Raw genomic sequence first — 144179 nt, 5'->3', positions numbered from 1 at the left:
AGAGGACCGACACTACACGGCCTTTGAGGCAGATGGTCGTCTGTATCAGTTCCTTAGGGTTCCATTTGGTGTCACCAATGGGGTCTCGGTCTTCCAGCGTGCTATGGACCGAATGGTGGACCAGAACAGGTTGCGGGCTACCTTCCCATACCTGGATAATGTCGCCATCTGCAGCCGTGATCAGCAGGACCATGACACAAATCTCCAGAACTTTTTACGCACTGCATCTCGCCTGAATTTGACCTACAACAGGGAGAAGTGTGTATTCCGTACGCGCCGGTTAGCCATCCTGGGATGCGTGGTGGAAAACGGGGTCATTGGCCCTGATCCAGACCGTATGCGCCCCCTTGCTGAACTTCCCTTGCCCGCTAGCGCAAAAGCACTGAGAAGATGCCTAGGCTTCTTCTCCTATTATGCGCAGTGGGTCCCCAACTACGCGGACAAAGCCCGTCCGCTTATTAAGTCCACGACTTTTCCACTCACGCCAGAGGCCCAATTGGCCTTCAAGGAATTGAAACACGACATCGCGAAAGCCACGATGCACGCGGTAGACGAATCCATCCCTTTTCAGGTTGAAAGCGATGCATCTGATTTCGCCCTGGCCGCCACACTAAACCAGGCGGGCAGGCCCGTCGCGTTTTTTTCCCGCACCCTCCAAGGCCCCGAAATTCGGCATTCAGCGGTGGAAAAGGAGGCCCAGGCCATTGTGGAGGCCGTCAGACACTGGCGCCATTACCTGGCGGGAAAGCGGTTCACCCTGATCACGGACCAGCGGTCCGTGGCGTTCATGTTCAACAACACGCAGAGGGGCAAGATCAAGAATGATAAGATCTTGCGGTGGAGAATTGAACTCTCCACCTATAACTACGATATCATGTATCGTCCAGGGAAACTCAATGAGCCCTCGGATGCCCTCTCGCGCGGAACATGCGCTACTACGCAGGAGGATCGCTTGAACGCCCTCCATAATGACCTGTGCCATCCTGGGGTCACTCGGCTCTACCACTTTGTCAAAGCCCACAACCTGCCTTACTCGGTGGAGGACGTCAGGTCGGTGACAAGGAGCTGTCGGATTTGCGCGGAATGCAAACCGCACTTTTACCGACCTGACCGGGCACATTTGGTCAAGGCCACTCGCCCCTTCGAGAGGCTGAGTGTGGATTTTAAGGGCCCCCTTCCCTCAACAGTTCGGAACGTGTACTTTCTGAACATAATAGATGAGTACTCCTGGTTCCCGTTTGTTGTCCCCTGCGCGGACACGTCGGCTGCCACGGTGATCAAGGCATTCCGTGATCTTTTTACCCTGTTCGGGTACCCCAGCTATATCCATAGCGACAGGGGCTCGTCGTTCATGAGTAATGACTTGAGGCAATTCCTGCTCTCATACGGGATTGCCTCTAGTAGGACCACGAGTTACAACCCTAGGGGTAATGGACAGGTGGAGCGAGAGAATGCTACAGTCTGGAAGGCTGTCCTATTGGCGCTGAAGTCCAAAGGCCTTCCAGTCTCCCGTTGGCAGGAGGTCCTCCCTGATGCGCTTCACTCCATTCGCTCCCTCCTGTGTACGGCAACCAATGCTACTCCCCACGAGAGGATGTTCTCATTCCCTCGGAAGTCGTCCTCGGGGATATCTTTACCAGCCTGGTTGACGTACCCAGGACCCGTCCTCCTGTGGCGACATGTAAGGGCCCGCAAGTCCGACCCCTTGGTCGAACAGGTCCACCTCCTCCACGCCAACACTCAGTATGCCTATGTGGCATATCCTGACGGGCGAGAGGACACAGTCTCGATCCGAGACCTGGCGCCCACAGGGGACGTAGCAACTCCTGTCGCTCCCATACCCCCAGTGATGAATCCCTTATCCCTTATTTCTCCCCCGGACGTGGCGCGGACAGCATCGGGACCAATGCTTAACAGTTTTACTCCAATGCACAGCTTGCCTGAGCCCCGAAGATCGTCGCCATCGCAGAATGTATCGGGATCCCCTGCACTACCGTTTCATCAGGGTCAACCGGCCTGTGAGTCCGTGGGAGAACAGCTGGACGCTGTTTTGGGGAGAACGCCACCGCAAGCACCTACTCCGGTGTCACCGCCGGTATTGAGGAGGTCACAACGACGGTGCGGTCCTCCAGACTGTCTGAATTTATAATCTGTTGACATTTTAGTCTGTTTTCGTACCCCGCCGGCCTTTGTTCTCAAAGGAGGGGTGAATGTGGTGAACCATCGTTGGTTCCCACTGTGGGATTGTTCTAATGTTGTTGTTGGGTTGTTCTAATGTTGTTGTTGGGCTAGGGTGGGATTGATACACCTGTGGTTGTTACTGTTGTGGCACATCCCAGTCGGGCTCCGCCTCCTGGGAGAGGTATAAGACCCCCTGCTCGGGCAGGACCCCTTCAGTCTGGGATAGTGTGTTAAAGTTCTGATAGTTCCATTGTTAGTTAATAAAAGCCTTCTTTTACCGAAGCTTTGTGCCTCGTGTCCAATTGATGCGCATCACTTGTGTTAACCACATCCCTAGTCAAGCTGCTCCAGTACAGCTGTAACACTGAAATCTATCCTACAATGTGGAAATTATCTAGGTATGCCCTTTCCACAAAACCCAACCAATCACATCAGTCTACTCCATCAGTAAAGTGATAGAAGGGATCAACATCAACTTTGAGTGGCACCTACTCAAAACTAATCTGCTCACTGACATTCCGATGGATTTCACCAGGGCCACTCCGCTCCTGACCTCTTCCCTCATGGGCACAAGCATGGGCAGAAGAGCTGAAGTCCTGAGGTGAGAGTGACTGTCCTTCATATTCATTCCAGGACATCTCTGCAGGAGTTCAAGGGAGTGTCCTATGCCCAACTATTTTGAGCTGCTTCATCAATCACCTTCCCTCCATCATCAGGCTGGAAGCGGATGTTCGCTGACCTTTGCAATGTTCAACACTATTCATGACTCCTCAGATACTGGAACTGTCATCCATAGGTGGCACGACCCGGACATCTTTGAGGCATAAGTGGCAAGCTACGTGCACATTGCACAAGTGCCACAATGATCATCTCCCCATGACATTCAATGGCGTTACCATCACAGAATCCCCACTATCAGAGTCATTGGCCAGAAACTGACCAGGACCGGTCATGTAAATACTGTGGTCGGAATCTTACCACCTTTCGCGCCTGCAGGATTTTCCCATCCCGACGCAGTGAACGGAGATTTGGCTGGCCGCAAAATTCTCCAGCTTCGCTGCAGCGGGAGTGTGGCGTGAACGGCAGGTAAGATCGCATCCTGTGGCTACAAGAGCTGGAAATACTGCGGCACATCACCCACCTCCTGACTCACCAAATCCTGCCCACAAGTCAGGAGTGTGATGGAATATTCTCCACTTGCTTGGATGACTGAGGTCCAGGACAAAGCCTCCGACATCCGATCCCCCACATGAAACATTCACTTCTTCCACCACTGATGCACTGTGGCAGCAGCGTATACAATCTGCAAGACGTACTGCAGGAACTCACCAAGGTTTCCTCAACAGCTCCTTCCAAACCTGTGACGTCTACTACCAAGGAGGAGGGCAGCACATGCATGGGAACACCTGCACCTGCCCCTCTAAGCCATTCACCATCCTGACCTGGAACTACATCACCATTCCTTCAGTGTTGCTGGGTCAAAAACATGGGGCTCCTTAATAATACTCTGCACGCACCTACACTACATGAACTGCAGTGGTTCAAGAAGGCAGCTCACCACCACCTTCTCAAGATCAATACCAGCCTTGCCAGCGATGCCCACATCCCATGAAAGAATTTTTTAAAATGAGATTTCACAGGTAAATGGAAAATAAAAGCTGAGAGGACGGTGAATTAAAGGGAATTAATCTAATGCCAGAATGAGAAATGAGATTTGATTTAACATTGTCACATGTTTTAGTATACAGTGAAAAGTATTGTTTCTTACGCGCTATACAAAGCATACCATTCATAGAGAAGGAAAAGAGAGGGTGCAGAATGTAGTGTTACAGTCATAGCTAGGGTGTAGGGAAAGATCAACTTAATATGAGGTAAGTCCATTCAAAAGTCTGACAGCAGCAGGGAAGAAGCGGTTCTTGAGTCAGCTGGTACGTGATCTCAGATCTTTGTATCTTTTTCCCAATGGGAGAAGGTGGAAGAGAGAATGTCCGGGATGCGTGGGGTCCTTGATTATGCTGGTTGCTTTACCGAGGCAGCGGGAAGTGTAGACAGAGTCAATGGATGAAGGGTTAGATTTAAAGAGAGACAGTAAGAAGAAATGGTATTTGACATTTTTAAAATTTTCTACAACTCTCAACCCAAGAGAATGGGAGTCTTATATCTGTTAATATTTAGTGTCAAAGAGGTTGATTTTCAGTCATTATCACAACATTGCTCACAGCTGTAATTACCAGCCCTAAATAGTGGCAATGAATTTAGTTCGCAGGTGTGTGGATTTTTTGATTTGATTTATTATTGTCACATGTATTGGGATACAGTGAAAAGTATTATTACTTGCGTGCTATACAGACAAAGCATACCATTCATAGAGAAGGAAGGGAGAGGGTGCAGCTTGTAGTGTTACAGCCATAGCTAGGGTGTAGAGAAAGATCAACTTAATATATGCTAGGTCCATTCAAAAGTCTGACAGCAGCAGGGAAGAAGCTGCTCTTGAGTCGGCTGGTCCGTGACCTCAGACTTTTGTATCTTTTTCCCGACGGAAGAAGGTTGAAGAGAGAATGTCCAGGGTGCGTGGGGTCCTTGATTATGCTGGCTGCTTTTCCGAGGCAGCGGGAAGTGTAGACAGAGTCAATGGATGGGAGGTTGGTTTGCGCGATGGACTGGGCTTCGTTCAGCAACTTCATGCCATTTGGCGTGTTTCGATACCCAATCAGGCAGAGAGATGCTGTCCTCCTCAGTCTAACAGCAGAGAGACAGAATTCAGAGCAGCAATGTTTGAATATTTGCATTTGCCCTTCGCTTGTGGTTACTGGTACATTTGCACAGTCACTGCCTTTAGCACCTTTTACTTTGACAGCAAATTCTGGTCTACTATTGCAGTTAATTTAATCCTTCCTTGTGTGGGGGTGGGTGGGGAGGGCATGAGGTCTGAGGGATGATCGAGGAACTAAATTAGATTTTTTTTTAGTTTGAATTTTAATGTTATTGTACAAATGTGTTGCCCCTCGACATAAAGGAACACTTGGGACTATATAGCAACCGCATTATTGCAGAAAGATCTGTTGACGTTCCAAGTTGATGGTTGCCATGGAGACCCAGGATAGCACTATTCGTAGTAACCTATGAAAACGGAGTAATTAAACTGGCCTGCATGCAAAGTAGGAGTAAAAATATTCAAACCTATACACATGTTAAACACCCTTTGGTTTGATCTCTTTTTCCAGTCCTTGAATATATTTTAATATCCTGTTAGCCAATAGATAACATTGTTGAATTGTGGAGGGCGGTATTCAAAAAGGCGTTTCCAGATCTTGGTTGTAGTCAGTGACGTTTGTTCTCCATTTACAGTTGTATTACAAATAGCTGGATCCCTTTCCTGGAAGCTTGTTCACTGCTTCAGCTCAATGCAATTGGGAAGAGGAAAATTGGGGGCGGGGGGGGGGGGGGGGGGGGGGGTGATTGGGGGTAGGGATGGAGGATGAGGTTCCCTAATAGTCACTGAAAACACAGCACCATGATCATGAGGTACATCATGTAGTATTAGTGTTTTGGAACTGTTAAGGGTTAATGTGGGCAGTATGGTTTCCCCAGTCCCGTGTCATGTTGTAGAGTGTCATATGGGAGTAGTAGGGTGAAGTAGTGAATCTGGAAAAGATAGCAGCTAGTTAGGACCATAGGTGCGTGTTAGTAATAAAGCTATTGTTCAACTATACAAGCCTCGAGACCTCTTCATGAGATTTCATACAACATGGTAGCATCAGGTGAGGGACCCCAGAATCGCCAAGAAAGTAGCTGCAGTCTGACCTGAGAGAAGGGCACCTAACTTGAAAACCTCGCTGGCACAGCTGGAGACTGCTTTTAGCACAGCTGGAGACTGCCTCAGAAGCTCTATTATGATGGAGGCTGAAAGGCAGAAGAAATATCCACCATACAGCGCAAGAGGGACTCCACCACAGCATGTGGAGGTCCATTGTGAGACCCGACTGAAAGCAGAATCAAAGAACCCAGTCAGATTGCAAAAAAAGGTGGGCAAACTCCAAAGTAATGGCTGAAATAAGTTGGATCTGGAGCCGTGAAGACCTCTGGCTGCAGACGACAAACCACGGCATGGTCTCAGAGGAACGCAGCGATTGAACAGAGGGATGATTCTAGAGCCATTCCAGTACGGCAACAAGCGAACATTCGAAATTTTATGTCATCTGCAAGCAACCCTTTTCCTCTCCGACGCAGAGGTGCCCTCAACTCCTCAATGGCAGAACAATCATTGGAGTCTGCTACACTGAATTGGAGGCTCCCACAAGCTCCACTTGTGCTGATGATCTTGACTGGGACTTCAGTTCCGAACAGTCCCCACTATATTTCAGGGGCAGTTTAAGCACCAAAATACCTAAGACAGAAGATTCAGATGAGAAGGAGCAGAACTTGGGAGACAAACAGGTGCTGTCACAGAATCTGGAAAAATTACAGCAATGAAACTGAAGCTCTTAAGGTCGCATGCTCAATGTGAAGTCAATTCTGGAGCAGGAAAGAAGCAACTGTCAACTTGTAGGTCTTCGGAGGCAGAAATCCCTTTAGCAAAATCCCTTTATTTATCATTCCAACTGCAGTACACAGAGTGCTATCAGTCAGCAGTCTACCTTTGGGAGTGCCAGAGGAACTAACACTCCCAGTTAAATCCAAGGAAAAGACTCTTTGGCCCATCAAATAACTCGTTAATCAGGGAGTTCATATTCCAATAGGCCAACCTCAATGTCCTGACTGAAGTCGTTACACAACTCATCGAGACAAAGCTCGGGGGGCACAGGTTCACATGAAGAGACAGAGCACAGCGTTAGAAGCCAAACTGCAGGCTGAGCTCCAGGATGAAGAATGTAACAATTGGGCCGGAGGTAAACCTTCAATGTCCAGGAAGAACAATGTGGATCCCACCAAAAAGAAAACCCAACCAAGGCTGATGCTCCAGTGCATCGACGGAGGGCGGCAGCAGTCACCCAGTGGGATCTTTCCAATGAAAGGATAAACTCTAATCACTCGGGTGGATTTGAAAGATCCCATGCTATTGTTTCAAAGAACAGGGAAGTTCTCCCCATTCCGCAACTAACATCACCTCCAAACACCAGAGGCCGGAACTTTACTGTACCACCCACCATGGGAATTGGAGCGGGCGAGAGGTGGGCCATAGGACCTCGGGCGGGATTTTACGGTTTCGGGATGAGCGAGGCTATGAAATCCCGCTCAGATTAACTGCTCGTTGTCACATTGCTGGTTGTGTGTTGATGGGCTGCCATCTTTCCTACATTATGACAGCGACAGTTAATTGGTTGTAATTCCCTTGGTAGAGATGCAGGGGGTGTCACGGCAGGCGTCAGTATCTCTGTCAGGGGAACACAGCATGCTTTTCTCGGAACCGTTCACCTGCATTGGGCCCCACCTGACACACAGCCACAGCTGTTTGCATGCGACAGCAGCCACACCCCAGAAAACTATAGAAAATCGCGGCAGAATTAGGCCATTCGGCCCATTGAGTCTGCTCCGCCATTCAATCATCGCTGATATGTTTCTCATCCCCATTCTCGTAACCTCGGGTATCACTTATTTATTAATTAGTGTCACAAGTAGGCTAACATTAACACTGCAATGAAGTTACTGTGAAAATCCCCTCGTTGCCACACTCTGGCACCTGTTCGGGCACACTGAGGGAGAATTTAGCATGGTCAATGCACCTAACCAGCACGTCTTTCGAACTGGCACCAGAGTGTGGCAACTAGGGGATTTTCACCTTAATTTCATTGCAGTGTTAATGTAAGCTTACTTGTGACGTAAACTTAAAGGGCCTGATTTTACCATTTTCATTCGAAGTGCTGAATCTGGGCACAATTCAGATCCGACTTGGAAATCTGTTCTCAGGCGCCCCCATTAGCACTTAACCTGAAAGTAAAATCGCGAGTCCCATTCGCGCTGTGGGCGGGGCTTAGTGCGCCCGAAACGATCGGAGCTCTGAACTGCGCATGCGCAGTTAGAAAAAAATTTGGAAAAGCGCACCCGTGTCAGATCGCTCACGGGCCACGGAAAGCAGAGAAAGCGGCCCGGGAGCAAAAAGCGGGAGCGATGGTCCCCACAGACATCACTGTCCCCCTTATCCATCCACCCCCAGCTACCCAGACTGATCGCGAACCCCTGTCCCCTTCCCCGTCCCCCACCAATCGCCCACAGAGTGACAGTGGACCCCCCCACCACCAGAGATCCATCTGCCCCCCACCCCACCCGCCACGAATGAGCGATCGGGCCTCTCTCCCCCCCCCCCTCACCCACCCGGAGATACATCTTACCCGCCTCCTTCCTCCCACCCCTCCCCCAGAGCGATCTGGCCTCACTACCACCCCCCCCCCCCAAGAGAATGATCTGACCTCACTCCCCCCCCACCCCCCAGAGAATGATCTGACCCACCTCCATCCTCCCCCCCCTCCACCACCGATCTGAGTCAGAGAGCCGTTGGAAGCGCTGAACCCTCCTCTTCAGCAGTTGGAGCACCCGATTCAGACTTTTATTCAGCAGGTCCGTTTCGGCGCGACTCCAGATCAGCGAACACGGTGGTAAAGGGGGAAATGCTGATAAAGTTGGGCGGGCAGTTCATGAATTCAATTTAAATGCATGCAAATACATTTAAATCACCGTTGCGTCCGTTTCGGGCGCGAATCGGATCGCCGCCATTCCCGGGTCTCAGTAAAGTGGTCATCTGCGCGGATCGTGTTAACGGTAGCACGGACGCACAGTGGTTAGCACTGCTGCTTCACAGCTCCAGGGTCCCGGGTTCGATTCCCGGCTCGGGTCACTGTCTGTGTGGAGTTTGCACATTCTCCTCGTGTCTGCGTGGGTTTCCTCCGGGTGCTCCAGTTTCCTCCCACAGTCCAAAGATGTGCGGGTTAGGTTGATTGGCCAGGTTAAAAATTGTCCCTGAGATGCGTAGTTAGAGGGATTAGCGGGTAAATATGTGGGGGTGGGGCCTGGGTGGGATTGTGGTCTGTGCAGACTCGATGGGCCGAATGGTCTCCTTCTGCACTGTAGGGTTTCTATGATTTCTATGATTTCTAACGGCCTCACACCCGACTTTACCACGTTTTCGCGCCCGTTTAATGGTAACATAGGACCCCAAGAGTCACTCTTTACTGTCTGCCGCCTGTCTTGTCAGCGGCCCAGTCAAAGTGGAAAGAAACATTAAAGCCTGAATCTAAATTTTTTTAAAAAATCTAAACACAAGAGTTAAATCCGGAGATGTGGTTTGCCGTCTGTCTGAGGCCAGTAGCTGTGGAGGATGATTCAAAACAGGCAACCATGAGGTCAACCTTGAAAACTGTTGTCAAAATCTACTTGCTATTTGGTATGTTGAGCAGCAGAAGCGTGACGGCACAGAGCTGTCTTTGAGTTCTGCCACCAGGTTCTCCAGTTGATATATGCACCATGCAGGAAATTAACAGGTAGAATGACTGGAAGGTCCAAAAAATGAATTGGCCTTTGTCAGACTGCACTCAAAGAACAGCTCTTTCGATCCCAAGTTCCTCTCTTTGTTTTCAAGCACAAATACTTTTTTGTTCTCCGTCCCAGAGTTGAATCATTTAATTCTTCCTCCAAACATTTACTCTTGCTGGAGGAATATTGGTTGTTTTTTTTCCTTTTTATCAGTAAATAGGGCTGTAAAGCGAATGAATAAAAGTGAGATTTTTTTAAAAATCTATTTTACACTTTGCTTAAGGCAGCAATATATATATAAAACAGCCTCTCCCTGCAGACTTCAGAAAATTAACATCCTTCTTTCCCGCCGCTATAATTGTCTCCGGTGGCAGCTTTGTGCGCACACTTGCAGAGTTAGATGTGTTCTATATAATGCCAGCTATTTACCCCTCTCTCCAGGGTAATAATATACCGCAGCTGCGATTACACACTTTGTGCTAATAATTTCATGAACCAACAGCCACAGACCATAATCGGGAAAAATGTAACGCAAGCTGTGTTCCTGGTGGATTCTAATGCAGCCATTATCACAACTCCACATCAATTTCATATGGTACTTGTACGCGCCGCAGCCTGCGGGTAGAAATTAAACCGTGAGTTATTGTACTATGACATATAACTGCACAAATTAGTCCTCCAAACTCCAGCCATGCATTGTGTGAGGACCTTTTCCTCAAGGGGGAATGAAGGGAGTTATTTTCTGCACATACGTTGAATTGTGTCTTTGTAACTGCCTGATAAACCCTGAATTTTTATCAAATTCCTTAACCAGTTGGCAGGAGGGCTTGTCTGTTTATTGTCTATGTTTGTTCTCAATATTTCTTTGCACAGAAAGGCCATTCTTTTCTCTCCCTCGTGCTTGAAACCTAGAAATTTGAAAAGTGGTGAGGTTAAAGCAAACAATAGAATCATGGAATCCCCACAGTGCAGAAGGAGGCCATTCGGCCCATCGAGCCTGCACCGAAAGCAATCCCAGCCAGGCCCTATCCCCGTAACCCCACATATTTACCCTAGCTAGTCCTCCTGACACTACGTGGCTATTTAGCCTGGCCAATCCACCTAACCCGCACATCTTTTGACTGTGGGAGAAAACCGGACCATCCGGAGGAAACCCACACAGACACGGGGAGAATGTGCAAACTCCACACAGACAGTGACCCGAGGCCAGAATTGAAACCCAGGTCCCTGGTTGACTCTCGACTGCTCTCTGAAATGGCCAGGCAAGCCACTCAGTTCAAGGGCAACTAGGGATGGGCAATAAATGCTGGCCCAGCCAGCGACGCCCATGTCCCACAAATGAATAAAAACAAAATGTGGAACAAAGCAAAATGATCAAGAAAAGACCAGGGAGCAGTGATTTGGCTTGGGTGGTGGTCTAAAGCAGATGGTATTGGATTGGCTGCCCAGCTGAATGGAATGCTTGATATTTGGTTTGTTTTGTAGTCAGTGAAATTAACTATCGAGTGTTGCTGTTGATCTGATCCTCCTCAGTATGCCCCACCAACCAAGGGCAATTCCTGTTCACTGTTGTTTCATAACACCTGTCATAGAATCCTTACAGTGCAGAGAGAGGCCATTTGGCCCATCGAGTCTGCACCGACCACAATCCCACCCAGACCCTGTCCCCGTAACCCCATGAATTTACCCTGCTAATCCCCCTGACACTATGGGGTAATTTAGCACGGCCAATCAACCTGACCCGCACATCTTTGGACTGTGGAAGGAAACCCATGCAGACACGGGGAGAACGTGCAAACTCCACACAGACAGTGACCCGAGGCCAGAATTGAACCAGGTCCCTGGCGCTGTGAGGCTGTTAGCACCACTGTGGCACCGTGTCGACCCTGCTTCGTCACTATTGAGTTATCGCTCTTCTCTGGAGCACAGCTGTGAAAGCAACTGATTGAATAAGTGGAAACCCTACATCGCTCACTCATGTGATGAATGTGTAGAGTCAAACGCACAAATCAAGGAGGCAGACTTCCTGTGTGGCAAGCATGTAGCAAAAAACATACATGTGTTCCTTCTAAAAATGACCTCTGCTGCCCAGACTTGAACAGAGGATGTTTGACCCCCATGATGGTTTGATCGCCAGCCAGTGCTGAGAGAGCTGGTGGCAGTGAGGCCTTCACAATAGGCCTGAATGACCCTCAGGGAGTGGGGAGCAGCCCTGGACAGCAGGGGTGACTCTTGCTCAGCAGGGAGGTGGTGGGGCTGCTGCTGGAAATGTACCCAACCAAGGCCCAGGATCATCGAGGGCTCCGGGGCACACATCGAGTGGGGGGAGGTCGTGGGGTGAGGGTCGCCAGGGGCCAGCAGCAAAGGCAGATGAGTGGCTCTCAGTGGATCATTCGATCAGATACCGAGTGCCTTTGAACGAAGGCCCCACTCCCGCAAGTCCACAAGCAACCCCCCTCTCCCCCCGGAACGGTTTGCTTTGCGGGCTTCCCCCTTGGTGAGTAACATGCCAGCCACCAGGTGAATACCAGCAGCGGAAAGGTGAGGTCCATGAGTAGGGATTAATTGCCCTTGTTCTGAGCTGCTGTTTGCTTTATGGAAGATCAAGGGTTGATGGGGCGGCACGGTGGCACAGTGGTTAGCGCTGCAGCCTCACAGCGCCAGGGACCCGGGTTCGAATCCCGGCTTGGGTCACAGTCTGTGTGGAGTTTGCATGTTCTCCCCGTGTCTGTGTGGGTTTCCTCTGGGTGCTCTGGTTTCCTCCCACAGTCTGAAAGACGTGCTGGTTAGGGTGCATTGACCCGAACAGGCGCTGGAGTGTGGCGACTAGGGGATTTTCACAGTAACTTCATTGCAGTGTTAATGTAAGCTGACTTGTGACACTAATAAATAAACTTCAAGATGGCAGTCTGCTGTTTTGCAACTCCACCAGGCAAGATAACTGGTTCTCCCAGCCAGGAGAGTCATTTAGTATGACTCTGACTTCTCCTCTTCTGTTTGAATAAAGGATGTATATTCCTTTATCTGGATGAGATGGTTAATGTTTCAATCATTAATATTTCAAAAAGAGATTTCCAGATCCTTTGTCCTGTCGGCCTCCACCTATCAGGGCTTCAGCTCAGAAATGTAAATGTCCTTTGTATAATTCCTTGGGATTTGATCTCTAACGTTCCAAAGGGAATTAGTGCTATTTTAGAGATAATGAAATGGCAGCTGTTCTGAATGTCAGGAAGTTCCTTTTGTCTGAGTCATAGCCAGTTATGGCTTCAGTCATTTTAAAGCCTTTGTCCGATTGTTTTTAAAAAAAATAACTTTTTGGTGTATTGATATTTAATGAAAATATAGTGAGGTCTTAGCAACAGGACATCTTTATCAGGTATAGAGGGTGCATAGATTTTTTCATGCATTCGGACATCTTTTTTATAGCGAGCCTAAGAGAGAAGCAGAGGTTCTGGGGCTGGATTTTCCCGGGCTCTTGAGAAAACATGACTTTCACACTTTATTTTTTGCCTACTCAAATGCACACCCAATGCAGCATGTGTGACTTTGCACAGAATTTTGTCTTTTCACACAGGAGTTTGGTTTACAATGCTGGGAGCGCAAAGGTAAGTATAATCCCTTAGCGGGGGAGGGAGATACATTGGCCATGGTCTAGTGCCGGAGGACCCCTCTGGGGAGCTCCATTGGGGTTTTCCCTTTTAGAGGAGAGTTGCCTTGGTGCTGGTCATTGGGGGGGGGAGGGGATGGGGAGGGAGCATTTTTATGAGGGTAGATTGGAGTGGTGTTCCCAGCTCCATCTGGCCCCGCCCTGCCACGTCACCGTGATGGCGTAGACCACACTTTGTGTCAGAATATCTAAAGAGAAAACCTGGCTATGCAGCTGGAGAGCTGCACACTGGTTTTCTCACCTCAACCAACACTCTGGCGGACATTTCCACCCTATATTTCTCAGCTCAAGTGTGCCATCGATAACAGTCTGTCACTTGGGGAGAGCTGGCGCTCGGAGAACATGCAACTGAAAGGCTTTCCATGCTGCTGAGGAATTTACCCTGAAGGACTATGCGTCTGTCACCCAATAGCTGATTGGTCCATTTGACACTGATCCCAGAATGCTCTGGTGTCCCTTCACTGTCACGAGGAGAGCTGTCCTTGTTGTCAATCTTACTTGAAGGCTACGTTAGGGTAAACGAAACAAAGTCTAACCTCCTCTATCATACTCAACTTTATCCCAAAGACATAAGTCCTTGGGCAAGGCCATAGAATCATTGAATCCCTACAGTACAGTCAGCCCATCGAGTCTGCACCGATCACAACCCCATCCAGGCCCCATCTCCATAACCCCATGCATTTACCCTCGCTAGTCCCCATGACACTAAGGGGCAATTTAACATGGCCAATTCACCTTAACCTGCACATCTTTGGACTGTGGGAGGAAACCGGATCACCCGGAGGAAACCCATGCAGACACGGGGAGAACGCGCAAACTCCACATAGTCAGCCAAGGCCAGAATTGAACACAGTTCCCTAGCAATGCCACTATGCCACCGCGCCTTTTGTACAAGAACATTGGTGCACAGACATTTTTTGCCCAGTCAGATATCAGCCTGACTCCAGATCAAATGAAGGACAGTGAAGGTCTTCGCGCCCGATTCTCAGACCTCCGCTTACCAGATTCATGCTGGCACTGGATAAGCATCCAGCTGATTGTCACTTCATTCAAAAACCTGGAGTCTGCTGCCCCCTGCTGTCTATTTGCAAAACGACTTTTGGAATTAAATTCTTCAGTTCTCATGCAATATGTGATGGATTGCAGTTTTGCAGAGACATATTACTGCACAGTTAGTGTTCCACAGTTAACACCACAACTGTCAGACGGCTTGGTCCGCAGCAAAATACGATGGTTTTCAGAAAGCAGCCTTCTGTTTTAATACAAGCCCATCAGCTCTTAAACAGTTAAGGACACAAGCTAGATCCCAGGATATTGGACACTTGCTCACCTTGGCTATCTATATCACTGGATCTATCTGCAATGGTTACCAATAGGGTGAATGCTGCAGGTCTCCTGGGTGCCAGTGCGACGCACAACTGGCTCTTGGGATCCACCTATAAAATACCTACAGTGCAAAAAAACCAGGCCATTCGGCCCATCTAGTATTCACTGACTCTCTAAAAGAGCACCTTACACAAGCCAATCCCCTGCCCTATCCCCATAGCCCCGCACATTAGCTATGGCCAATGCATCTAACCTACACATAGACTCATAGAGCCATAGAGGTTTACAGCATGGAAACAGGCCCTTTGGCCCAACTTGTCCATGCCGCCTTTTTTTTAAGCTAATCCCAATTGCCCGCATTTGGCCCATATCCCTCTATACCCATCTTACCCATGTAACTGTCTAAATGCTTTTTAAAAGACAAAATTGTACCCGCCTCCACTATTACATCTGTCAGCTTGTTCCAGATGCTCACCACCCTCTGTGTGAAACAATTGCCCCTCTGGACCCTTTTGTATCTCTCCCCTCTCACCTTAAACCTATGCCCTCTAGTTTTAGACTCCCCTACCTTTGGGAAAAGATATTGAATATCTAGCTGATCTGTGCCCCTCATTATTTTATAGACCTCTATAAGTTCACCCCTCAGCCTTCTACGCTCCAGAGAAAAAAGTCCCAGTCTATCCAGCCTCTCCTTAGAACTCAAACCATCAAGTCCCGGTAGCATCCTAGTAAATCTTTTCTGCACTCTTTCTAGTTTAATAATATCCTTTCTATAATAGGGTGACCAGAACTGTACACAGTATTCCAAGTGTGGCCTGACCAATGTCTTGTACAACTTCAACAAGACGTCCCAAATCCTGTATTCAATGTTCTGACCGATGAAACCAAGCATGCTGAATACCTTCTTCACCACTATGTCCACCTGGGACTCCACTTTCAAGGAGCTATGAATATGTACCCCTCGATCTCTTTGTTCTGTAGCTCTCCCCAATGCCCTACCATTAACTGAGTAAGTCCTGCCCTGGTTCAATCTACCAAAATGCATCACCTCGCATTTATCTAAATTAAATTCCATCTGCCATTCGTCCGCCCACTGACCCAATTGATCAAGATCCCGTTGCAATCGGAGATAACTTTCTTTACTGTCCACTGTGCCACCAATCTTGGAGTCATCTGCAAACTTACTAACCATGCCTTCTATATTCTCATCCAAATCATTAAATGACAAATAACAGTAGACCCAGCACTGATCCCTGAGGCACACCGCTGGTCACAGGCCTCCAGTTTGAAAAACAACCCTCTACAACCACCCTCTGGCATCTGTCAAGAAGCCAATTTTGTATCCATTTAGATACCTCACCCTGGATCCCGTGAGATTTAACCTTATGCAACAACCTACCATGCGGTACCTTGTCAAAGGCCTTGCTAAAGTCCATGTAGACAACATCAACTGCACTGCCCTCATCGACCTTCTTGGTTACCCCTTCAAAAAACCCAATCAAATTTGTGAGACATGATTTTCCACTCACAAAACCATGCTGACTGTCCCTGATCAGTCCTTGCTTCTCTAAATGCCTGTAGATCCTGTCTCTCAAAATACCTTCCAACAATTTACCCACCCCAGATATGAGGCTCACTGGCCTGTAGTTCCCAGGCTTTTCTCTGCAGCCCTTTTTAAACACAGGCACAACATTTGCCACTCTCCAATGTTCAGGCACCTCACCCGTGACTATCGATGATTCAAATATCTTGGCTAGGGGACCCACAATTTCCTCCCTAGCCTCCCACAATGTCCTGGGATACACTTCATCAGGTCCCGGGGATTTATCTACCTTGATGCGCTTTAAGACTTCCAGCACCTCTTTCTCTGTAATATGTACACTCCTCAAGACATCACTATTTATTTTCCCAAGTTCCCTAACATCCATGCTTTTCTCAACAGTAAATACTGATAAGAAATATTCATTTAGGATCTCACCCATCCCTTGTGGATCTGCACATAGATGACCTTGTTGATCCTGAAGAGGCCCTACTCTCTCCCTTGTTACTCTTTTGCCCTTTATGTATTTGTAGAAGCTCTTTGGATTCTCCTTTGCCTTATCTGCCAAAACAATCTCGTGTCCCCTTTTTGCCCTCCTGATTTCTCTCTTAACTCTACTCCCACACCTCCTATACTCTTCAAGGGATTCACTAGAACATAGAACATAGAACATTACAGCGCAGTACAGGCCCTTCAGCCCTCGATGTTGCGCCGACCAGTGGTACCAATCTAAAGCCCCTCTAATCTACACTATTCCAATATCATCCATATGTTTATCCAATATCCACTTGAACGCTCTCAATGTTGACGAGTCAACCACTGCTGCATAGGCAGCTGGGATCACTTGATCCCAGCTGCCTATGCATGTCATGTGCCTCTTTCTTCTTCTTGACCAGGGCCTCAATATCCCGAGTCATTCAGAGTTCCCTACTTCTACCAGCCTTGCCCTTCATTCTAAGAGGAATGTGCTTACCCTGAACCCTGGTTAACACACTTTTGAAAGCCTGCCATTTACCAGACGTCCCTTTGCCTTCCCACAGACTCCCCCAATTAACTTTTGAAAATTCCTGCCTGATACCATCAAAATTAGCCTTGCCCCAATTTAGAATTTTAACTTTTGGGCCAGGCCTATCATTCTCCATAGCTACTGTAAAACTAATGGAATTATGGTCACTGGTCCCAAAGTGACCCCTCACTAACACGTCTGTCACCTGCCCTTCCTTATTTCCCAAGAGGAGGTCAAGTTTTTCCCCCTCTCTAGTCGGGCCATCCACATACTGAATGAGAAATTCCTCCTGAATGCACTCAACAAATTTCTCTCCATCCAACCCTCTAATACTATGGCTGTCCCAGTCAATGTTGGGAAAGTTAAAATCTCCGACTATTACCACCCTATTTTTCTTGGAGCTATCTGTAATCTCCTTACATATTTGCTCCTCAATTTCCCACTGACTATTTGGGGGCCTATCGTATCAAAGTGATTTCCCCCTTCATATTTCTCAGTCCTACCCATATAGACTCAGTGGCCGAACCCTCGGATATATCCCCTCTCAGTACGGCCGTGATGTTTTCCTTAATCAAAAGTGCAACTCCCCCTCCTCTCTTACCTCCTGTTCTATCTTTCCTATAGCATCTGTACCCTGGAACATTAAGCTGCCAGTCCTGTCCCTCCCTTAGCCATGTTTCAGTAATTGCTATAATATCCCAGTCCCATGTACCCATCCATGCCCTGAGTTCATCTGCCTTGCCCGTCAGGCCTCTTGCATTGAAATGAATGCAGTTTAATCTGGACTTCCCTTGCTCTCTGCCCTGCTTTTGCCTGGTCTGTCTGGTACGAGGATTACTGGCACTGCCTTTTCTACTTAATGTGCTCTCTTTAACTTCCATGTTGTCCTCAAACTTCTCTTCTGTCTCCCTACTGCTTTGGATCCCACCCCCCTGCCAAACTAGTTCAAACCCTCCCGAGTGGCTCTAGCAAATCTCCCCGCCAGGATATTAGTCCCCCTCCAGTTCAGGTGTAACCCGTCCCTCTTGAACAGGTCACCCCTTCCCCAAAAAAGATTCCAATGATCCAAAAATCTAAATCCCTGCCCCCTGCACCAGCTCTCAAGCCACGCATTCATCTGCCTAATCCTCCTATTCCTACTCTCACTATCACGTGGCAAAGGTAGTAGTCCTGAAATTACTACCTTCGAGGTCCTACACTTTAGCCTTCTGCCTAACTCTCTATATTCACACTTCAGGACCTCATCCCTTTTCCTACCTATGTCGTTGGTACCAATATGTACAACGACCTCTGGCTGCTCACCCCCCCCCCCCCCCTTAAGAATGTCCTGCACTCGCTCAGAGACATCCTTGATCCTGGGACCAGGGAGGCAACACACCATCCTGGAGTCTCGATTACGGCCACAGAAACGCCTGTCTGTGCCTCTAACTAGCGAGTCCCATATTACTACTGCTCGCTTGCTCTTTGCCCGACCCTGTCCCACAGCAGAATCAGTGGTGGTGCCACAGGCCTGGCTGCTGCTGGTATCTCCCCCTGAAAGGCTATTCCCCCACATCCTTGGACTGTAGGAGGAAACTGGAGGAAGCCCACGCAGAGATGGGGAGAACGTGCACTCCATACAGTCACTCAAGGCCGGAATCGAATCTGGATCCCTGGTGCAGTGAGGCAGCAGTGCTAACCATTTGTACCACCTGTAGAAATCTGTTGGAATTCTTGCTGCCAGATACTTCTTCAATAATGTTTACATATCCAATAACCAGTGTTTATGGCAGTAAGCTGAACTGTGTGTGATTAAGTGAATAATGATAGCAGCCTTGAGTTCCTGACAGCTTTCAACTTGTGGCGGCACGGTGGCACAGTGGTTAGCACTGCTGCCTCACAGCGCCAAGGACCCGGGTTCAATTCCAGCCTTGGGTGACTGTCTGTGTGGAGTCCATATGTTCTGCCCGTGTCTGTTTGGGTTTCCTCCGGGTGCTCCAGTTTCCTCCCACAGTCCAAAAGATGGTTAGGTGCACCGGCCATGCTAAATTCTCCCTCAGTGTACCCAAACAGGCACTGGAGGTGACGAGGGGATTTTCACAGTAACTTCATTGCAGTGTTAATGTAAGCCTACTTGTGACACTAATGAATAAACTTTGAAGAACTTCAACCTGGTCCTTACCTCCGGCCCCAGAATACCAAACTACGAATGAATTTGAGTGACCCACATTTAAGCTGAAGCAGTTTCCTCGCTGGTTATCCCGATCGACAGTGGCGAATTCCACTAATCCTGAGGAAATTCCCATAGCTTTGCATGCATAGATACAAGACGCTTTTTAAAGATGGTTTTAATGTTACATTATGAACCTGAATGCAAGCCACCCACTTTAATATTCTCTTCATTCCTTCCAGAGCGTAGGAGATATGAAAGTAAGGAAGACTAAGACCTTAGAATCCTCAGAAAGAGGTGGCCCTCAACAATGAGTCAACCAGGTTGTGGCAGCTGTTGGAGGTCAGGTGAGAATGGAAGATTGGTAAAGGGTCCAACTCATTCACATGTCGCCTGAATCTTCATATTAGGGTCAGGTATATGAAGTTGGGAAGATCCCCGACTCACCAAGTACCCTCAGAACTTCCCCGAATGGTCGGAGATTCAGTGGAGCAGGTGCTGGATTTGGCCCAGCCAAACTCAGAGGTACTGGAGATGGGTCCAGCGTGGGTTAGGTCTCAAGCTCTTTTCCCGGGACACACTTTTGCCAACGGGCGGAGCTTCAGGACCCGTTTGCCAGTGTGTCCCCACATATCAGCCCCCTGGGCCTTACAACCTGATTGGCATTGGCACAATTAACAAAACCGTAAGTCCGTCCCTGTGGCTCAGAAGGGAAGGGGGGAGAGCAGGAGAGCGATAGTTATTGGGGACTCGATAGTTACAGGGACAGATAGGAGGTTCTGTGGCAGCGAAAGAGACTCACGGATGGTATGTTGCCTCCCGGGTGCCAGGGTCCGTGACGTCTCGGACCGTGTTTTCAGGATCCTTAAGGGGGAGGGGGAACAGTCACAAGTCATGGTACACATTGGTACCAACGACGTAGGTAAGAGAAGGGACGGGGATTTAAAACAGGAATTTAGGGAGCTAAGGTGGAAGCTGAGAGCCAGGACAAACCATGTTGTCATCTCTGGTTTGATGCCGGTGCCACGTGTTAGCGAGTTGAGGAACAGGGAGAGAGTGCAGATAAACACGTGGCTGCAGGGATGGTGTAGGAGGGAGGGTTTCAGTTCCATGGATAATTGGAGCACATTCTGGGGGAGGTGGGACCTGTACAAACAGGACGGTTTGCACCTGAACCAGAGGGGCACCAATATCCTGGGAGGGAAATTTGCTACGGCCCTTCAGGGGGGTTTAAACTAATTTGTCAGGGGGATGGGAAAACGAGCTGTAGTCCAGAAGCCAGTGTTGAGTGTAGTGAGGTACTGAGGAGGGTATCAAGGTCGCAGGAGTGTACCGGCAGACAGGAAGGTGGGTTGAAGTGTGTCTACTTCAATGCAAGGAGCATCCGGAATAAGGTAGGTGAACTTGGAGCGTGGATTGGTACTTGGGACTACGATGTTGTGGTCATTACGGAGACATGGTTAGAACAGGGACAGGAATGGTTGTTGGAAGTTCCGGGGTATAGATGTTTCAGTAAGAGTAGGGAAGGTGGTAAAACAGGTGGAGGAGTAGCATTGTTAATCAAGGATAGTTTAACGGCTGCAGAAAGGCAGTTTGAGGGGGATCTGCACACTGAGGTAATATGGGCTGAAGTTAGAAATAGGAAAGGAGCGGTCACATTGTTAGGAGTTTTCTATAGGCCCCCAAATGGTAATAGAGATGTGGAGGAAGAAATTGCAAAGCAGATTATGGATAGGTGTGGAGGTCACAGGGTAGTTGTCATGGGTGACTTTAACTTTCCAAATATTGATTGGAACCTTTATAGGTCAAATAGTTCGGATGGGGCAGTTTTTGTACAGTGTGTGCAGGAGGGTTTCCTGACACAATATGTGGATAGGCCGACAAGAGGTGGGGCCACATTGGACTTGGTACTGGGTAATGAACCGGGCCAAGTGTTAGATTTGGTTGTGGGAGAGCACTTTGGAGATAGTGACCATAATTCATAAGAACATAAGAACATAAGAAATAGGAGCAGGAGTAGGCCATCTAGCCCCTCGAGCCTGCCCCGCCATTCAATAAGATCATGGCTGATCTGACGTGGATCAGTACCACTTACCCGCCTGATCCCCATAACCCTTAATTCCCTTACCGCTCAGGAATCCATCCATCCACGCTTTAAACATATTCAGCGAGGTAGCCTCCACCACCTCAGTGGGCAGAGAATTCCAGAGATTCACCACCCTCTGGGAGAAGAAGTTCCTCCTCAACTCTGTCTTAAACCGACCCCCCTTTATTTTGAGGCTGTGTCCTCTAGTTTTAACTTCCTTACTAAGTGGAAAGAATCTCTCCGCCTCCACCCTATCCAGCCCCCGCATTACCTTATAAGTCTCCATAAGATCCCCCCTCATCCTTCTAAACTCCAACGAGTACAAACCCAATCTCCTCAGCCTCTCCTCATAATCCAAACCCCTCATCTCCGGTATCAACCTGGTGAACCTTCTCTGCACTCCCTCCAATGCCAATATATCCTTCCTCATATAAGGGGACCAATACTGCACACAGTATTCCAGCTGCGGCCTCACCAATGCCCTGTACAGGTGCATCAAGACATCCCTGCTTTTATATTCTATCCCCCTCGCAATATAGGCCAACATCCCATTTGCCTTCTTGATCACCTGTTGTACCTGCAAACTGGGCTTTTGCGTCTCATGCACAAGGACCCCCAGGTCCCTTTGCACGGTAGCATGTTTTAATTTGTTTCCATTGAGATAGTAATCCCATTTGTTATTATTTCCTCCAAAGTGTATAACCTCGCATTTATCAACGTTATACTCCATTTGCCATATCCTCGCCCACTCACTCAGCCTGTCCAAATCTCTCTGCAGATCTTCTCCGTCCTCCACACGATTCACTTTTCCACTTTTCCACTTTTCCACTTATCGGTGTCTTTCATTTTTGCAATGGAGAGGGATAGGGCCTTACGGCAGGGCAAGGTTTATAATTGGGGGAGGGGTAATTATGATGCGATTAGGCAAGAATTAGGGAGCATAAGATGGGAACAGAAACTGTCAGGGAAAGGCACAAATGAAAAGTGGAGCTTGTTCAAGGAACAAATACTGCGTGTCCTTGATAGGCATGTCCCTGTCAGGCAGGGAGGAAATGTGAGTGGAGAGAGGCAGGGAGAAAATGGATGGTGTTCTCACGTGAGATGATGGCATCTGCGTCGATGATCCGGCACGTCTTGCAGAAGTTGCTGTGGCAGGGTTGTGTGGTGTCGTGGTCACTGTTCTCCTGAAGGCTGGGTAGTTTGCTGCGGACAATGGTCTGTTTGAGGTTGTGTGGTTGTTTGAAAGCAAGAAGTGGGGGTGTGGGGATGGCCTTGGCGAGATGTTCATCTTCATCAATGACATGTTGAAGGCTCCGGAGGAGATGCCGTAGCTTCTCCGCTCCGGGGAAGTACTGGACGACAAAGGGTACTCTGTCGAAGGGTAACACCATCCACCAGGTACACGGTACACACTCTTGCAATTCGACCAACGTTGTCTACCTGATACGCTGCAGGAAAGGATGTCCCGAGGCATGGTACATTGGGGAAACCATGCAGACGCTGCGACAACGGATGAATGAACACCGCTCAACAATCACCAGGCAAGACTGTTCTCTTCCTCTTGGGGAGCACTTCAGCAGTCACGGGCATTTGGCCTCTGATATTCGGGTAAGCGTTCTCCAAGGCGGCCTTCACGACACACGATGGCGCAGAGTCGCTGAGCAGAAACTGATAGCCAAGTTCCGCACACATGAGGACGGCCTCAACCGGGATATTGGGTTCATGTCACACTATCTGCATTCCCCACAGCTTGCCTGGACTTGCAGAATCTCACTGGCTGTCCTGTCTGGAGACAATTCACTTTCTCTTTAACCTGTCTTAATGCTCTCTCCACTCACATTGTTTGTACCTTTAAGACTTGTTTAGCTGCAAGTATTCACATTCCAACCATTATTCTGTAAATTGAGTTTGTGTCTTTATATGCCCTGTTTGTGAACAGAATTCCCACTCACCTGAAGAAGGAGCTTAAGGCTCCAAAAGCTTGTGGCTTTTGCTACCAAATAAACCTGTTGGACTTTAACCTGGTGTTGTTAAACTTCTTACTGTGTTTACCCCAGTCCAACGCTGGCATCTCCACATCATATCTCCTAGAAGACAGAGGGTGGTGGTGGATGGAAAATTTTCAGACTGGAGACCAGTTACCAGCAGTGTACCACAGGGATCAGTGCTGGGTCCTCTGCTATTTGTGATTTTTATCAATGACTTGGAGGAGGGGGCTGAAGGGTGGATCAGTAAATTTGCTGATGACACCAAGATTGGTGGAGTAGTGGATGAGGTGGAGGGCTGTTGTAGGCTGCAAAGAGACATTGATAGGAAGCAGAGCTGGGCCGAAAAATGGCAGATGGAGTTTAACCCTGATAAGTGCGAGGTGATTCATTTTGGTAGGACAAATTTGAATGCGGATTACAGGGTCAATGGCAGGGTTCTGAGGAATGTGGAGGAACATAGAGATCTTGGGGTTCATATCCACAGATCTCTGAAGGTTGCCACTCAAGTGGATAGAGCCGTGAAGAAGGCCTATAGTGTGTTAGCATTTATTAACAGGGGGTTTGAGTTTAAGAGCCGTGGGGTTATGCTGCAACTGTACAGGACCTTGGTGAGACCACATTTGGAATATTGTGTGCAGTTCTGGTCACCTCACTATAAGAAGGATATGGAAGCATTGAAGAGAGTGCAGAGGAGATTTACCAGGATGCTGCCTGGTTTGGAGGGTAGATCTTATGAGGAAAGGTTGAGGGAGCTAGGGCTTTTCTCTTTAGAGCGGAGGAGGATGAGAGGCGACTTAATAGAGGTTTATAAGATGATGAGGGGGATAGATAGAGTGGACGTTCAGAGACTATTTCCTCGGGTGGATGTAGTTGTTACCAGGGGGCATAACTATAAGGTTCATGGTGGGAAACATAGGAGGGATGTCCGAGGTAGGTTCTTTACTTAGAGAGTGGTTGGGGTGTGGAATGGACTGCCTGCTGTGATAGTGGAGTCGGACACTTTAGGAACTTTCAAGCGGTTATTGGATAGGCACATGGAGCACACTAGAATGGTAGGGAGTGGGATAGCTTGATCTTGGTTTCGGACAAAGCTCGGCACAACATCGAGGGCCGAAGGGCCTGTACTGTGCTGTACTGTTCTATGTTCTATGTTCAATTTTCAAGAAGTCATCTTTATGCTGCTTTGTTCCCGATTTTGGTTCCTTCTTTGTGGGCTGTTCACCAGAGGCCCTGGCACTCTGTCTAGAGCTAACAGGAGCACTGCTCTGTCCTGTCATGCAGTCGTGCAAATGGCGCGGTGGCACAGTGGTTAGCACTGCTGCCTCACAACGCCAGGGACCTGGATTCGATTCCCGGCTTGGGTCACTGTCTGTGCAGAAATCATAGAAATCGTAGAAACCCTACAGTACAGAAAGAAGCCATTCCGCCCATCGCGTCTGCACCGACCACAATCCCACCCAGGCCCTACCCCCATATCCCTACATATTTTACTCACTAATCTCTCTAACCTACGCATCTCAGGACACTAAGGGGCAATTTTAGCATGGCCAATCAACCTAACCCGCACATCTTTGGAGTGTGTGAGGAAACCGGAGCACCCGGAGGAAACCCACGCAGACACGAGGAGAATGTGCAAACTCCACACAGACAGTGACCCAAGCCGGGAATCGAACCCAGGTCCCTGGAGCTTTGAAGCAGCAATGCTAACCACTGTGCTACCGTGCCGCCCTGAGTCTGCACGTTCTCCCCATGTCTGCGTGGGTTTCCTCCGGGTGCTCTGGTTTTCTCCCACAGTCCAAAAAACATGCTGGTTCGGTGCATTGGCCATGCTAAATTCTCCCTCACCGGAGTGTGGCAACTAGGGGATTTTCACAGTAACTTCATTGCAGTGTTAATGTAAGCCTACTTGTGACACTATTTAATAAATATATAAAATAGTTGTGGACTCTCCGGAATGGCTCTCTCCAGCAGATTCCAGTGAGATCCTGACCGGTAGGTACACTGTCTATTTGTGTCTCTGGCCACCTCTCATGATCAAATGATTCATGTCCACAGTCCTCTTGTCTTGCCCAAAAGTGAAAGAAGCTCACTCCCAAATGAATTCATGCCAAAAGCATATATGTACAAGGCGTGAACTGTACATGCAAGGTGCACTGCTGACCTGCTCCCCGTTGCCTCTTATGGTCGGGAACTACTGTTCCAAGGGAGTATAAGTTCAGGAAGAGGGGTTTGGACACATGTAGAGTCGTGCGTGCAGTTCTTGGCACCTAGGTCAGGTGATCTTTGGGGATCTAGGCCATCGCCTCCCCGTGAAGACAACTATGGACGCGAAAGTCCATCTCATCAATTCAATGGCATGTGGCTTTGGTACAGCTAAATTGTTGAGTAGTCACAGATAAAACAATAAAGTAGCATCCATACTTCAGCACTCCTTCTGTGCACACATCAGGTAACTGGATAACCTGTACAACAGAATTTTCTGATGAATTATGATGAGTGTACATTGAAATGTCTGGCATGAATAAATTGCTGTAATTTACTAGCAAGCCGGCTAGACTGGCAGGAGGCTGACGTTTGTAATAACAATACCAATCTATTAATGACATTGAAGGATTGCTGGATTTATTCTCGGCTTGGAGATTAAAAGTTTACAGCTATTTTCTTCAAAACTAGCAGGACTACATTGCCTATTCCATGCTACGCTGTTAAAGAGACATCTACTCAAAAGTGACAGAACAATTTGTAGCCAAACCCTGCGATGTGGATGTTATAATTCACGTCGTGATACCACTGAGTCAGAAAAATATCTTCATGTTCTTTCTGTAGGACATCAATACACCATCATTGTTCTCTCGTTCCCCACCCGTAGCGACAGTGCTTCTTTCAGAACACAAGGGACCAACCAGGGCGGCATTACAGTGAAAAATAGGATAGATGTAGACCATATATCCTCTCAAGCCTGCTTTATCATTCAATAAGTAGTAAATTACAGCAATTTGTTCATGCCAGCCATTTAAGTTTATTTATTTATTATCACAAGCAGGTTTAACATTGCAATGAAGTTACTGTGAAAATCCCCTAGTTGCCACACTCCGGCGCCTGTTCGGGTACACTGAGGGAGAATTTAGCATGGCCCATGCACCCAACCAGCACGTCTTTCGGACTGTGAGAGGAAACCGGAGCACCCGGAGGAAACCCACGCAGTCATGGGGAGAATGTGCAAACTCCACACAGACAGTGACCCAGGCTGGGAATCGAACCCGGTTCCCTGGCGCTGTGAGGTAGCAGTGCTAATCACGGTGCCACCATGCGCCCTCAATGAGATCGTAGTTGATCTGAACTTGGCCTCAGTTCCACTCCCTTGCTTGTTGCCCCATAACCCTTGACACTATTATTCAAGAATCTGTCTATCTCAGCCTTGAATATATTCAATGATTCCGCCTCCAGAGCTCTCTGGAGTAGAGATCCAAAGACTTAAGACCTTTGGAGAGAAGAATTCCTCCTCAACTCCATCTTAAATGGGAGACGCCTTATTCTGAGACTGTACCACCTAGTTCTAGATTCCGCCATGATGGAAAGCATCCCTCCAGCATCTACCCTGACAAGCCCCCTCAATTTTGGCAAGATTCTCCGGCCTCTATTAACAACTCTATTGTTAATTATAATAGACTCTATTGTTGTAAAGGGATTGTCTGTTATTGTATTATTAGGCCTCGGTATCGTATTAGTTTGTTGGTTTCTCATTTTTTTTGTATTATCTGCCTTGAATTCTCCGGCCTCCTAGCCGCTGGCGGGAGGTGGCGCGTTGTTTGCTAGCGGCTGGATTCTCTGGTCTCAATGCTGTCAATGGGAATTCTCATTGACATCACCCCACGCCAGAGGGCAACGCACGGGCGGATGTGAGCTACCAGCAGGACTGGAAAATCCCGCTGGCGTGAACAGTCGGAGAATTCCAGCCCTTATGTTTAAATAAGATCACTTCCTATTCTTCTAAACCCCCAATTAGTATAGGATCAACCTTTCCACATAAAACAATCCCAGAAATCAACTGACCAAATCTTCTGTGAATTGCTCCCAACACGAGTATATTCCTCCTTGAGTAAGATCAAAACTGTTCGCAGGTGAGGTCTCACCAATCCACAGCTGTTGTAACAAGGCGTCCTTACTTTTTACACTGCACCAACTTGTATTAAAAGGCCAACGTTCCATTTGGCTTCCTAATTACTTGTTATACCTGCATGCTAACATTTTGTGTTTCATTTACCCAGATCCCTCTGTGCCCCAGCATTCCGCAGTCTCTCCCCTTTTAAATGATTTGCTACCAAAGCAGCTAACCTCACATGTTCTCATATTACACTCCATCGCCCACATTGTTGCTCCCTCAGTTAACCTATTTATATCCCTTTGCAGTCTCCTTTTGTCCCCGCAACTTGTTTTCCCGTTTATCTTTGTGTCATCAGCAAAATTGGCTGCAAGACACCCAGTTCTTTCATCCAAGCCATTAATAAAACCATAATTGGTCGAGGCCCCAGCAGTGAGCCTGGGGGCAGCCTACAGATTGAAGTTCAGGATGTGTGGTGAACCACAGGCGCCCAAGCTCCACGTTTTGGAGTTTCAGCTGGTGTGACTGCAGTGCGTTCGTGAGGTTTGAGAGTTTAGTGGACAGGCATGGTTGCATCGTTGCCTCACACTGCCAGAGACCCCGGTTCAATCCCCGGCTTGGGTCGGTGTGGAGTTTGCACGTTCTCCCCGTGTCTGCGTGGGTTTCCTCTGGGTTCTCCGGTTTCCTCCCACAGTCCAGAAGACATGCTGGTTAGGTGCTAAATTCTCCCTCAGTGTACCCGAACAGGCGCTGGAGTGTGGCGACTAGGGGATTTTCACAGTAACTCCATTGCAGTGTTAATGTTAGCCTACTCGTGACACTAATAAAATAATAAAGAGAGATGGTTAAGGAGAGTGTTGGAGAGTGATGATGTCCAGAGGGGTCAAGGGCAGAATCTATTTGGATAGAGTTAAGAAACAACTAAAGATACCACTGTATTGCTGGGTGTATTTAACTGATGGGAAAGGCATTAGAGAAGAAATTCACAAGAATGGTTACAGGGATGAGGAACTTCAGATACATAGATAGATAAACTGGGAATGTTCTCCTTGGAGAAGAGAAGATTGAGAACAGATTTGATCAAACCACGAGGGGTCTGGGCAGAATAAATAGGGAGAAATTGTTCCCATTGGTGGGAGAATCCAGAGGGCACCTATTGAAGGTGCTTGACAAAATAAGCGACCTGAGGAACATCTCAGCTAGTGGTTAGGGTCTGGAATGCACTGTCTTGTGGTGGAGGCGGATTCAATTGTGGTTTTCAAAAAGGATTTAGGAGATTATTTGAAGAGTAAAAAATTGCAGGGGTAGAGGGAAAAGGCAGAGGAGCAGCACGAGGTGAATTGCTCCTGCAACAAGTCAGCATCGACAAGGTGGGCTTAAAGGCCTCCTTCTTTATTTATTAGTGTCACAAGTAGGCTTACATTAACACTGCAATGAAGTTACTGTGAAAATCCCTTAGTTGCCACAGTCCGGTGCCCGTTCCGGTATGGCCAATGCACCTAACCAGCACGTCTTTCAGACTGTGAGAGGAAACCGGAGCACCTGGAGGAAACCCATGCAGACACGGGGAGAATGTGCAGACTCCACACAGATAGTGACCCAAGCTGGGTATCAAACCCAGGTCCCTGGCGTTGTGAGGCAGCAGCGCTAGCCACTGTGCCACCGTGCCGTCCACATGTGCACTATGATTCCATGATTCTAAGGCTGCGAGCCTGAAAATGACCTATTTGTCCTGAACCTCTGTTTTTGTTCATTAGCCATAAGACTACACACGCTAATATAATTACCCACAACACCAGGAGTTCTTATCTACCTCATCACCACCTTGGCTAAGGATGGTAATGAAACAAGCCAGACTTTTATTCCTGACTGCTGTCCAGAGATTCCTGCTGGAAAGTGCATCGGTGTGGATTTTGGATAACATGGGGGTGGAGAGAAAATTTGGCTGTGATGCCCATGTAGTCGATTAGCATGCCAAAACTAGCCTCACACATGAAGAGCTGTTTTGAGAGTGCAGTACTGGAGTGCCTTTGGAATCTGAGCCTGTTTTGAGTCAGTGCTATCAAGAAAGGAAAGGGGGGAAACTCAGCAAAAGGATGCAATCAAAAAAATCTGATTAATCTTAACGTTCCAATTTGCTTTGCATTTTAAAGGACTTTTTTATGGCTTTTGAGACTAGCTGGTAAAACTGAAACATGGCTGGACTGTTCGAACTTGATGGTGATTTTTAAATATTCAATTAGACTTTTAAAGCCTGCTGCAGCTATTCCACGATGGAATGGAACAGAAGACAGATTCAGATGAAAGAACACTGCAGACAAGTCAGCCGTAGACATTGTGTCCAATCTACTGGACATTCCAGTCACTTATTCTTACCAGATATAACATCTGAAAGCTACATGTTATTATTGTTCTGAACAAAGCCTAGAACAAAGGAACCATTTGAATAGTAATTCGCTAGCACAGAAAATCATTTACAGTGACTTTCTCTCCAATTTTAAAATTAATGAAAGACATTAAAGAAGCGAAGCTTTGGGAATCGTTTCCATGTCTGTGTCAGAAATGTGGTGGATTTTGCAAGCTCAACTCTCAATAGAAAATGCACCACAGACAAAATGAGATTGACTTGACCCTTTTCTCTCCACTTCTTTCACCTCTCCCGCTCACACTGGGCTATTGCACAAGTGCCTGCCTCCCAATGCCATCTGATTAAATTGGCCACCCTTCAACTGTGAACATGGGTTGTGATGGGCGGCATGGTGGCACAGTGGTTAGCGCTGCTGCCTCACAGTGCCAGGGACCTGGGCTCGATTCCTGGCTTGGGTCACTGTCTGTGTGGAGTTTGTACATCCTCCCCGTGTCTGCGTGGGTTTCCTTCGGGTGCTCCGGTTTCCTTCCACAGTCCAAAGATGTGCAGGTTAGGTGCATTGGCTATGCTAAATTGACCCTTAGTGTCAGGGGATTAGCAGGGTAAATATGTTGGGTTACGGGAATAGGGCCTGGGTGGGATTGTGGTCGGTGCAGACTCGATGGGCCAAATGGCCTCTTTCTGCACTGTATGGATTATGTGATTTTTTTTAATTGTAGATTCTTTCATGGGATTTGGGCACCACTGACAAGGGCAACATTTATTGCCCATCCTCTAATTGCTCTTGAATTGAGTGGCTGCTAGGCCTTTTCAAAGGGCAGTTAAGAGTCAACTACATTGTTGTGGGGTCTGGAGTTACATGTAGGCCTGACTGGGTAAGGATGGCAGATTTCCTTCCCTAAAGGGACATTAGTGGACCAGACACGCTGGTTAAGTGAATTGACCATGCTAAATTGCCCCTTAGTGTCAGGGGGACTAGCTAACGTAAATGCATGGGGTTATGGGGATAGGGCCTGGGTGGGATTGTTGTCGGTGCAGACTCGATGGACCGAATGGCCTCCTTCTGCATATAGGATTCTATGAATCTATGGATTTTTATGAAAATAGATCATGGTTGCATGGCCTCCATTACTGAGATTACCTTTACATTTCCAGTTTTATTAACCTAAATTCAATTCCACCAGCTACCATGGTGACATTAGAACCCACGTCCGCAGCCAATTAGCCTGGGCCTCTGGATTACTGGTCCAGTGACATTACCACAATGCCGTCATCTCCTGTAAAACAGCCAATAACAGAATGCAAGACAAGATCCACAGGTTCCCTGGATAAATGGCAAAGTACATTGCAAACGAATACAGGACAATATCTTTACCAATTTTACATTGCAGAAGAAAGAAAAAGCACTTGGATTTTATATAGCACTTTTCCTGATGTTCCCAATTCACTTTGTAACACATGAGCGAGATCTTGATTGTGACGCTGTGAAGATGGCAGCCTATTTGCACAGCCACGTCATACGAACAGCATAGAGACAATGGACCAGGCATAAACGAGGCACTTAATGTTAACCTAGAATTCTGGAAGGCTGTAGATACTGGGTCATAGAATCACACAGTGCAGAAGAGGCCCTTCAGCCCATCAAGTTTGCGCCGACATGTGAGAAACATCTGATCTCCCACCTAATCCCAGTTATCAGCACTTGGCCCATAGCCCTGAATATTATGATGTGCCAAGTGCTCTTCCAGGTACTTTTTAAACGATGTCTCCACCACCCTCTGGATATAAAAGCTTTTCGTCACATCCCCCCTCATTTCTGCCCCTCACCTTGAACCTCTGTCCCCTTGTGACTGACTCTTCAACTAAGGGGAACAGCTGCTCCTTATCCACTCTGTCCATGTCTCTCATAATCTTGTACACCTCGATCAGGTCACCCCTCAGTCTTCTCTGCTCCAATGAAAACAACCCAAGCCTATCTAATCTCTCTTCGTAGCTTAATGTTCCATCCAAGGCAGCATCCTGATGAATCTCCTCTGCACCCCCTCCAACGCAATCACATCCTTAAAGTTACTTAAACATCAGTTTAACATTTTCAAGACTAAGGTCGATGCATGTATCAGTCTTGGTGGTGAAAGGGTTAAATAATTTACTTACATTCCCGTGTTCCTCCTTCAACTAGCTCTGTGGGTTTTCGTTACATCCACTTGAGAGGGCAGGTGAGGAACCTTTATTCGACACCTCATCAGAAAAGCAACACCTGCAGCACTTTCTCCCTTAATGTATTGCAGTGTGAGTGTAGATCATGTGCTCACGTCTCTGTCATAGGCTTTTAGTTCGACTTTCTGACTTTTTATTCATTTGTGGGGATATGGGCATCACTGACTGGCCAACATTTATTGCCCATCCCTCGTTGCCCTTCGAGGGCAGTTGAGAGTCAACCACTTTGCTGTGACTCTGGAGTCACATGCAGGCCAGACTAGGGAAGGACGGCAGATTTCCTTTCTTATAGGACATCAGTGAACCAGATGGGTTTTTCCGACAACCGATAATGGTTTCACGGTCATCAGTAGATTCTTAATTCCAGGTACTTTTTATTTATTGAATCAAATTCCACCAGCTGCCGTGGTGGGATTCGAACCCAGGTCCTCAGAACATTAGTTGAGTTTCTGGATTAATAGTCTAGCAATAATACCACAAGGGCTGGTTGAAAGTCAACCACACCGCTGTGGCTCCGGAGTCACATGTAGGCCAGACCGGGTAAGGATGGCAGATTTATCAGATGGGCTTTTTCAAAAATCAACAAATGTTTTCATGGTCATCAGTTGAATCTTAATCATAGATATTTTTTATTTTCCATTATCTACCGTGACGGGATTCGAACCCAGGACGGCAGAACATTAGCTGAATTTCTGGATTAGTAGTCCAGATTCAGATAAACAGGAGAGTCCCCACTGAGCCAAGGCTGGCACCTAGCTGTTCTTTCAACCTCTGAAACACTCGCAGGAATCCTGGCTGATTCTCTTCTCTTCCCTAGAGCATGCCCCAATCCTCGTGTCCCATCTGCTACCCTGAATCAAATGTGTTAATTGAGCAGGCACCAGAGATCAAAGCTGGAACCTGCCTGCTCCACAATGAGTAGTGAACCCACATCGTAGGATGAACGTATCACTGCCATTTGTCCTTAATCGATTGGTACATTTACTTGCAGCTGTCTGTTTGTGTGTAGAAAGTAGGGACAGCAGTAATATCAAGTAATGAGGGTACAGAATATATTACACAATCATCAAATGGGCATTTTCTCCCCCAAAGGTCCCCTTAAAGCATTACGATTTGATTATTTTATTTTTGAGATCGCAAAAACTAAATTGAAGGGTTGTAATTAAGTTGGAAGTCAGAGCTGGAAAATGATACCTACACCTCATAATGTCCCAAATTCAGCTGCACGGATCCCATATGGCCACCAAAAATGATTTACGAATATTAGGAAAAGTTTGTTTAATAAAATCTGGCACTCTATTGAATATAACCAATAATAAAAAGAACACTTGCTGCTTCCTGTAACATCTGACAAACAAAAGTGCCAAGGCATTATAACAACACATAACAGTTACTTGTATTAATCCTGTGTCACCTTCACTGGGATCCAACATTAGAAAGTTTGCGCCTAATAGGTTTCTCTGCACCGTAATCCTTTGAAAATTTTGAAATAATGCATTTGTTAAGCAGAGACAGACCCAATTTACTTTGGTTTCAGTTTTATTGAAGGAGGTTATTTTGGTTCTCTTGACAAAGAATGAAGTTATGCAGGCAACAGCACAGATAAAGAAGTTGCCAGGCTTGTCTTTGCTAAGGTGGAATTAGGAGTTCAGTATCAGTCTCAGTATCCCTCGACCAGAGAAGGAAAATCAACCTGAAGTGTTGATCGCTAGACAGCAACCCTGGCCTGGAACCACAGAACCCCCCTACAGTGCAGAAGGAGGCCATTTGGCACATCAGGCCTGCACCGACTCTCCAACAGAGCCCAGGTCATATTCCCATAACCCCACGTATTTACCTCACTAATCTCCTGAATTTACACATCTCAGGAAAACCAAGGGGCAATTGAGCATGGCTAATCCACCTAACCTGCACATCTTTGGACACTAAGGGGCAATTTAGCATGACCAATCCACCTAATCTGTCTACACTTCCCACTGCCTCGGCAAAGCAGCCAGCATAATTAAGGACCCCACGCAGCCTGGACATACCCACATCCACTTCCTTCCGTCGGGAGAAAGATACAAAAGTCTGAGGTCACGTACCAACCGACTCAAGAACAGTTTCTTCTCTGCTGCCATCAGACTTTTGAATGGGCCTATCTTGCATTAAGTTGATTTTTCTCTATTCTCTAGCTATGACTGTAACACTATATTCTGCACTCTCTCGTTTCCTTCTCTATGAACAGTATGCTTTGTCTGTATAGCATGCAGGAAACAATACTTTTCACTGTATGTTAATACATGTGACAATAATAAATCAAATCAAATAACCTGCACATCTTTGGACACTACCACGCCCGAGGCCAACTGAAAATGTCATTCTCAGCCTCGCCTGCCCCCGGAATCGGAGCGGGCGTGCCGGTAAAATTTCAGCCTATGGCGCAATTTAGCATGGCCGATCAAACTTACCTTCACATCTTTCAACTGTGGGGGAAAACCGGAGCACCTGGAGGAAACCCACGCAGACACGGGGAGAACGTGCAAACTCCACACAGTCACCCAAGGCCGTAATTGAACCCGGGTTCCTGGCGCTGTGAGGCAGCTGTGCTAACCACTGTGCCACTGTGCGAATCCCACCAAACTGTTAATAATTAGACAAGAGGAGAAGTTCAGGCTTCCTTGTTGGTAAAAATGCGGCCCACCTGGTGGACTGGACCTGGGCTTTGAATCCCCAAATAAAATGGCAGAGATTGGCCCATTTGAAAAGGAGGTGTCCCAGTCCCTCAAGGTTTTTCCTCTGAGCCAGAGTTTTCAAAATTGCCATTGCTGCTTCTGTCACTAACCCCCACCCTCCCACTGCTTTGGAAGGCACGAACTATGGAATCCTCCAACTCTGGTGGAATCAGTGCCAAAGATTCCTGGCAGGGGATACCAGCACTTAAGCTAGGCCTGCAGTGCATTGGGTCCTCCTCACTGTTAGGTTTATACATAACAAAATTAGGCCCAGACTGTCACCATTGAGGCTGGCAACTCAGAACAAGAACATTCTCAACACCTCCGGAGGCAGTTCAGAGGAATCATAGAGGCAGGCGAGTGCCATGGCTGACTGGTAGGTCTGCCTCAGTTCTCTGAGACTTCAGCCCAATTGTATAAAAAGCTTCAGGCCCTCTAGCCCTCAACCCTCACCTCTCACCTATCCTACCCCATACCCCTCCATGTCACTTCCTCGCCCCCATAACCCCCATGTTATCTCCATGTGTCTTCATTCACCCATGCCACTTCTTCTCCCTCATTTGCCCATGCCCCACATACCCCCATGCCCATTCCACTTCCATGCCCCATACCTCCTTTCCACCATCATGCCCACCCAAACCACCTCCATGTACCCACACTTCAAAGCCACTTCAAACCCTCACACTTCCTCCATAGCCGCTTGCCCAGCATCCACTATGTGCAAACCTCAGGACCCTCTCCCAGTGATCCCAATTGCAGAGTGGCAGCGGGTCTCTCCGCCACTGATCGCCCCCCTCCCAATGGGCCCCACCCCAATATGACCTGCTGCCTCTGGCCCCACCCCCTTGGCACTGCCCGGTGCCTTGTGGCAGTGCTAGTTTCCTCTTGGCAATGCTAGGGGGCCAGGCTGGCACTGCCAGGCTGGCAATGCCCAGGGGGCATCCCTTTTACCCTTGACCTCCTAGGTGGGGACCTCAAAGGTCCAAACTCTTTGTGACTTGTCCACCTCGCTTGCAGGCTCTGTGTGAGATAGCAATGAACATACTCCAATCCAGCGTAGTACAAACTGGGAAACTGTGAAGCAGGGGTGTTCCTCCCGGCTTCCCATGGTAGCCTTGGAGCTCACTTGCCCCATGTTTTCCCCGAACCTTGCCCCCACTAGAACCATAGAGTTTTGGAATCCCTACAATGCAGACACAGCCCATTCAGCCCATCGGGGCAGTGACACAGTGGTTAGCACTGTTGTCTCACAGTTCCAGGGATCGATTCCGGCCTTGGGTCACTGTCTGTGTGGAGTTTGTACGTTCTCCCCGTGTCTGCGTGGGTTTCCTCCGGGTGCTCCGGTTTCCCCCCACACTCCAAGGATGTGCAGGTTGGGTGGATTGGCCATGGTAAATGTGTGGGGCAACAGGGCAGGGGAGAGGGCCTGGGTAAGATACTCTACCAAAGGGTCAGTGCAGACTTGATGGGCCGAATGGCCTCTTCTGCACAGTCGGGATTCTATGATGATTCTGTGAATTTGCACCGACTTCCAAAAGAGCATCCCACCCAGGCCCTCCCCTCCACCCAATCCCCATTAACATGGCAGAGCCACACATAACCTGCACATCCTTGGACTGTGGGAGGAAACCAGAGCACCCGGAAGCAAACCACACATGCTGCATCGCCAATGTTACCTGAATCATCAGAACATTTCTTTAAAAGATATCAACAGCAATGTAAAGTTAAAGTTTTTAGTTTATTTATTAGTGTCGCAAGTAGGCTTACATTAACACTGCAGCGAAGTTACTGTGAAAATCCCCTAGTCGCCACACTCCGGCGCCTGTTGGGGTACACTGAGGGAGAATTTAGCATGGCCAATGCACCTAACCAGCACATCTTTCGGACTGTGGGAGGAAACCGGAGCACCCGGAGGAAACCCACCCAGACACTGGGAGAATGTGCACATTCGACACAGATAGTGGCCGGAATTGAACCCAGGTGGCTGGAGCTGTGAGGCAGCAATGTCCCACTGCGCCACCCTGCCACCCTGCGCCACCAACCCTCCAGTCGCATCCAGACCTCTTCTCTCAATCCACAATGCTGGGACCCATTCCTGTTGCCAACTCCCAGCTCACGCCAGCCAGGCAGTGGGAGCAGCTGGATTCGGGCTGCTCTCTGAGAAGATTGATGGGAATGGGATTCCAACAGCCCCTGGCTTCTGGGATTGCTGTCCAATTCTGTACCCTCCCAACCCCGTACCTACCATTCCCCCCCACACACCCCCACCCCAGTAAAACCATAGTCCAGGCTCAGATTAAACCATGATGGAGAGCCTTGTGACATGGCGAAATAGCAGAACTGCCTGAACATTGGAAGTTCCCCCCCCCCACCCCTCCCCCTGTCATCCCCCAGCAAACATTGCATTTGCCCTTTTCCCCGGGTTGGGAATGGGGCTGGGTGTGGTTTTTATGGAAGCAACTGGCCATTTAAACCACCAGCTGCCTCCACTCCAGGCTGACTTTGGTGGCCTCGGAGTGTGGATCCCAAGCTGTGCAAAGTAGACCTGGTAAGAACAAGTCTGAACTTGGCAGGTTTCTTTGGAAAGCTAAGGGACTCCTTTGCAGAGGTTGGGTACCCCTTTGGGATTTTCTTTTATTCACAGCTCCAGAAGTGGCCCAAAAATAATTTCTTCTCTTTACCCAAGGGTAAGGAGGATAAGTTTCTTAGTCTCACAAGTCAATTAATGTTGCCCCAGCTGACTTGTGCACCCAGCTGCCAGGTATAACTTTGTGCATAATGAGTACATAATGCTTTGTACAAAGTTTATTTATCAGTGTCACACGTAGGCTTACATTAACACTGCAATGAAGTTACTGTGAAAATCCCCTAGTCGCCACACTCCAGCACCTGTTCGGGGTACACTGAGGGACAATTTAGCATGGTCAATGCATATAACCAGCACGTCTTTCAGGGGAAACCGGAGCACCCAGAGGAAACCCACGCAGACACGGGGAGAACATGAAACTCCACACAGACAGTGACCCAGGCCGGGAATCGAACCCAGGTCTCTGGTGCTGTGAGGCAGCAGTGCTAACCACTGTGCCACTGTGCCGCCCGAGGGATTATGGAAGAATAGGCATATATATCACAGATAGAGGCCACAGGAACCATTCACTGTGAGCAGCCAGAGGCCAATGGGAGGGCACAAGGTCAGAGGGAAGTGACTGCTTCCCACGCACCAGAAAGGAGAAGGAGTAGAGGCAAGATAACCAGGTACCACCCTGTGCAAAGGGGTTACAGACCTCGGACGTCCTACCTCAATATGATGGAGAACCAGTGTTGAGGGTGACTGAAGCTAAGCTTTGAGGTGGTGACTGACGTATGTCACATGCTCCAGCAGCAACCCGAGCTATGATCCATTGACCCCAATGCCCTGCCAGTGGCTGTAAAGACAAATGTTGCTCTCTGCCCTTATGCCTCAGGATCATCCCAGGGGTCATCAAAAAACATGTCTGGTACATCCCAGTCAGCAGCAGAGAGGCATTAAGACTGTAACTAATGCACTGGGTGGTCATGTGGGAAATCACATTAACTTCCTCATAGATTTGGAATGTCAGATGCAGAAAGCCTTAGCCTTTGTCCAATTAGCAGGCTTCCCTCAGGTGAAGGGTGTTACTGATTGCCCCCAAATCAAAATGAGTCCAGTTTTGTCAACCAGAAGTCCTTCCAGTTAATCAATGTACACATGGTTTGTGACCACCACAAGATCTTCCTTCAAGGTTCCCTGGTAGCAACCATGTCTCATACAGACTAAGCAGTTCCCAACTCCCTCAGCTATTTCAGCCATCCACACAGACCTGTGGTTGGTTCCGAGGGGACGAGGGCTACCCCTGAAGAACTTGGATAATGACCCCCTTGAGGAGCCCACAAACAGAGGCAGAGCACGATTACAACAGAAATCATGTCGCTACCAGGAGGACCATTCAGCAGACCATTGGCATTTTAAAAATGTACTTCAGTTGCCTCACCCAAGTGGGCCTCTGCAGTGTGCTCCAGCAAGGATATCACAAATAGTGGTACTGTGCTACATGCCGCATAACATTCTTCAGTGTAGTGAGATACAAAGCGATGATGATGATGCCATGGACAGAGCTCCAACCTTGGAGAAGGGAGAAAATTTTGGCTCTATTCTCTCTCCACAGATGCTGTCAGACCTGCTGAGATTTTCCAGCATTTTCTGTTTATGTTTCAGATTCCAGCATCCGCAGTATTTGGTTTTTAACCATAATTCAGATTTTATTATATTCCTTTTTCCCTGACACCTCTAAAATTCTGCTATTTTCTACTCTAATGCAATCCGTCTCTCCCAGCAATGCTCGTCTCTAATATTACCATCATCTGTGGGAAGGCGATGGCCTAATGGTATTATCACTAGACTATTAATCCAGAAACTGTTCTGGGGACCCGGGTTCGAATCCCGCCACGGCAGTTGGTGGAATTTGAATTCAATAAAAAATATCTGGAATTAAGAATCTACTGATGATCATGAAACCATTGTTGGGAAAACCCATCAGGTTCACTAATGTCCTTTAGGGAAGGAAATCTGCCATCCTTATCTGGTCTGGCCTATGTGTAAGTCCAGAGCCACAGCAACATGGTTGACTCTGAACTGCCCTCCAAGAGCAACAAGGGTTGGGCAATAAATGCTGGCCAGCCAGCGACGCCCATGAATCAATAAAATAAAATTACTTCAGTTTAAACCATCCCAAGAGCATTAGAAAATCGCCCTGCAAGGAAATTGGTTCTAGCTCTGTTCAGTCGCAACCTTCCTGGGCTTTAACTGTCCCCCCAAGAACTGGTCCAAATGTCCCAAGAATCTAAAGCCCTACTCCCTGAAAAATCCCTCCTGTCACGCATTAATTTGCTTGATCCTCCTATTTCTTTAGTCATTGCACCTGGTTCTGGGAATTATTCTTTCGGGCGATGTGTGTTTGTTGTCCATCCCTAATTTCTCTCTCTTTGCCAAACCATTTCGGAGGCAGTTAAGAGTCGACCGCATTGCTGTGGGTCTGATGATCCTTTTCTACATTAATTTTCTGCAGACGACATTCACCATCTGGTGCCTTAACCAAGAGACACGCGAGCATTGAGTTTTACAAATTAGCTGTTTTACAGATTTGCAGAGGGTTAACAGCCCGCTGGAATTGGAATCCTGATGGATTGTCTCCCCTAAGGGCCAACTCTATCATATCTGCTGCAACACCTAATGTTCGAATGTAACCAATGATAAGATTGGATCTGACCAATGGTAACATGCTGTAAGTTGACCCAGTAAACTCTATAACCAATGCCAAAATGATGTTGTGGTCAGCTGACTCAGTATAAATAAGAAGCTGCTGGGGTTTGTGGGAGCTCGGGAAGGTCCAGGGTGAGGCCTCAAGAGTTGCGGTAATGATGGCTCTTTATTAAACCTTTTTTCTTTGATTTATAGTTAGAGTAAGTTTGTTTCATTTTATTGTCTGTAACTAAAGTGTTCCTTCTGCTGGATCAACACCTGACACCCGCTAGACTTGTGTTTACATCACTGTTATCCAGGCTTCAGGGTGCAGCAAAACAGCTTATTGTCAATGAAGCACTTTTGAAGTCTTGTCACTCTTATAATGTATGCAGGATCTATGGCAGTCAATTCACACTCAGCAATAATCCACAATTTATTTTTTTATTCATTTGTGGGACATGGAGTGTCACTGGCTGACCAGCATTTATTGCCCATCCCTAGTTGCCCGAGGGCAGTTGAGAGTCATCCACATTGCTGTGGCCCTGGAATCACATGTAGGCCAGACCAGGTAAGGACGGCAGATTTCCTTCCCTAAAGGACATTGGTGAACCAGATGGACTTTTCCGACAATCGACAATGGTTTCATGGCCATCAGTAGATTCTTAATTCCAGATTTTTTTTATAGAATTCAAATTCCACCATCTGTCGGGACGGGATTCAAACACAGATCCCCAGAACATTAGCTGAGTTTCTGGATTAATAGTCTTGCAATCACACCATCAGGCCATCGTCTCCCTGCAATTGCCAGGACACCAGGGGAGAAAGTTTCTGCTTTTCTTAAAAGTGGCACCTGAAAAAGTAAGCAGGGTTCCAGTGCAATGTCGCATCTGAGAGACAGCACCTCTAGCAGTGTGGCACCCTTCAGTACTCTACTGAAGTGTCAGCCCAGATTTGGTGCTCAAATTCTTGGAGTGGGACTCGAACCCACAACCTTTCCAACTCAGAGACTGCTGTTACTGAGCAAGGGTTGATGCTTTACAGGGAATTGAACCTAGATCTTCCTCATCCATACTCCTCAATTATAAACTTCCTGACCCTTGGTTGAGAGGGCAGAGGTTCAATTTATAGCCCCATTTCCTGGATGGTACATTATCCTAGCAATGTCAGGGGGGAAGGGAGGGACAGAGTTACATAGGGTAGGTGTGAACACAATCCAAAATGCTCCCTGATCATTGCAAGGGTCCAACAAAGTAGCGCTTGATGGGTGGAAATCTGCTGCAGCTGCCAGATTCAAAACCTGATGTTGCTTAAAGTGACACCCGCAGCCTGAGAGCAAGTGAGCACTAGATTAAAATGGTTCCCAACCAGTGTGTCGGGAAGACCCCACCCCCCAAAGTGTGCAGCGAAAAAAGATTCAAAATGATTCAAAGTTCATGTAATTAAACTAAAACTAACCTTTGTCTTCAGTTCTGTGGTTGGCATTGCCAAACCCCGACGGACCTTGGGCCTCCCTGCACACACCGGCTGGGAGGGAGCCGCACATGCACGGGTTAGATTCTTTTTAGGTTGGTCAGGCCAATGGGCCTCACCAATGGGACTTGGAGCTGAAGATAAAGATCCCATGCTGAAAGGGTTAATAATCACACAAGTTTAAAAATCACATAAACTGCTATGAGAAAAAAACTAGAGGTCTTTATAAAGGTCTTCCCTGATAAGCACCAAGGCCTTTAGTCTGAGAGAATTCATTAAATCAACATCTAAACCTGGGAGGAGGGAGTGATATCTACAAACACAGACACAAACTGGGACATCAATGATAACTGTAACAATGATAAATTAGATCAGCTAACGTGATTAAGTCTTCATGCTGATCGGATATTATAATCAAGCAGGCGTGTAATGATTGTGATTGATTTTAATATCTGTACCTCATGAATGATGTAACCTTAATCAATAGCTGTGAGTGGATAGAGGTAACGCCTATATCTTGATAGGTATATGCTATTTACTTGTAATCAAATTTGAAACTATGACCAAACCGCTTTCAGAATGGAAATTTCCGTTGGCCTCGGGCAGGATTTTATGACCTCGCCTGAGTAAGGCTGCAAAAATCCCATCCTTTAACTGCTTGTGTATTCCTGAATTCTGGGCCCTGGCTAGTTACCGGCACTGGCCTGTGACTTTCCGGTATCCTCGCTATATAGCTTGAATTAAAGACAGTTGTTTAAGAGAACTCTGTAACTAGATCTGGTTACTTGAAGGATAAAGTTGCGATCAATCAAAAGGCTGAACATCAAAGCACGCAACACATGCGCCTGCACAAACAGACAGAGAGAGGTTCAAAAAAATAGCGAGAGGACAGGGAGAAGTTAACAACGAAGTTCCCAGTAAGGGAAGAAGACAGAGAAAATAAGAGGTGCACCTCAATTTTTTTTAAGAGTACAGAGGTGTACCATGACATATATATTTTAAAGCTTATTTATTTAGTGTCACATGTAAGCTTACATTAACACTGTAATGAAGTTACAGAGAAGTCACCCTAGACACCACACACCGGCGCCTGTTCAGGTACACTGAGGGAGAATTCAGCATGGCCAGTGCACCTAACAAGCATTTCTTTCAGACTGTGGGAGGAAACCGGAGCAAACCCACGCAGCCAACGTGCAAACTCCGCACAGGTAGTAACCCCAAGCCAGGAATCGAACCTGGTTCCCTGGCACTGTGAGGCAGCCATCGTGCTGCCCCAGAGACTGGGACCACTGCACTAGAACACTGCTCAGGCAGGCAGAGATAGGGTAAAAAGATTCCAGCATATCTGGCATTGATGTTCTGCTGGCAGAGTTAGAGCTTTTACAAAAACAAATCTCCTAAAATAAAAAGAGAGGAGCTACCGAGAAAGGAAAAAGTGTCGTGTGGGGAATTCTTTTTTGAGTCAACAACACAAAATCATTTCAGTTAGAAGATGGAACGGGGGAGGGAAGATGGAAAGGGAAAGAAACAGTATCACACTTAGGACCAATCGGCGAGTACACTGCCATCAACAGATAGATATGGAGACAGATACCAGAAGATACATGCAAGATAAACAGGCAGGGTCAGGTGATGTGATCTCCCAGTTTGGCCGGGACAGTCCAGATTTTTTAAGAGTCGCTATGTTCCCTGATTGCTCAGATGTTTGGCTTTTCAGCTCTGCTGAGGCACCTCCCCTTCAACCCACCCCTCACCTTCCAGCAACTGCCGGCAAAATCCAAAAAGAACGATGGCCTAATGGTATTATCGCTAGACTATTAATCCAGAAACTCAGCTAATGTTCTGGGGATATGGGTTCCAATCCTGCCACGGTGGAATTTGAAATAAATTTTTTAAAATCTGGAATTAAGAATCTACTGATGACCATGAAAATCATTGTCGATTGTGGAAAACCCCATCTGGGTCACTAGCGTCCTTGAGGGAAGGAAATCTAGTGTCCTCACCTGGTCTGGCCTACATGTGATTCCAGAGCCAATGTGGTTGCCTCTGAAGTGGTTTGCAAGCCACTCAGTTGTATTAATTGCACAGCACCATCTTCGCAACTAGGGATGGGCAATAAATGCTGTAAGAAGTCTCACAACACCAGGTTAAAGTCCAACAGGTTTATTTGGTAGCACAAGCCACTGGTTTTTGGAGCGCTGCCCCTTCATCAGGTAAGTGGGAGTTCTGTTCACAAACAGGGCATATGAAGACACAAACTCAATTTACAAAATAATGATTGGAATGCGAGTCTTTACAGGTAATCAAGTCTTAAAGGTACAGACGATGTGAGTGGAGAGGGGGTTAAGCACAGGTTAAAGAGATGTGTATTGTCTCCAGCCAGGACAGTTAGTGAGGTTTTGGAAGCCCAGGCAAGTCGTGAGGGTTACAGATAGTGTGACATGAACCCAAGATCCCAGTTGAGGCCGTCCTCATGTGTGCGGAACTTGGCTATCAGTCTCTGCTCAGCGACTCTGCGTTGTCGTGTGTCGTGAAGGCCGCCCTGGAGAACGCTTTCCCGAAGATCAGAGGCCGAATGCCCGTGACCGCTGAAGTGTTCCCCAACAGGAAGAGAACACTCTTGCCTGGTGATTGTCGAGCGGTGTTCATTCATCCGTTGTCGTAGCGTCTGCATGGTCTCCCCAATGTACCATTCCTCGGGAAATCTTTTCCTGCAGCGTATCAGGTAGACAACGTTGGCCGGTGTGGACAAGTTTGGAGTTTAACCTGGTGTTGTGAGGCTCCTTACTGTGTTTACCCCAGTCCAACGCCGGCATCTCCACATCAATAAATGCTGGCCAGCCAGCGATGCCCATGTCCCATGAATGAATAAAAATAAACTTCCTGGGTAACACCCTGAGAGAGAGATGAGGGCCAGCGAGTACCTGCTTCACGTTGAAGCGCATTATAGAATCATAGAATACCTACAGTGCAGAAGGAGGCCATTTGGCCCATTGGGTCTGCACTGACCACAATCCCACCCAGGTCCTATCCCCATAACCTCATGCATTTATCCTAACTAGTCCCCCTGACACTAAGGGGCAATTTATCTTGGACAATCCACCTAACCCGCACATCTTTGGACTGTGGGAGGAAACCGGAGCAGACATGGGGAGAATGTGCAAACTCCATACAGTGACCCGAGGCCAGAATTGAAACTGGATCCCTGGCACTGTGAGGCAGCAGTGCTACCACTGTGCCACTGTGCCACCATATAGAATCTCCTTCAATCTTTGTCCACAACAAGCTGGCAATTCTGGAGATGCTGAGGAAGCAATTTGTGTGCCCTGCACTCCCTGTTGGCTGAGAAAGGGAAGAGGTGACTGAAAGGTCAGGCCCGTCGGTGGAGGAAGAGCGACATCTAGTAATATAGGCGAGTTATGTGGGGTGTAGGCCGCAGCCTAACAGGGGTGAGGTCACTGCTGCCCAACCCAACCAAAAACAGACCACAGCCAGAGAGAGGTTTAAAAAAAATAGCGAGAGGACAGGGAGAAATTAAAAACGAAGTTCCCAGTAAGGGAAAAAGACAGAGAAAATAAGAGGTGCACCTCAATTTTTTTTAAGAGTATAGAGGTGTACCATGACATATAGATTTTAAAGCTTATTTATTAGTGTCTGTAAGGGAAATTGTACTGGATATTGTATGAGTTTAGTATGAAATTCAGATTCACTTGTAAGGGAAATTGTACTGGATATTGTATGAGTTTAGTATGGAATTCAGATTCATAGGTTTTAGTGAAATAATAAAGCAGATTTAGATAAGTAGTGAAAATGGATATGTAACCTAAAATAACTTCGTGTGACCTAATATAATCAAGTGTAGTCGATATGATCAAAGTGGAGAAACTAGAGAAGTAATATAGCAATCACTAATTAAGGAAAGCAGACAATAGTCACTTAAGAAAACAAGGAAGACTGCTCGGTGGTTCAACTTAATAGTGGACCATAAACCAGCAGAGAGAATGTCTTTTCTGCTAAACACATTAGTGGACCATAAATCAGCAGGGGGATGTCTTTTCTTCTAAACACATTCGCCTTAGCTTACAAAACCACGATTATTACACAAACAGAAAAGTTCAGATAAGAGCAAGAGTTATAACCACCATGGTTTAAGAAACGAAGAGATATAACAGTGAACGACCGATTGCAAAGAAAACAGATAAAGGGTCAACTAAAAATAATGGTGGCCAAAGAAAGATCGGGCTGTAGGGTAAGATAACAACCAAGGACAGGCTGTAAAAGGGAGAGGAGGATCTTGAGATATGAGGCTGAAATGTACATAAAAGAGTGTAAGCCCAAGGGCTCTTTGGAGTGTTCCGGACGTTCCCGACTTTATCTCTTGTGCTGAGAAATAAAGTCTATTGCTTGGAAGATCGCTGCTCAGATTCTCTGTTTTAATTGATGTGAATAAATTGTCGTCCTGGGGAACCACGACAAAATTGGCGCTGCTTAGCAGGGTTGGTGAGAGATCGCCCAGAAAAGCATCTGGAAGGAGTAGCGGAGACGGTGGTCCGACCGGAACCGAGAAGTCCCCAGCCGGCCTTCTGTCAACAAGGTAAGCAGACTTGCATGCATGTAAATCCTTGTTGTCAGAAAGGGGTTTTCTCGAGGCCCGGTGCGCCCGGCTCTCTGCTGGTCCTGGATCTCCCCAACCCAAAAAGATATCCTGCACAGGTAAAACCAAATTGTGTAAAAATTTTGAGAGACTGAGTCTGATCCGAAGAGCAGAATTTTTGCATGCAAAAGCGCGCTGCGAATACTGTATTGTCTGTGAATGGGTAAAAAGTGAGACGGGAAAAAGGCCGAAAGCTAAAGTAATGCAATTAGGTTAAGTCAAGCGGTTTGGAGCGGGTTTTTCAGGTCACGACTTGCCCAGAAGAGAGTAAGTGTGGGAAAACCTGCCAGTCCAAACCTACCCAGGACCTCGGGTAAGGGACGTCAACCGAGAGGGAGAGAGATCAGTGAGAGATCACTCTCTGACCTAATACAGTAGTCAAAAGCACAGGAGTGGATTTTAAGCACAGGAAAGGGGAGTAGCAGCTAGAATAGAGGAAGTAAAAGACCAATTTGAACAAACTGGTCTGAGAAAACAGCGTGAAGGACAGAAATAAGAGAGAGAGTCGGAATATAGGTAGGGTAATAACTAACAACTTGAAAAATTACCCTGACAAAACTGCCTGGTGACAAGATTGAAAATAACTAATCTTTGAATAATAACAAAAACGGAAGCAACACTGGATTGGAAAAAGATTACACACATAATTAACTTAGAGGAGATAAAGAATGAGTGGCCGTATGTAAAATGGGAAAGAGTAGTCGATAGGAATTGGATAGACGAAATAAAATTGGAAACCCTAGAGAAATTAATAAAGGGATCTGACCGATACAGGATTCTTATACACATAGACGAGCAAGTGAAAACCTACTACCCTCTGGCCCGGGAGAGGAAAATAGTGCCGGGACAGGGGACTACGGGGAAGTGGATATCAGGACCCCGGTTAGAATTACAGATAGTGGCAAAAGAAATCCAAAGGAAAGGTAAACAGGGGACTGAGCACGGAAAAACAATACAGCAAGTAATAATCACTGTGATACCTAACTCTGACAGACTAAGTGACAAAAATTGCGACAGTGATCCAAAAAGACGAGTAATGGCGCACCAAGTTAAGACACCAGTGGAGATATTAGGGGATAAGTTCCCAGCCCTTAGGGGAGATATAGAACACGTCTCTAAAAAATGGGCCAAAAGAACAAATAAGACCAATACACAGTGGCCGGAGGAAGGCACATGGTCCATAGAGAGGTGTGAGGACCAGAAGGGAATGATAAAGAACTATAAGATTAAGGATAAATCGAGCAAAAGAAGGGAGAAGCGAGAAAAGGAGTTAGAGATATTAGCCCTATTCCAACAAGAAGGGAAAGAGAGAAGAGGGGTATGGAGGGGAGGTAGAATGCAGATGCCAGTACAACTTGAGGAAAAAGCAAAATTGGAAGATCCAAACGTAGCCCCACCCCCATACTTAGAGAAACAGAGCTCCACGGGACTGTACCCAGTTATATCAGGCAAAATGAATTTTGAGGGAGAATATGACATAGAACAGATGACGAAGGTGGAGAAGGGACACGGAGAGGGACATTTTAATAGACCCACTGACCAACTCCATGTTCCGGGCTGCAATCCTAGAGGGCTTGCCAGCCCCAGCTAAGACAAGGCTGGAGGAAGTGGTGGGCTTGGACTCAAAAAATTACCGAGAGTTTGTGGATTATGTTGCCCATGCAGTAGAGAGACATCGCAAAGATGAAAAGAATGCAGACAAACAGCTGAAGGAGGTACAACGTAAACTCCTTCAGGCACAGTTGGAGGAGATCAAAAGCAAGGATAAACTGAAGGCAAAAGAGGATCTCGCACCCAGAAAAATAGCACCAATGATGGTGGAGCAAAAGCCAGAGGAAACACCTGCACTAATCAAAGGGGGGAGCGGAGATGGAGGCCAGCCCGTCATAACCTATAACATTTCTGCCTTCCCACTGTCCATGAACCCAGGAGCCTATGGCCTAAATTATCAAAACCCATACGCCCTGCAAAGTCAGACTGACTGGAATAGAAATGGGAAAGGACAGGGAGGTGGTAGGCCACCCTATCAGAATCAGAGAGGACAGGGACAGGTTAATCATCAGACTCCGAGACAGGGACCACTGCCTGGCCCTTCAGGTGTGTGTTGGGGGTGCGGGGAGGCAGGGCACATAAAAAGGAATTGCCCGCGGAATTTCCCCAGACAGGGAGAAAACCAGCAGCAGACAGGCCAACAACTGATCCAAGGATCGCCAAACAGCATCCCGATGTTTCAAGGGCCGGTAAACCATCAGAATTCCCCATAGGGAGGCCCAGAGAACCCCGAAATGGTAGGACAGTACGTACAGATAACAGAAACTGCAGAGCAGGAACCTATAGTTAACGTTAGAGTAGGAGGGATCGAGGTCCCCATGATGATAGACACCGGCGCCACATGTACGTGCATGCAAACGAAGTATGCGGATCACTTACCATTGTCAAACCAGTTTGTAAAAACTGTGGGGTTCTCGGGGAAAGTAACATTAGCTCGAATGACGACGCCGGTGCCTGTTACCATTGGAAATAAGACAACCCATGTACCTATTTTAGTATGTGATAAAACTCCTTTAAATCTATTGGGAAGGGATGCAATCCTAGGTTTAGGACTGAAATTAGAATGCACTGAACAAGGAATTGATTTGATGGGAATGTATCCACTTGAAATACCAGGAAAGGAAGGGGTTAATGTATATTGGTTGGGAGATATAGAGGAACAAGTTAAAAAACAGATATGGGAAGTTTGGGGAAAGCTTATAAACACTTGGGTTCCACAAGCCAAATGGCCAAGAACAGAATTACACAGTACAATGATATTTGATGAAGGGCAGGAACCTGAGATACAGGAGAAATGGGAAAGGGAGGCAGGACGAGAACAGGAAATAAAGTCAGGAAGTATTTTAATCGGACTCGAGGGAGTAGCCCTCACAATTGTTAGGAATGAATGGGTTAACAAATGGTTCTCTGTATCTGGGGCGGAGCCACATGTCACATTGAAAGTGAATCCGGGATACAGATCAAAAGACCTAGGACCAATGGTGTTGAGAGCACAAGATTTAGAATTTGTCCAGACAGACAATGTGGATATTTGGACGTCCAGCAATGGACAAATGACGAAAATAATTTTGGATGTTAAAATGCTTGGGAAACCGAAGCAGATAACAATAGGAGTGCAAATCGAGAAACAGGAACTGGAGTGGAGAGAGAGGTTAGAGCAGGATTTGAACTCTCTCCCGCAGGAGTTGTGGTCCAGACAGGACACGGATGTAGGGAGGGTCAAAAACGCTAATCCAGTTGAAGTCAGATTAAAGATAGGACGTCAGGGGCCGTATAGGCCGCAATACCCAATCAAGACAGAAGCAATTGAAGGAATTAGAGGGACGATTAAGGGATTGATAGAAGCAGGGGTATTAAAAGAAACCCGGAGCAGGTGTAATACACCGCTACTACCAGTGAAAAAGGCGGACGGAGAAAAATGGAGATTGGTGCATGATCTAAGGGCAATTAATGAGGTAGTGGAAGATATGCCAGCAGAGGTTCCAAACCCTTATACCTTGATGACAAATATACCACCTGAATGTAGATGGTTTACTGTAATAGACCTATGTTCGGCATTTTTTAGTGTGCCACTAGCTCAAGAAAGTCAGTATCTCTTTGCATTTACGTACGAGGGGAAACAATACACATACAATAGGATGCCCCAAGGATTTAAACATTCCCCACATGTATTCAATCAGGTGTTGAGAGCAGATTTAGAAGGAATACAGTTGGAAGGAACACTGATACAATATGTGGATGATTTATTATTATGCACAGGAACACAAGAACAGTGCAGGAAGGATAGTTTAAAACTATTGGAAAGACTAGCAGAAGGGGGCCATAAAGTTTCCAGGAAAAAGCTGCAGCTGTGCCAGAAAAAGGTAGAATACTTGGGAAGAGAAATATCAGCAGGACAGAAGGAGATAGCTTCACAGCAAATAGAAGCAGTACTAAAAGTTCCGAAACCACAGACGGTGGGACAAATGATGACATTTTTGGGAATGACAGGATTCAGTTCAGAATGGGTGGAAAGCTATGCCGAAAAAACGCAGGCACTACGAAAGATAATGAAGGAGGCAGGGTGTGACGAATTAAAAGCCAAACTAAAATGGGATAAAGATGCTTCAGGCGCATTTGAAAATGTGAAAAGAGAAATGGCACAGGCACCAGCATTGGCCTTACCGACCTATGACAAGCCCTTTGACTTATTTGTGAGTAACAGAGAAGCTGGATTTGCTACAGCAATGTTAATGCAGGAAAATTGCAAGGGTAGACAAAGGCAGGCTGTAGCATATTACAGTACCAAGCTAGACGACGTAGCAATGGGATACCCTCCGTGCTATCAAGGTCTGGCAGCAGCTTGGTGGGCGTACGAAAAGGCAGCCACGGTCACAATGGGATATCCGATAAACATACATGTATACCATAAGGTAGCTGAATTGATTGAGCAAGGAAAATTTGTGCTGACACCTGCTAGGATCCATCATTATCGAATGCTAACCACATTTCCAGATATCACGATTATAAAGTGCAACAGAGTAAATCCAGCTGATTACATGCCATTACCTCATGAAGGAGAAGAACATGAATGCTTAAGAGAAGCAAAAACATTTATGAAACTGAGAAAAGATTTAAGAGCAGAGGGACTAGTGACAGAAGGGAAAAGGATACTGTATGTAGATGGCTCATGTTACAGGGATCACTTAGGAAACCACGCAGGCTATGCCATAGTTGAACAGAAAGGGGAAACACTTGAAGTCATAGAAGCAGAGAAATGTGAACAGCCCTGTTCAGCCCAACTGGCAGAACTTAAAGCATTGACCAGACCATGTGAGCTAGCAAACGGGGAAGCATTGGAAATTTATACTGATTCGGCCTATGCCCACGGGGTCTGCCATCTGTTTGGGGCAATATGGAAGCAAAGGGGATTTATGAAAAGCGGAGGAGGACCAATACAACACGAAGGTCAAATCAGGGCTTTAATAAGGGCCATGATGGGTCCAAGGGAATTAGCCATAATTAAGTGTCAGGCGCATAAAAGGGGAGCAGACAGCATCACACAGGGAAACACCAAAGCCGACAAGGCAGCTAAAGAAGCGTCAGGATGCATTGAGGCTACGATAGCCCCAGTAGAAATAGCAAGGCCACACCCAGGGCCAGGTACGGGGGATATCGAACCTCAGATCACATTAGAGGATGTAGCACAGTTACAGGAGGAAACCTCTGTAGCTGAAAAGGCAATGTGGAAAGATAGAGGAGCACTACAGGGACAACAGGACAGGATATGGAGAAATAGCACCCACATCATTACTAACCGTACTAATTAGCGAAGCGCATGGAGTGGACCACTGTGCAAGAGGAGAAGTGGCTAGAAAAATCAAGAAGGAAGGATTCTGGTCACCATACCTGCAAAACTCGATTGACTACATACTAAGTCAGTGTGAGGTGTGTGCTCAGAATAACATCAGGAAGGGCATTACTGCCCCAATAGGGCATATACCCATTCCTGAAGGACCATTTAAACATCTATGCATGGACTATGTGGATATGGGAAAGGTGGTGAGGGGGAAAAGATACATGTTAGTGATTATTGATAGATTCAGCAGATGGATAGAAGCAACGCCATCCAAAGATCAAGGATCTGGAACGGTGATTAACTTCCTGTCAAAAGAAATTATCCCAAGATTTGGCATACCCACGCAATTAAGTTCAGACAATGGATCTGCTTTTATAGGAAGGGCACTGAGAGAGACACTCTCGGCACTCCGAATAAAGCAGAAGTTTGGATGTGTATATCATCCTCAATCCCAAGGAATGGTGGAGAGAGCAAACGGGACCCTTAAGGCTAAAATAAGCAAAATTTGCAATGAAACAGGGAAAAACTGGATAGATGCTCTGCCATTGGCTCTAATGCAATACAGGAGTCAGGAAAACAGAATCACACATTTGAGCCCACATGAAATGATGACAGGAAGAGTAATGCCGGTACCTAAGATCAGGGGATCAGGAGGTCCTACGCTAGAATGTTTAGATCAAAGCACAAAAGAATATATACAACAATTAACTGTTATACATAGAACTATATTTGAACAGGAAAAAGCCAAGGAGGAGGAGAATCCGGTAACAGAACATCAGATCAAGCCTGGAGATCGAGTATACATCAGAAAGTTCCGGAGACGTTGGAACGAACCGAGACGAGAAGGACCGTTTGAAGTCACCAAAGTGTTTCCCACGGCATTGCAAGTAGAAGGCAGTACACTGTGGTATCACTTGAACCATTGTACCAGAACGGTACCAGGGGTAGGGGAGAGAAGGGAAATTGAAGAAGTACACAGAGTGGATAGAAGTGATAGCGAGGAAGAAATAGAAATACACGGGGAGAATCGTGGGGAGGAGGAACAGAGCCAAGGAAGAACAAAAAGAATAGAGGATGATGAAAGTAGTTCTGTACATGAGCTGGCTGATGATACAAATGCCCAGCCTGAGCCTATTAGTCAAGGTGCCGAGGGAGGTGAGGACAGGGAAGGGGCCCCATTCCCCACCTGGGAGTTGGAAACTATTTCCCTTAGGAACTTCCGTGACCCATAGAAAAGGAGAATGGGATACAGAAGACATAAGGGTGCAAAATCAGGAAGATAGAGTATTAAGACGAATAAAACGTGAACGATTAGTGAGCACAAATACTATTTGGGAAAAAGCGCAGAAAAACAAATGGTGGAAATGGGCTGAGTATACAGGTCAGAGAAACAGTGATGGGAAAGAGTGTGTAGTATGTGCATCAGAGAAACCTAACACCCAAGTAACTGATATACCATGGGGATCAGGAGACTGTAGAACCAGGAAACAAAGCTGGAGAAAGGAAAATTGCCGTCCATATACCACATATATAAGGTATCATATGATAGGGAATCGGAACTACTCGTATGAGAATATAGACTGTTCCGGATCCGCATGTGATAACCTTTGTAAAGGTGAGCCGCCGTTGTGTCAATACCACTGCATCCTGTTTGCTGGGGTAAAAAAGGGCATCTACAACTTGACCCACAGATGTCCAAAGTGGCCAAAAACGGCAGTGGACGCGGTCCCAAAGGAATGGAGTGTAGAGCCCAACTTACAAATCCGAGATTGCTATTGGAGGGAAAGTAGCACAGGAAGTAGTGTGGGAAATTACACAGGAGAGTGTGAAAGGATTTGGAATATAACCGATGCTCTTAATCTGATCCTCTCAGGAGAGGGATGGGCACCCCCTCCTTATGTGTTAGACTATCAAGAAAATCAACTGGCCGATCTCTGGTGGCTTTGTGGCCCGGAGAAAGGGCTATTGGCAAAATTACCACAGAATTGGAAGGGACTATGTGCCCGAGTTATGCTTGCCCAGAGCACTGTGATACTACCGGTGGAAAAAGAAATTAAATCACAAAAAGTTAAGAGGGCATATACCCCTGACCCTACGATAAAATTGGACGCAATCGGACAGCCTCGCGGCATCCCGAATGAGTTCAAAGCTAGGAACGAAATAGCTGCAGGGTTTGAATCCCTCTTTGTTTGGATCACACCCAGCAAGAATACTGAGTGGATCAATTACATCTATTATAATCAGCAGAGGTTTATTAATTATACGAATGATGCCCTGGAGGCCTTAGGAGAGCAGTTGGATGCGACCAGCAAAATGGCGTGGCAAAATCGACAGGCGTTAGATTGGCTCCTGGCAGAGAAAGGAGGGGTGTGTGTTATGTTTGGGGATCAGTGCTGCACATTTATCCCTAATAACACTAATCCAGAGGGGTCATTTACACAAGCCATGAATAAGTTAAGAAATCTTAAGAAAGAAGTGAAAGAAAATGCTGGGTTTGGGCATGAGGTATGGAGTTGGCTGGACAGAATATTAGGAAGATGGGGGGCGTGGTTTGCCAAAGCTGGAGCTGTAGCAATCGCAACAATAATCATTCTGGGATTGATATTTTGTTGTTTTTTACCCGCCCTGAGATCCTTCCTTACCAGAATGGCAGCGCGGCAGATGGTGACGCGGGTGATAAGCAGCTCACGCTCGAGAGAAAAAACAGAGGAATGGGAAAATCTTGAGCCGCCCCCGCTGAGTGGATTCACAATGACCTTGGTCGAAGTTGAAACTCGTCACTCTGTAAAATAACTACAATAGTGAAAGATCACCTTGTGGAAACAACAGCACCTTGCTGAAGTCCGCGCGAAACCAGGAGAACTTAGTCTGTACACAGGAATCAGTCTTTTTCCCTTCCCTAGACAAGAGTGGGAAGGTTTTTGGCTGATGACTGTCAGGGGCAGGCAATCTGGAGGAGCAACCCAAAAATCAGAACCGGGATAGACAAATTATGATAAAGTTAGAATAGGGACACTGATCCCTGACCAAAATATTCGGCTCCTCCACATCGCCTGGGAAAAGTGATTAAAATAAAATACAAATGGGATTGAGCAAGGGGATTATTTGAGCTTGGTAATTGGGATGAGGCTAGGGAATAGCCTCAAAGGGGGGACTTGTAAGGGAAATTGTACTGGATATTGTATGAGTTTAGTATGAAATTCAGATTCACTTGTAAGGGAAATTGTACTGGATATTGTATGAGTTTAGTATGGAATTCAGATTCATAGGTTTTAGTGAAATAATAAAGCAGATTTAGATAAGTAGTGAAAATGGATATGTAACCTAAAATAACTTCGTGTGACCTAATATAATCAAGTGTAGTCGATATGATCAAAGTGGAGAAACTAGAGAAGTAATATAGCAATCACTAATTAAGGAAAGCAGACAATAGTCACTTAAGAAAACAAGGAAGACTGCTCGGTGGTTCAACTTAATAGTGGACCATAAACCAGCAGAGAGAATGTCTTTTCTGCTAAACACATTAGTGGACCATAAATCAGCAGGGGGATGTCTTTTCTTCTAAACACATTCGCCTTAGCTTACAAAACCATGATTATTACACAAACAGAAAAGTTCAGATAAGAGCAAGAGTTATAACCACCATGGTTTAAGAAACGAAGAGATATAACAGTGAACGACCGATTGCAAAGAAAACAGATAAAGGGTCAACTAAAAATAATGGTGGCCAAAGAAAGATCGGGCTGTAGGGTAAGATAACAACCAAGGACAGGCTGTAAAAGGGAGAGGAGGATCTTGAGATATGAGGCTGAAATGTACATAAAAGAGTGTAAGCCCAAGGGCTCTTTGGAGTGTTCCGGACGTTCCCGACTTTATCTCTTGTGCTGAGAAATAAAGTCTATTGCTTGGAAGATCGCTGCTCAGACTCTCTGTTTTAATTGATGTGAATAAATTGTCGTCCTGGGGAACCACGACATGTCACAGGTAAGTTTACATTAACACTGCAATGAAGTTACAGAGAAGTCCCCCTAGTTGCCACACTCCGGCGCCTGTTCAGGTACACTGAGGGAGAATTTAGCATGGCCAGTGCACCTAACCAGCATTTCTTTCGGACCCAGAGGAAACCCACGCAGGCAAAGTGCAAACTCCGCACAGGTAGTAACTGCAAGCCAGGAATCAAACTTCAGGGGATGTGATTCTACAACATGTGGCCTTGCTGTCCATTTTTATCTGCTCTGCTTTTCCCTTTGGCCCTCTCAGTAAAGCATCATTGGGGATCATCTTTCCGACTGAGTTGGGTTCCAGAAAAAGCTTAAATTACTTTGCACCCCCACATTCTTTATTTTCCATCTCAATATTTTTGCGTGTGTTCAGCATGTTGTTACAATAACTGGGCCACTCAGCACACTTCTCCATCATCACAGTCTGTTGTTGGGCTTGGTATTAGGGTGACACAGTGATACAATGGTTAGCACTGCTGCCTCACAGCGCCAGGGACCCAGGTTTGTTTCCGGCCTTGGGTCACTGTCTGTGCAGAGTTTGCACATTCTCCCCATGTCTGCGTGGGTTTCCTCCGGGTGCTCCGGTTTCCTCCCACATTCCAAGAATCTGCAGGTTAAGTGAATTGGCCAGGCTAAATTGTCTTAGTGTCCTAAAATGTGTAGGTTATGTGGATTATCCGCGGTAAATGTGTGGGGTTGCAAGGATAAGGTGGGGGAGTCCTTGGGTAAGGTGCAGATTTGATGGGCCAAATGGCCTCCTTCTGCACAGTTATGCATCTATGACTCACCTGAAAAGCAGCTTTTCCCTTCAAATGAGACTGAGATGAGGGACTGTCCGGCCTACTATCAGGCTGAGTGCGTGATTGTTGTTGTAATGTTGATATTTAAGGGTATGAGATGCCATGAAACTCCTCTCTCCCTCGCTCACCTTCACTCAACTTCAGACTTTCTGCAAGATTGGCGGCAGCAACAGGGTACAATTTTTAACATTGTAAATGAACCAGCCCATGTTGGTGTATCTCACTCTACCTGGCTACCTTTGGAATACTGGGCATCCATGGCATTGGCCCCGGTTGTAATACTGCTGGCACCTGGAACCAAGAAAATACTGAGATACAAAGAAACAATTGTGTGTGTTTCGTGACACATTCTCTGAATTCCACAGTGGGACCTGTGAAACTACAAGGCAATTGTGACAAAAAGGCAAGAGGGGCTGTGTTTTTTCCCAAAGTTTAACACCACCTTGCTGTGAAACAACAGAATGGTTGTTTCTCTTCCAAAAGTATACTTGATTCATAAAATTTATAGAAGTATATTACAAAATTTTTCAACCTGAAAATTACAAAGTTTTTGTTGCATTTAACCACTGCAGTGCAGAAGGAGGCCATTCAGCCCATTGAGTCTGCACCGACTCTCCAAAAGAACATCTTACCCAGGCTCACCCATCCCCGTAACCTGGCACATTTAGCATGGCTAATTCACCTCACCATCTTGGGACACTCAGGGACAATTTAGCTTGGCCAATCCACCTAACCTGCACATCTTTGGACTGTGGGAGAAAACCGGAGCACCCGGAGGAAACCTACGCAGAAACCATGAGAATGTGCAAATTCCACACAGTCACCCAAGGCTGGAATCGAACCCGAGTCCCTGGCGCTGTGAGGTGACAGTGCTAACTACCTGTTGTGGGGTTTTCTCAGAGACTTAGTAATGCTGAAACTTCAGCTAATAAAAAGACTCGCGAACTCAGTATCCTGGTTAAAGATGCATCTTTATTTAACCAACGATCGCTGGGAGAGATAGCATTGGGCAGTCCAACACCTCTCTGAAGGGGAGACCTTGAGAATTCCAATACCACTCTGAAATTACAATACATCAGACAGGATAATTACACATTTTCAAGTTCGCTTTCCCCGTCTTCCCATTACTTATGAATCAGTCATCATTAGTACAAATCAATCATTGTTAACTGTTGTCATATACCTTAGCCAATTACATTTTACTCTCTGACATCATGGGATTCCATTGGTCTGTAGAATCCGGATGCTTCTTCCCTCTGTCGCTTAGCAACCCCTGATGATTAGCTATAGAGTTCAAAGGTACTGTTCTCACCAACTCTCAATTATGTCAATGGTCAAGTCAGACCATTCTGACAATGGTACAAATTGAACAACTCCATTCAAACTATGGCTTTGGGAACCCATATTGTCCGTAACTTATGCTGCTAAGAATATATACATTCTATGGTTTCATTGTTCCAAAGAATATGGTTCATCTCACCCAGTCTTCCTACCATCATGCTCTTGGAGCAGCCTGCCTTTGGCTAAAGTGTACAGATTACTTTAAAAATACATTTTAAAATCCAAAATACATGTTCAAATCAAAAATACTTGTTCAAATCTTCTACTTGTTTATATCTTTTACAAAAACATTGTGTCTTTATGCAGACAGTACCCCTGTTAGTCTGCAAGTCTGATCTGGAGTCGTTTCACTCAGTGCTAGTAGTTTATCAGTGTCTTAAATCTCTAATTATTTGAAATTTCTCGAACACCATTGTGCCACCATGCTGCCCGATCCTAGGTACCTCAATACAATTGTAATTCTTTTGATTATTTACCATATACATTTCATGTTGATCATACAGCCTGGGGGTAAAACATTTTAGATTGAAATATTACATAAAGTGTAATAAAATTTAACTTTCTTTCATACAGTATGTTCCTCTCTGAGGTGCCTCATTGTAATTTAAGTATTTTTGATATTCACAAAGTATTTTGAATTTCAGGCATATAACCCAAAGGGTGCTACCAGCTTTCCAGCTCCTCTGTACCCGATGGCTGAAAGGCCATAGATGGTGACCTTTCCCCATTGCACCTCTGTGGCCTCAAGCTTTAGTGCGTCCCTCAACACGTAGTCCTGAACTTTGGAATGTGACTGTCTGCAACACTTGGTTGAGGACAATTCTTTGCACTAGATCGAAGACCAGCAAGCTTCGGAAGGACCAAGGAACATCTTTCACTGAGTTGATGATCCTCCAGTCACAGTTGATGTTTATCCCAGTGTGTGTCCCTGGGTAACAGCCCTTAGAGCACAGAGTCCTGGGTCACTGAGTTGCTCAGGATGAACTTCGATACAAAACACTGCATCTCTCTCCAGACCTTCTTTGTAAAGGCACATTCCAGAAAGAGGTGAACAATGGTCCCTTCCCCATCACAAGAACGTCAAGGTTAATGTGCAGAGGGGATGAGACTCCGATTATTGGGGGTAGGCTGGAATGCGTGGGTAAAGTTGCAAAAAAACCAGCCATGACCTTTTTGGATGGCAGAGCGTGCTGGAGGGGCCGGATGGCCTACTCCTGTCCTAGTTTGTATGTTTATATGTATGTAGGAAGGATCTGATGGACAGCATCATATTGGAGTTTGTTTAAAAGTTCTGGCATTGAGGCTTTCCGCCAAATGACTTTGACAGTCTGGTCAGGGAACCGTCCAGCAGGATGTACCATCTCCTTTTTCCGCAGGGCCTCTAGAACATTAAGAACAGACACTGCCTGAAGGACTTGTGGTCAAAGGTGTTTTACTGCAAACTTTTCCACGAGGAAAAGGTTCAGTCCAACTGCTTGGATCATTTCAGGGCAATGCGGCCAGACTCATCCTTGTTAACACCAGGGATAGCTAGACCCTCAGCATGTAGTAACACTTGGTGTTTGAGTACTGAGGGTCTACGCACAGCTTAATGCTGTGACATCCCAGTGACAGGCTTAACACAAAGCCTGTCACCAGGATGGGGAGCACATTTCTTTTCCTCCTTTATCCAGAGGTTTGTACATTGTCGCCCTGTCAATACGGTTCATTTTTGATTTCCAGATAGAATGAAAGATGGCTCAGGAGATGACCAGTGTGCAGGAGTGAGGAATGGGCCAGATCTGCACCACATCACTCACACATGCCCATTTTTTGTTTAACCACAGCTACTCGCTTCTTCCAGTTTCTAGCATTTGTCTTGATCCCTCCGAACCAAACCCCCAGCACCTTCAGGCGGTCTGACCTGACGGTAAACGGGACAAAGGATCAATCGGTGCAGATCGCAAAGAACCCAGCTTCATTCTTGGAGCAATTTACCTTGGCCCCGAGGCCAGTTGAAAGTGACATGAATAGGCACATGGGTTTAGAATCCTCCCTCAATGTGATCATGTATGCATTATTCAGTCACCTCAGTCCTGTAAAGAGCCTCAGGAAGTCACTGTTATACTTGGAACCCGGCCCTTGTTGGTTGATGTCACCAATTTTTTGTTGAAGGCTAAGTTCGGCACAGGCTTTGCGGTTTAGTATTGAAGGGTCCTGCAGATTGTGGACCACGAATAGCATCTCTTGGATTCTTTTATCTTTGTACCTCAGTGTTGCCTACAGGGGCGCCTTTGACCGGGAGCTTCTGCCTCCTGCTCCATATAGGTGTGTCGTGGGTGTCAACGGCCTTTGGGTCATCAGCCATGACTCTCCGTCCAATAGGATCGAAACACTGGCTCTGCTGTACAGGCAGTTAACCGAAATGTCTATTCCGAAAGGAAAATCCAGGATCTTTGACCTCACCTAGGAAGCGTGGCTGTGTGTCCTCTTGGTGTGCAGTTTCAACCTCATGAATCATCTTTGGATCTTCTGTGCATTTGGTCTTTCACAGCTTCCCTAAGTGTTACATTGAAAGCATCGGGTTGCAATTGCAGGACATTGATCCTGCCTGTGGGGGCAATCTGCTCCACAGCGCCACGCAGTCACTCTACTGGTCAGTTAAGGTATTGCTTCCCTTGGCTTGGAATGCCCCTGTTTCTGTGCTGTTTAACTAACTGGACTATGAGGTCTCTTTCCTTCGTACCAGAGTTTACTTTCTCCTCTTCAAATGGACCTGTGCCTAACAATCTGCATGGCTTTCTCAAGGGTTAGATGTGGTGTATTTGGATGTTCAGAAAGCTTTTGAAAGTTTCTTTTTATAGATCTTTGATATATAAAGCACATGGGATTGGGAGTAATTGGCTGCATGGACTGAGAATTGGTAACCAGACAGGAAGCAGAGAGTAGGAATAAATGGGTCTTTTTCAGAGTGGAAGGTGGTGACTAATGGGCACCACACGGATCAGTGCTTGGGCCCCAGCTATTCACAATATACATCAATGATTTGAATGAGGGAATCAAATATAACATTTCCAAGTTTGCTGATGACACAAAACTAGGTGGAATTGTGAGGAGGAAGTAAAAATGCTTTAAGGTGATTTAGACAAGTTGAGTGAGTGGGCAAACAAATGGCAAATGCAGTATAACATGGAGAAGTGTGAAGTTATCCACTTTGGACTGAGCAACAGAATGGCAGAGCATTATTAAAATGGTGATAGATTGGAAAATGTTGATGTACAAAAGGACCTGGGTGTCCTTGTATACCAGTTATTGGGTGTCCTTGAACACTAGTTATTGAAAGCAAGCATGCAGTTAGGAAGGTGAATGGTATGTTGGCCTTATTACAAGCTGTTTTGAGTACAGAACAAGGATGTCTTACTGCAGCTATATCAGTCGTTGAATGACAACTCCTGGAGTAGTGTGTGCAGTTTTGGCCCCCTTACCTTATCAAAAAATGCTTGCCATAGAGGGAGGGCAGCGAAGGCTCACCAGACTGATTCCTGGGAAGGCATGATCATCCTATGAGGAGAGGTTGGGTCTGCTGGGTCTGTATTCACTGGATTTTGGAAGAATGAGAGGGATCTCATTGAAAAAGATAAAATTCTGGCAGGGCTGGACAGAGGAATATTCTTTCCTCTGGCTGGGCAGGTCTAGAATAAGGGGGTTACGGACTCAGTATATGGAGTAGGCCATTTAGGACTGAGATGAGGAGAAATTTCTTCACTCAGAGGATGCTGACCCAGTGGAATTCTCTACCAGAAGGCTGTGGAGGCTGAGTTTCTGAATGTATTTAAGAAATAAATAGACAGATTTCGAGACACTAAAGGCATCAAGGGGTATGCCATTGAGATTGAGGATCAGACATGATCACATTGAATGGTGAAACAGGCTTGATAGGAGCCTATTAGTGCTCCTATTTTCTATGTTTCTATCTTCCTTTGCTTGCAACACATCTGAGAGTGTGTTGTCTGCTTTTCCTACAACTATCCCAGCCTTGATAAGTTCAGATTTTACATCTCCGCATTCACAGCCTTCAGCCATCCTACAAAGATCATGAATGAATGAGTCGACAGATTCCCCTGGCTGGGAGACATGTTTATTGAATTTAGCCTTTTCCAGAATTTTCTTAGGTTAAAATAAATATTGAAAGATTTCAGCACTTCTTCACCGCCTGTACACAATTAATATCGATGTGGAGATGCCGGCGTTGGACTGGGGTAAACACAGTAAGAAGTTTAACAACACCAGGTTAAAGTCCAACAGGTTTATTTGGTAGCCATTTATTTATTGGCTACCAAATAAACCTGTTGGACTTTAAACTGGTGTTGTTAAACTTCTTACTACACAATTAATATCAGCATATGCTAAATTGGGGGGATGGATCCATACTTCCTGATGGTTTTCAGCAGTACTGCATAGTGGTTAGCACTGCTGCCTCACCGCTCCAGGGACTCGGGTTCGATTCCCGGCTTGGGTCACTGTCTGTGCAGAATCTGCATGTTCTCCCCATGTCTGCGTGGGTTTCCTCCGGGTGCTCTGGTTTCCTCCCACAGTCCGAAAGACGTGCAGGTTAGGTGCATTGGCCATGCTAAATTCTCCCTCAGTGTACCCGAACAGACACCGATGTGTGGCAACTAGGGGATTTTCACAGTAACTTCACTGCAGTGTTAATGTAAGCCTACTTGTGACACTAATAATAAAATAAACAAGTGAGGTTCAGATTGTCCAAGTTTTTTAAAGTTTTTTTTTAGTTTTTTAGTTTTATTTATTGTCACAAGTAGGCTTACATTAACACTGCAATGAAGTTCCTGTGAAAATCCCCGAGTGGGCAGTTGCACAGAGCGCATGGCTGTTAGTTAGAAGTTAGTTGTTACTATCAAGTCAGGGACACTGAAGGATATGCCCACACATCTGCCTTTCCAGTCTTCCTATTTCAAAGCCCTTTTAACAAGCCTCTCTTTTCATAGTTCTGATAAGGCTGCCTAACTTAGCTTGGGAACAGGAAAATTCACATTGTTCAAGGCAAAATACTGCAGATGCTGGAATCTGAAACAAAAACAGAAAATGTTGGAAAATCTCGGCAGGTCTGAAAGCATCTGTGGAGAGAGAATAGAGCCAACGTTTCGAGTCAGAGCTCTGACGAAGGGTCATCCTGACTCGAAACGTTGGCTCTATTCTCCCTCAGAGATGCTGTCAGACCTACTGAGATTTCCCAGCACTTCCTGTTTTTGTTGTAATTTACATTGTTCAGCAGTTTTGAGGAAAAACAAGCTATCTCCTATCAGTGCAACCGATATGTCTTCCTTCTTCCTCAGTCGTGGTTTTCCACCCACTGTGGTTGACAGGGCTCTCGACCGCGTCTGACCCATCCCTGGGCCACGGCTCTCACCCCTTCCCCTCCCTCCCAGAACCAGGTTAGGGTCCCCTCGTCCTAACTTTTCACCCCACCAGCCTCCGCAGTCAAAGGATCATCCTCCACCACTTCTGCCAACTCCAGCATGATGCCACCACTCAACACATCTTCCTCTCATTCCCCCTGTCAGCATTATGCAGGGACCATTCTCTCTGGGACACCCTGGTCCACTCCTCCATCACACCCAACACCTCACCCCCTGCCCACAGCACCTTCCCATGCAATCGTACAAGGTGCAACACCTGCCCCTTTACCTCCTCCCTGATCACCGTCCCAGGGCCTAAACACCCATTCCAGGTGAAGTAGCGCTTCACGTGCACCTCCTTCAATCTGGTCTATTGCAATCACTGCTCCCAATGCAGACCACTCTACATCAGAGAGACCAAATGTCAACTGAGTGACCACTTTGCTGAACACCTTCTGTCTGTCCACAAACAAGACCCAGACCTTCCTATCGCTTGCCACTTCAACACACCACCCTGCTCTCCTGCCTCACAGCGCCAGGGACTCGGGTTCGATTCTCGACTTGGGTCACTGTCTGTGCAAGTCTGCGTGTTCTCCTCGTGTCTGCGTGGGTTTCCTCCGGGTACTCCGGTTTCCTCCCACAGTCTGAAAGATGCGCTGGTTAGGTGCATTGGCCATGCTAAATTCTCCCTCAGTGTACCCGAACAGTCGCCAGAGTGTGGCGACTAGGGGATTTTCACAGTAACTTCATTGCAGTTTTAATGTAAGCCTACTTGTGACACTAATAAACTTTAAAACTTTAAACTTTTCCTGTCCACATGTTCATTCTTGGCCTTTTGCAATGTTCTAGTGAACCCCAACGCAAACTGGAGGAACGGCACCTCATCTCCCAATTGGGCACTTTACAGCTTTCTGGACTGAACATTGAGTCCAACAACTTCAAAGCATGAACTCTCCCCTTCACCTCATTTCCATTTATTTTATTTCATTGTTTCTTCTTTTCATCTCATTCATCCATTTTTATCATCCTTCTTTCTCTCTTCCATTTTGCCACTTCTCCATTCCCGCTCTAGTCCTTAGCTTCCCGCTCCCCCACCCCCCCGGCCCCCCACCGACTACCCCCCTTCATGCCAACTGCTTTAACCAACTGTACCTCTGTCCTGCCATTCACACATTCTTATTTCTTAATGGACACTTTTAGCACCTTTCTCAGCCATCTTTATCCTCATTTACATTCCCTTTGTCCTTTTCCAACCTCCTCCACCCACCCTCATAGTGTAAATCTTTTCTGATTTTCTCTGCCCTTAGCTCTGACGAAGAGTCATCCAGACTCAAAATATTGGCTCTATTCTCTCTCCACAGATGCTGTCAGACATGCTGAGATTTTCCAGCACTTTCTGTTTTTGCTATCTCCCATCAGTCCTATTGCTCTCAATGTCTCAAAGCATGATGGACTAAGTTAGTCAAGCTGAAGCAGTTCATAAAAGCAAAATACTGTGGATGCTGGAAATCTAAAGTAATATAGACTTAAACTGTTAACTCTGTTTCTCACTCCACAGATGCTGCTGAGTTTATTTAGGATTTATTTTATATTAAGCAATGTATATGTACAAACTATCATGGTTGGATAACCTACACAAATCTCAACCTCAGCTAGTTTTTCTTTCTGCATGCCCTAAGCTCTGGAATTCCGTTCCTAAACTTCTACCTTCTCGCTTTAAAACACTCCTTAAAACCAACGTCTTTGACCATGCATTTGGTCACCTGCTCTTAATAAGGGCAGAAAATGCTGAAAATACTCAGCACAACCAGCAGCAGCTAGGAAGACAGAGATCAGAACTAGTTATCAGCAGTTTGGTTTTATTTCAGATTTCCAGCATCCAGTGTGTTGTTTTTTTACTAATGTCTCATTCTGTGCCTGTGTCAAATTTTGTTTTCATGATTGCTCATGCAAGGATCCCTAGGGCGTTAAAGGTTGATAGGTATTTATTTAGTCATTGTCCACAGGGGACCATCGGCATCTCCAGCTGTGTTCCTTCCTGATTTCTCTGCATGAAGGCAGGTCTGACTCATAAGAACTAGAAGCAGGAGTAGGCCATCTGACCCCTCGAGCCTGCTCCGCCATTCAATAAGATCATGGCTGATCTTTCCGTGGACTCAGCTCCACTTACCCGCCCGCTCACCATAACCCTTAATTCCTTTACTGTTCAAAAATTTATCTATCCTTGCCTTAAAAACATTCGATGAGGTAGCCTCAACTGCTTCACTGAGCAGGGAATTCCACAGATTCACAACCCTTTGGGTGAAGACGTTCCCCCTCAACTCAGTCCTAAATCTGCTCCCCCTTATTTTGAGGCCATGCTCCCTAGTTCTAGTTTCACCTGCCAGTGGAAACAACTTCCTTGCTTCTATCTTATCTGTTCCCTTCATAATTTTATATATTTCTATAAGATCCCCCCTCATTCTTCTGAATCCCAACAAGTATAGCCCCAGTCTACTCAGTCTCTCCTCATAAGCCAACCCTCTCAACTCCGGAATCAACCTAGTGAATCTCCTCTGCACCCCTTCCAGTGCCAGTATATCCTTTCTCAAGTAAGGAGACCAAAGCTTTACACAGTACTCCAGGTGTGGCCTCACCAGCACCTTATACAGCTGCAACATTACCTCACTGTTTTTAAACTCCATCCCTCTAGCAATGAAGAACAAAATTCCATTTGCCTTCTTAATTACCTGCTGCACCTGCAAACCAACTTTTTATGATTCATGCACAAGGACACCCAGGTCCTCTGCACAACAGCATGCTGTAATTTTTTAACCTGTGGTGGGGCTTAGTGAGAGAGGGGGCAGGTAATGGATACACACCGGGCATAAAGGGGGTTGAGCAACAAAGGGTGTCTGTCCAGTCAACTGAGCCAACTACCCCTTCCCACTCCAGGTGTCAGAGTTGCTATGGCAATATACACTTTTACACGCATGTTGTGTCCAGAGCTATGGATAGTGATGGTGGAGGCTCCAATTTTCCTGCCATCACACGGCTGATCAGGAATCTTTCCCACTCTTAACAGCTGCTATTGGCATATGGGGGCGGCACTGTGGTTAGCACTGCTGCCTCACAATGCCAGGGACCCCGGGTTCAATTCCGGCCTCAGGTCACTGTGTGGAGTTTGCACACTCTCACCGTGTCCGCGTGGGTTTCCTCTGGATATTTTGGTTTCCTCCCACAGCCCAAAGGTATGCAGGTTGGGTTGACTGGCCATGCCAAATTGTCTCTTAGTATCAGGGGGACGAGCAGGATAAATACATGGGGTTATGGGGATAGGACCTAAGATTGCTGTCGGTGCAGACTTGATGGACCGAATGGCCTTCTTCTGCATTGTAGGGATTCTAAGATTTTAATACTCAATCTGTTTGGCACATTGTGACCATGCCTGCCTTGGCCATCAAGTACTGGAGTGGGACTTGTATCCAGAGTTTATGGTGTTTTTATGGTCTTCCGGTTCAGGGGTAGTTATGTGTCCACAAGACCTCTTTCTCTCAATGAGTGAATCAGTTATATTGTTTGAAAGGCACCAGTTCACATTAGGCATGGGGCAGGCGAGGAGGCAGGACTAAAGTCCACGTCAGCCAGAATGAGGATTAACCTGTACTGTTAGCATTATTCTGAGTCACCTATGTTCGTATCTAGCCAACTGAGCCAACCACCCATGTACTGGTGCTGCTATCTAAATGCAAGTTGCTATTGTATATCTACCTCCACTGCAAAAAATTGCATTTAATGTGCACTTTGGGGTTTTTTGCCTCCTAATCAATGTACTGAGCCACTTTCAAGTGGTCAGAAGACCTTATTCAGGGTGGTCAGGCAGTGTGTTCTGAACCCACCCCATTCCCAGGTTGCTTTAAGATTAGACTGGGACAGTGCGAGGTTCTGGAACAATGAAACCTAAATGTGCAGCCTTCTGCCAACACAACCAGCTGCAACGTCTCTGTATCGCTGCTCTTCTGATCTTCCACAGAACAGGGACCACAGCATTTACACTTTCTCAATGTACGATGGCACGGTGGTTAGCACTGCTGCGCTCTGAAAGCTTGTGGCTTGTGCTACCAAATAAACCTGTTGGGACTTTAACCTGGTGTTGTGAGACTTCTTACTGTGCCTCACAGCGCCAGGGACCTGGGTACGATTGTCGGCTTGGGTGACTGTCTGTGCATTCGCCCCATGTCGGCGTGAGTTTGTCTGTGCCTTTAAGACTTAATTAGCTTGATTAGCATGCCAATCATTATTCTATAAATTGAGTTTGTGTCGCTGTGTGCCCTGTTTGTGAGCAGACCTCCCACTCCACCTGACGAAGGAGCAGCACGCTCCGAAAGCTAGTGGCATTTGCTACCAAGTGAATCTGCTGGGCTTTAACCTGGTGTTGTGAGACATCTTACTGGGTCTCTTTCTTCAACAGAGAGAGGAGTCCATTCAAATCCCCCCCTCCCCCCACAACCCAGCGCTCCCATCCTAAAGCAAAGGTGGGGGGGGAGAAACGCTACCAAGGGATGCCTAAACGTGCAGCCCTTGCCTCTAGGTATCAATAATTAAATATAAATGTGGAAATAGTTCAAATAACAACGGTGCGGTGTGCAGGAGAAAGTAAATTGAAGTGGTGCAAGGTAATTTCCCCCCCCCCCCCCCCCCCAGCGAAAGAAATGGAAGAGTCCCAGCAGGAGCATGGAGGGGATGAGCACAGCGGTGACGTTGAACACAATGGAAGGTGTCGTTTGACGCAAGTCGGTGAGGTAGGGCGCAATAGTCGGTGACGTACCGCACAGGATCTGGTAACGACGCGCACACCAGCGGTAGAGGGCGCGTGTGGAGAGAGCGTCGGCGCCATTTTGTGCTGCATTTTCTTCCAGCGAGGAAGCCGATCGGTTCGCTCTCTCTCTGTTCCGGACGCACACCCTCCCCGCTCACCGGGCTCAGATCCTACATAATATTTTATTTCTATCTAATTGTGTCCCCCCCACCAGCTTGTCACCGTGGCGATGGCAGAGTATATCCGTGTGGCGGAGGAAGAGTCGGAGGAGCCGATGGAGATCCCGTCGGAGGACGACGGCACCGTGCTGTTGTCCACGGTGACGGCGCAGTTCCCGGGGGCTTGCGGCCTGCGCTACCGCAACCCAGACAACCAGTGCATGCGCGGCGTGCGCCTGGTGGAGGGCATCCTGCACGCCCCGGACAACGGCTGGGGCAACCTGGTGTATGTGGTCAACTACCCCAAAGGTGGGTGCGGTCCGCTGCCCTCGTGGAATGGCCGCCATCTCTCCCCCAGGGGACGGTGGAGGCGACAACAGGCGCCATTAGCCGCCTTGCACACTGCTCCTGAGCTCAGCTTTCCCGCCCCTCCGGCTTGCCGTTCATTGTGCTTTGTGTAGTCTGAAACACACCCACCTCTTTCGAGATTGAGGGGGAACAGCCCCCTGCAAGGTTTAGAGCTCAACGTTTGGGGAAAGTATGGGTAAAGCATCGAGTATTTGGGTAGCCGCCTTTGTTCTTTGCTTAAAGCCCCTCGCTTCTCAGGTTATAGAACTTAATTGGGGAAAGTAGGAGCGAAACACCTAGAATCACTCCAGTGCAACTAGATAGTATTTTCCTCAAGTTTAGAGCTGAACGTTTGGGGAAAGTTTCTTTTACTCCCTCACTCCTCAAGTTTAGAGTTTAACATTTTGGAAAATTAGTAAAGCATCTAGGCAGCCATCTCAGAAAAGATTTACTCGGATGCTACCGGGACTTGATGGTTTGAGTTATAAGGAAGGGCTGGGTGGACTGGGACTTTTTTCTCTGGAGCACAGGAGGCTGAGGGGGTAACCTTCCAGAGGTCTATAAAATAATGAGGGGCACGGATCCGCTAGATAGTCAATATCTTTTCCCAAAGGTAGGGGAGTCTAAAACTAGAGAGCATGGGTTTAAGGGGAGAGATACAAAAGTGTCCAGAGGGGCAATTTTTTCAGAGGGTGGTGAGTGTCTGGAACAAGCTGCCAGAGGTAGTAGTAGAGGCGGGTACAATTTTGTCTTTTAAAAAGCATTTAAATGTTTACATGGCTATGGTGGGATATGGGCCAAATGCGGGCAATTGGCAATAGTTTGGTTTTTTAAAAAAGGGTGGCATGGAGAAGTTGGGCCGAAGGGTCTGTTTCCATTTTGTAAACCTCTGACTCCCTCGCGCCCCTCGTTTGGTGTTTAACATTCAGAAAAAGTACGAGTTAAACAATCCAGTTGGCCTTTTCTTCTTTTACTCCCTCACTCCAAGTTTAGAGTTTTAACATTTTGGAAAATTAGTAAAGCATCTAGGTAGCCTTTTTTTTAAAGTTCAAAATCTCACTCCAGGTTAGAGCTTAACATTTGGGGCGTGCAGGAGTGAAGCATCTAGGCTACCACCTCGTTTTTCTTTTGCTGAAGTGAATGCAAAATGATGCAGGTGCTGGAAATCCTGAAGCAAAATACTCAGAGCTGAAGAGGGGTAGACTCAACATTAACTCTTGTTTCTCTTTCCACAGATGTCACCAGAACGGCTAGGTTTAATTCCAAATTAACTTTTTTAATTCCAAAAGAGTAACATGGTCATTGTAAAATGTAAAATAAATTTGGATTTTATTGCTATACCCAGATGGTCTTAATTTTATTCACTCAGGATGAATTTCTGGCAAGACCAGCAATTGAGTAGCTTGCTAGGCCACATCAGGCCAGTAGGTGTCAGCCACATTGAAGCCAACAAGATGGTCCTCATTAGTTTTTAATTCAATTCAGTTTGCTTTACTAAATTTAAATCCCTAGATGCCATGTTGAATGGAACTTGTGCCTCTACATTACTAGTCCAGTAATGTGATCACAAGGCTAAAATTCTCCCAATCAATATGATTAAATGCTATCCCTTTGATTAAAGTGTAGGTGTAGTATTGGAATGTTTTTGTTACTCAGTGACTTTGGTTCACAGTTACCTGCTCTGTTTTGTTGCTGTTAGCCAAGTTTATTTATATTCTGTCCATTCAAAAAGATCTCTGGTTGCTATTTTAGACTCTAAGGAGAAGTATTTGGATTTCTGATGTTAGTGCAATGTTATTGCAACCTTTTAAAATGAATTGAAAAAGATCTTAACCCCCATAGCTAATGTTATGGAATATTCAGTGATGGTCTTCCAAGAGTGAAAATATCCGTTAGCTTTTCGTGCGCATTAGACCTGCATGCATATGTGCCATTGAGCACCTTCGGTGCAAATAATTGCCTCTGAGAATTTATTTCTAAGTGCACAAAATAGATCATTGCACTAACATTCAAAATAAAGTGAAATATCTAAATTTTCAGTCCAGTATTGTGTTGGAGTAAAATTACACAAGTCGTCTTTGTTGTCAAGCTGATGCAAAATATAATGAATTAAATGACAACCAGAGTGTTCTTTGTCATTGTATCTAGACAACAAAAGGAAAATGGATGAAACCGATGCAAATTCAGCTGTGAAGGTGAAGAGAGCAGTCCAGAAAACCTCAGACCTCATTGTTCTTGGACTTCCTTGGAAGACAACTGAACAAGACCTGAAAGACTACTTCAGTACTTTTGGAGAAGTGATTATGGTGCAGGTGAGGTTCTATTTTTAGCTAAATTGTATGCTGAAGACACCAAATGTGTGGCAAACATCAGACAGAAGCCACAACAAAGTGGCTATAATCTAGTTTTAATTTGGACTGTTGTAATTAGCATTGCAATTGATGAATTTAACTTTAAAGGGAATCTGATTGGACATTAAATTTTCAGATGTTTAAATGAAATTTCCAAATCAGAGTTGGCAATTTGAGATTAATTCTGAATCCAGATTAATAATGGGTGGATAAGATTGTTGTTTTTAAGTATTTTGGGTTTTTCATTATGCAGAAAACTTGTATATACAGTGATGTGGTCAACTGTTCAGTGATGCAGTTGAAATTTTGTTCTTGGTAGTTCCACTTTCAACAAATGCTGATCACCCCGGAGTGGAGAATACTGAATTTTGGGTGTTCTTGGACACTTATTTTTTTTGTAGATGACGTTTCACCATTATAGTGGCAAGTTTTGAAACTTGTTCTCTCTCGTACTTATCTATAGGTGAAGAGAGACACCAAGACTGGGAACTCCAAAGGCTTTGGGTTTGTCAGATTCACAGAATATGAAACACAAGTGAAAGTGATGTCACAGCGACACATGATTGATGGACGATGGTGTGACTGCAAGCTGCCTAATTCCAAGGTAAGCGGGGGCGGCTGGTATTTTTCCTTCACTGAAACATAATTTTCCTGAGAAGCCAACAAAGCAAATGATGTCCAATTGAGAAGTATTTAAAATCTGCAGTGCGAATTGTGCAGCTCACATTTGGCAGGTTTCTGCATCTATGCAGGACACCTTTGATTTTGAAAATCCAGGATGTTGCTTAGTGAGCAAATTCATAATCCAGAATTTCACCTGGTTTGTAGGTGCTGCTATAGCCAAAGAGGAGATGAGCTTTTGATGGGCTTAGTTTACACAAAGCTGTGGCTTTGAAACCATGTTCTACAGTACAGCCTCTTTTCTGGACTGTTTTTTATACTTTGGATGTATGTCGCTGGCTGGGCCAGCATTTGCATTTATTGCCATCCCTGATATCCTTGAACTGAGGACATTTCAGAGTCAGCCACACCAGGTAAGGACATTAGTGAACCAGTTGGGTTTTTATGACCATTGGTAATGGTTTCATGGTCATCATAACACTTTTAATGATAAATGTTTTACTCAGTTCATATTCTACCTGCCACGGTGGCATTTGAACTCTGGGTCCCCAGAGCAATTTTACCGTGGGTCTCTGGATTACTAATCAAGTAATCGTTATCACTGTGCCACTGCCTGCCCTTTATAGCCTTATTTGTCGAGCATCTTTAACAGACTTTAGGCATAGGTGTATTAACAAACAAAATGAGCTAATTAAGATTTTGGTGTAGATTACCAAGCTTGGTAAGATGTAGATTTTAGGAGCACCCTAAAAGGGGAGAGAATTCCAGCATTTAGGCAGCTGACAGCACACTACCAGTGGTGGAGCAGTTTTTAAAGAGGAGGAAGTATAAGTGAGCAGAGTACAGAGATTTCAACGGGTTATTGATTTGGAGGAGGTTGCATGAGGCCATGGAGGGAATTCAAAAATAAGGGCACAGCGTTTAAAATGGTTGAACCAGGTGGAAATAGTGAGCAAGAATGTGGGTGATGGGGAACTGGGCTAGGTGAGTTAGGAACATCAGCAATTGGGTGAACTCATGTTTATATAGGGTGGGAATAGGAGGTTGTTAAACATTTGGAATCCAGAGGGAACAAGTATTGATGAGTTTCAGTAACTCATGACTAGAAGTAGTCAGGCAGTGTAAAGGAGAAATAGATTGTTATTGTGATTGGAAACTCGTTAGTCAAAGATGACCATTTTAATCTGTAGAAATTATTTTTTCTAACTGATTGTGGATTCCTTTTTGTAGCAAAATGCCGATGAGCCATTGAGAAGCAGAAAAGTGTTTGTGGGTCGCTGCACTGAGGACATGAGTGCTGATGAACTTCGTCAGTTCTTTTCCCAGTTTGGAGATGTGACTGATGTATTTATCCCCAAACCTTTCCGTGCTTTTGCTTTTGTCACATTTGCTGATGACCAGGTATGTTTCTTTTATAAAAGTAAAGTTTTATAAGATTTACCATTAATTTGTGTTTCCCACAGTGAGTAAATTACCAATAGTATTGCCTATGGTCTGTTTGTTCGTGTTTTTATATTATGTGCAAGATGATAGTGGATTCAGGAAATAATCAGAAACTTGCTCATCCAACAACTTGATCCAAACCTGTAATATTTGTGAACATTGACAGAACAAAACTCAATGTGATGTGTATACAGCTTTAATAAATTGGAAGTGTGACAATTCCAATCAAGCACTCTAGTAGATACGTTGTTTTCCTTATCGCCCATTTACGGTTGTGTTCAGAGACTGGAGCCTGTAAAATTGTGATAGACAGCATGTAAGTAATTTTGCTTACCACATCTAAAACATTGGCAACGTAAATGGGCACCAACAGAGGCAATAGATGTTGGGCAGTGTTCCTCCTAAGTTACACAGTTGTATAGCAACCCAAAAGTCCTTAACCGGCTGCGCACAAATCAACCCTCCTTTAAATTACTCCACCTTTAGGGCTGCATTTTATAAAGTTTAAACAAATTGACTGCATGCTCTAACGAAAACAGAGAATGTTGGGGCTGTAATTTTGATCAGCCTGTCTGGTTTTCACAAACTCAATATTCCCATGAACTGTGCATATATATGTTCACACAGCAACCTGGAAAGGATTGGAGGCTGCTCAAAACTTGTTCCCTTTTGAGCTAGTGTGCATGCATGGCTTCAAAAACAACTGCTTGTTCAAGTGAATAGGTTGTGCACAATTTAAAACACAAAATAGCTTGGGCATTTAGTCTTCCTCTGCTTCATATGCAAAAGCACTGGTCCCATACTAGACCCTTGTTCTTGTATCATGTGTACTGCTTATACCATATATCTGTAGTAGCTTGTAGATTTTAACAAGCAACAAGGATCTAGTTGAATATGTTTTGAGTGATTGTCAGGTGTCTAGTTTTAAATAAAATTGTTTAAACCTATTTGAGATTTCTGGTGTGGTAGGAACCTATCTAACCTTTCCTGCCAATTTTCTTTCTCTTTTGCTCTTCCAAAAGCATTGGCATCTTGTTGGAGCATATTTAACAATTATTTGGGTGTTCTCTAGAACCATCTCCATATGTGAGCATAAGCAAATGTTGGCAGAGTATTTGAGGTGCATAGCTGCACCTGCCTGTCTCCTCAAGTTAGTGTCTGATTAAAATCGAGAATAAAACGCTGAAGGGGGCTCAGGATGACTTTGGTACCCCTGAAGCTGTTCCTTGTCCATCTTTTGACTCCACCCTTGGTCAAAGATGGCAAGCTGGTGTCAAGTACTGGATAATCAACTTTACCATACAAACTATCTGTGGCAAATATCAATGTCTCTGGAATTTCAATAAATACAATGGTGTATGAAACCTTCAAGCATCTCACTTGCTCATTCAGATCTTAGAAATTTGTACTTAGTTTGAGGTTAGGGAAACAATAATGGCAGCAGCACAATAGATTGGCTATTGTCCTTTCTATCCTTGGTGTATTGGTACAATACCGTGACGAGTAACTTGCCTTCCTGATTCCAACGTGTCTGTCTTAATTGGATCTAATTCCTTGACATAGCTTTATGGTGCTATTGCCAAGAACTCAATATATTTGGTATTTATTTACATATTTATTGTCTTGCTCACATTTCATTATAATTTGCTTTCTTTCACAGGTTGCCCAGTCTCTGTGTGGTGAAGATCTGATCATTAAGGGGGTCAGCGTGCACATTTCCAATGCAGAACCTAAGCATTTGAATGCTAGGCAACAGCTAGATAGAGGACGATACAGTGTCAACACGGGAGGCTTTGGCAATCAGGGTGGGTTTGGAAACAACAGAGGTGGTGGAGGGGGATTAGGTGGTGGCAGTCCAAATAGTAATATGAGTGGAGGTGGAATGAATTTTGGGGCTTTTAGCATCAACCCAGCTATGATGGCTGCTGCCCAAGCAGCCCTACAGAGCAGTTGGGGAATGATGGGGATGCTAGCCAGTCAACAGAACCAAACTGGTGGAGCAGGGGCAAACCCACAACAAAATCAGGGAAATGTACCAAGGGAACAGAATCAGCCATTTGGAACCAATAATAATTCGTACAGCTCAAATTCTGGCGCATTAGGGTGGGGATCAACATCCAATTCTGGTGGTCCTGGGTTTGGCTCTGGTTTTGGAACTAGCATGGAGTCCAAATCGTCAGGGTGGGGAATGTAAAACAGGTCTCGGGTCTTTAACAAATGTGCAGAAGGAGTTTAGAATTATAATAATGGTAAGTAAAATAGTTTTTCCACACTTTTTTGCTGCATAATTGAAAATTTTTTTTAAGTGGTTGTTTTGTGATGTCACTCAAGACACAGGTGAATTTTGAAAGTTGCTGTACTGAGTGGAACTTGCATTTCAATAGTGCTTCTCCCTGACTCACTGCAGTATCTTGTCATGAGTTTAAATCTTTAATATGCTTTATAATCTACGGGCACACAATGTTACTCATCCCCAATGTCCAAGTTGTGTTAAGGGTTTGTTAGTTAAAAATAAGCCACATGGCTAAAGTCGTGTTGAAGAACATGGGTAATTTCAGCTTTTTCATTCTTGCTGCAGGCTATGAAGCTATGGTTCAATTATAAATTGCTGCAATGTTGATGAGTCAGGTTCAACTTAACTCCAAATGCTGTACATTCAAAGTGCACTGGAATGTTTCTACTTTTTTTCCATTATAGAAATGCATATTTTTGTTTTCACTGACTATCTTTTCTGTGCTCTTCTCTATCCAAGTCAAGTTTTCGGAAGACAATATCTTGTGTTTTAACCAGGTATATTTTGTATTTGAAAACACATCTGCCACTGTAGTGAAAATATTTCGTTATTCAAAAAATACTAGTGAGGTCCGATGTAATTTTTTTAGTATTTAGACCAAACAACCTCACTGATCCCTTGTAAATTCCGTACCATTAACGACTATGATTAATTTGATCACCTCACCGAGTTTAATTGCTCCAAAATCAGTTCAATGTTGTCTGTTGCCCTTCTGACAGATGGTGGACTAGTATTTGGGCTCTAGCATGGTATGAAGGTGGTACCATTCAAGTTTAAAGTTATTCCAAACCAGCCATTTTCACCATATGGTGCAGGGAAGAAGGAGGATGGTTTAAAGGCATTCTGCAGAGTAATCTGTTGGGGATCAGAGTTGTGACCCACTCAATGAGAATTTGCATCTTATCTACTGCCCCTGTATTTTGTAATTTGAGGTATATATGCATTGGAGAGCTTCGTTTTGTCTTGACCATTGTACACTTTGAATGAAGCTTGCATCCATGATCAACATATCATTTGTATCCATTGGCGCCGTTTTTCTGGCACAGTAAAGGGGATAGAGGAATTTGCCCTTTTCATACTGATATTTAATATAGCTTAGAATAGAACGGTTTACCCAGCAAAAAGCTTTCAAATATTTGTCAATAATTGTACCTTGTTTTCAGAATCCACTGACTTACCTTCCCGCTTGGAGAACCTGGTTATTGTCTTCCATGTCTTTCCTGTGCTATTTCTTGGTTTGCTGTAATGAAAATGCCACTGGCAGTGTACTAACATCTTCTATATTCTAGAGACAGTGTTCCTTGGCTTAGAACTAATATCTCTCTAGCCTGGCTTTGTTGGTATCATACCACCTAAATTAAGTGCTAAGATCATTTTAGAAAAGCATAATTTTCATAGTAACATAAATGATCCATTGTTAAAGGCAAGTATGATACTTTTTGATTTTAGAATCTTAATTTACAATTTGTTTAAAAAATAGTTGCGTGCTTTTCTAAAACCTTGAATGGATTGTGCAGGCCAGCACAGGATTGTACAATAGCTATACTGTCAAATCTGCATAACATTCTTTCAAACATTTCTTGGCTGCTTTGTGTATTCGCATTGCATGTTGAGCTGCTTATGCTATATAAAAGCAGCATGAAAAACCTGAAAGTACCCTTATTGAAGATACTTTTAATTATTCACTAGTGTTAACTTAGTGAGCTGATGGCATTCCAGGTTACATCAACCATTGCACAGTATATTGTTGGTTAGTCTTATTTGCGCCGAGCAATGAATATTCATGTGCACTAGGTTATACTGTTCCATCCACATTCTGTCCGTCTTTATTAACGATGACCCTTGTCAGGTGAAGGATACCACAGTGTCCATGGTATCACAGTACAGTTGGATGCAATTTGGCAATGAATGGTGAGAGCTCTTGTACAAGAACCCTTTATATAAATGTAGTTTGCAAAATCCTTGGGGCGGCTGGAACATATTTAATAGTGTATTATGTAGATTTTTCAAGAATTTGAAATGTCTTTTTAAGGAAGTGGTCTGGATCTCCAAGCATGAACACCTACATGCTGTATAGAAAATGCTATCTCTAAACCACCACACTGCATTGCTTCAAGCTACATGGAGTTGCAGGTTCTATTCGAAGGGACCACGGTGGGTGTTCCATTTTTGTCCTCTACTGTTCTTTTCACGGATTCGTTTATCAGCGCTGTGAAACGAGATGATGTGGCACAGAGCTGTGATGACTTGATTTGAAGCCTGGTGTGGGATTGATGCTATGGTGTTGCCAACGAATGAGAGGGCGAGTATGAGCGAGGAAGGAGAGAGCGCGTGCAGAGACTTGGTGGTGCAGATTGCATTTTTAAACATGGCAAGATGTGGCTCTCAATCCCTTGGCATGGTGAGAGAATGCAGAGGCAAAGTGGGATACAGTACGAATGGTGTTTTTTTTTCTTGCATTCACAAGGAACGGCCGTGACTGATGAGGAAAAAAGACTCTAGAGTGGTGATATTTGCTTGTAACATGAGTAATTGGAAAAAGTTGGATGTGTTCAGTGAAATAAATATCTTTAGGGGTTGAAACCAAGGAACATTTGGGCTCCACAAGTTATAAAATTGAATTAAACTTATTTGGTTTTAAGTTACTAACGGTAAGAATCAGATTATCTGCAAATTCTGATTTCATAAAATTCTAATTCTGAAAATTATTTAATCCTAAGAATAAAGTGTCCATAAAGAATTGATAACTTTATAAATCAACCTGCAATTTATAATTTTATCGAGTCTGAGTCCTTGAAACTGGCTACAATTTGGACCATCTTTATTTTAATTTTAGTTTCAACCCCTGAATATTTTTTGTATCTTCCTCCCCTTCCCTTCCTGTTACTGTGTGTGCCGAATGGTTGGTGATGTATTTTTGTATTACTGATATGTAAGTGTGGATAAGTGATATGATGTGGAGTTATGAAGGAACAATATTTTGTGGAGTGTATTGTGGCATTGCTGCCTGTCAGAGATGACTTGGGTGAGCTCAGTGTTCATCTCGAACAAGAGTGTACGTTTGTCTGTTTTCTGCGAGTTTATTGCGAATGCAGGGCTTAATAAATGATTGCTTGAGTTCAGTATGTTTTGAAGCCCTTTTTTTTAAAAAAATGTGATTGTAGGGAATTCTTAATAAAATCCTGACTTGACTGAACATTCTTGTCTCTGCATCCTGACGTGAAATGGGCAAAGCTGCAAAACAAGCTTGGATCAAAATTTACTTTTTTTATAAATCCAAAAGATGTGGTCTACCAAAACTAGAAATCTGTGCCACGTGCGCAGATTTTCCAATTGTGATGTAGGATCATCATCCAGAATGTTAACCTGTCTCTCTCAAATACCAATGATCTTTGTATTTCAGAAATTTTAATCAAAAAATTCCACCTGTAGGCACTGAACTTAAATGGGGCACTCCATTTTTCTCCCCTCTTCTCAAGGTATACTGTATTCATGCTGGGATATAGTTTCCATGGGTTCTGACAGCCCTCTGGTATCTCACCCAAGTGAGCATCCTGTTCTCATGTGCCTGGATGGTGAGTGCCTAGATTATTTGATTGTTTTGTGGGTTGGAGAGATGGGACAAAGGGATGCTATTTGCGTCGCAGCTAAGTGGTGGTTCTTCCATTGCATAAAGGATAATCAGAGTATGAAATCCCGAGCTAGCTAACTTGCAGACTGAGGATTGGGACTGGGACTTCCATTAATCTGCTTGTAAGTATGTCGTATTTGATCAGAAGTTGTGCCGGCCATAATTTTATTGTGACAACATTATTAAGTTAATTTAGTTGTGTCTTGCTGGTTCCCATTGTGGGAAATCTGATTATTTAGCAAAAGCTCCAAGTCCTTCCTGAATTCCTAATTTGAATGAAAGGCTGGACAGGAATAATTACTGCTACCTACTTCACTGCTGCTAATTTTGCTGCTTTAAGTTTCTGTTCCTGATTGACATCCTGTGCATTTCTGCATGCTTAGCAACATGCCATCACACAGGCATAACCTGCTAATACTCACTGTCAATAGTTTTGAAAATGTGGCCATCTGATTAAAGTAGTGGAAATCTGTCAGTACCTGAGACAGCCAGTGAAGTGTCTAGAGGAGAAGCAATTGGCAAAACTAATTGAAGGCCATTACAGCCATTGTTTTTCTTGCATTCCTGGGTCTAATGGTCATGCCAGGAAGAAAAGTTTGGTTTTAATGGTTACATGAACTAATCTGATTCTAATCAGGGCTGTTACCAGCTGCAATATTTCAGAATAAATTGTGTTTAGGCTCGGGATTGACACAAGTGCTGAAGAAAATGTACATGTTCATGGCAGGTTTGGAATTTATAATGTACCCTGTTCAGCGCTCACTTTGTTTTGGAAAAACGAGAATCAATAGGCAAGTATAACTCGTAACTACTTGAGTTGCTGATCCCTCTACAAATATCAACACTTTTAATTTCAAAGTTGGAATGGTGAAAACAAAATACACTTGCAGCATTGTCCAATTGCACTCAAAAGCTTATCTTAGTTCGACAACAACGACATCTTGAAGGATTAGTAACACCATAAAATAGGTGCCAAAATACACACTTCGTAAAATAAAACAAGTGTTAATATAACATCTTTATAGCATTTTGGAAGTGTTGTATTGACCCTTTGTTTTGATGAATCTTCAAATAAACTGAGTGAGATTTCAAAACACAAGAAACCCCCAGTAAATTGGATGAGATGTCTTCTGCTGGATGTGAATGAGGCACACCCTGAACAGCAATGGTGGCCTAGTTAAATCATTCCTTGGTCAATGCCATTGAAATACATTTAACTGATTTGTATTTCTGTGTACATGGTGAGGCCCCTTAAATAAAGAGCTGAATGTATACAGATGCTATATATCATCTGCAAATTTTGGGACACATCAAGGACATGAAAGATGCTTGAACGTAAGTTACTAACTTGGAGAATATTGATGAAACCATTCTTAACTATCCAGCCTGTGCATGTCTTAATGATTCTTGGCATATGTAGTTATAAATGTGAATCTTCCATGGCCGTTACTTTACAATTATAATGACCCAAATTTTACTGCCCCTCACCTAGTGGTACATTACGGTTCTGTCAGAATAAGTGGCAATTTAAATTGTCTGCTGTGGGGAAAGGCACCATGGCAAGGCTGTAAGATCCTGGCCCATGTTGCCATTGGTGAATTGTATTTAAATATGGTCGTGTCTCCAGTCTCTGCTCTCAAAATAGTTTTGTATGGAATACTGAGATACAACATCTGATCTGTCACTTTAAAAGGTCCAAATGCCAATGAGGAAACTAGGAGTGGTCTGTATAAGAATACTATTCATAATTGCTGAAGTTCGGGTAAAAAGGAGGATGTTTGTTTGGGATATGCTTGTATATTTTCTTCAATGTAATTGATCACATTTATATACACTCCATTTAAAGCTTACCTGGCCTCCAGCCCCAAATCACTTGTAAAAGTAACTTAAAACCACACCCACTCCAGCATAAAGTTATAGTACAGACTTTGCAGTGAGATTCCCAACAGTCTCAATTATGCATTTGTTTATGAAGTAAGTTTTCTTTGTTAATCCTCAGCAAGGTACCATTATCGTTGTCCTAAAATCTGTTTAATTTTATGAAAGCAATAATATTGTAGTAATTTAAATACATCACGTTGAACTAGCTTCTACTTCAGACATGCACTTGGATCCTTATCCATTTGTGAGATGTGGCCATCACTGGCTAGCCCAGCATTTATTGCCTATCTAGTTGCCCTTGAGAAGGTGGTGGTGAACTGCTACAGATACCCACCAAGCTGTTAAGGAGGGAGTTTCAGAATTTTGACCCAGCAACAGCCAAGGATGGTGAGTGACTTGGAGGGGAATTTCCGGGTGGTGGTGGTCTCGTGTATCTGCTGCCCTTGTCTTTCTAGATGATGATGGGCATGGGTTTGGATGATGCTCCCTCAGGAGGCTTGGTGAGTTCCTGCTGTGCATCTTGTAGATGGTACACACTGCTGTTCCTGGTAATGGAAGGGAGCGAATGTTTGTAAAAGGGTTTTGGTCAAATAGGTTGCTTTGTTCTGGGTAGTATTGAGCTTGTGTTAGAACTACACTCATTCAAGCAAGTGGAAAGTATTCCATCACATTCTTCAGTTGTGCCTTGTAGATGGTGGACAGGGTTTGGTGAGTTAACTCCGGAATCTTAGCTTCTGATCTCTTGCAACCATGGTTTTTATATGGCTAGTTCAGTTTCAGGTCAATGGTAACCCACAGGATACTGATAATGAGGGATTCAGCGATGGTAATGCCATTGAATGTCAAGGGGCCAATACTAAACCGTTCATATTTGCATCACTATGTGCAGCAGCTGGAATCCAGTTATTCTGAAGAGATACTCTGCCGTTGAAACTGTCCTGTATATATTAGCATACCAAGGAAATACTTGTTCCTGCTGTAAATCTTCCCAAGATGTGAAAGTGATCCATGCACTTGCTTTCTACATACTTCAAAGGAACATAACAGTAAATGTTGTTTTACATGGATCTGTTTGTTTGCCTCCTTTTTCAGATTGATAACCTGCTATCTACTGTAATGTTTCCTTTAGGGCGAAGAGGATAGTGGGCTACACGACTTTTCATCGACTGCTGTCTATGCAGCTTTGTGATTGTCCAGTTGTGGTCTCCCCGCCCTGGCCCAGTGATATTTGAAAATCTAACAGAAGTGCTGTCCTCCAGTCTATGGCCAAGGACCTACCAAACTTGCTAAGTGAGCATTGGCAGTTTCTAGTAGTGCTTCAAAAATTTCCTCTTGAGGCAAACCTGTATATCTCTATCATTATACCCCAAAAGTGCAATAGTCCTGTGATAATTGGGCAAAATTAGCCTGAATATAAATGCATGAAGTAAAATTTGATATTTTAATGGTTCCATATATCTGAACTGCTGTTCGGTGAAACAGCTGCTTAGAGTGGATAATGTCATAACAAACCTTTTGAACAATTGTGCTACCTGAAGACAACTTGAAGGCCAAACTTGCTGCTGGTATTTGAGGTAAGGTTCTTCAGGCTTATCCTCTCTGTTCCAGGTAAACCAAGATATCCTTCCGCCTCATCAATCTAAAAGCTTGCATGCAATGTGCCTCTTTTTAGCTTGATGAAAATTAGTTCTGTGGTATCATAATTACAATCCTTGTCATTCTCTCCACATTGTCCTTTTGATGGCAGTGTCAAAATAGACATTGTATTGCAAATGTTGCATAACAAATGATTTATCATCTGGTCCTATTGATACAAGTTTTGTGAAAAGAATACATTTTCTAACCTTGTCAACAGTCAATAACAATTCCACAGAACTAAATCAGTGCTAGCCTTCCCACAACCAGATCTTGCATTTTTCATCACCTACCATTAAGCCATTGTTTCATCCAATGGATTATTTTTAACCATTATTTTTGAGCTTGGGTGTTCTTTATAGGTCTTGAACTCGAAGTTCTTCAAGATAGAGTACATAATGAGGACTGTTGAGTTGCCATGAATCGCATTAAATTTGTGAAAACAATGCTGCTGCTCATTCTAAGGCGACTTGCATTTTTATGCGCAAAACATTGCTCGTTCTAGTTGCCAGATCAGTTATATAACTGGTTTATTTGACTTGAGTTAAGAGTAATGTAGGCCAGCCAAGAGGATTGGTGTACAAATTATTTTGGAATTTTATTCTGAATGTTGTAGTGCATTGCCTAAAATGTAAAGTAAAATCACTATTGGAAGGTTCCCTAACTTGTAGTTCCAGTCAAAGTTAATATTTCCCAGTGGAGGAAGATATTTGGACCTCATCTGATTTGTTCTCTGCAGTCAGCTCATAACCTTTAAAATGTCTTAAATGAGTTAGAAAAAGGCATTACGTCCCCTTTCTATTAATTAGAATAAAAAGCCTTAACATTCTTAGCATTGCTGTTTCTCAGATTGGAAGCTGATGACTATTCTTATTCTTCCCCAAATCATTTGATGCATTTTATATATCTAGAGGCAACAAAACTCCTATAGAATGAACATTTTTTAAATTTGGTCTTGTAGTATAGTTCCATATCTCAGAATTGCAATTCCCAAATGGTATATGGTAGAGAAAACTGAAATATGCTAGATATGGGTGCAAACGGGTGAGGCAAACCTATGCGCTGTGTATTTTTTTTGGTGACATACATTCTCCTTTATCATCACTTCCCATTTGTTCACTCAATTGTGGGTTTTTTGTTTTCATTCCATTATTCCTTTCCTTTATCCTCCTGCTGCATGATGCTTGTGCATTATTTGCTCTGATTCCGTTCCTTTGAAACCTGGACAATCAACCTCTCACTGCATCTTTTCTACTTTTGACATTACCTGATGTACTATGAATAGATCTGAAATTGACATGTCCTCTTAAGCATTGTTTTAAAGGTATATTAAAGTCAGCTATTTCACCTGTATTTTGTATTTCATAATTTTAAATAGTAGTGAGCAACCCTGGAAAATCCAGTTCTTGCCGGTACATGAAAATGGCACATTGTCTATTGTCTCCAATTCTTAAAATTTATTAGAACATCACATTGTAGAAGACAATTCAGTTCCTATGCAAAAGGATTTTCTGCCCTTTATGAAAGTTTTCACGCCAAACTGGGAGGGAATGTTTCATGCTCCTTGGTTGCCCCATATCTTATTCAAAGGGACCCATCGAGTTTAGAACCTATTTTTCTTTTGAACTACATACTGCTGAGACAATGAGTGACCCTGAAAAAGAATAAACGTTTGACTTTCCCTCTTTCTATATTTGAGTTTGTCTAGTTATCTGTTAACAAGCTCATGCTTTTTTGTTCCCCATCAATGGCTTTGGGTTGGCCATGTCCATGCCGGCTCTGCAAGAGCAACTTGGCCAGTCCCACCCCTGCTTTTCTCACTAGCCCTACAAACTTATTTGTTCTTCTCTTCTCTAGCCCTACAAACTTTTCTCTCTCTTCCCCACTACATCCTCGGGCAGTAAGTTCCAGACCCGAACAACTTTTTCTTTTAACAAAATACCTCCTTTGCTTCTCTCTCCAGTCGTCTTAAACTAATATCCTGCCAATGGAAATGGTGCTTTCTATCTATTTTCCAGGTCCCTTGTGATTTTGGACATTTCGGTCAAATCGCTCAACCTCCACGGTTAAATGCACATGAGTTTTATTTGCCAAGTAATACAGATAAAGTTGGAGTTAATTGTCCTCTGTCAGTATATATATATATATATATATATATATATATACATACATATATATATATGTGGAAGTTTTGAAAGCCATCTTGTTCCTGGCATGCATTATTCACCCTGTCTTTGTTCTCTTATGCCCTAATCTTTGTCCAGCTTCCAACAAGATCTCTTGAAACCACATAATCCAAAAGATAATTTGCAGAAGATTTCTTTGCTCGAAGGTGCTGCTATTTGACTCTGGAACTGCAATTTCAATCCCTAAATGTGCTTTCAATTTGCATCTAGACTTCCTGATCTGTTACTGATGCAGTTGATGCTTTGCATACACAATGAGAAGCTGATAAAACACAATGTAGAGAGTTGCTGGTGAAAGTACAAAGTGCAATGCAAACATTTTCACACCTTTTGCTGCTTCAACTAGGAAAGCCAAGTCCATTTGATCTTTACGAAAGGATGTGTGCTAGTCAATTTAACAATTTCTTTACGGTGCATTTCTTCCCCATGCATCCCATGGAAAAGTATGACATGAAGCATTGAGACCTGTTCAAGGTGGACTTGTTGCACTTCACCAGAGCTGAAACCCATGTATTTGTCGGTTAATTGGTGCCCACTCCAGGACCAATGTGAAACTTTACAGAGAAGAAACATGAGAGGACTGGGAGAAGCAGATAGTGGCGTATTGGACAATATTTGCTAATGAACCTGATCGAGTTAAGAATTATACTAAGTAGAGTTCATAATGCATAATCTCATTTGCACAAGCTGGAAGTCGCATTCGCTCACGTTTCTGTTTGCAGACAGAAGGAACATGTCCACACATGTCTCAACTTTTTTCTTTAGCTGAAAAAGGAAGCAACAGCAATTCCCCAGGGGATTGACCAGTCGAGTTTGAATTTGAACAAAGTTGAGCAGTTAATATTACATGCATTCTCCATGACCGTGCAAGGTGAAAAACTTTGAATGCATGTCTTCAGCAGGAAGTAAAGAATAGTTAAGAAATAGGAATCAGCTGCTTTGCATTTGCCCACCTGATATGTTTGGAGTGCAAATGCATAAGGCATAAAGTTGGTAAGATGCATGCAAAAGTCATTGCATGGGACAATGATATAGTTGCAGTAGCAGGCCTGACTTCAGAGGATTGGGAATTTCTGTCTCCAGGAAATTCTAGAAGAAAAGCGAGAGAAATAATGTAGTTAGGGGACTAATGGCAGTGGTGGGAATTTAGAAACAATTGAGCTATTGTTTGAATGTGCACAGTTGGATAGCAAGTGATACAAGTGCTGGAGGAGAAAGGTAGAGCAAGATGCAAGAATTAGTGGTAATGTGTGATTATGGTTGCCCTAATAGATATTCAATGAAATGGTGCCAGTTCTAGCTATAGGCAACGCATGCTTCAAAGAACAAAGTAAATTACAGCACAGGAACAGGTCCTTCGGCCCTCCAAGCCTGCACCGACCATGCTGTCCAACTTAACTAAAATCTCCTACCCTTACAGGGACCATATCTATTTATTCCCATCCTATTCATGTACTTGTCAAGACACCCCTTAAAAGTTACTACCGTATCCACTTCCACTACCTCCCCCGGCAACAAGTTCCAGGCACCCACTACTGTGTAAAAAAAAAAATCTGCCTTGTACATCTCCTTTTAAACCTTGCACCTTAAACCTTCCACCCTGGGAAAAAATCAGGTCTCCCCTCAACCTCCGTTGCTTCATTGGGTAAGCATTTGGGTAACTTATCAGGTTTAGAATAGATCTGGAATGGCAGAATCAAGCATGAAAATAGTCCTAAATATGCCTTCTAAATAGTCCTTTACTAAATATAGTGAGTTGAAATGGGATCTGGCCAAGGTGAGTTGGATTCAAAATTGATCGCACCAGTAATAGAACACAGGCCTTCAAGACACACATGATTTGGTTACAGAGTGTAGACACTACTATATAGAGCAAAATAAGAGACATCCAAACCAGATCTTCAAATAACTAGAGATTAAAATGAGGCAAAATAGCTTATTTGAGAATTTCAAGATCAACGTAGTAGAGAACCAAATTCATATACAAAGGAAGTATGAAGGAATTCTAGCCAACACAATTGGGTACCAAAAAGATCATGAGTGAAGGGTGTGGCTGAGGTATTTGATTTGTACATTAGAGAAAAGGATGCTGTCAATGGAGCAGTGATGATGGGATGAAGATACTGGAGTATTCTAGTAGAGACAGTCCAAAGAGATGCAGGTTGAGGAACGCAGGGCAGAAAGCGAATAGGTTTTGGCCATGATCTTCTAACTCCACCTGGATATTGGGAGTGATTCTGCAGGACGTGGATCTGAAATGTTATACCTTTCTTAAATAGGGCGAGGGGAAAATCTGGCAACTTCTGGCTCAAGTCATCTTGATGTCAGTGTTAGTGACTTAAGGGGCAATAATCCAGGACATTTGGAAAAATATGGACTAATAGAAACCCTACAGTATAGAAAGAGGCCATTTGGCCCATCGAGTCTGCACCGACCACAATCCAACCCAGACCCTACCCCCATATCCCTACATATTTTATCCGTCTAATCTACGCATCCCAGGACACTAAGGGGCAATTTTTAGCATAGCCAATCAACCTAACCCGCACATCTTTGGACTGTGGGAGGAAACCGGAGCACCCGGAGGAAACCCACGCAGACACAAGGAGAATGTGCAAACTCCACACAGACAGTGACCCAAGCCGGGAATCGAACCCAGGTCCCTGGAGCTGTGAAGCAGCAGTGCTAACCACTGTGCTACCGTGCCGCCCGTATGAAATGTATGAAAGTCATATAAAGGCAAATTGTATGAGCTCATTCTTTGAAGTAACAGTTGATGAGGGTAGTGAAACAGGACTATGGGATAAGATTAGATAGTGTCAACTAGAACTATCCAATTAATTTCACTGAGTTGTGGTCTAACTCTCAGACAATTGTGATTTTATAAACTGGTTTTAGAACAGCACAGAACAGGCCCTTCGGCCCACGATGTTGTGCCGAGCTTTGTCTGAAACCCAAATCAAGCTAATTCCTCCCTATAATCCCGAAGTACTCCCAAGTTTTGGTCTAGAAAAATCACAGATCCCTGAAGTGATGTATACGGTTCTCTGTTTACAGTTTATATTTCTCATTTTGCTCCAGAACTTCTGTGGCTTGGTTATAAGTTTCTGAAAGCTAGTCAACTTTTTGTACCACTATTAAATGGTGGCAGTAGGCTTTTTAGCTGCTTGGTCCTGGACTTAGGAGCAGGAATAGGCCATTTGGTGCTTCAAGCCTGTTCTGCCATTCCATTAAGATCGAAGCTGAAATATATCTCATGCCCACTTTGGAGTCAGTTCACAATTTAACACCCAAATTAGACTGTCATTAATGTTCATGCTCAAGATGGTTCTTCTTTACAACCGGCTCTTTCAGTTTAGTGGTGCCTTTTCTAATAGGACATCATGATGCCTTGGCTGATGGAAGATGTACAAATTTAGAGAAGGGGAAGGAAAAGTTTTTTTTTTATATACTCATTGGTTTTCTCAAACCTTCTCCTTTGCTGACTAGGAGCAGACTAAAGAAATGTCGTGCTATGATCAGGAGCAAAGAGGGGCCTAAGAACTTAAAAGTTGACACTCGTTATGACCCTTCCACAACCTCTTGTATGCCATACTGGAGATTGGAGATTTGCTGCATGAAGTACAGCCATTATGATCACAGTCTTGCTTGACGACCAGTTTTCAGATCATATTTGTGTAACATAGAAGAGACATGATCTATCCATGACAGTTGTACGAAATGGTTATGGAAGGGGAAACTTCATAGTTCAATAGTGATATGATTCACAAATCACTTGTCTGATTTTGTTTTTTCTTTCAAGTTGCTAGTGAGCAGCACATAGACATTAACCTTTCAGTCAAATTTTAAAATAAAGCTCGACTTCTACCCATGTAGGCACTTGCTTTCAGTGGCATTCAATATTTCTGCATGTCGACGGAATCAGAAGCACATATCTTGTGACTCAGGAACTAAGCTATTTCTGACTAGTGCAAGCAGATGAGGGAAAATGAGTGGATACATTTTTTCCAGACTGCATGTGCACATTCTTCCATCTTCAATTAAATGAGCAATAATGATTGTGCTGAAGGTTAAAAAATGGAACAATTTGCTACATAACTTGCTGATTGTTTTGAGACATTGAACCAGAGACCAGCAAACCCCCTAGGTTTACCCTTGAGCTCTAACGAGTGGTTGACAGTAAAATGAGTGGATAGAGAATTGAAATTAGACTGATCCGGAAAGATGCTGACTCCTGGATACTATCCAGTCAAAGTTGACCTTTGAACATCTGATGTAGCTGGGTTTAGGCTTGTCTTTGTTGTAGGGGGAAGAATGTCAAAAATGAGTCAGCAGTACTTTGCAGGGACAGACTTTTTAAGACACAAGAACAAGAATAGTTCTTCCCTGCTGCTGTCAGACTTTTGAATAGACTTTACCTTGCATTAATTGACCTTTTATCTACACCTAACTATGACTGTAACACTACATTCTGCATTCTCTCGTTTCCTTTTCTATGAACGGTATGCTTTGTATAGCGTTCAAGAAACAATACTTTTCACTGTTAATACATGTTACAATAGTCAAATTTTCAAGGCAAGGTGATGATTTTAAGATGGGCCACAGGATAGGCAGAGCAAGGAATATAAATATGCTGATGCAGTATCCACGTACTGTTGTACATTTTGAAAAAAATGGAGGGAGTTTTACTTGTAACTATTCTAGATAAAGAGTATTTTCCTTTCCAAGCAATTATCTGTTAGTATGTATTCAGTATAGAGTGGTTCAATTTCTGACAATCCAATGCATTTAAAGAAGGATACTATCCTATATTAACTGTATTGTGACCATCCCTTGACAACTAGGCATTTATTGACTAGTTTGAAAGAAACTACATACAACTTCACAGGAAGTCCTAGCAAAATTTGAAGTCAGTGGGAATCTGGGAAAGCTCAAAACTGGTTTGTCATACCCAATGTAGGATGATGTTATGATTGTTGCATGCCAAACAACTCAGTCTGAGGACATCACTGCAGAAATTCCTCTGGATAGCTTCCTAGACCCAACCATCTTCTGCTGCTTCATCAATTACGTTCCCTCCATCAAAAGTTCAGCAATAGGGATCTTCATTGTGCAATGTTCCATATCATTCACATCTGTATAGATACTGAAGCAGTCTGTCCACAAGCAGCAAAATGTGGATAACATTAAGGCATTGACTAATGCTATTGCTGATTTCCCCACTATCAACAGTGTGGGGGTCACCATTGAAATGGAGAAGCCATATAAATATTGTAGCTATTAGTGGGTGAGAGGCTAGGAATGTTGCAATAATTAACACACTTCCTACGCAAGTAAGAAATGTGATCAAGTACTCTCCACTTACCTTTTGAGTATGGCCCAACAACAAAGCTCATCCATCAGGATAAAGCATTTGATTGTGAACTCCTCCACCACCTTAAACATTCACTCCATCACTGACATCAGTGACTACTGTCTACCATATACTCAATGCACTGCATGAACCCATCAAGACTTCAGCAAGATCTTTGAAACTTACGACCTCTGCCACCTAGATGAAAAAGAGCAGCAGAGGCAGGGGAACACCACATGAAAGACTCCCTCCAAACCACGCTGTCCTGACTTGGATATATATCCTTGTTCTGTTACTGGATCAAAATCCTAGAACTCCCAACTGCATCGTGGATGTATGTGCACCAGATCGACTGCTAAGGTTCACTAAGATGGCTCACCATCAGCTCAAGGGCAATGTGGGATTGGCAACAAATACTGGACTTACCAGATATGTCCCACATTTCATAAATTTAGAAAATGTATTTGCTTCATGTGAGGCACTTGCTCCTAATGGGCAACAATTGCTCTTTCAGTATCTTCTGTAAGTACTCACTACATGTAGCAAATCCAATTTGAGTGCATGTTTAAACATGCAGAAATTGCTCACAATAATTGGACAGTACTGTTGCATGCACTCCTGTGCCTTGGATGCTGAGGCCAATTGTACTTCCTGTCACTGACTGACACCTCTGGAGTTCTTCCCACTCCATGGTTCTGAACTTCATTGTTCTTTCCTCCTACCCCAATTCCGCAAGGGAACACACCCCCTTCCCAAGATGCAGGTACAGAGCTTCCATGGTGGATGTATTATTGCAGCCTGTTCCTGTCCCATAGAACTTATTCCTCAACTCCTTTTCTCTTGTCTTGTTGCATCAAACCTGTATCGGCAACTCATCCAAAACCCTTTTAACAACTCAAGTTTACTGCCCCTATTCCTTTTCACAATAGACACCCAATCCTTCTGCACCTCCATTCTCCAGAATGGTGTGCCAGGCCCTTTGACTAGAAGAGCATTAGAACCCCCCCCCTCCACCTTGCTGAAATTGTACTGACATTTCCTTTGATTCACTCATTTCCTCCAAAGAAATGGCAGTATGGGAAGAGAAATGGGACCTAGTTGCACCTGACTTTTTTGTGTGGAATGTGTGGCAGATTTCTTCAGTCCCCATCTTCACATTTGTTCTTTCTCTGGTACAATGAAATCTGTGTTGGTACCATTCCCCGATGCAAATACTTCCTAATGTTAACTCAAGGTAGAAAATGCAATCGATATTGCTTCCAATTTCCACCCCTCCACTTTCTTCATGGTACATCACTAATTCATTCCTTGGATGACATTTCCATGGATAGATGATTCAAATGTGTCTACTGTTAAGTCCAACTACCCCCACAGCTACTTCAATTAGCTTAACGTCTGTAGTTGGGAAAATGCTGGAATCCATCATTAAAGAAGAAATAGCAGGCCATCTGGATAAGAATGGTTCGATTAAGCAGACGCAGCATGGATTCATGAGGGGAAAGTCGTGCTTGACGAACTTGTTGGATTTTTATGAAGATGTGACTAGTGCGGTTGACGGAGGGGAACCGGTGGATGCAGTGTTTTTGGATTTCCAAAATGCGTTTGATAAGGTGCCTCACAAAAGGTTGCTGAAGAAGATTGGGTCACACGGAGTTGGGGGTAGGGTGTTAGCGTGGATTGGGGATTGGCTATCCAACAGGAAGCAGAGAGTCGGAATAAATGGGTGCTTTTCTGGTTGGCAGATGGTAACTAGTGGCGTGCCGCAGGGATCGGTACTGGGGCCTCAACTATTTACCATTTATATAGACGATCTGGAGGAGGGGACTGAGTGTAGGGGAACAAAGTTTGCAGACGACACAAAGATAAGTGGAAAAGTGAATCGTGTGGAGGGCGTAGAAGGTCTGCAGAGAGATTTGGACAGGCTGAGTGAGTGGGCGAGGATCTGGCAGATGGAGTATAACGTTGACAAATGCGCGGTTATTCACTTTGGAAGAAATAATAGCAAATTGGATTATTATCTAAATGGAAAGAAATTACAACATGCTGCTGTGCAGAGGGACCTGGGGGTCCTTGTGCATGAGACGCAAAAACCCAGTCTGCAGGTACAACAGGTGATCAAAAAGGCAAATGGGATGTTGGCCTATATCGCAAGGGGAATAGAATATAAAAGCAGAGATGTCTTGCTGCATCTGTACAGGGCATTGGTGAGGCCGCAGCTGGAATACTGTGCAGTATTGGTCCCCTTATTTGCGGAAGGATATATTGGCCTTGGAGGGAGTGCAGAGAAGGTTCACCAGGTTGATACCAGAGATGAGGGGTGTTGATTATGAGGAGAGACTGGGCAGATTGGGTTTGTATTCGTTGGAATTTAGAAGGCTGAGAGGGGGATCTTATAGAGACCTATAAGATAATGAAGGAGGTGGAGAGATTCTTTCCACTTAGAAAGGAAACTAGAACGAGAGGGCACAGCCTCAAAATAAAGGGGGGTCGGTTTAGGACAGAGTTGAGGAGGAACTTCTTCTCACAGAGGGTGGTGAATCTCTGGAATTCTCTGCCCACTGAAGTGGTGGAGGCTACCTTGTTGAATATGTTTAAATCACGGGTAGATGGATTCCTGATCGGTAAGGGAATTAGGGGTTATGGGGATCAGGCGGGTAAGTGGAACTGATCCACTTCAGATCAGCCATGATCTTATTGAATGGCGGGGCAGGCTCGAGGGGCTAGATGGCCTACTCCTGCTCCTAATTCTTATGTTCTTAATCACATTTCATTCTTTGTTTCCTGACTATTCCAAAGTTTCCCTGTCTCCATTGCGTCTGGTCTGACCATGCTTCCTTCAATATGTCTTCCTTTTTCTTCAACCTACAATTCCCTCCACAGTGGTTGACAGACACCTCTGCCTGGTCCAAGTTCCTGTCATCCTTCCTGCTCTCTCCCAGAAGCATGAGGGTAGCGTCTACTTAACCTATACCATCCATTCCACCAACCTCCACATTCGCTACCAAACATATCTTGCCCTTTCAGATTTTCAAAGGAACTGCCTCAGTGACACCAAGCCAACACCTGTTCCCCTTCTTCCAGCAACTTCATATGCAAGTAGTTGTATCTTATAGTTGTAGTGCCCACCTTTTCAACATCATTCCCACTGTCCTGAGAGAAACGTCAATTCTTACAACTTGGTATACTGTATTTGTTGCTCACGGTGCAACAGTCTCCTCTGCATTGGACAGTTTGGTGTGGATACTTTTGCTGAATGCCTCCATTTAATCCGCATGCATGACTGAGCTCCATGCAACTCCCACTCTGTCTTTCTTCATCCTCTTACATAGTTCCATTGAGAGTGAATGCAAGTTTGAAGAACAGCACCTCTTTTAGGTAGGCATTTCACCACCACCTTGTCTTGGCATTAAGTTCAAAACATAATTATTTGCACTTTTTCAGGTAATACTGACCAGTGGTAGATTTGCTGGCACCATTTAGATCCCTCCAGACCCATCTTTTAATTCGTTATCATTCCATTATCACCCATTTGGTCTTGCCCCATCATTTCACTAGTTAATCACTCCCATCCATCCATGCTGTCAAAGACCTATCCTTATGTTCTTGCTCTCCTGTCTCTCCTCCCCCCGCCCCAGCTCTTTTCTCTTAGCTCTGCACTTGCTTAGTAAAATTGCTAAATTCTCCAGTTGTGATGAAACATCAACAATCTGAAATGCTAACTATGTTTCTCTCTCCACAGATCTGCCTGACTTGCTGAATATTTCTGGCTTCTATTTATAATTTTTAGTATCAGCAGTGCTTTTGCAGATTTGTAATTGATCTACTTCTGTTCCAGCTGGGATCAGCTAATTCAGGACAGACTGATTTTAAGCTGGGACTGTTACCTTAGTTCCATGCTGGGCACTGCAAATTAGGGCATTAAAGAATCTTGGAAGTTGATGCTTAATTTTTGTCCTTAGAAATAGCATAGTTTGCAGATGTATTACAAATCCATGGCAGCACGTTGGCATAGTGGTTAGCACTGCTGCATCACAGTGCCAGGGACCCGGGTTCAATTCCTGCCTTGGGTGACTGTGGAGTTTGCACGTTCTCCCCTTGTCTGCGTGGGTTTCCTCCGGGTGCTCCGGTTTCCTCCCACAGTCCAAAAATGTGCAGGTTAGGTTGATTGGCCCTGCTAAATTGTCCCTTGGTGTCATTTGTCAGGGGGATTAGCAGGGTAAATACATGAGGTTATGAGGACAGGGCCTGGGTGGGATTGTTGTTGGTGCAGGCTCAATGGGCCAAATGGCTTCCTTCTGAATGATAGGAATTATATGATTCTACAATTCAAAATGTTTGCAATTGTCTGCCTTGAAGCACATTGAACGTTGTGCTATTTGATAAGTTAACAGCTTGGATTTTGCATTACGAATAACAAAGAGGCTAACAGCATAGTTAGACATACACGTAAGACCATAATAACGGAGAAGTTATTATGGAGTAAGCTGGGCAATGACTTAGAATCTGCATATACGCAGTAGAGTGCAAATTAAGTTGATGTCTGAATTGGTCGGCGACACCACAAGTTGTAATACATCACCAAGAAACTTGGCATTGAAATACACAAGAGCATGAAGTTGCAGTACTTAGTGACTAGGTATCCACTAAATAAGTTGGAGCTTTCCATTCACGTGTACATGAATTATTTTTACATTGTGATGGTGTTAATTAGTGTCAAACAATCTCTCTGCTGCTGAAAACCTACTTTTACAAATGCAGAGTCTCATTCCTACAAGTTTCATTTATTCTTGGAGATCTTTTAAAAGATTATTAAATATTTTTTTCTTTTAATTTTCTCAATGCTGGCTTTTCTCTCTTTTTGTATATCGTTTTACATTGAATCATTTCTGGGTTTAGATTCATCCTAGCTGTGGATAGCAGCAATTCTTCAGTTTGTTTAAAGAGCCATGCTAATACTTTTTTGTACAGATATCCTGGAGAGCAATGGTTCCTGAACTTTTTCCTGATATGACTCCTTTTTAATGCCTCAGACTTAATGTGACACCAGAGTGAAAACTTGAGAGATGAGGGGGGGGAATGCACTAAAATAAAAAAGCAGGATAGTGACCTTCACTAATAATTAAAGTGACAACTTTGAACTTCTTAAACCCTATTTTGTGAAAATGTTATTTCACTGGGCCTTAAGAGATGCATAGCATATTTGTGATCCAGTTTTTAAATCTGGGTGATGGTACACACCAAGATTTGATGCAGATCAGAGAGCTGAAACAAAATTCGGGCATGTTCAAGGTACATGCTAATGCTGCCTGTGCAAAACCTGTTCACTCCATCTCCCTCCCAGTGAACTACAAGCTATAAAAAAAATATGTCATGCACAGGCACAAAGGTTGTATGTGCAAAGCTTGTTTATTTCCAGCAAACTGAGCTGGGGGAAAATAATGGCTCTGTGTATCATAGGACCTCAGGCAATCCTAGGACTTTCCTGACAGTCTCTGCCCCCATAGCTGTCATTACAGCCTTGCAACTCAGCCCCAAGATGTTTATGGCTGGGGAGCCAATCAAATGGGCTCTATTTTCCTGGACGATGTCAAACTTGAATGTTGATGGACAGGTCCAGCCAAGTGGAATGTATTTCATCATGTTCCCAACTTGTGCCTTGTAGATGGTGGCCAGGCTTTTGGGTGTCAGCTGAGTTATTTGCCACAGGATTTCTAGCCTCTGACCTGCTCTTTAGCAACGATATTTATATAGCTGGCCCAGTTTAGTTTATGGTCAAAGGTAACCCAAGGATGTTGGTAGGGTATTCAGTGATGTATTGTCATTGAATGTCGAGGATCGATGGTTAGATTCTGTCTTGCTGGAGATGGTCTTTGTGTGGCATGAAATTTACTTGCAGCTCGTCATCCCAAGCCTTGATATTGTCCATGACTTCAGCATTTGGACAGTGTCTGAGGTGTTGCAGATGTCCAGTCATCAGTGAACATCCCCATTTCTGGCCTAATGGAAGGAAGGTCTTGATGAAGTAGCTGAAGATGGTTGAGCTGAGGATAGTACCCTGAGGAACTTCTGCGATGTCCTGAAACTGAGGCATTGACCTACAGCCACCACAACCATCTTCCTTTATGCTTGGTGTGACTCCAACCAGTGGAGTGATTTCCTCCCGATTCCCATTAACTCTAGTTTTGCTAGAGCTCCTTAATACTATTCTCAATCAAATGGTGCCTTGATGTCAAAGGCATTGACACTTGGTGGTGGCGTAGTGGTTTCTCTTACTAAAATGGTGATCCAGGGTAATGCTCTGGATCCCACCATGGCAGATGTGAAATTTGAACTCAGTAAAAATCTGGAATTGATTACCAGGAAGCCATTGTTGTAAAAAATCCATCTGCTAATGCCCTTTAGGGAAGGACATCTGCTCTCCTGACATGGTCTGGCCTAAATGTGACTCCAGACCCACAGAAATGTGGTTGACCATTAAAATGGTCTAGCAAACCAGTATAGAAAATTGGATAAGGAATGAAACTAGATAGGCCACCTGGCATTGACCTTGGCACTGAAAATGACAGCGGTAAGCTCAACACTGCAAAGACCTCTTCACCAACATCATTTGGCTTGTGCTAAAATTGGAAGAGCTATCTCAAGATTGAGTCAAGCAGTACCAACATATAATGTCCCAGACATCATCATCCCTAGGTATCCTGTCCCAATAGCAAGACAGACTCAGCAGAGGTGGTGACCGAGTAGTTACAACAGGGAAGAAGTTGCCCTGTGAGTCCTCAACATTGTCACCAGAACCCAAGAACTCTCAGGGCATCAGGTCCAACATGGGCTCCTGAATCAGTACTCCTTCATGTTGAATATCACTTGGAGAAAGCATTTAGGATGGCAAGTACTCCATGTGGAGGACTTAAATGTCCATCACCAAGCGTGTCTTGGTATCACCATTACAGTCTGAGCTGACCGAGTGCTAAAGGATATAGCTGCTAGATATGGCAGGTGGTGAGGGAACCAACAAGAGGGAAAATCATACTTTACCTCATCCTCACCAACCTGCCTCCTGCAGATACATCTGTCGATGACAGTGCTGGTTAGAGTGACTGTTGCACAGTTCTTGTGGAGATAAAGTCCTATTTTAGACCAAACGATTTAGGGGCAGAAGCAGGCCATTCAGCGCAGTGAGACTACTCCGCCATACATCGAGATTCATGACTGATCTGATATAATCCTCAACCCCACTTTCCCAATTGATCTCCATAACTCTTGACTCCCTTACTGATTAAAATTCTGTCTATCTTGGACTTGAACATGCTTAACAAGCCAGCCTCTGCAGTGAGAAATTTCACAGATTCATTAATTTCTGAGGGAAGCAATTCCTCCTCATCCCTCTTAAGTGGGCAGCCCCTTTGAGACTTTGCCCAGTGGTCCTAGACTCTCTCACAAGAGGAAACCACCTCTCAGCATCCTACATGGGGAAAAAACAGGTTTCATTTGTCAAAATTACATCTCTGAGCAGCCTTCTACCCCCTCTCTGTGCCCCAAGTAGGGGAGTTTGATGACTTCTGAAAACAGCATTTGGTCAGAAAAGAAATTCTCATTTTGTCATGTGTTTAATAGCAAAATACGACCAGGAGTATTCTCAAGAAGATTCACAATGTTGTCCCTAACTGCTCAGTTGGATGATCTAGTTCAGAACCAAACCATATTCACTGGAAAGTCATGGATTCAGATTGGTCTATATTGAGTTTGTGGTGGTAGGCAATTTTGTAATTGATCCTCAACTAGGCTGAGAAGGAGGTGGAATTTGGCCCATTTCCAATCACTGTTAAGTTAGTGTATGTGGCTATTAATAAGGTCATGACCTACACCATTTTAAGGGCTTTCCAAGAATTACAGGTTTACAGATAAATAATGATCAATTTATTGGAGGGTTAATGGTGCCTATTTAACCGCAAGTCAAGATACAGGCTTTAAGTAGAATAGAGAAGCAAAATATCAGAGGAATTGGGGGAGAAAAAAGTGGGCGGGGGGGGGGCGGCGGTTGCATGAAGCTTACACAAAACTTTGGAGCAGTTTAAAGACATGGAGCATCAAGGTGAATTACCACTTCAATAATTCTATAAATTCAAGGAAAAAGCTGAATCCTTCCTCCATTTTAATTTCCATTATTGCAATTGAAACATTTGGCATATGACATAGTTTCATTTGGAGAACTGTCTTGATCTTTCAGTGCAATGTTGCTATTGTATTGATCAACGGCAATACCTTGCCAGGACAGCTAATGTCCTGTCCACCATCTACAAAGCACAAGTCAGGAGTGCAATGGAATAGTCTCGACTTACCTGGATGAGTGCAGCTTCAGGACCATGCAAGACGCTTGACACCATCCAGGGCAAAGCAGCCCGCTTGATTGCTACCCCTTCCACAAACATTCAATTCCTCCACCACCAATGAAGAGTGGCAGCAGTGTGTACCATCTGCAACTCAGCAAGGGTGTTTAGGCAGCACCTTCCAAACCAATGACCGCTACCATCTAGAAGGACAAGAGCAGCAGATATCTGGGGACACCAAGTCATATTTCCTGAATTGAAAATGTATCATCGTGCTTTCACTGTCATTGGATCAAAATGCTGGAACTCCCTCCCTAACAGCACTGTGGATGTACCTACACCTCAGGAACTGCAATGGTTCAAGAAGGCAACTCAACACCACCACCCTCTCAAGGGCAACTAGGGATGGACAATAAATGCTGGCTTAGAAAATGATGTCTACATCCCATAAGAAGTTAAAAATTTACTCAAACCAGTAAATGTGCTAACTGACAGAGTCAAACTTAAAAAATACTACACATTTACTCATTGCCCAACTGAAAGATAATTAACTTGCTGAGTGAGCATATATTTACTATTTGCTTAAAATTTAAGGCAGTAGCATCATTGCATTTAGCTGCATTAAATCTTGATTAGACAAAATCGGCAATTTTTTGCATAAAAATTGAGCTTGATGGGGTGTTAAAACACATTTGCACTATCAGTTATTTGTGAAGAAAGTCTTCTTTGAATGTAATAACATTTCTGTTTAAAATACACTTTAGGGAGTATCAACTAAAAGTAACATGCAAGTTAAAATTGTTTTCTACCTGTAAAATTGATATTACAGAAATTCTGCATAACTTCAAAAACACCAGAGAATTTTTATCCTGGTAATCGTTAGGATTGTGTTATGAGATGTAACAAAAAATGGTTGGCCTAGGGACCTTGAAATTCTGCAGAGGTGTTAGCAATGAAACGGTCATTATTGATGGAAAATATTGAAAGTATTCACTCATTTAATGGCCCACCTTGTGAAAGGAATTCACGCCACATTTTGGTTTTCTAAATATTTTGTTGTGCAATCCTTGGTAACAAAGTTACTTGTTTTTCAGTAGGTAGAACCGTCAAATGTCAGAGGTATCAGATTAAATAAATCCCCAAGTGCCTGTTGAGATATTGTTTTTAAAAACTTGCACGGCACTAATCAAAAATGGGCAGAGTTCTGATGAACAAAACAGATTAACTGTTTATCCACATTGCCATTTGTGAGATGTTGCTGTAGGAAAATAATCTGCAAAACAACAATCACCACTTTTCATTAAATGTGAGAAGATGAGACATAATATGACACTATATAAATGTCAGCCTTTTGTTGTACAATTTATATTTTAGATCTCGCCACAGAATGGGAAGGGAAGATGGCAGTGAATTGGTTGCAAGACAAAGACACGTTCAGCATTCAGTCATGCATGTAATGCAACCCTTTTGCATTTGGTCTTCATGAACCAGCTGGCAGCATGCCTGATCCCTTGAGACTACAGAAAAGCAAAACAAGTTCCTTGGATTCCCCCTTGCCGGAACGGGAGGCAGATTCATAGATCCGTTGTTTCATTCGTTCCCTGCAAATCCGTTCATATATTGTTTAGCAGATTGTCTGAAAATTGTAGGGCCAGCAGCCTGCTTCACTCCTTGCAGAACTTGCATGTCTTACCCAAAAATAAAAGAAAATTCTGTAACTGCAGCTTTATTTTCAAAATTATTAAACTCTCAGGGGTATGTGCTGTACAGATTGAATAGGAGAAAATAACAAAATTCCTGACTGACATTCAGCCACTCTGTTTTCCTGAATCCAATTCTGTTATGTCTGGAATTTTCTCACTTCTATAAATCATCTGTTTTTCTCAAACAATACTTTTTCTTTGTTTAAAGGGTAGATGTGAATTTAGTATCAAGTCCAATTATTTCCCCACTTGTTTTAACTAAATTGCAAATGCTTTTATCCCATGGGTGGCATGGCGGTTAGCACTGCCACCTCAGCGCCAGGGACCCGGATTCTTTTCCCACTTGGGTGGCTGTTTGTGTGAAGTTTGCACATTCTTCTCGTGTCTGCATGGGTTTCCTCCCACTATCCCAAAGATGTGCCTGTTAGATGGATTGGCCGTACTAAATTCTCCCTCAGTGTACCCGAACAGGGACCAGAGTTTGGCAACTAGGGGATTTTCACAGTACCTTCATTGCAGTGTTAATGTAAGCCTACTTGTGAGACTTATAAATAAAATAAACTTCCTGAAATCCTCATTATATGAAACAAAAGCTCCTACCATTGACTCCAACTGTTTTCATTTGTTTCTAAGGCGTTAAACCTGTAGGACCCCTCCTCACCTCCCTCAACCATCCTACAGTCAACGGGCTTTTAAAACTCAGCTTTGAATTTGCCATACTACCTCCTCAAGTTCAGAGTGGCCAGCCTTTCTTTACTTTGTGTAAAACTGCACAGGGGTGAGACGGGCATTTGCTTTTTAAAAAATATGCATGTCCAGAACAGGCTTGCTTGCACAAAGTGACAATGAAAAACTGGAGAGCAGGACTTTTCTCTTTGGTTTCAAATTGTCAATGTTCAACAAATATTCTCTGAAAACTATCCTTCTGTTTCAAAACCAGCCAAGTGGTCATTCCTACTTTGTTAACTTTTGGTGGCTCACACCAAGTGTTTCGGTTCTCGTATCTCAATTTAATAAAAGCGAATGGAATCAACAGTCAGTGTTCTTTAGTTTTATTCACACAGCAGTACTGCATTAACACTGGCGTGTCATTATGTTCCCATTTCCTGATGTACAAAATCTGGCTTTTGGATTGTGGACACATCATTTATGGCTTGCGAACTGGAAGAGGAAGAAAGACAATCTTAATGGAAGCGAGAAAATTAGTTTCTTCCAAACGAATACTTGAAACAATTGTCAACTCAATAATAAAGCTACTCAAAACACCAGGGATGGCTTTATTACTGTAACACCAGAACTTCGTGCTCGGTGTATTCAACATTTCTAAAACGTAACAACTTGCAAATGCTTTATTATGTCTTACCATGGTGACATTTGTTCTTGTGGTCCATCCTTTTTTTCTTTGATTAATCAAATATTTAATCTAGTTTGCTTTGAATAAGTAAATTCAAATGTTTTATGTGTCTCATTCTTCCTGAAACTCTGTTTATCATGGAATTTGAGGAATATTTAAAGTGTTGATATGTTGTAATGACTGATCTCATTTATTTTTTATTCATTCATGGGATATTGGCCAGCATTTATTGCCCATCCCTGAGGGCAGTTGAGAGTCAACCACATTGCTGTGGCTCTGGAGTCACATGTAGGCCAGACCAGGTAAGGAGAGTAAATTTCCTTTACTGAAGGACGTTAGTGAACCAGATGGGTTTTTACAACAATCGACAATGGTTTCATGGTCATCATTAGACGTTTAATTCCAGTTTTTTATTGAATTAAAATTTCACCATCTGCTGTGGTGGGATTCAAACTCAAGGTCCCCAGAGCATTACCCTGGATTGCTAGTCCAGCGACAATACCATTAGACCACTGCCTTCCCAGTATTAATTCACATAGGCAGCCAGTACCAGGTCACATTCTCATTCCTCATGATGTAACAGCAGCTTGCACGGTTCACCACACAATCCTGTTCCCATGCCTCTCCACCATCATACAGCAAGGTTGGATACCCTTTTCTGGTTCCATTTCTATCCAAGACCCAAAGCCACTGCGTTTGATCATTCCTACAAACTCCATTCCCTCACCACCAACTCCATCCCTGACAACTGTCTGACCGTGAACCAGACTGTTCGCAACATTGATACCTACCTTGACCCTGAAATGAGCATCACCAGAACCATTGGTGTCCACCTTTGCAACATCACCCACTCCGCCTTGGTCTCAGTTCCTTTGCTTCTGAATTTCTCATACATGCTTTTACTATTTCTAAACTCTTTACTGGTCAGCTGTCCATCTACCACCCTCTATAAACTTGAATGCGTCAAAAATGTTGTCTGTATCCAAATGCGCACCAAATTTCTTTTACCCATCACCCCTGGGCTCACTATCCTATGTTGACTCATCCAACAATGCCTCTATTTTAAAATTTATGCCTTGATTTCAAATCCCTTCCATTCTTCCTATCTTTGTCACTTTCCTGAATCCAACCTCCAGTCCCGTAACCTTTTGGGATCTTTAAGTTACTATATTTCTGGCTTCTTGCACATCCCCAGTTTTAATCACCACCATTAGTGGACCTGCCTTCAGCGGCCTAGGCCCTAAGCTCTTCTATTTCCCTAACCTCTTTGCCTCATTACCTTTGTTAAGGCTCTTCTTAAAAGTTACTTCTTTAACCTTCCAAACCCATGACCACTACCATCAAGAAGGACAAGGGCAGCAGATACCTGGGAACACCCACCACCTGGAAATTCCCCTCCAAGCCAGACACCATCCTGACTTGGAAATATGTCGCCATTCCTTCACTGTCAAGTGATTACCTGTAAAGACTCGCATTCCAACCATTATTTTGTAAATTGAGTTTGTGTCTTTATATGCCCTGTTTGTGAACAGAACTCCCACTTACCTGATGAAGGAGCAGTGCTCCGAAAGCTAGTGGCCTGTGCTACCAAATAAACCTGTTGGACTTTAACCTGGTGTTGTGAGACTTCTTACTCTGTTTACCCCAGTCCAACGTCGGCATCTCCACATCATGGGTACCTACACCCCAGGGATTGCAGTGATTCAAGAAGGTAGCTCACCACCTTCTGAAGGGCAACTAGGGATGGGCAATAAATGCTGGCCTAATCAGCGACATCCACAACGTGTAAATGAATTTTTAAAAAAACAAACTTTTGGCTATCTGTCTTAATATCTCCTGTGTCCCCTTGTTAAATTTTGCTTGATAACATTCCAGTGATGCACCTTGTGACATTTAATTACGTTAAGGGCACTTCCAAACCTCATCCTAGAAGGACAAGTGCAGCAGATACATGGGGGCATCACCACCTGCAAGTTCCCCTCCAAGCTAGACACACCATCCTTTCTTGGAAATATATTACTGTTTCTTCATATAGAATCACTGGTTGTGTTTTTTTTTGTGGTATGACTGGTTCTCCCCAGAAATATTGAAGTCAATGTAATGTAGGTGGTCTGAAGGAAGGTAGAATTATGGTGGCTGACAAATGCTAACACAAAGGTCACCCAAATCTAAATGTTGTCCAAGACAATATATGAAGTGTCAGTAATTCCAGAGTACATGTCAGTTGGTAAGAGATATTTTACCATCAATGAGCTTTCTAAAGACCAGTGAGTCCCTGTGATTAGAAACCATACTTAACTCTCACTGTGAACCATGAGATGGTGCATCCTCAGAAGTAACACAGCCTGGCATCCTCATACCAAACAATTTAACAGTGGGACATGTATAAGCGATGGGCTGTGCCTGGAAATGCCAAATCACTAGCAAATGATGGCATCCTTACTATTGTCCCATGTTCTCCCTAACTTAATCGGGTTGCACGGTGTCACAGTGGTTAGCACTGCTGCCCCACATTCAATTCCCAGCTTGTTCTCTTTGTGTCACGTTCTCACTGTGTCTGCGTGGGTTTCCTCCGGGTGCTCCAGTTTCCTCCCACAGTCTAAAAGATGTGCTGGGTAGGTGCATTGGCCATGCTAAATTCTCCCTCAGTGTACCCAAACAGATGCCGGAGTGTCCAGGGGATTTTCGCAGTAACTTCTTTGCAGTGTTAATGTAAGCCTACTTGTGACTAATAAATAAACTTTACTATCCCCATAGCTCCACATATTCACCATGGCTAATCTATCTAACCTATAAATCTTGGAATACTAAGTGGTAATTTACCAGGGCCAATCAACCTAACTTTGGACACTAAGGGACAATTTAGCATGGGCAATCGACCTAACCTGCACATCTTTGAACCGTAGGAGGAAACCGGAGCACCTGGAGGAAACCCATGCAGACATGGGGAGAATGTGCAGACTCCACAGAGATTGTGTCCCAAGCCAGGAATCGAACCCGGGTGCCTGGTGCTGAGAGGCAGCAGTGCAAACCACTGTGCTACCGTGCCACACCAAACAATTTGCCGCCAGCGAGATTCAAACTGCTGGAGCTGATAGGCTGGCAACCTGAAGCGCTGAACATTACCCCACCACTTAATGGTTATATAATACACAGCGACATACTTTGAGAAGATAACATACTTTCATAGTGTTAGGAATTGAGGGTTGACAGGGTTGAGGATATTTTTGGTTGACGGAGATCCGGAGCTCTTTGAGAACTGGGTGTGAGATGGATAGTGCGCAGTTTTTGAAAGAAAGAGGGAAAGAGTAACGTGCATTCATATAGCGTCTTTCACATCCTGAACAGAGGGTTAATTTCCAAGTACAGCCATGGTTATATGGGCAAATATGTATGCATTTGTCAGTGTAACCCAGTGCCTGATGTGATTCTTCTTTATTGGACTAAATTCTGTGTTAATAGTTTGGTTGTTTTAATCATTTTAGATCAGAATTGATGTTTGGTGAAGATTATGTACAAGTTTTACAGATGCACCATCGAGTCATAGAATCATAGAAAGCATCCTTTCTGGTTGTATCACAGCTTGGTATGGCTCCTGCTTTGTCCAAGATTGCAAGAAACTACAAAGGGTCGTGAATGTAGCCCAGCCCATCACGAAACCAGCCTCCCACCCATTGACTCTGTCTACACTTCCCACTGCCTCGGAAAAGCAGCCAGCATAATCAAGGACCCCATGCACCCCGGACATTCTCTCTTCCACGTTATTCCATCAGGAAAAAGATATAAAAGTCTGAGGACACGTACCAACCGACTCAAGATCAGCTTCTTCCCTGTTGCCATCAGACTTTTGAATGGACCTACCTTATATTAAGTTGATCTTTCTCTGCACCCTAGCTGTTACTCTAACACCACATCCTGCACTCTCTCCTTTCCTACCTATGTACTCTATGAATGGTATGCTTTGTCTGTGTAGCATGTAAGAAACAATACTTTTTCCTGTATCCCAATACATGTGACAATAATAAATCAAATCAAATCAAACGCTGAAATCGGTTAATGCCTGAATAACAATAGTGCACATTGAAACGCAGTAGAAGCTCAGAATCATGCGTTAACTTTGTCAATTAGAATTTTCACACTTACAGGCCGGAATTCTCCAGCAGCCCATTCCCGCCCACAGGAATTCCCATTGACAGCGGCGGGACCAGAGAATCCCGCTGCTAGCAAGCAACACGCCACCTACCGCTGCCGGGAAACACACGGGTGGGAGGCCAGAGAATCCCTCCCATAATCTTTGAATCTCATTCCTAATTGGTGCACTGCTTCACTTAGCACTTAGCTCATTTGTGATCTAATGTAAAACTAAGTTTACAGCGCCAAAAAACAGCCTAAGTGACAGAGCAACTTATTGCTGTGAGACTTTGTACACCAATATGGTCGTTAAAAAGGAGACTGCAAAGACAAATCAAGCAACAGAGCTCAACAATAGACAAAATCAAACAAAAGGATTAGTTAATATATGGTGTATGGAACAGAAAAACCTAACAGTAACAGCCACATATACAGGGAGGAAGGAAACCCCACAAAAATGTCTGGTCTTGGAATGCTTTCCTCCTTCAAATAGATTGATTTTGTTTTATCAATCACTGGACTAGTTGAGATATGAAGCACTAAAGTAAAATTATTGACGGAGAGTAGCTGTGCTCATAATAAAGACTTGGGGATATTTACAGTTCACTTTTCCCGTGAGCTCCACTCTGAGTAAAACTCATTTTTTTCTCTGTTAAAAGAAGGCAAGGGAATGCCACTGAGAGGCAGCATTCTTCCAGTTTCCACCAAACAAGTGAAAGCCTGTAATGAAATCAAATTATTGACCCGATTCCTTTCCTCCTGTTGGAAAATGCTGCTCACCATTCGAAAACAAAATCTCGCTATGTGGGGATTTGCAGGTACAGTTCTCATAGAATCCCTACAGTACAGGCCATTCGGCCATCGAGTCTGCACCGACCACAATCCCACCCAGGCCCTATCCCCGTAACTCCACATATTTACCCTGCTAATCACCCTGACACTAAGGGGCAATTTAACATGTCCAATTTGCTTACCGGCACATCTTTGGACTTGTGGGAGGAAACTGGAGGAAACCCACGCAGACACGGGGAGAACACTTGATCGCATTTGTCAGAGATGTGCGGGCTAGGTTGATTGGCCATGATAAAATTGCCGCTTAGTGTCAGGGGATTAGGAGGGTAAATGAGTGGGGTTATGGGGATAGGACCTGGGTGGGGTTATGGGGATAGGACCTGGGTGGGATTGTTGTTGGTGGAGGCTCAATGGGCCAAATAGCATACTTCTGCACTGTAGATTCTATGATTCTATGAATGTGCAAGCTCCAAACAGACAGTCACCTGAGGCCGGAATTGAACCCGGGTCCCAGGCGCTGTGAGGCAGCAGTGCTAACCACTGCGCCACCATGCCGCCCAATGTCATTCTGTGTCCTATCACTTTGTGACACTGTTTTTTGGGTGACCATTGACAAAAATGAATAAGTTTGGATAGAGATTCAGCTCTGAGCCAAACCATATATTTTGATTGTCTTACCTCTGCAGATCCTATGATCTGAATCGAGGAAGTATCCCAACTTGCAGGAGCAGTAGTACCCTCCCAGGTAGTTGTGACAATAATGGTCACAGGATGGCTCTTCAAAAGCTGCCCGATCGCATTCGTCAATGTCTATTAAAGCAAGATATGACAGGAGGTCAACGTTGAAATCCACATTGTTAGCTTTTGTTTGTTGTCACTGTCTTACAGAGTCTTAAGCTCCGTAGATAACCATCTGGTACCTCAGCTTATTCCTGCTCCTAAGTCCTATCCCAGAGTACTTAAGGAAGTGGCTCTAGAAATAGTGGATGCATTGGTGGTCATCTTCCAGGATTCTATAGACTCGGGAACAGTCCCTGCAGATTGGAGGGTAGCTAATGTCACTCCAATATTCAAAAACAAGGAATTATAGACCAGTAAGCTTAACATCGGTAGTGGGGAAAATTCTCAAATCCATTATCAAGGACTTTATAGCAGAGCATTTAGAAAGCAGTGACAGGATCAGACAGAGTTAGCATGGATTTATGAAGGGGAAATCATGCTTGACAAATCTGTTGGAATTTTTTGAAGGTGTAACTAGTAGAGTTGACAAGGGGGAACCAGTAGGTGTAGTATATTTGGACATTCAGAAAGCGTTTGACAAAGTCCCGCATAAGAGATTATCGTGCAAGATTAAAGTGCATGGGATTGGGGGAAGTGGATTGAGATAGATAGAAAACTGGTTGGCAGAGAGGAAACAAATGGGTGTTTTACAAATTGGCAGACAGTAACTAGTGGGGCGCTACAGGGATCGGTGCTGGGGCCCTAGCTATTCACAATATATATTAATGATTTGGATGAGGGAACAAAATGTAACATCTCAAAGTTTGCCGTTGATACCAAGTTGGGTGGGAGGATGAACTGTGATGAGGATGCAGAGATCCTTCAGCATGATCTGGACAGGTTGGGTGAGTGGGCTAATCAATGGCAGATGCAGTATAATTTGGATAAGTGTGAGGTTATTCACTTTGGAAGCAAAAACAAGAAGGCAGATTACTACCTGAATGGATGTAAATTGAGAGAGGGGAGTGTGCATCGGGACCTGGGTGTCCTTGTGCACCAGTCACTGAAGGTAAGCATGCAGGTGCAGCAGGCGGTAAAGAAGGCAAATGGCATGTTGACCTTCATTGCGTGAGGTTTTGAGTACAGGAGCAGAGATGTGTTGCTGCAGCTATACAGGGCCTTGGTGAGGCCACACCTAAAGTACTGTGTGCAGTTTTGGTCTACTTTTCTGAGGAAAGATGTTCTTGCTCTCGAGGGAGTGCAGCAAAGGGTTACCAGGCTGATTCTGGGATGGCAGGACTGATTTATGAGGAGAGATTGACTAGGTTAGGATTGTTTTCGCTGGAGTTCCGATGAATGAGGGGGGATCGCACAGAGACTTATAAAATTCTAACAGGTCTAGACAGGGTAGATGCAGGGAGAATGTTCCCGATGGTGGGGGAGTCCAGAACCAGGGGTCACAGTCTGAGGATTCAGGGTAGACCATTTAGGACGGAGGTGAGGAGACATTTCTTCACCCAAAGAGTGGTGAGCTTGTGGAATTCATTACCACAGGAAGTAGTTGATGCCAAATCATTGAATGAATTCAAGAGACGGCTGGAAAAAGCACTTGGGGCAAATGGGATCAAAGGTTATGGAGAAAAAGCAGGATCAGCCATGATCATAATGAATGGCGGAGCAGGCTCGAAGGGCCATATGGCCTTCTCCTTCTCCTATCTTCTATGTTTCTATTTCCTACAGAGAAGGCAGTCAAGGGTTATGGGGGAAGCCAGGAAAGTGGAGCTGAGACCACAACCAGATCAGCCACGATCTTATCGAATGGCAGAGCCAGTCAGAAGGGCCAAATGGCCTAGTCTTGCTCCTAAGCCCTCTGTTCTTATCCAAGTGGCCATCCACTGAGTACATGCAGGCGATCCATCCATGGAAGATATTACAATAGTTCTTGCTCCTGGCCAGACTATCACATTTCCCTTGCAACACTTAAAAATTTTAAAGTTTTAAAGTCTATTTATTAGTGCCACAAGTAGGCTTCCATTAACGCTGCAATGAAGTTACTGTGAAAATCCCCTAGTCGCCACACTCCGGCGCCTGTTCGGGTACACTGAGGGAGAATTCAGCATGGCCAATGCACCTAACCAGCGCTTCTGTGTACCGTGATAATGTCGTTGATAATGTAAGTGACAATGTAAGACCACTTGTGACACTAATAAATAAACTTTAAACTTTAACATGTTGGATTTACTGCCACTTTGAGAGGGAGAAGTGTGAGTCATACACCAAAGTGTTAAATTTAGGGTAAGGCAGGAATTGACTCCAATAGATTGGGCAGGACTATTAATGGACAAAACTACAGGTGGACAGTGAAATGTTCCAAAAATTACTTGGTGGAATATAAGAATTATACATTGCCCCAAGCTGCCAGAGCTCTTTGTATGTCATTGAACAACCTTGGCCAGCAAGGGAAGTGAGGGATGGTATAAAATTGAAAGAAAGTACTCCCATTCAGGTAAACCACAACAGTGATCCCATAAACTGGAAGAACGGCAAAAGTATACAAATGAACTGGCAAGAGCTGCTCAAAAATTGAATACGAGAAACGGGCGGCACGGTGGCACAGTGGTTAGCACTGCTGCCTCACAGCGCGAGGGACCTGGGTTCAATTCCAGCCTCAGGTCACTATCTGTGCGGAATTTGCACATTCTCCCCGTATCTGCATGGGTTTCCTCTGGGTGCTCTGGTTTCCTCCCACAATCCAAAGATGTGTGGGTTAGGTTGATTGGCCACGATAAATTAACTGTAGTGTCAGAGGGAATCACAGGGTAAATATTTGGGGTTGCGGGCATTGGGCCTGGGTGGGATTGTAGTTGGTGCAGACTCAATGGGCCGAATGACCTCCTTCTGCACTGATTCAAATGGTTATGAGGGATATCAAGGACTGAATCTCCAGTAGAGCATCCCACCCAGATCCTAACCCTATAACCTCACGTATTAACCCGCTAATCCACATAACCTACATTTCCTAGCAACTTCCTCATTAGTGTAGAGGTTAGTACCCCCACTTGTCATGCGGACGACCGGGCTCCCCAATGGGGAGCTGTGAGGTTCCATAACAGTGTGGCGTCGGTGTCTGGCTTGCAGATACGATAATGATTTTTAGGGGGCATCTTGACAAGTACATGAATAGGATGGGAATAGAGGGATATGGTCCCCGGAAGAGGAGGGGGTTTCAGTTCAGTTGGGCAGCATGGTCGGTGCAGGCTTGGAGGGCTTGTTCCTGTGCTGTAAATTTTTGTTCTTTGTTCTATCCTGGGACACTAAGGAGCAATTTAGCATGGCCAATCCACCTAACCTGCACATAGAATCATTGAATCCATTTGGTGCAGAAGGAGACCATTAGGCCCATTGAGCCCGCACTGACAACAAATCCACCCAGGCCCCGTAACCCCACGTATTTACCCTGCTAATCCCCCTGACACTAAGGGGCACTTTGGCATGGCCAATCCACCTAACCAGTCTTTCGGACTGTGGGAGGAAACCCGAGCATCCGGAGGAAACCCACACAGACACGGGGAGAACGTGCAAACTCCACACAGACAGTCACTCAAGGCAGGAATCGAACCCTGGTCCCTGGCGCTGTGAGGCAGCAGAGCTAACCATTGTGCCACCGTGCCGCAAGTATTGAAATCAGGAAATGGCAATCTGGCTAAATAATTACTTTGTACCAGCCTTGGTTAAGGATAAAAGAAAAATTAAAAATAAATCAAGAGGAAGAAATAACAAGATTTTGAAAATAGGCAAAGAAAATGATGATGGAGAAATTAATAAGTTTAAATTTAGACAAATCTTCATTAAAGTAAGGAGGTAACAAAATTGTTGATGTGTTAGTCATGATCTTCCCAAACGCTCTCATTATAAGAATTGTCCCCTTGGATGGGCAAACTGCCCAATAATGTCAGTCCATTATTCCAGAAAGGTAGGATGGATAACCGAGAACATCAAAAACTTATTAATCCATCAGAAATGACGAGAATCTGTTATTAATGACAGTGACTGACTATTATATATGAGATGATCAAACATTTTGTAAAGAACATTCATGGTTAATGGGCCGAGTTGAATTTTTTTGATGGATAAAGATTGGTTTTCAATGTTATTTGTAAGGATTTCCAGAAGACATTTGACAAAGTTCCAAAGAGATAATTGTTAACTAAATAAGAATGATGACAGCCTATTAGCTTAGACAGGGAATTGTTTAAAAAGTAGGAGGTAAAGTTTATTTATTAGTGTCATAAGTAGGCTTACATTAACGCTGCAATGAAGTTACTGTGGAAATCCCCTAGTCACCACACTCCGGCACCTGTTCGGGTACACTGAGGGAGAATTTAGCATGGCCAATGCACCTAACAAGCACACCTTTCAGACTGAGGGAGGAAACCGGAGCTCCCGGAGGAAAGCCATGGAGAGAACATGCAAACTCTACACAGACGGTAGCCCCAAGCCGAGAATCGAGCCCGGCTCCCTGGCGCTGTGTGGCAGCAGCGCTAACTGCTGTTCCACTAAGTAGGGATAATGGCTACATACCCAAACTGGCAGGATATGACTCCTCAGGATTTATACTAGGGGCTCAGCTTGTAATGATATTCATAAATGTTATGGATGAAGGGTTAGTGAGCTGTATATCCAAGTTTGCTGACAAAACTGAATTGAGTGGACAGTAAATAGTATAAATAGCAGAAGGTTGCAAAGGGACATTGATGGAACATTGATGGAATTGGTGAACGGGCAAAACTGGCAGATGAAATTTAATGTGAGGAACTTTCTAAATGGCAAGGAGCTAGGAATTGGAGACGAGCAGAGAGATTTAGGGATCCATGTACAGAAATCGCGACAAGCTTATGGACAGTAGAGGGATTGAGTTTCGGAGCCAGGAGGTCATGTTGCAGCTGTACAAAACTCTGATGCGGCTGCACTTGGACTATTGCGTACAGTTCTGGTCACCGCATTATAGGAAGGATGTGGATGCATTGGAAAGGGTGCAGAGGAGATTTACTAGGATATAGCCTGGTATGGTGGGAATGTCTTATGAGGAAAGGCTGAGGGACTTGAGGTTGTTTTCGTTAGAGAGAAGAAGGTTAAGAGGTAACTTAATAGAGGCTTACAAGATGATCAGAGGATTAGATAGGGTGGATAGTGAGAGCCTTTTTCCTCGGATGGTGATAGCTAGCACAAGGGGACATAGCTTTAAATTGAGGGGTGATAGATATAAGACAGATGTCAGAGGTAGGTTCTTCACTCAGAGAGTGGTAAGGGTGTGGAATGCCCTGCCTGCAGCAATAGTGGACTCGCCAACATAAAGAATATTTAAATGGTCATTGCATTTAAATGGTCATTGGATAAACATATGGATGATATTGGAATAGTGTAGGTTAGATGGGCTTTAGATTGGTTTCACTGGTCGGCGCAACATCGAGGGCCGAAGGGCCTGTACTGTGCTGTAATGTTCTATGTTCTATACAAAAAGTAATTTTAAAAACTAATGTTGTTCACCCCTTTATCTTAAGAGGGCTACACAAAGGGTTGTATACTTTATGGCACTAGAGGTATAAGATGAGGTAAATCCACCTTTTAATGGACACTAATACAATATGTGGAATATGGACAAAACTGGCTGAAATAAAGACAAACTTAAAATTCTGTGTTTCAGAACACATGGATTTAAAATGGCTGCAAACAAGACATCGACAGACAAAGAGATACACAGCCTTATCAAATCCATCGAGGAGTTGCTTGAGCAGACAAAGGATGATGAGTCACAGAAAAACTAGACTGCTCGTTATGCAAAAACGGGCCCTTCCATACCTGGCTAACAATGCCACTCATTACAAATCTATGGACAGTACACATTACAGACTCCAAGTTGTCTGTCAAATCTAATAGGTTTGGGCCCAGGCTGTGTCTTGCAAATCCATCTCGATGGGAAAGCGATCAACACTCCCTGAGGACAATGAAAACCATTTCACACCTCATCAGCTCCAAGCACTCGTCAAAATTAAACCAACCGTTGGGAGAAGCCTGCCAGAAATTCAAAGGCTGCATCTTTTTAAAATTGGATAAAGACAAAGGACAGGAGATTCTGGTAGCCCAAGCACCCGGGTGGTTCACTGCTCCACAACTACAGCCAGGGACTTTTCTCCAAGCAAAACAAAATAACTTTGACTGAGCCTCAACCTTGTTCCTTATCAGCTCAGTAAGAGTTTTAACAACAGTAAGAAGTTTAACAACACCAGGTTAAAGTCCAACAGGTTTATTTGGTAGCAAAAGCCACACAAGCTTTCGAAGCTCTAAGCCCCTTCTTCAGGTGAATGGGAATTCTGTTCACAAACAGAGTTTATAAAGACACAGACTCAATTTACATGAATAATGGTTGGAATGCGAATACTTACAACTAATCAAGTCTTTAAGAAACAAAACAATGGGAGTGGAGAGAGCATCAAGACAGGCTAAAAAGATGTGTATTGTCTCCAGACAAGACAGCCAGTGAAACTCTGCAGGTCCACGCAACTGTGGGCGTTACAAATAGTGTGACATGAACCCAATATCCCGGTTGAGGCCGTCCGCGTGTGTGCGGAACTTGGCTATCAGTTTCTGCTCAGCGACTCTGCGCTGTCGTGTGTCGTGAAGGCCGCCTTGGAGAACGCTTACCCGAATATCAGAGGCCGAATGCCCAGTTTTAACAACACCAGGTTAAAGTCCAACAGGTTTTAAAGTCCAACCTGTTGGACTTTAAAACCTGGTGTTGTTAAAACTCTTACTGTGTTTACCCCAGTCCAACGCCGGCATCTCCACATCCTTATCAGCTCCAACAGCTAAAAAGACTCTAAAATTACTCTTCAACCACAAAGAAAGATATTCAACAAGTATTTACCAGCAAAGATCCAGGATACAAGAAACCACATTTTCGAACACAACCCCAGACTGAAGGACTGGGTTGCACAGCAAAGATTTTTATACCTACCTGACCACGCGTGTTCCTTGAAGGCAAGACAGCCCTGACCTTTTCTTAAAGACAGTGCTGCTTCTTTGACCCCAGGAGTGAGAGTGTAATCTACAGTCCCCAGAAATCTTCAATTAGCCAAGTGTTGAGGAAGGGTAGTTAGGAATTATGTAAAATTGCATAAACTTAAAAATATCCATCATTATAGTCTCCTCCTTCCATAGCAGAGTAACTGGTTATGTGCATGTTGACAGGTCTGGTTAATTTCATTCATTCCTGAATAAAATCTGGCCTTCTGTGTCACCCACTCATCTCTCTTTTCATTCTGGTGGATCACAGAGCTAGAACATAATTCCAAAGTCTAGAACCATAGGGGTTCGGGCACCTCGAAAACGCTCTCTCAAACGGGTTCACTGGTCAGGCATAAATAGTGGCTCACTTTCTCTCTCTCCTGCAAAGTCATCCCAGTGTGACATTTCTGCCGTTTCCTCCAGCTTTAACAACACCAGGTTAAAGTCCAACAGGTTTATTTGGTAGCAAATGCCATTAGCTTTCGGAGCACTGCTCCTTCGTCAGGTGGAGTGGATATCTGCTCTCAAACAGGGCATACAGAGACACAAAATCAAGTTACAGAATACTGATTAAGAACATAAGAAATAGGAGCAGGAGTAGGCCACCTAGCCCCTCGAGCCTGCCCCGCCATTCAATAAGATCATGGCTGATCTGAAGTGGATCAGTTCCACTTACCCGCCTGATCCCTATAACCCCTAATTCCCTTACCGATCAGGAATCCATCTATCCGTTTATGATTTAAACATATTCAACGAGGTAGCCTCCACCACTTCAGTGGGCAGAGAATTCCAGAGATTCACCACCCTCTGAGAGAAGAAGTTCCTCCTCAACTCTGTCCTAAACCGATCCCCCTTTATTTTGAGGCTGTGCCCTCTAGTTCTAGTTTCCTTTCTAAGTGGAAAGAATCTCTCCACCTCTACCCTATCCAGCCCCTTCATTATCTTATAGGTCTCTATAAGATCCCCCCTCAGCCTTCTAAATTCCAACCAATACAAACCCAATCTGCTCAGTCTCTCCTCACAATCAACACCCCTCATCTCTGGTATCAACCTGGTGAACCTTCTCTGCACTCCCTCCAAGGCCAATATATCCTTCCGCAAATAAGGAGACCAATACTGCACACAGTATTCCAGCTGCGGCCTCACCAATGCCCTGTACAGATGCAGCAAGACATCGCTGTTTTTATATTCTATCCCCCTTGCGATATAGGCCAACATCCCATTTGCCTTCTTGATCACCTGTTGCACCTGCAGACTGGGTTTTTGCGTCTCATGCACAAGGACCCCCAGGTCCCTCTGCACAGCAGCATGTTGTAATTTCTTTCCATTTAGATAATAATCCAATTTGCTATTATTTCTTCCAAAGTGAATAACCTCGCATTTGTTAACGTTATACTCCATCTGCCAGATCCTCGCCCATTCACTCAGCCTGTCCAAATCTCTCTGCAGATCTCTACGCCCTCCACACGATTCACTTTTCCACTTATCTTTGTGTCGTCTGCAAACTTTGTTCCCCTACACTCAGTCCACTCCTCCAGATCGTCTATATAAATGGTAAATAGTTGAGGCCCCAGTACCGATCCCTGCGGCACGCCACTAGTTACCATCTGCCAACCAGAAAAGCACCCATTTATTCCGACTCTCTGCTTCCTGTCGGATAGCCAATCCCCAATCCACGCTAACACCCTACCCCCAACTCCGTATGACCCAATCTTCTTCAGCAACCTTTTGTGAGGCACCTTATCAAACGCCTTTTGGAAATCCAAAAACACCGCATCCACCGGTTCCCCTCCATCAACCGCACTAGTCACATCTTCATAAAAATCCAACAAGTTCGTCAAGCACGAGTTTCCGCTCATGAATCCATGCTGCGTCTGCTTAATCGAACTATTCTTATCCAGATGGCCTGCTATTTCTTCTTTAATGATGGATTCCAGCATTTTCCCAACTACAGACGTTAAGCTAACCGGCCTGTAGTTACCCACCTTTTGTCTATTTCCTTTTTTAAACAGCGGTGTAACATTAGCCGTTTTCCAATCCACCGGCACTTTGATAAATAACCACTGACGCATCCGCTATTACCTCTGACATTTCTTTCAGTACCCTGGGATGCATTCCATCCGGGCCCGGGGACTTGTCCACCTTCCGTCCCGTTAGTCTACCAAGCACTGCCTCTCTGGTAACATTAATTGTATTGAGTACCTCTCCTCCTACCAACCCTCTATTAGAATGCAAATCTTTACAGCTAATCTGGTCTTAAAGATACAGACAATGTGAGTGGAGGGAGCATTAAGCACAGGTTAAAGAGATGTGTATTGTCTCCAGACAGGACAGCCAGTGAGATTCTGCAAGTCCAGGAGGCAAGCTGTGGGGGTTACCGATAGTGTGACATGAACCCAAGATCCCGGTTTAGGCCGTCCTCATGTGACGCTACGACAATGGATGAATGAACACCGCTCGACAATCACCAGGCAAGACTGTTCTCTTCCTGTGGGGGAGCACTTCAGCGGTCATGGGCATTCAGCCTCTGATCTTCGGGTAAGCGTTCTCCAAGGTGGCCTTCACGACACACGACAGCGCAGAGTCGCTGAGCAGAAACTGATAGCCCAAGTTCTGCACACATGAATCTTGCAGAATCTCACTGGCTGTCCTGACTGGAGACAATACACATCTCTTTAACCTGTGCTTAATGCTCCCTCCACTCACATTGTCTGTATCTTTAAGATCTGATTAGCTGTAAAGATTCGCATTCTAATCAGTATTCTGTAACTTGATTTTTTGTCTCTGTATGCCCTGTTTGAGAGCAGATATCCACTCCATCTGACGAAGGAGCAGCGCTCCGAAAGCTAATGGCATTTGCTACCAAATAAACCTGTTGGACTTTAACCTGGTCTTGTTAAAACTCTTACTGTGTTTACCCCAGTCCAACGCCGCCATCTCCACATCATCGTTTCCTCTAGCTGCAGAAGACACACACACACGTCCAAGAGTGGTGGCGGAGACCACCACGTGTGGAATAAAAGATCCCCTACAGAGTTCTGGTAGATAGATTAGATGGGGCAATACACTAGGAAAGGCCAGGACAAAGGAAAATACCCTTTACATTAGAGCTAGGCTTTTCAGGGCAGCACGGTGGTACAGTGGTTAGCACTGCTGCCTCACAGCCCCAGGGTACCAGGTTCAATTCCCTGCTTGGGTCACTCTCTGTGTGGAGTTTGCACATTCTCCCCGTGTCTGCGTGGGTTTCCTCCGGGTGCTCCGGTTTCCTCCCACAGTCCAAAGATGTGCGGGTTAGGTTTATTGGCCGTGCTAAATTGACCCTGGTGTCAAGTGGTTTTTGCTACCAAATAAACCTATTGGACTTTAACCTGGTGTTGTTAGACTTCTCACTGTGTTTACCCCAGTCCAACGCCGGCCTCTCCACATCAGGGGGATTAGCAGGGTAAATATGTGGGGTTATGGGGATAGGGCCTGGGTGGGATTGTGGTCGGTGCAGACTCGATGGGCTGAATGGCCTCCTTCTGCACTGTAGGAATTCTGTTCTATGATTCAGTGCTAATGTCAGAAAAGGTGGCAAAAACATGGAATTCTTACCCAAAAAGTTGTTGAGATTGGGGGAGGGGCGCAATTGGAAATTTCAAATTTGATAATGATAGATTCTTGTTAAGATAAGGATAGCAAATATTACGGAACCAAGTGGCGAATGGAGCTAAGCTAATGATCAGCAATAATCTAAATGATTGGTCTAACAGTCTCGAGAGCTGAATGGGTTATTCTGTTTCTTGCATTACTTCCTATCTTGTCCCATTTACATCATCTAGCCATGTTTTTTAAACAAGTCCAATGTCCAAATATCAATCACACTTCTAGAATAACCTCTTCCAGTCATCGATCATGCTCTGCATCAAAGGAGCCTTCAACAGTCAGTATGGTGGCACAGTGATTAGCACTGATGCCTCACAGCGCCAGGGACCTGGGTTCAATTCCGAGCTTAGGTGACTGAATGTGTGGAGTTTGTACATTCTCCCTGTGTCTGTGCGGGTTTCCTCCGGGTGCCCTGGTTTCCTCCCCCAGTCCAAAGATGTGCGGGTTAGGCGAATTAGCCATGCTAAGTTACCCCTTAGTGTGGGTTAGGGGGGGAGCAAATAGGTGGGGTTACGGGGATAGGACTTGGGTGGTAGGAAGGCTGGTGCAGACTTGATGGGCCGAATGGCCTCCTTCTGCACTGTAGGGCTTCTATGATTCTTCATGTCGTGAACAAAAACTTGCATTTGTGTAGCACCTCAAATGCAGCACAACATCCCCATGCGCATTATCAAACAAAATTTGATATCAAGTTAAATATTGAGCTGGATTTTCTGGCTCCGACACTGACAGGTATGTTGCAGACAGGACAGGAAAGATTTGGAGAGATGTGACTTTAAATGGGTCTCCAAATTTGCCCAAAAGCTTGGTCAAAAAGATAGCTTTCAAGGGGTATCTTATTGAAGGAGTGAGAGGGAACAAAGTAGGAAGGAGGTGATGGGCCAGTGGTATTATTGCTAGACTATTAATCCAGAAACTCAGCCAATGTTCTGGGGACCTGGGTTCGAATCCCACCACGGCAGCTGGTGGAATTTGAATTCAATAAATAAAATCTGAAATTAAGAATCTGCTGATGACCATGAAACCATTGTCGATTGTTGGAAAAATCCATCTGGTTCACTAATGTCCTTTAGGGACATAAATCTGCTGTCCTTGCCTGGTCTGGCCTACATGTGACTCCAGAACCACACGTTGACTCTCAACTGCCCTCGAAGAGCAACTAGGGATGGGCAATAAATGTTGGCCAGCCAGTGACGCCCGTGGCCCACGAATGAAAGAAAAAAGGGAATTCCAGGACCTAATGGCTGGACTTTTGAAAGCAGAGCTGCCAAATCGTGGTGGGGGCAGAGGGGGGTGTGGGATAGAAATTGGGGTTGCCCTAGAGACTCAGACTGGAGGGGCACAGAGATCCCAGAGGGTTATGGGAAGTTACAGAACTAGGAAGGTGGCATCCATGGAGGGATTTGAACACAATGATGAAAGTTTGAATTTGTTCCTGTTGCTGGATCCCAGTGCAGTGGAAGCCAATGAGTGCGGGTTTGGAGATTTGGTGCATCATTCCAGAGCTGTTTATCAGGTAGACATCAAACAGCAGAGAAGGTAGAGGTGATAACGGTGTTATAGAGATGCATGGCCAATGGTTAGGATTTTAAGGAAGCGTTTGAAAGCCGAAGGGGAGTGCAGACGAGGGGAGGGATTTTCAGAAGGAATTCCGGAGGACTGAGCAATCACTGAAGGAATGGTCACTGATTTTCAGGCAGCGGGAGGGAGAATAAAGAAATATACCAGTGTCCAAACATGTACACATGCTTGCTGGACTCATGGAGCTCAGGTGGGGCAAGGCCATGGTGGGATTTTTGAATATAACAGATCTTATAATCAATCCATTTGGGTATAAGGTAGCTAACAAAGGGGCTTGGTGATGTTGGGGCTGATATTAGGGGTCATAGTTTGAAGATAAGGGTTAAATTTTTTGGGACTGAGGTGAGGAGAAATTTCATTACCCAGAGAGTAGTGAATGTGTGGAATTCACTACCACAGAAAGTAGTTGAGGTCAAAACGTTGTGCGATTTCAAGAATAAATTAGATATAGCTCTTGGGGCTAAAAGGATCAAGGGATATGGGGGAAAGGAGGGATCAGGATATTGAATTTGATGATCAGCCATGATCAAAATGAATGGCGGTGCAGGCGTGAAGGGCCAAATGGCCTCCTCTTGCTTCTAGTTTCTATGTCTCTATTTCCAAACATTTGTTCCATACTAGCCCTTCACAACTCCGAAAAGGTGCCCATCTCGAATAGAATAGTTTGGGCTGCTCGGTGGCACAGCGCTAGGGACCCAGGTTCAATTCCCAGCTTGAGTCACTGTCTGTGCAGAGTTTGCACGTTCTCCCCGTGTTTGTGTGGGTTTCCTCCGAGTGCTCCGGTTTCCTCCCACAGTCCGAAGATGTGCGGGTTAGGTGGATTGGCCATGCTAAATTGACCCTAGTTTCAGGGATTAGCAAGACAAATATGTGGGATTACGGAAATAGGGCCTGGGTGGGATTGTGGTCGGTGCAGACTTGATGGGTCGAATAGCCTCCTTCAGCACTGTAGGGATTTTATGATTCTTGCATACAGATTCAGGTAGAAAAGTAGATAGAATCTTACCGACAGCTGCATAATGTGCAGCAAATCCAGTGTAGTTTTTCTCATTTGAATAATCAGTTCTGAATATCACTGTCATGTTGTTCCCTGTGGAAATGAAGAGTTTGTCACCCGGAGCCTCTTCTGTATCTGTGCTGGTTTCACCACAGAGCTTGGCCAGCTGTTGTCCCTCCAACAAGATCTGAACAAAAAAACGTTGGCACTTTAAAAAAAAGTTAAACTTCTTTTTCTAGTCTTTTTGTTAAATTTCAGGGTATAAGTCACTTGTGCTCTATTAGTTATAAGACCGCATGTATAAGATATCCATTACTTTAACAAAGGTATTAATTCATTAAGGAACGGGGGCAGAGGCGGCAGTGGTTAGCACTGCTGTCTCACAGCACTAGGGACACGGGTTCAATTCCGGCCTCGGGTGACTGTGTGGAGTTTGCACGCTCTCCCCGTGTCTGCGTGGGTTTCCTCCGGGTGCTCCGGTTTCCTCCACAGTCCAAAGATGTGCAGGTTAAGTTGGTTGGCAATGTTCAATTTCCCCTTAGTGTCAGGGAGAATTAGCAGGGTAAATATGTGGGGTTACGGGTATAGGGCCTGGGTGGAATTGTTGTCGGTGTAGACTTGATAGGCCGATTGATCCAAGATGGCGCCGGAGCTTGGCAACCTCTTGCAAGCTGTATCCTTTAGTGCTATCTTTTACTGTCGTTCTATGCTTTGAAAACTCCATATTAAGTGGATCTTTCTCTACACCCCAGCTATGACTGTAACATTACAGTCTGTGCTCTCTCCTCTTCTTCTCTATACGGTATGCTTTGTCTGTATATTAATACATGTGAAAATAATAAATCAAATGAAATCAAATCAAATGTCTTCCTTCTGCACTGTAGGGATTCTCTGATTCTATTTTGAGCACAGGGGAATTTTAAACAAGTCTGTTAACACATTTTATGTACTAATGTTTGACAGGACAATTTCAATCCATTTTTTCCCTTGTTCGTTTTGTCCATATCTTTTATCATTTTTGCATTCTCGTGTGTATTTTTACACTAATGTTGGCTGATACTTTAATCTGCGCTCAATACTCTGTACCAAGCAGCATAATGGGATGTCAGCTTTCATTACGCATCTGCTTTGCTAGAATTAGCAGCTCCTGACTGCTGGCTGTCCAGCCTTCAGACCACTCCAGTCTAACGTAAGCACTTCTGAGATTGATGCGAAATAATCTACATGACCAGTCGGGTCATTATGTCTCTAGTCACATCTGCCGCTTGTAATTATTTAATTCACAGCCACATGAAAGTGAAAGCCTAATGTACGCTGTCTTCAACAACCAGCTTGATGGGGAGAATGCCTTTTGCTGTGACGCACAGTGATATCATCTGTCACCCTGGAAATTTCATCTGCATTTCCAAGAAAGTCACAAACATTTTTAACAGTGCGTTTAAAGTAGCAAGACTCCTTCATAAATTGATTTGAAATGTTACTATAAAGACCAGATTAATTTTTATTTTGTTCGTTCATGGGACGTGGGCATCACTGGCTGGGCCATCATTTAGAGGTCTGAGCAATCCCCTCTGCCCCACCACAATTTGGCAGCTCTGCTTTCAGAAGTCCAGCCTTTAGATCCTGGAATTCCCTTTTTTCATTCATTCGTGGGCCACGGGCGTCACTTGCTGGCCAACATTTATTGCCCTTAGTTGCCCTTCGAGGGCAGTTGAGAGTCAGCCTGTGGTTCTGGAGTCACATGTAGGCCAGACCGGGCAAGGACAGCAGATTTATGTCCCTAAAGGACATTAGTGAACCAGATGGATTCTTCCAACAATCGACAATGGTTTCATGGTCATCAGCAGATTCTTAATTTCACTTGTTACCCATTAAATCGGTAACAGGGATGGCATGGTGGCACAATGGTTAGCACTGCTGCCTTACAGCGCCAAGGATCCAGGTTCGATTCCCAGCTTGGGTCACTGTCTGTGCCGAGTTTACACGTTTTCCCCATGTCTGCGTGGCTTTCCTCCGGGTGCTCCGGTTTCCTCCCACAGTTCGAAAGGCGTGCTGGTTAGATGCATTGGCTGTGCTAAATTCTCCCTCAGTGTACCCGAACAGGCGCAGGAGTGTGGCGACTCGGAGATTTTCACAGTAACTTCATTGCAGTGTTAATATAAGCCTACCTGTGACACTAATAAAGAAACTTAAACTTAATTATCTTGCTAGGATATTTAAGCCACATTGCTGTGGCTCTAGAATCACATATAGGGACAGATTTCCTTCCCGAAAGAACATAGGTTGTGTTTTTATCACAATCATTTCATGGTCATCTTTAGACTTTTAATTCTAAATTTTTATTAAATCTGCCATGGTAGGATTCAAACCGGGGTCCCCAGAACGTTACCGTGAATTACTAGTCCAGTGACATCACTGCCTCCCCTTAATTCTTAGAATTTAGAATCTTAGAAACCCTACAATGCAGAAGAGGCCATTCAGCCCATCAAGCCCACCGACTCTGTAACAGAGTATCTTACCCAGGCCTTTTCCCCTGCCTTATCCCCATAACCATTTACCATGGCTAATCCATCTAACCTCCACATCTTGGGACATAAACGGGTAATTTTTAACATGGCAAATCCACCTAACGCTCACGTCTTTAGACTGTGGGAGGAAACCAGAGCACCCGGAGGACACAGGGAGAATGTGCAAACTCCACACAGTCAGTGACCCGAGGCTGGAATTGAACCCGGGTCTCTGGCGCTGTGAGGTAGCAGCGCTAACCATTGTGCCACCATGTCGCCCGTATACCAATGTTGTTTCAGGCTGGTTTCTGGAAGGTTCCTTGACCAACATCGCGCCCACCCAATATTTTGTTTTATTATTTGAGTGCTTTTGTTGAAGAAATTAGTTTAGAGATACCTTAATGTGGTCATAGTCACAGCGATAGGATGGCTCGAGGCTGAAATGTGAGAAGTACAGTTTTATCACAAATCCACCAGGGACAGAAATGTTCCAGGTTTGATAGATATTGTCTCCATATGCAGTTGGAAAACCAGGGGATTGAAATTTCCCAAACTTGTCGTTCAACTGAAAGTCAAAGGCTGCTGGAAGCAGGAGAGAACACCACAGGAGGAGCCTGGGAAGAGAAAATGAACATAACTGAAGTATATTACTCAGAATTGATTGGGCTGGGATTGGAGAAAATTGCTTTGATACATTTTTGTCTTTGCCGCTCCCTATACCCGCCCCCCCCCCCCCCCCCCCCCCCCCCCCCCCCACTGCCCCACCCCCCCGGAAATCCTCCAAGAACTCTGGACTTGTCCAATTCCGACTCTATGTACATCTCTGATTATTTTTATATCAACATTGGCATTCATGTCTTCAGCTGGCTGGGCCCTAAGTTGTAGAATTCTGACCCTAAACCTCCTCTACTTAAAGATTCTCCTTAAAACCTTTCTGACCAAAGTTTTGGCCACGATATCCTACTATCTCCTCATGTATGGCTCAGTGTCAGATATTGACTGATGATGAGAACCCCACTGATGTTAATTGTGAGGATATTCCAAAACCCAGAAGGGTAACTTGGAACTGGTTCTTAGAAGTGTATATTTCCAATTTGGCACAATGTGAGGCAAGATATGCAAATCTGAGGAAATGATTAGTCTTGTTGGAATCAATCTTAAAAGGATATTTATTGACTTGAAAGAAACACACAACCAGAAATAGTGCAATACAAGACTTAAGTACAATAAAATTCTAACAGGGTTAGCCAGAAAGAATGTTCCCAGTGGTGGTGGGGGGGTGGGCGGGGGGGGGGGGGGGGGGGGTGTCCAGAACTAGAGGTCATAGTTTGAGGATAAGGGGTAAACCTTTTGGAACTGAGGTGAGGAGAAATTTCTTCACCCAGAGGGTGGTGAATGTGTAGAATTCACTACCACAGAAAGTAGTTGAGGCCAAAACATTGTCAGATTTCAAGAAGAAATTAGATATAGCTCTTGGGACTAAAGGGATCAAGGAATATGGGAGGAGGGGGAATCAGGATAGTGAATTCGATGGTCAGCTATGATCAAGATGAATGGGGAGCAGGCTCGAAGGGCCAAGTGGCCTACTCCCGCTTTTAGTTTCTATGTTTCTATGTTTCCATGTAAGTTTATACACACATACAGAATCTTAGTGAAGTTAACCCTTGTTCCCAGCCATCTACATTCCTGAACTCTGAGAAATGTCCCTTTTCCAAACAACATCCAGTACCGTATAACTCTATGAGTTAAATCCAGCTAATAGTTACTGCCCATGAGTTAGCTTCAAGCTTAGAAAAGCCTCTCTGCAATTTGAGTATAGCGTTTCTTTTCTCTGAGGGTTTTTGAAACAGCAGCTTAAAGTACCAGCTTGATTCCGGGAAACAAACTACCTTTCCAGCTGGGAGTGGCTATGGCCGTAGCTCTTTACGAGCTCTACCTCTTTTCCTCCTCTCCTGCTGTACCCACTTACTCTGCAGTACTTCCCTCCTTTCACGTTACTCTATCCAAATAAGCCTTTGGACCAGGCTTTTAGCGCACAGATGTAAACCATACTCTTCTCTCTCCACTTTGAACTCACCTCTTCGACAATTCTAACACTTATCTCTCCACACCATTTTTCATCCCCTAGTCACTGAGGTAAATATTTGTTTCCCTGCTGCTTCGCAAACCCTTCAAATGGATGCACTCTTATCAATCCCATTCTTCTCTTCATTTTCTCCAAATTTTCTCTTTAATTTTCATTTTACTCAATTCTTAAATGTGCTTTTCCTTCTAAGATCGTGACATCCCTGTGAAGTGTCTTCAACTTAATGAACAAAAGTAACAAAAACATTCATTGTGTGGCAATTCTAACATGATAAAATGTCCCAAGTGTAGTCATAGAATCTCTATAGTGCAGAAGGAAGTCATTCGGCCCATCGAGCCTGCATCAAGAACTATCTCACCCAGGCCCTATCCCAATAACCCCATGCGTTTACCCTAGCTAGTTCCCCTGACACTAAGGGGCAATTTGGCGTGGCCAATCCACCTAACCTGCTCATCGTTGGACTGTGGGAGAAAACTGGAGCACCCGGAGGAAACCCACGCAGACATAGTGAGAACATACAAACTCCACACAGACAGTCATCCAAGACTGATATTGAACCTGGGCCCCTGGAGCTGTGAGGCAGTTGTGCCACCATGCCACCTGCCCATTGTGCCACTGTGCCTCCCATAAGTTGCTGTCATTGTTGTTCATCAGCTTGAAGACTGCCCACAATGGGGAATGAACTGCTTTTCAAGTTTGGATATTCAATGTAGAGTGGCCAACCCTTCAGGAACAGCCGGGAATCCCCAGGAATTGGCCTCAATCTCCGAGTGACTGCACAAAGCATTCTGGGAACGTGTTGGCTCCCAGCAATGATGGCCAGGATGACCCACCAGCCAATCACAACCCACACACGAGTACCACCTCACCCTATAGGTGGCCAGGACTGGATTGGCCAGCCAATCGCAGCTCATGCTCAGGTACTACCTGATCTTTGCTAGCACATCGGGGAGTGGTTGTAAGCCAATTGCAGCCCGCGCTCAGGCACCAGCTGACCTTCCCTACACCCCACCAATAGAAAAGAATGACTCGGCTTGGTGGAATGGTCTGCAGGTTGAGGTGACGCCCACTCAGGCTGCAGACTTAGGGGGAAAGGCACTGAGTATAAGCCAAGGAGTATTGTGTGCAGTTTTGGCGTCCTTATCTGAGAAAGGATGTCCTTGCTACAGAGGGAGTGCAGCAAAGGTTTACCAGGCTGATTCCTGAGATGGCAGGTCTGTCATATGACAAGAGACTAAGTCGGTTAGGATTATATTCACTGGAATTTCGAAGAGTGAGAGGGGATCTCATAGAAACTTATAAAATTCTAACAGGGTTAGACGGGGTAGATTCAGAAAGAATGTTCCCAATGGTGAGGGAGTCCAGGACTGGGGGTCATAGTTTGAGGATAAGGGGTAAACCTTTTAGAACTGAGGTGAGGAGAAATTTCTTCACCCAGAGGGTGGTGAATGTGTGGAATTCACTACCACAGAAAGTAGTTGAGGCCAAAACATTGTCAGATTTCAAGAAGAAATTAGATATAGCTCTTGGGGTTAAATGGATCAAGGGATGTGGGGAGAAGGGGGGGATCACGATATTGAATCTGATGATCAGCCATGATCATAATGAATGGGAGAACAGGCTCGAAGGGCCGAATGGCCTACTCCTGCTGCTAGTTTCTATATGTTTCTATGTTTGCCTCAGCAGTGTAGTATAAAGGTGTTCAGGCAGAGCAAGGATGGATGTGGGGCTGGCGGGCAGGACTGCCCACAGTCTGACGTAGGGAATCACATGATGGTTGACTGTGTGTAGTCGATTCGGGAAGGAGCCAGTGTGGAACGAGCACCCATGCATGGCAGAATCTTGGATATGTATTAAGTTGTGAGTTTCCAATGCACAAGGCAATCCTTCAGACCTCTTACTGAGATGCCAGCTTTACAACAGGCTGGGTGCTGGTATTCTGATTAATTAGTGTTAGATTGAATTGGTGGTAAGAGGGCCGTGCGCTGCGGATTTCCGTCCCCCAAGAGCAGCTGGCAGGGGAAGGAATTGTCTAGACACAGCAGTAGAGGTTAGTGGGACAGTTTCATTCCCCCTCACTCAGTGTCACCCTGAATCATGCGGCATAGTCAGGGTGGTGAGGGATTGGAATGCCCTGCCAGCATCAGTAGTAAATGCGCCTAGTTTGGGGGCGTTTAAGAGATCCGTAGATAGGTTCATGGACGAAAAGAAATTGGTTTAGGTTGGAGGGTCACAGTTTTTTTTTAACTGGTCGGTGCAACATCGTGGGCCGAAGGGCCTGTTCTGCGCTGTAATGTTCTATGTTCTATGTTCTATGTGATTCGAGACCAGCTTGGCGGAGCACAGCCCAGTGGCTGCCTTCCGCTGTAACGCTGTAGCTGCAGATCTCATGGTTTTTAAATTAATTTATGGGACACGGGCGTCGCTGGCTGGCCAGCATTTATTGCCCATCCATAGTTGCCCTTGGAGGGCAGTTGAGAGTCAACCACATTGTTGTGGCTCTGGACTCACATGTAGGCCAGACCAGGTAAGGACCGCAGATTTCCTTCCCTAAAGGACATTAGTGAACCAATAGTCAACAATGGTTTCATGGTCATCAGTAGATTCTTAATTCCAGATTTTTTTTATTGAATTCAAATTCCACCATCTGCCGTGGCGGGATTCAAACCTGGGTCCCCAGAACATTAGCTGAGTTTCTGGATTAATAGTCAAGCGATAATACCATTGAGCCATCATTACATTGAACGATAGACAATATACAGCACAGAACATAAGCCATTCAATTGATCGAGGCTCTGCCACGATAACACTTCTGTCAAACACTCCTGCAACGTGTCCAGGCAGAGTTGGTGGCAGCAACAATTAAGCTTAAATGGGCTATTGCAAAGTGCTCTCTGCTTCAATAATATGGGCCAAATTGCCTCCTTCTGCACTGTGTCCAATCATACAGTAAGAAGTTTAACAACACCAGGTTAAAGTCCAACAGGTGTTGGATTCTTACTGTGTTTACCCCAGTCCAACGCGGCATCTCCACATCATCAAATCATACAGCACAGAATATCAAAAGGCTATTCAGTCCATCGTGCCTGTGCTATTTCCCCTACTCTTTCTCTATACCCCTGCACCAAAGAGAATATAATCCCTCGCCCCTCCCGCCACTCAAGCAGAGCATCCTGATAACTCCTTAAAGTGAAATTGTCAACTCAAGGCCAAATTGTGTGTGTCAATGCCCAACAGAAACTAGTTCCTAGCCATCCAAACTGTTTCACATTGAGCCCTCACAGAGAAGGGAGGACTTTCCCATTCCCATTCATCTAGATTGAATCCAAACCCAGGCTAAGGAGGTGAAAATCCAGTTCGCCAACTCACTCTCTAGATCGTTCCCAATAAATAAAAATTGTTTTGTGCTGCATCACAGTCACAAGAGAGAGCGAGAGTGAGTACATAAGAATCTAAGAACCAGGAGCAGGAGTAGGCCATCTGAACCCTCAAGCCTGCTCCACCATTCAATAAGAACAGGCTGATCTTTTCATGGACTCAGCTCCACTTACCCGCCCGCTCACCATAACCGTTAATTCCTTTACTGTTCAAAAATTTATCTATCCTTGCCTTAAAAACATTCAGTGAGGTAGCCTCAACTGCTTCACTGGGCAGGGAATTCCACAGATTCACAACCCTTTGTGTGAAGACATTCCTCCTCAACTCAGTCCTAAATCTGCTTCCCCTTATTTTGAGACCATGCCCCCTAGTTCTAGTTTCACCTGCCATGGAAACAACCTCCCTGCTTCTATCTTATCTATTCCCTTCATGTTTCTTTAAGATCCCCCCTCATTCTTCTAAATTCCAATGAGTATAGTCCCAGTGTACTCAGTTTCTCCTCATAAGCCAACCCTCTCAACTCCAGAATCAACCTAGTGAATCTCTTCTGCACCCCCTCCAGTGCCAGTAAATCATTTCTCAAGTAAGGAACCAAAGCTTTACGCAGTACTCCAGGTGTGGCTTCACCAGCACCTGATACAGCTGCAACATAACCTCCCTGTTTTTAAATTTTATCCCTCTAGCAATGAAGGACAAAATTCCATTTGCCACCTTAATTACCTACTGCACCTGCAAACCAACGTTTTGCAATTCATGCACAAGGACACCCAGGTCCCTCTGCACAGCAGCATGCTGCAATTTTTTACCTTTTAAATAATAGTCAATTTTGCTGTTTTCCTACCAAAATGGATGACCTCATATTTACCAACATTGTACTCCATCTGCCAGACCCTCGCCCACTCACTTAAACTATCTATATCCCTTTGCAGACATTCAGTGTCTTCTGCACATTTTGCTCTACCACCCATCTTAATGTCATCTGCGAACTTTGACACACTACATTTGGTCCCCAACTCCAAATTATCTATGTAAATTGTAAACAATTGGAGTCCCAACACTGATCCCTGAGGCACACCACTAGTCACTGATCGCCAACCAGAAAAACACCCATTTACCCCAACTCTTTGCTTTCTGTCAGTTAACCAATCCTTTATCCATGCTAATACATTACCCGTAACACCGTGCACCTTTATCTTATGCAGCAGCCTCTGGTGTGGCACCTTGTCGAATGCCTTCTGGAAATCCAGATATACCACATCCACTGGTTCCCCACTGTCCACCACGCTCGTAAGGTCCTCAAAGAATTCCAGTAAATTAATTAAACATGACCTGCCTTTCATGAACCCATGCTGCGTCTTCCCAAATGGGACAATTTATATCCAGATGTCTCGCTATTTCTTCCTTGATGATAGATTCAAGCATTTTCCCTACTACAGAAGTTAAGCTAACCGGCCTATAGTTAGCTGCCTTTTGTCTACCGCCTTTTTTAAATAGTGCTGTTTTCCAATCTGCCGGAACCACCCTAGAGTCCAGCGAATTTTGGTAAATTACCACGATATTTGTTATTTCTCCCGCCATCTCTTTTAGTACCCTGGGAGGCATTCTATCAGGGCCAGGAGACTTGTCTACCTTTAGCCCCACTAGCTTGCCCAAAACTACCTCCTTAGTGAAATGATAGTTTCTAGGTCCTCACCTGCCATAATCTTGTCATCAATTTTTGGCATGTTATTTGTGTCTTCCACTGTGAAATCCGACACAAAATACCTGTTCAATGCCTTGGCCATTTCCTCATTTCCCATGATTAAGTCCCCCTTCTCATCCTCTAAAGTACCAATGTTTACCTGAGCCACTCTTTTATATTTTATATATTTGTAGAAATGTTTGCTATCTGTTTTTATTCTGAGCTAGTTTACTCTCATAATCTATCTTACTTTTCTCTACAGCTTTTTTCGTGTCTTTCTGTTGACCTTTAAAGATTTCCCAATCCTCTCGTTTCCCACTAACCTTTGCTGCTTCGTATGCATTTTCTTTCAATTTAATACCCTCCGTTATTTCCTTAGATATTCACGGCTGATTATCTATTTTTCTACAGCCCTTCCTTATCACTGGTATATACTTTTGCTGAGCGCTGTGAAAGATCGCTCTGAAAGTCCTCCACTGTTCCTCAATTGTCCCACCATAAAGTTTTTGCTCCCAGTCTACCTTAGCCAACTCCTCCCTCATTCCATTGTGGTCTTCTTTGTTTAAGCACAAGACACTGGCATTGGATTGTACCTTCTCACCCTTCATCTGCATTTTAAATTCAACCATACTGTGATCGCTCCTTCCGAGAGGATCCCTAACTGTGAGATCATTAATTATTCCTGTCTCACTACACAGGACCAGATCTAGGATAGTAAGACAATCAGTTTTAAGGTAGAACTTATGCATGAAATTTAAAAGCAGCGTTTTGTGTTAAGCCCGCAGATGCTTCCAGCTTAGACGCTATCCATTGATGTACAGTTTTGCCGATCATTTTGGTCTGTTAACACTCTCTCTGCTTTACTTACCACATCGTACGAGATTTCTGCATTTTTCTCCTCTCTGTTGCGAGACCCCCAGTTTCCTTTTCCCCGTGTGATGTCTGCCCATGAGCAGCAATGGTGAAATTGTTTACTGTCTGATGAACATTTTGCTTCTTGTACCAGAGGTTAGTGAACTGCCTGCTGTCACCTTCCCTGCAAAAATAACAGCAGGCCTTCTTAAAGGGATACCGTCTTGTCGTCCTTAATAAACCTTCTCCCAGTTGTTGATAAACGCAATTAGATAAATCGTGTTAAAATGGAGCTTTGGTTTGCCTTCCACAAAATTTAACAAAAAGTTGCCCAATACCAAACTAATTCTCCCAATTTTGCAAACACTTTTATTGAAGATATTGTCCCTTTAAGTCAGCCCTGGTGGCCTCTCTACTGTACCGAGTGGTGAGAATGCTCTTCCCTCTTGATTTTCATTTAGCCCCGCTTGTTTTAGCCTTTCCCTCACCCCGTTCAAATATAAGCATCAATAGAGTTCCCTTTTGACAATTTCCTTTCCTCTTTTACTGATTTACTGGAGGGTTAATTCCTCCGGCAGCGCACTTGTTAATCATTTCTCATAGAATTCTTCTTCTTACACAGTAAGTTGCATTATTATTCAAGATGGCACCGGAGCGTGGCAACTTTTGCGAGCTGTCCTCAGCATACCCTCTAATTCTATCTTTAACTTTCATTCTCTGATCTTTCTCTTCATCCTAGCTATTACTGTAACACTATATTCTGCACCATCTCCTTTCTTTCTCCCCATGAACTCTATGAATGGTATGCTTTGTCTGTATTTTTAATGATTTATTTGTGAGATACGGGCATCACTGGTTGGCCAGGATTTATTGCCCATCCCTAGGTACCCTTGCTCAGAGGGCAGTTGAGAGTCAACCACATCGCTGTGGCTCTGGGGCCTGATTTTACCATTTTCATTCTAAGTGCTGAATCTGGCCGGATTTCAGATCTGACTTGGAAATTTGTTCTCCGGCGCCCCCATTAGCACTTAGCCTGAAAAAAAAAGCGGGTCTGAATCGCGCTGTGGGCGGGGCTTATCACGCCCGAAATGATCGGAGCTCTGAACTGTGCATGCGCAGTTAGAAAAAAATTTGAAAAAGCGCGCCCGTGTCAGATCGCTCCCGAGCCGCGGAAAGCGGAGAAAGCGACCCGGGAGCGAAAAGCAGGAGCGATGGTCCCCACAGACATCACTGTCCCCCTTATCCACCCCCCTTACCCAGACTGATCGCGACCCCCTGCCCCCTTCCCCCCACCGATCACCCGCGGAGTGGCAGCGGACCCCCTCTGCCCCCCCACCCGAGATCCATCTCCCCCCCCTGCCACCAGTGAGCAATCAGGCCTCCCCCCCCACCAGAGATACATCTTACCCACCTCCCCCCCCTCCATGAACGATCTGGCCTCACTCCCCCTCTCCCCCAAGAGAATGATCTGGCCTCACTACCCCCCCCCCCCCCCCCGCACCAAGAGAATGATCTGGCCCCACTCCCCCCGCCTTCGCCCCAGAGGAACATTTGACCCGCCTCCTCCTCCCTCGCCACACCATCACCAGAGAATGATCACGGCCATTTCCGGGCCTCGGTAAAGTGGCCACGTGCGCGGACGTGGGCGCGGATCGCGTTAATGGCCTCACGCCTGACTTTACCATGTTTTTGCGCCCGTGCAATGGTAAAATAGGGCCCCTGGAGTCATGTGTAGGCCAGACCAGGCAAAGACAGCAAATTTCCTTCCCTAAAGGACATTAGTGAACCTGATGGGATTTTCCGACAATCGACAATGGTCATCAGTAGATTCTTAATTCCAGATATTTTTTAATTGAATTCAAATTCCACCATCTGCCGTGGCAGGATTCGAACCCGGGTCCCCAGGACGTGAGCTGAGTTTGTGGATTAATAGGCTAGCGATAATGCCACTAGGCCATCGCTTCCCCTATAGCGTGCAAGAAACAATAGTTTTCACTGTGTGCCAATACATGCGACAATAATTTAATCAAATCAAATCCAACACTTGTCATGCAGACAGTAATTGCTACAAGAAATGGTCCTGCTGGACAGAGTGGGAAGCAAAGTTTTGCAACAGTTCGACGGTCAGTTTTGCTGAGGAAAGAGGGTGATCTGTTTCCATGGAAAGCTGAGCTAGCTGGACAGAACGGATTCTCTAATGGACATCATTTTCCATTGGTAAAGGAGCTTGATTGTCTGTTAGGCTGAAAGAGTGGGACTCTGTACTTTGGATAAGTGTAGACCTCGGGGTGATTTGATTGAAACCATGAAGAGATTATATTTCAGCAAAATACGTTAGGCAGGACCACAGGTGGCACGCTGGCGGCATGGTGGTTAGCACAGGGCCTCACAGCACTAGGGACCCGGGTTCGATTCCTGGCTTGGGTCACTGTCTGTGCGGAATCTGCACGTTCGCTCCGTGTCTGTGTGGGTTTGCTCCGGTTTTCTCCCACAGTCTGAAATACGTGCTGGTTAACCGCATTGGCCATACTAAATTGTCCCTCAGTGTACCCGAACATCCTCCAGAGTGTGGCGACTAGGGGATTTTCACAGTAACTTCATTACAGTGTTAATGCAAACCTACTTGCGACACTAATAAATGAACTTTAACTTTAAAACTTCAAACTTTAGGTCTCAAACGTTTTAAGACCAGGACTAGGTTAGATGTGAGGAGGATAATGGATTACTAGATCAGGCTTGCCAGCTCATGCAATCAATGGCCTCCAACCATTGAGATTAAATGAGTCAGGCGTCATATTGTCCACACATACAGGAGAGACATTGCAGACTTTAGGGACAGCAACAGTCACCGTGTCTCACAAGGATCAGGCGGCACAGTTACCTGTTTTGGTAATTAAAGACCTTGTCTAATGGGCCGTGATTGGCTTAAGCAGATAAACCTCCCCGTTTGGAAGTATTAAACCTGCGGGATGGAGGTTATCAGGAGCTGCTGTGTAAATTTTCTGAGGTTTTCCAAAATGAATTAGGACATATAAGGGGAGCCAAAGCCAAAATCCAGCTGAATTCAGATGCAATGCCTACATTTTTTCAGGCACTCCCAGTGCCTTTCATCAGAAGTTTAAAGTCAAGATCAGAAGACTGGAAGCTTTTGGTTTTATAAAACCTGTACAATTCTCCGAATGGGCAGCACCCATAGTCCCCACCCCCAAACCAGATCAAACAGTAAGAGTCTGCGAGGATTACAAATTAACCATAAAGTAAAGTTTATTTATTAGTCACAAGTGGGCTTACATTAACACTGCAATGAAGTGACTGTGAAAATCCCCTAGTCGCCACACTCCGGCACCTGTTCGGGTACACAGAGAGAATTTAAAATTTATATGTTAATGTAAGCCTACTTGTGACACTGATCAAACTTTAAAACGTTTAGGGGTCGTATGTTTCTTAAATTAGTAGATGCACACGCTAAATGTTTTGATGTCCAGTTGATTAAATCCACATCAACCAATGTCACCATTGACAAATTAAGGAAAATGTTGGCATTCTGGAAGTCTTAGTGTCAGACAGTGGGACAACTTTCACAGCAGAGGGATTCCAAAAATTTGTAAAGTCATGGGATTCACCATGTGTCAGGTCAGCATCTTACCCGCCCAGTCTCACATCATCGATGAAGAAACAAGTCTATAGGCCTCTCCCTCGAAGTGTGGCCATTTCTTTGTTGTCTTATGACACCACAGGGATCACACAAACCGAGCTACTAATTGTCATCGCTTAGCAACACAGCTAGATATGATATTCCCAGATGTGGCAGGGAGGGTGGAGATTAGGCAAGCCTCTCAGAAAGAAAATCACAATTCAAGGAAAAAAAAAGTGTTCCAAGTTGGATATTCACTCATGGTTAGAAACGTAGCAGCAGGACCGGCATGGGGGTTGGTAAGATTGTGGAGTGAACAGGACCGGTCTCTTTTGTCTTGGAGATACAAGGTTGTCCTCTTAAGAAACGCATAGACCATCTGAGGAGGACAGCAGTGACGGACACAGGATCAACAGGCAACGCCTGCCGTAAATTCGAAGATGCCAGGATTGGTTACCAGGATTCTGTTTGGAAATGAGGGACCTGGGCAAGCAGTGATTACTGTAACTGAGGAATCAGCAGCTACTGAGAAGGAGCTAGACCCCAGATTGATGAGTTTGCCTCTCCCCTCAGGTGGGTTCTAATTCCACTCCAGAGCCTTGAGTGCATCATCCAGACTGACATCCCAGTGCAGTACCGAGGGAGTGCCGCGCTGTCGAAGGTGTCGACTTTCAAGCGAGATATTAAACCAAGACCCTGTTTTCTCTCAGGTGGACATGATAGGATCACATTTATACTTCAATGTTTCCCAATCTATCACCATTTAAATAACATCCTGCCATTCTGTTTTTCTGTCCGAAGTGGATAACATCATAGTATCTTCAAACCTTCTCATACTCTCCTGGTTTCCTGGTTGATTAGTATCTGTAAACCAAATCACCAAGAAGAGATTATTTGGTCATTATCTCAATACTGTTTGTGGGAGTTTGCTGTGCGCAAATTACTGCTCCGCTCCTCCCTTCATTCCTTCTGGTTTCAATTTCCAATTCATTGCCTAATCAGTACAGTCCGTCACGTTTTGTTTCCTAACAACTTGATGTCAAGCACCATGGGTAAATTTGCAACTACGCAGATAACGTCTCAATGAGCTTGCACTGACATCCTCAGCGTGCTTTTTGACAGCTTTAAGATGAACTCTTAATGCTGGCATTAAACATTAAAAGGGAGTGACACACACGCACACGCACGCACAGTGGTCAGCACTGCTGCCTCACAGCACCAGGGACCCGGGTTCCATTCCCGACTTGGGTCACTGTCTGTGTGGAGTTTGCATGTTCTCCCCGTGTCTGCGTGGGTTTCCTTCGGGTGCTCCGGTTTCCTCCCACAGTCTGAAAGACATGCTGGTTAGGTGCATTGGTCATGCTAAATTCTCCCTCAGTGTGCCCGAACAGGCGACTAGGGAATTTTCACAGTAACTTCATTGCAGTGTTAATGTAAGTCTACTTGTGACACTAATAAAATAAACTTTTTTAAAAAAACACACATCCATTGTAATAAGTTCACAGAGACAGAAGTCCCTTCACCAGAATTCCTTTATTTACAACAGCAGTACACAGAGTGTATTCAGTCAGCAGACTACCTTCGGGAGTGCCAGAGGAACTGACACGCCCCGTTAGATACAAAATAAAGTCTCCCTGATTGACCCATCAATTGTCCCCTTAATCAGGGAGTTTGTATTCCAATAGGCCAACTTCAATGGCCTGATTAAAATCATTACATCCATGCCGTGTGTACAGGCTGTTCGTGCTAAGAGTGAGTGATATGGTTCTTTGGTTTCAGATTGAGCTTGACTCAAGGACTCAGCCTGAATATCAATCTTTCTTTTCTCCTTTTAAACAATCAGCCAGTGGAGAGGCTGATTACAAGATGATTGCTTTGGAAAGAAGTTGCGTATAAATGTCCCCGAACTTCTCGGTGTCACAGGTGCTGATCTGAAATTCTAATGGAATCTTAATGAGAAGGCCGTGCTGTATTCGGCCCTTAGATTAACAGTAGTAGAAAGGAGATGAGCTGCCAGATAAATTTAACTGAGAGTTGGCAGCCTGCTGGAATTGAGGCCTGTAGTTAGGGCCTGAGCTGGCTACAAGATGGTTACAGTAAGAAGTCTCACAACACTAGGTTACCAGGTTAAAGTCCAACCGGCTTATTTGTCAGCACTAGCTTTCGGAGTCTCAAGCTCCTTCCTCAGGTGTGTGAGGACTTGTGTTCACAAACAGGACATATAAAGACACAAACTCAATTTACAAGATAATGGTTGGAACGTGAGTCTTTACAGGTCTTAAAGCTACAGACAATGTGAGTGGAGAGAGGGCCAAGCACAGGTTAAAGAGGTGTGTATTGTCTCCCAGACAGGACAGTTAGTGAGATTTTGCAAGCCCAGGCAAGTCGTGGGGGTTACAGATAGTGTGACATGAACCCAAGATCCCGGTTGAGGCCGTCCTCATGTGTGTGGAACTTGGCTATCAGTTTCTGCTCAGCGATTCTGCATTGTCGTGTGTCGTGAAGGCCGCCTTGGAGAATGCTTACCCGAAGATCAAAGGCTGAATGCCCGTGACTTTCAGCAGTTATGGGCATTCAGCCTCTGATCTTCAGGTGAGCCCTGTTTGTGAACACAAGTCCTCACTCACCTGAGGAAGGAGACTCCGAACGCTAGTGCTGCCAAATAAACCTGTTGGACTTTAACCTGGTGTTGTGAGACTTCTTACTGTGTTTACCCCAGTCCAACGCCGACATCTCCACATTACAAGATGGTTAGCAGCCACAGTCTCCGTCTCCTCCTCTGGGTGGGATTTTCTGGCCTTGCTCACCCCGAATGAAATGGAACCGACAAGGGAGCAAGTTACCCTAGATCTGGTTCTGTGTAATGAGACGGGAATAATTAATGATCTTGTAGTTAGGGATCCTTTTGGAAGAAGCGGTCACAGTATGGTTGAATTTAAAATACAGATGGAGCGTGAGAAGGTAAAATCCAATACCAGTGTCTTGTGCTTGAACAAAGGAGACTATAAAGGGATGAGGGAGGAGTTAGCTAAGGTAGACTGGGAGCAAAAACTTTCTGGTGGGACAATTGAGGAACAGTGGAGGACCTTCAAAGTGATCTTTCACAGTGCTCAGCAAAAGTATATACCAGTGATAAGGAAGGACTGTAGAAAAAGGGATAATCCGCCATGGATATCTAAGGAAATAAAGGAGGGTATCAAATTGAAAAAAAAAACATTCAAAGTGGCAAAGATTAATGGGAACCTAGAGGATTGGGAAATCTTTAAAGGTCAGCAGAAAGCCATGAAAAAAGCTACAAAGAAAGGTAAGATGGATTATGAGAATAAACTAGCTCAGAATATAAAAACAGATAGCAAAAGTTTCCACAAATATATAAAACGAAAAAGAGTGGCAAAAGTAAACATTGGTCCTTTAGAGGACGAGAAGGGGGATGTAATAACTGGAAATGAGAAAATGGCTGAGGCATTGAACAGGTATTTTGTGTCAGTCTTCACAGTGGAAGTCACAAATAACATGCCAAAAATTGATGACAGGAAGGCTATGGCAAGTGAGGACCGAGAAACTATCATTACCACGAAAGAGGTAGTGTTGGGCAAGTTAATGGGACTAAAGGTAGACAAGTCTCCTGGTCCTGATGGAGTGCATCCCAGGGTACAAAAAGAGATGGCAAGAGAAATAGCAAATGCACTAGTAGTAATTTACCAAAATTCGCTGGACTCTGGGGTAGTTCCCGCAGATTGGAAAACAGCAAATGTGACGCCACTGTTTAAAAAAGGAGGTAGACAAAAGGCGGGTAACTATAGGCCGGTTAGCTTAACTTCTGTAGAAGGGAAAATGCTTGAATCTATCATCAAGGAAGAAATAGTGAGACATCTGGATATAAATTGTCCCATTGATAAGACGCAGCATGGGTTCATGAAGGGAAGGTCATGTTTGACTAATTTGGTGGAATTCTTTGAGAACATTACTTGTGCAGTGGACAATGGGGAACCTGTGGATGTGGTGTATCTGGATTTCCAGAAGGCATTTGACAAGGTGCCACACCAAAGACTGCTACATAAGATAAAGGTGCACAGTGTAACGGGTAATCTATTAGCATGGATAGAGGATTGGTTAACTAACAGAAAGCAAAGAGTTGGGGTAAATGGGTGTTTTTTTGGTTGGTGATCAGTGACTAGTGGTGTGCCTCAGGGATCAGTGTTGGGACCGCAATTGTTTACGATTTACATAGATGATTTGGAGTTGGGGACCAAGTGTAGTGTGTCAAAATTCGCAGATGACACTAAGATGGGTGGAAGAGCAAAGTGTGCAGAGGACGCTGAAAGTCTGCAAAGGGATATAGATAGTCTAAGTGAGTGGGCAAGGGTCTGGCAGATGGAGTACAATGTTGGTAAATGTGAGGTCATCCATTTTGGTAGGAATAACAGCAAAATGGACTATTATTTAAATGGTAAAAAATTGCAGCATGCTGCTGTGCAGAGGGACCTGGGTGTCCTTGTGCAGGAATCTCAAGGAGTTGGTTTGCAGGTGCAGCAGGTAATTAAGAAGGCAAATGGAATTTTGTCCTTCATTGCTAGAGGGATGGAGTTTAAAAACAGCAACATTGTGTTGCTGCTGTATAAGGTGCTGGTGAGGCCACACCTGGAGTATTGTGTACAGTTTTGGTCTCCTTACTTGAGAAAGGATATACTGGCACTGGAGGGGGTGCAGAGGAGTTTCACTTGGTTGATTCCGGAGTTGAGAGGGTTGGCTTATGAGGAGAGACTGAGTAGACTGGGGCTATACTCATTGGAATTCAGAAGAATGAGGGGAGATCTTATGGAAACAGAAGATTATGAAGGGAATAGATAAGATCGAAGCAGGGAAGTTGTTTCCACTGGCAGGCGAAACTAGAACTAGGGCGCATAGCCTCAAAATAAGGGGAAGCAGATTTAGGACTGAGTTGAGGAGGAACGTCTTCACCCAAAGGGTTGTGAATCTGTGGAATTCCCTGCCCAGTGAAGAAGTTGAGGCTACCTCATTGAATGTTTTTAAGGCAAGGATAGATAAATTTTTGAACAGTAAAGGAATTAAGGGTTATGGTGAGCGGGCGGGTAAGTGGAGCTGAGTCCACGGAAAGATCAGCCATGATCTTATTGAATGGCGGAGCAGGCTCGAGGGGCCAGATGGCCTACTCCTGCTCCTAGTTCTTATGTTCTTATATTAAACCGGAAAATCCTGCCTGAGGTCAATGGACCTTTCCATAGTCCACCCCTCGCCCGCTACGATTCGCGTAGTGGGCGGAACGGGAAAATTCATCCCATAATCTAGGCTGAATCTCCAGTGCGTCAGTGTCTTCCACCAAGTCCAGGAAACAGATCAAGGAGTCGGGCACATTCTGAAGTTAGCCGCTTTAAAAATCCGTCAAAAACCTTAAGGATGTCTCCACATGACGGGACACAGGAATGATAATATTCTCAGTCTCGCTGTGCTAACGCAGAATATTTACAGAGTGTGTCAAGTTGAGGAAAATGTTAGGTCGATTGGAACATCTCTTACTGCAGGCTAAATCCCACCACAGGAGAGCAAGATCATGAGACATTGCATCACCACTACCTGTGATGATGTGTACAGTGTTTCAGTAAAAATTACCTGGAGCACGGGGGAGGTGGGGAGCTGGTTACACTGAGCACGGGGGAGGGGGGTTTACAGTGAGCACGGGGCGGGGGGGCGCGGTTCACGCTGTGCACGGGGCGGGGGGGCGCGGTTCACGCTGTGCACGGGGCGGGGGGGCGCGGTTCACGCTGTGCACGGGGCGGGGGGGGGGCGCGGTTCACGCTGTGCACGGGGCGGGGGGGCGCGGTTCACGCTGTGCACGGGGCGGGGGGGGGCGCGGTTCACGCTGTGCACGGGGCGGGGGGGCGCGGTTCACGCTGTGCACAGGGTGGGAAGCTTTAAACTGTGCCTTTGTGTCGTCCACAGTACCATCGGAAGTTGTGGCACATTCCGGGAAAGTGCATTAAATGACCTGACACAAGAAGCTCTCTAACAGATTTGTGGCTCACGTCCCTCAGTCACTTCTGTACACCGCGGGGGTCAGGACTCGGCAAGTTCCAGCAGTCAATGCCTGACATCGCCGGAGGGTCTGACAGATGGAGATTGGAGGCACACATCATGACGTGGAAGTCCCTGCAGGTATTCAGTCTGTCCTGGCCCTGTTGGATTCCCCTGCTGCATCAATGGGGCAGAAAGCACAGGAACTCCAGCAGAAGTTCTGACACTGCCAGTTAAAGTGGAAGTGGCTCTGTAATCTCAACACAAAATAAGAGACCTTTACATCAGATGCTATTGGATTGTACAGGGATATAGAACGTTCCAGCTGTGATCTGTTGAGTACATTAATTTATTTCTCCTCCTCTAATTATTCCCCAGTCATCTTCTCCCCCTACCTACCCTCCCAGAGATACTAATGCACATGCATATTCAACGATCATTCAAGTTACTTTTCTTCTTTTTTTTATTATTCATTCATGGGACATGGATGTCGCTGGCTGGCCAGCATTTACACTGAGTTACACCTGAATATTATTTACACCTGAAGAAGGGGCTTGGAGCTCCGAAAGCTTGTGTGGCTTTTGCTACCAAATAAACCTGTTGGCCTTTAACCTGGTGTTGTTAAACTTCTTACTGTGTTTACCCCAGTCCAATGCCGGCATCTCCACTTCAGCATTTATTGCCCATCCCTAGTTACTAGAGGGCAGTTGAGAGTCAACCCACATTGCTGTGGCTCTGGAGTTGCATGTAGGCCAGACCGGGTAAGGACAGCAGATTTCCTTCCCTAAAGGACATTAGTGAACCAGATGGGTTTTTCCAACAATCGACAATGGTTTCATGGTCATCAGTAGATTCTTAATTGCAGATTTCTTTTTCAATTGAATTCAAATTTCACTATCTGCCGTGGCGGGATTCGAACGCAAGTCCCCAGAACATTAGCTGAGTTTCTAGATTAATAGCCTAGCGAATAATACCACTCCGCCATTCCCTCCCAGAACCATTCACGACAGTTGATAGTGAGCATTAGCCAGCGAGATCCTTCACAGCCGACCCAACACCAATCTTGTTGCAAAAGCCATTCTCCAGCAGCTTGTTCTGTTCCCTCCTCCAGCCCAGGAACTTTGGCGTTAATTGTGGCAGCACTAAGGGGCCAAAAACGTGAGTGGGATTTATATACAGACCCTGAAACTGTAATGGTAATGTTGGGAATGTTATTAAACAGGAAATTAGACTCAGACGACAAAGGAACATCTGTAATTGTGGGTGACTTTAATCTGCATGTAGACTGAGCAAATCAAATTAGTCACAATACTGTAAGAGGAGGAATTCCTGGAAAACCGGGATGGTTTTCTGGACCAATACATTAAGGAACCAATTAGTGAAGAGGCCATCTTGGATTGGGTATTATCTAATGAGAAAGGAATAATTGGCAATCTGGTTGTGCGAGACTCTTTGGAAATGAGCCACCATAATATGAAAAAATTCTTTATCAAGGTGGCGAGTGATGGAGTTGATTCCGAGACGAAAGTCTTGAATCTTAACAAAGAAAACTACGATGATATGAGGCATGAGTTGGCTATGATGGAATGGTGAACATTACTTAAAGGGATGAATCATAGAATCCCTACAGTACAGAAGGAGGCCATTCTGCCCATTGAGTCTGCACTGACCACAATCCCACCCAGGCCCTATTCCCGTAACTCCTCACATTTACCCTGCCAATCCCACTGACACTAGGGCCAATTTAGCATGGCCAATCCACCTAAACCGCACATCTTTGAACTGTGGGAGGAAACCAGAGTACCTGGAGGAAACCCACACAGACACAGGGGGATCATACAAACTCCACACAGACAGTGACTGAGGCCAGAATTGAACCCGAGTTCCTGGTGCTGAGAGGCAGCAGTGCTAACCACTGTGCCAGCACATCGCCCCATGGCAATGGCAAACATCAAAAGAGCACAGGGGGGAAACTGCTACAGTAAAACTGGAAAGGTGGCCAAACCATGGCTTACAAGGGAAATTAGAGATTGTATTAGATCCAACGAAGAGCCCTGCATATTGGGCAGGAGAAAACAACTGACCTGGGGATTAGGAGCAGTTTAGAATTCAGCAAAGGAGGAACAAGGGATTGATTAAGAAGGGGAAAATAGAGTTCAAGAGTTTACCTGTGGAGAACATAAAAACTGACTGTAAAAGTTTCTAGAGGGATGTGAAGAGAAAAAAAATTGGTTAAGACAAATGTAGGTCCCATACAGTCAGAAACAGGGGAATTTATCATGGGGACAAAATAAATGGCTGACTAACTGAATACATACTTTGGTTCGGTCTCCACAAAGGAGGACACAACTATATAAGGAATGTTGAGTGAGAGGGAGGAATTGAAGGGACTCAGCATTAGTAGAGAAATGGTTTTGAGGAAATTGATGGGAATGAAGGCCATTAAATCCCCAGGGCCTGATAATCTACATCCCAGAGTACTTAAGGAAATGGCCCTAGAAATAGTGGATGCGTTAGTGATTATCTTCCAAGATTTTATAGACCCTGGAATAGTTCCTACAGCTTGGAGGGTAGCTCATCTATCCTCTGTATTGAAAAACGGAGGCATTGAGAAAACAGGGAACTATAGACCACTCAGCCTGATGTTGACAGTAGGGAAAATTCTAGAGTCTATTATCAAAGATTTTATAGCAGAGCACTTGGAAAGCATAATCGAATTGGATAGAGTCAACATGGATTTACAAAAGGGAAATCATGCTTGACAAATCTACACGAATTCTTCAAGGTAGACTAGTAAACTTGATGAGGGGGAGCCAGTGGATGTGATTTATTTGGACTTTCAGATGGTTTTCGACAAAGTCCCACATAACAGAGTAGAGTGTAAAATTAAAGCACATGGGATTGGAGATAGTGTATTGGGATGGATAGAAAACGTGTTAGTGGACCGAATGTGGAGATGTGGCGGACAGAACACAGAGTAAGAATAAGTGGATCCTTTTCCAGTTGGCAGACAGTCACTAATGGGAACTGCAGGGATTGGTGCTAGGACCCCAGCTATTAACAATGTATATGAATGATTTAGATGAGCTGGGGAGAGGGTGAGCTGTGAGGAGGATGCAGAGATGCTTCAGTGTAATTTGAACAGGCTGAGTGAGTGGGCAAATGCATGGCAGATGCAGTATAATGTGGATAAATGTGAAGTTATCCACTTTGATAGCAAAAACATGTAGGCTGGTTATTATCTGAATGGTTATAAATTAGGAGAGGGGAATGTGCAACAAGACCTGGGTGTCATCGTCCACCAGTCACTGAAGGTAATTATGTAGGTGCATCAGGCAGTAAAAAAGGACAAATGATTTGTTGGCCTTTATAGTGAGGTTTCAAGTACAAGAACAGGAGTCTTGATGCATTTATACAGGGCCTTGGTGAGACCACACCTAGAGTATTGTGTGCAGTTTTGGTCTCCTTATCTGAGAAAGGATATTCTTGCTATAGAGGGAGTGCAGAGAAGGTTTACCAGACTGATTCCTGTGATGGCAGGACTGATGTAGGAGGAGAGATTGAGTCAGTTAGGATTGAATTTGCTGGGGGCGGGGTGGAATCTCATAGAAACCTATAAAATTCTAACAGGACTAGACAGGGTAGATGCAGGAAGGATGTTCCCGATGGTGGGAGAACTAAGGGTCATAGTCTAAGGATAGGGAGAGTCAGTGCAGACTTGATGGGCTGAATGGCCTCTTTCTGCACTGTAGGAATTCTATGGTTCTATTCGATTGTTCTAATCCTGACCATGAAATTTTATACCCTCAAAGAAAATCTTTCTGGACAAGGTGTAAATAAAGCCGGAATTTTCTAACCCCGTCGTGATGG

At 44.8% G+C, this 144179-nt stretch overlaps 2 protein-coding genes across 5 annotated transcripts; one reads left to right on the top strand and one right to left on the bottom strand.

Annotated features, from left to right (window-relative positions):
* The first annotated feature begins 67956 nt into the window (after nucleotides 1-67956).
* tardbpa (TAR DNA binding protein a) lies at nucleotides 67957-100879 on the top strand. 4 transcript variants are annotated; one of them, XR_013500550.1, is made up of 7 exons: nucleotides 67981-68390; nucleotides 70578-70741; nucleotides 71244-71384; nucleotides 72632-72802; nucleotides 74505-78712; nucleotides 81779-81939; nucleotides 84549-88345. XR_013500550.1 is itself a non-coding variant. In XM_078239107.1 (6 exons), exons 1-6 carry the CDS (start codon nucleotides 68153-68155, stop codon nucleotides 99605-99607), a joined length of 942 nt encoding a protein of 313 aa, XP_078095233.1. In that variant the 5' UTR covers nucleotides 67957-68152; the 3' UTR covers nucleotides 99608-100879. The 4 variants fall into 4 exon arrangements, 2 of the variants coding, with proteins under 2 accessions (XP_078095233.1, XP_078095235.1); XM_078239107.1 differs by lacking the exons at nucleotides 81779-81939; nucleotides 84549-88345 and adding an exon at nucleotides 99525-100879 and having other exon boundaries at nucleotides 67957-68390; nucleotides 74505-74649; XR_013500549.1 differs by having other exon boundaries at nucleotides 74505-81939.
* LOC144510220 (mannan-binding lectin serine protease 1-like) lies at nucleotides 100853-132248 on the bottom strand. The gene is made up of 6 exons (XM_078239715.1): nucleotides 132229-132248; nucleotides 130659-130826; nucleotides 123043-123259; nucleotides 120148-120325; nucleotides 106809-106940; nucleotides 100853-101014 (listed from the first exon to the last, which is right to left on the bottom strand). The coding sequence occupies exons 1-6, from the start codon at nucleotides 132246-132248 to the stop codon at nucleotides 101001-101003; spliced, it is 729 nt and encodes a 242-aa protein (XP_078095841.1). The 3' UTR covers nucleotides 100853-101000.
* Between the last annotated feature and the right edge of the window lie 11931 nt (nucleotides 132249-144179).

This window comes from Mustelus asterias, chromosome 22, assembly GCF_964213995.1.
Source record: "Mustelus asterias chromosome 22, sMusAst1.hap1.1, whole genome shotgun sequence".
NCBI lineage: Eukaryota > Metazoa > Chordata > Chondrichthyes > Carcharhiniformes > Triakidae > Mustelus > Mustelus asterias.
This window is presented reverse-complemented; position numbering and strand designations above follow the sequence as displayed.

Coding starts and splice junctions, on each gene's coding strand:
- tardbpa (XM_078239107.1), top strand. CDS start 68,153: ATGGCAGAGTATATCCGTGTGGCGGAGGAAGAGTCGGAGGAGCCGATG. Junction 70,742..71,243: donor GAGAAGTGATTATGGTGCAG/GTGAGGTTCTAT, acceptor ACTTATCTATAG/GTGAAGAGAGACACCAAGAC. Junction 74,650..99,524: donor GGGAGGCTTTGGCAATCAGG/GTGGGTTTGGAA, acceptor TTTATATTTTAG/ATCTCGCCACAGAATGGGAA.
- LOC144510220 (XM_078239715.1), bottom strand. CDS start 132,248: ATGGCCGTGATCATTCTCTG. Junction 123,260..130,658: donor CAGAAATCTCGTACGATGTG/GTAAGTAAAGCA, acceptor TTCTCTTCCCAG/GCTCCTCCTGTGGTGTTCTC. Junction 106,941..120,147: donor TGCACATTATGCAGCTGTCG/GTAAGATTCTAT, acceptor TTGCTTTAATAG/ACATTGACGAATGCGATCGG.